The 121,896-nt window shown below is 38.7% G+C and overlaps 5 protein-coding genes across 6 annotated transcripts; 3 read left to right on the top strand and 2 right to left on the bottom strand.

Annotated features, from left to right (window-relative positions):
- The first annotated feature begins 6,512 nt into the window (after window positions 1-6,512).
- On the top strand, window positions 6,513-10,899 carry LOC121903794. The gene is made up of 4 exons (XM_042421179.1): window positions 6,513-6,676; window positions 9,415-9,541; window positions 9,697-9,810; window positions 10,696-10,899. The coding sequence occupies exons 1-4, from the start codon at window positions 6,513-6,515 to the stop codon at window positions 10,897-10,899; spliced, it is 609 nt and encodes a 202-aa protein (XP_042277113.1).
- Window positions 10,900-11,002: 103 nt separating this feature from the next.
- On the top strand, window positions 11,003-19,776 carry LOC121903541. The gene is made up of 8 exons (XM_042420682.1): window positions 11,003-11,169; window positions 13,588-13,771; window positions 13,984-14,096; window positions 14,252-14,650; window positions 14,842-15,018; window positions 15,397-15,584; window positions 16,929-17,152; window positions 18,508-19,776. The coding sequence occupies exons 1-8, from the start codon at window positions 11,043-11,045 to the stop codon at window positions 19,109-19,111; spliced, it is 2,016 nt and encodes a 671-aa protein (XP_042276616.1). The 5' UTR covers window positions 11,003-11,042; the 3' UTR covers window positions 19,112-19,776.
- Window positions 19,777-33,086: 13,310 nt separating this feature from the next.
- On the top strand, window positions 33,087-103,399 carry col27a1b (collagen, type XXVII, alpha 1b). Of its 2 annotated transcripts, none has more exons than XM_042420681.1 (61): window positions 33,087-33,585; window positions 35,557-35,621; window positions 40,265-41,577; window positions 45,692-45,745; window positions 50,789-50,842; window positions 54,225-54,278; window positions 56,319-56,372; window positions 63,285-63,329; window positions 65,716-65,769; window positions 67,040-67,084; window positions 67,995-68,048; window positions 69,473-69,517; window positions 71,537-71,590; window positions 72,579-72,623; window positions 73,110-73,163; window positions 73,457-73,501; window positions 73,713-73,766; window positions 74,083-74,136; window positions 75,253-75,306; window positions 75,463-75,516; window positions 75,605-75,658; window positions 75,759-75,803; window positions 76,883-76,936; window positions 77,165-77,209; window positions 77,392-77,445; window positions 78,082-78,135; window positions 78,369-78,422; window positions 78,818-78,871; window positions 81,856-81,909; window positions 82,328-82,372; window positions 83,254-83,298; window positions 83,517-83,570; window positions 84,227-84,280; window positions 84,368-84,421; window positions 85,390-85,443; window positions 85,710-85,763; window positions 88,078-88,185; window positions 88,277-88,330; window positions 88,606-88,713; window positions 88,873-88,926; window positions 90,198-90,251; window positions 91,244-91,300; window positions 91,395-91,448; window positions 91,565-91,618; window positions 91,734-91,787; window positions 91,930-91,983; window positions 92,101-92,208; window positions 92,296-92,403; window positions 93,793-93,900; window positions 94,007-94,060; window positions 95,952-96,014; window positions 96,182-96,235; window positions 96,337-96,372; window positions 96,917-96,934; window positions 97,091-97,126; window positions 98,313-98,339; window positions 98,465-98,530; window positions 98,708-98,876; window positions 98,990-99,099; window positions 100,448-100,666; window positions 101,634-103,399. In XM_042420681.1, the coding sequence occupies exons 1-61, from the start codon at window positions 33,533-33,535 to the stop codon at window positions 101,778-101,780; spliced, it is 5,106 nt and encodes a 1,701-aa protein (XP_042276615.1). In that variant the 5' UTR covers window positions 33,087-33,532; the 3' UTR covers window positions 101,781-103,399. The 2 variants fall into 2 exon arrangements, with proteins under 2 accessions (XP_042276615.1, XP_042276614.1); XM_042420680.1 differs by having other exon boundaries at window positions 98,705-98,876.
- Window positions 103,400-103,599: 200 nt separating this feature from the next.
- On the bottom strand, window positions 103,600-108,756 carry zgc:101858 (uncharacterized protein LOC449555 homolog). The gene is made up of 8 exons (XM_042420683.1): window positions 108,648-108,756; window positions 108,318-108,488; window positions 106,325-106,503; window positions 105,149-105,242; window positions 104,974-105,043; window positions 104,841-104,877; window positions 104,553-104,616; window positions 103,600-103,812 (listed from the first exon to the last, which is right to left on the bottom strand). The coding sequence occupies exons 1-8, from the start codon at window positions 108,669-108,671 to the stop codon at window positions 103,654-103,656; spliced, it is 798 nt and encodes a 265-aa protein (XP_042276617.1). The 5' UTR covers window positions 108,672-108,756; the 3' UTR covers window positions 103,600-103,653.
- A 1,154-nt stretch (window positions 108,757-109,910) lies between these two features.
- On the bottom strand, window positions 109,911-112,214 carry ppil3 (peptidylprolyl isomerase (cyclophilin)-like 3). The gene is made up of 6 exons (XM_042421871.1): window positions 112,123-112,214; window positions 111,788-111,862; window positions 110,846-110,939; window positions 110,684-110,751; window positions 110,460-110,578; window positions 109,911-110,299 (listed from the first exon to the last, which is right to left on the bottom strand). The coding sequence occupies exons 1-6, from the start codon at window positions 112,123-112,125 to the stop codon at window positions 110,173-110,175; spliced, it is 486 nt and encodes a 161-aa protein (XP_042277805.1). The 5' UTR covers window positions 112,126-112,214; the 3' UTR covers window positions 109,911-110,172.
- Between the last annotated feature and the right edge of the window lie 9,682 nt (window positions 112,215-121,896).

Here is a 121,896-nt window from a genome sequence, read left to right as displayed (position 1 = left end):
TTCCCAATATGTATAATCACATTTTGGAAAGCAGGTTGTTCTTCCAACACCACATGGCATGTGAAAATAAGAAACTGGAGAGCCATGAATGTAAATGTGTCACATTAAGATGAACGACTTGAAGCTGCTCCATAAACACACTGCATGGCTTACTAATTATAATTCATCATGGATACTGTTGGAGTTTCAGCAGAATATTGTTTTACTGCCTGGTGTTCTTTACTGGAAAATGATTGTTCATTACAGGAAGACCATAATGAATGAATGAATTCACAATTCCAGAGTACTGTATACATTTTCAAACAATACTACAAAAAAGTTTAAAAATAAAGGACACCGACTGGAACAACTTTCATATTCAGAGACCTTCATTGTCTTCATTGTGACAAAAACATTTACTATATAATACTGCAGAAATCACAATAATAGTACGACTTACCTTCTTTTTTAGGCTTTTGAGACAAAAGTTAATGTAAACACAAAAATTAAACAGCCGTTCAAATTTTTGATCATGTACGCCCCAGAATATTTCAAGGTTTTGTTGAGCTATTTCATGGTAAATTAACTCTTAAATCATCATAATTTGTACAGCACCAAAGAAAATGGGAGAATCTGTGCCACAGTCTTTGGCTTTTTGATGAGTTAGATGTAAATATGAATAAGGCCAGACTTCTATTTGATTAAATATATTATATGTGTTATATTAGTCTTGTAAACTTTTTTTTTTCTTAACCCTAATTTAATCAGGTTAGTTTCATTGAGAATGATGCTCACCTTTTCAGGAACACCCCGCTCACATTTATGCAGTGATACATTTCACACCTAGAAGTTAAAAAGAGGAAATTTCATGCAAAGATAACTCACACTACTGAAACCTCATATTAGCTTCAGCTGAACTTTGGAGTATGTTTTTGCACAGAATGAGGACTGTGAGTTTTTTCCTTACTTACTACTGCATTATAATGCATTATGAAACTATCTCTTACTGACCACTATGAATAGAAGGAATGATTACGACAAACAAAACCTACTCTAATGTTATTATGGGCACCTGACTTTTGTGATGGGACAGAGAAAACGTGAACCTAACCTTTAAAAACAAGATAAAGGGTTGGGGTGTGTGTTAAGGGGGAAAATTAACACACAAATTGGATTACAAATTGGTGTGAGGCTAGTATATTGGTTGTCACAGTGATCAATAAACTGGCAGCTAAGATAGCTCCACTCAATAATACAGCAACCTGAGTGAATTGTAACACCTCAAGGGTTGCAAATGAGAGTGTGAGAAAAGTAGTTCCAGCGGAAAAAATCTAAATGGATAGAAAAAGTTGAAACATCCAGCTTCTGTAGTAATAATATGAATTCAAACTCAACCAAACCCTTTGAAAAAAAGGGAGATACTAAATATTTAGATGAATTCCAGGATAACTGTGTCTTGTTTGGTTTCACACATGTAGGCATGGATCCACTCCAGCCACTGTGTTTTCTCACCTTTAATTGCTGTCAAACAAGTACATTAAAGCCATCGCAACTACTGAAGGAGTGTTTGAGCTCATCTGATACAGCTATCAGGGTGTGAGGGGCAAAAAAGGTTGGAAATGGCACTTTAGACCATCATTTTATATGTAGTGTAGAACAATAAAAAGCAGAATATAGTTTGTTCTTTTGGTTCTCACAGTAAGAGGCAGGATGAATGCTCAGTGACCTAAACTGTCCCCTGAGACCAAGATATTACATAAGCTGTCTATAAAAAGCCATTACATGGCTTTAACACAGCTTATAAAGTCCAACATCAATAATCAATTTGGCCACACTTCCAAATATTCACTGTGACAACCTCTATTTCCTCATTGATCACTGATGAGTTTTACAAATCTCAGCCTTCAAAAGATGCTGAGCAAAAGAAAATGATGAATCGCCTCTCCTGCTCCCTTGCCCATAATAAACTGACACATCGCTTCAGTGAACATGGCGGGAAGCAAATGCTGCACTGCCAAACCAAATACACTCAGACCCCGTATCAGTTTATGGATGTAATGGATCCAGCAGACAGACGGAGCCCGTTGGCCTCCAGAGGTCCTTTGGATGTGCCACGGCACATAAGAAACTGCATGGAGCCAGTGTACGCGGCGGGTAAGGCTTTTTGAGAGCTCTGAGGTGTGTACACAGTACAACCATTCAAACGGCTCACAGAGGAGAGATGAAGAGAGAATGAGAAGGTCTTTATGGGGTAACTACAGGAAGATGCCTGTTATATAACAATAACACCATATGATAGCAAGATCTGTACGGGTCTCTCGACTTGATCAAGAGACGTGCACGTTGCTGGCCTCTTTTTTTAGGAGATTTTTAATAGTTTTCATATCCACTGGTGGAAACATCAAGGATGGTGATCACATGTCATCTTAATACCTCAGATTAAAGGGATGATTCCCTCTGTATTTCCTCAATATGCTTGGCAACAAAACCATTCACAGTCAAAACTTTAATGCAATGAATGATTTAGTGCACAGATAAGACCAATATGTCACTGGTTCTGCTCCATCCCATTTAACATGACTGAGGTTCCATCCAGCAGCACCTTTTTTATTATGCATGAAAGTTCATTCTTGACCTTTAAAATAGTAGTTTGACAAAACAATCCCAACACAAGATCCACGTCTTAGTGTTCCTTCTGGAGCTTTCAGATGTTTTAATCTCGTCTGTGTTGGCTTACTAAAAGTTTAGCATGAGTTATGAGGGCTATATGGAGGAGATAATAACAAATCCATCTCCATGACAACACCTAACAAAACTGGTAACACAGAAATGGTGAAAAACAGTTTAACAGCCGAACTCCACAATTCAGTACTACATAGTTCACAGTCTTTTTACATGTTTTCAGCAATTATTTTTTTACATGTATAATATGTTTCATAAGAAATCTCTGATTTGCTTTACATGGATTATAAATGCAGCAATATATACCACACTTACTGCCCAAAAAGTTGAGTCTTGGTGTCTTCGGTGTCTGTTGGTATAAATGCTGTTTCTGAGGTTTTTCTGTAATACAAAACTAAAACTGAAACCCTTTCTGGCATTTATCAGCTTTGGCATGTGTTAGTATCAGCTACTGGCAGATCGGTAAGGACTTAATAATAACTGGAAAATGCAATTTCTTCTGAAAGTGCATTTTGCTGAAAGCAATCACACTGCGTTACTGAAAAATTGCTGGAATCTGAGTAGAATTACTATTCTACCATGATTAAAGTTGCCCATGGGTGGGATTGAACCTGTGACCTCCTGTCTGTTAGATGGAAGTGTTATCTATGAGCTATCATGACTCATTGAAGAACATCAGTATGATCAGGTTTTCATATTAAGAGTTTAAATTGCAAAGTAGACATTTCTGACATTTTTATAATATGAAAGCGAGCTGGAGTAGCTGGGAACTGGATTAGAGAAGGCGACAAGTGCGTGCCAGAATATTATGTTGTTTTTATATGTATTGTTTGTCTGTGTTTGTGAGACAAAGGCGATTTTGAATTGTGAATGAAACCTGAGGATTTGAGGTGATTAAAACAGAGACAGAGATGGGTCTTATCAGAAGGACAGTCTCACAGCCTTTTGCAATCAATAAATCAATAGATTGGAAGCACCTGCATGTGTCTGCGTTTTTTTCACCCTCAACTCTACTGATTGCTGCCCTTAACAGTGATCAAACTCACAACCTTGGGATCTAATAGGGGAACTGACAAGGTGTTTCTATTTTGTTGAGGAGAAATTGATTTGCCAAAAACTAAAGCTGCCTTCAGATGATAAGAAATTTGCTCTTCGCTCACCGTGACAGAGCATAGTGCAGACACTTGGTGCAAAGGCAAAGCGCAGCGCAGGTATACTGGCTATGTCACATACAGCTGTTATCTCATTGGTTGTGCTTTGTGTGTTGTGAAAGGTCAGGGCCATCAAGGTCAAGGTTGAAATAATTTGAAAACTTTCAGCACAGCGCTTGGTGGCAATTTTGCCAATAGATCTATCTGCAGAATCACAGTATCTCCACGACATGCCCACTTCGCTACATGACACACTAGGTTTAGGCATGAGCAGTGGGATGGTTAGGGTTAGGGTTAGGGTTAGAGGATGTGTGTCGTGTAACATGCTGTTACAGTGACAACATCAGTGGGGTGTGTTGTGTAGTGAAGTGGGTGTGTCATGTAGTAAAGTGGGTGTGTCATGTAGGTCTGCAAGACTGCAAATAGACCTTTCTCCAATTTTGAGTGGCGAGCCACGCCAAGGGTTGCGCTTCTGCCAAGTTGGGCACCACCGCTCTACACATAGGAAAACAATGGCACAGGCAGTGCAGAACATTTTTTTAACCACTGATCATGTGTCAGCACCTCAAAGCTTGTAGCCCAGAGATTTGTACATCATTGGTGGCAGAGGGATTAGCTGAGAGTGAAAATGTATAATATCTGTACACAGTGTTTGAAGGAAGAGAGAATTTGTAAGTTTATGAAGCACCTGCACACCTACAGTTTGTATTACAGTCAATGAGAGCCAGACAGCGCTCTCCCTATCAATTAAGGTTTAAATCTCAAAACCTATAACTTTTATGGGAAATATTTTTACATTTTGACAGAGTGGAGGCTTGTGGAAACACTTTGAGGTATGATATGTGCTTGGAGAGTTAAAACTGTGGGAGTGAGACGTGTTTAGAATTTTTTTTCCTGGTCATAAAAATCTCTGCTCTCCCCTCTGCCAGATCATGACACACTGGTGAGATGTGAAAACTACTGTAAAAGCCCTCACTTTGGACTTAAATTGCTCCGAAAGTACAAAAGATATCACAACGGAAAACGACTCTGAAAAGTTTGTGAATGTTTTAAAGTTTGAATGGAGCCTGTAGACCAATGTATGTCAGAGCAGTTGAGTTTCAAAGTTACAAAGGTTCCAAGAAAGTTGGATCATTCCTCCCACAGACTGCCATTATAAATTCTGATGTTTAAAAATTAATATAAAATTGCTGGAATATGGTTCAAAACAGAAAAAGTATGCAGCAGTTGAAAAGGTCCAGAAAACTTGCAGAATGTGAAATAAGAAGAAGTAGCAAAACTAGAAAATGCAATTTCTGCAGAAACTAGAAAGTGCATTTCCTGTGGAAAATGCGTGTGAATGCTGACAGATGAAAAAATCACAAAGCATTGCTGAAAATGCTACAGACTTGCTCGGCAACCCCATCTGTACAACTTTGCCGAATTTGGTTACCATAAAGTATTAAATTTAAGAGATATGGCAGTTAATAAGTAGTATGGTGGTGTTTCACTAATGGCCACAAGGTTGGGCTATTGGTGCGATGATTCAATATCCTGTGCACATTCTCATTGTTAGTGTGACTCCAACTATTTCTTGAAAATGCCCTCTTAAACTGTAGAATCCAAGCATGTAGTTGACGCATGCTTCAATAAAACTCCATAGTTCATGTTCTCCATTTCAACCGTTTACTGAACACTTTATTCTTCACGTACAAAATAAAAACATACTACACAAGCATGATAAGTATAGTAAATATGGCACGAACAACACTCATGGAGAGAACAGAATTGTAGAAATATCATCTTATACTGTTACTGTAGCCCCCCCTGTAGGTAGAATTGTAGAAATGTTACACACTTGTGCAATGTGGCTGTATGTACAACATTCCCTAATTTGGTTGTAATCGTATCTTGAATTGAAAAGTTATCCCCATCCCTAAGTGCATCAGGCTACACCTTCAAAATGTTGTTAACCAATTACAAACAAACAGTAAGTGATACTCAAAAACAAACTTTAAGTATTTATTTGGGATCATCTAAATATGGCACGTACCAAGTTTGATGAAAATTAGATGAAATATGTGCCAAAAGAAGCAAAAAAATTGTTTACAAAAAAAATCCAAAATGGCTGACATTTTTTCTTGGCAGAAATCGGCGTGGCCTATATCAGTCGAATTGGTTTCATCCAAGGAACACACAATGCAAATATTCTTTTGCTTCGCCTCAGGGTTCATGACTTATTAGCCAAAACGCAAAACACATAATAACTCACCACATGGTGGCGCTATTGGTACCATGTTTTAATATCTTCAGCATTTCTACATGGGCCACCTGTTCATGAAATATTAATATTTTAGCACTTTTAGTTGTTGAGATTTCAACTTTCAAACATTGCTCCCATAGACTTCCATTATAAATTCCAATATTTCAAAGAATTATCCAAAATCACCGCAATCTCCTGAAGCAGTCACGTTTTGACATTTAAAAGAAGTTTCTAGAAGCCAAACAGTGCAGCAATCACACTAATTAAAAATACTGGTGTCAGCATAAAGATTCAAAATAAAAAATAAAAAAATAGTAGGGAGATATTCTACACATTTTTATGAATCAATTGATAAATTAAATCACTGCATTTTAAAATGCTTCTTAATTGTTTGAGAAAAATGCCTCTTAAACAGCAGAACATGCTGGGCGGGGTGTGAAGGTAAGGGACGATTAAAGATGGATAAGGGACCAGTGTGTCCGGAGTCAAAGGTGTCAGCTGCTCAGGTGTCACTGGCTGGCTGTGTGAAGAGAGAGCAGAGAACAGGAGATCAACAGCTGTGGACATATCAGATCACCGGGTGGAAAGACACATTCAGCTCTGTACCTGAACAAGACAACAGGTAAGCTCTCTCTCCTATGTGGGTTTGATGGAAAATTAGTGGGAAAGTTTGTTGAAAGATCAAATCATGTCGTAAATATTAACACTTTTTAGTCAGAATAACTGTGAAATGTTCAAGTGATAATCAAGCAATGTGATAACATGTTTTGCTTTTGCACTACGCACAAAAAGCAGGGAGGGATAATCTAATTAACTCTTGCAAACTTTTCATGTTATATATCTGTTATGATAATATTAATTAGTATTAAGTAGTTGACTTTGCAGTGATCTGTGTAAAAAATTGTGTTTGTCAAGACATTGAAGTTAGGGAATAAATCTGAATGACAATATAATGATGCAATGTACAGTCTGTTTTGATTACAGGCAGTGAGGTGTAACACTGAGTTACTTCCACACAGATAATTGATTATCTGCTTGTTAAATAGCTCCCAAACTGAACATTGTTACTGCAGATGACTCCAAGCTCTTAATCAAAACACATGCGGCTATTACATATCATATCAGTCATTTTTTACCGCATCTTTTCTGCATTCCAGATTTGCTGTTGTTCTAGTTACCAAGGTTTGTTATGTTTCCAGCCACTAAAATGCACAGGGGAAGGTCTTGCAACAACAGTAATTGCTTACATTTTGGGGAATCACAATAACCCTCAGCAGAAGAAGCTGCCTTGGCAATAAAAACATATACTTTTTCCGGTCTAGTTTTTCTGCTATTTACCATCTGAAATTGAGGTGCGCTCATGCATACATAGGCTATCTCAGGACATGGCTGTCTGCCTGCTGCCTCCTCTCCCAGAGGCAATCAGCCCAGCAGATGACATGGCCGCAGAATACAGCGATTGGGTTACAAATGCTGTAATTCACTGACAAGCTGTGCAGGAAACAATGGAGGTTTGTTAGCGCGAGTGGAATACTAAAGATCATTGTCAAATTAATTTAGTTTCCCCTAGGTAGATTTATTTTGTTTTTAACACAAGGCCCCTGTGAGAATTGAACCCTCAACCAAGGCCGCTTTCTTGCCTGACTCTATTCATTGAGCTGCAGAACCACAGTGACTTTACAAGTTTAATGAGAAGAGGAAGTCAAAATCCATTTTCACCTGGGAACTCTCATCTCAGTACTTTATATCATCCTCAGCCTCTACTGAATTAAAAAAAAAAACCTGCTCTACTTCTCCCTCCTCCCTTAAACTTAATTTAATTTCCTCACACTTCTGTCATATGATCATTGGCTAGCACTTCACATTACAGCTCAATAATAAGGTAATAATGGGATAATTTTCTCCTGGTTCCAGAAACTCTGAATTGCTTCCTACATCTCCGAATTATCATCTTACACTAATGTCTTGTTAATTACAGATGTAAGGGCATCATATCGTCAATACCCATTCATTATCATGTTACTGTTAACATCTTCTGCTACATATTGAGAAGCTTTTCCACCATTGTTACCCTCACAGTTTTGCATCTTTATTACCTCAATGCAAAAACTGAACTCTAATATTACCAATATTTTAATTGCTATCGTTGAGATGGCTGCTCAAAGCCCAGGTACTCCCAAATGTGAACAATTCAAAGGTATGGTTCTACATTTTGAAAAATACATTTATTTGGTTTCTTGCTGAGAGTTAGATAAGAATATTAATCATACCATTCTCATGTCAGTAGGTGGTTAGCTTAGCTTAGCTTAGCTCACAGACAGAAAGCAGGGGGAAACAGCTAGCCTGGCCTAAATAAATACAGTATGTAATTCCCCCCTAAAGTTGTATTCACATTACAGCAGAAAAACAAGGGTCTTGCACTTCAAATTCCATGTTGGTCAGTGAAGTGATTTACCACTATGGAACTCCTGGTGGTGCTGTACTATAAGGCGTCTTCTTTATCTCCTCTGATATACCTGGTGGACTGGCTTATAAAAACCTGCCAACCGTTGGGTTTTCAAATTTTTGTCCATCTTTCAGTTCAAGCAGTGGTCAACAGTGGTTTGCTGCAGCCACAAAGGTTAGGGCAGCTTGGGTCAAAGTTCAATAGATTTGAACTTTCACTGCACCTCCACTCTGCTTGGTGCACCACGGACATCCGCACAGAGCCATCGCGCTGTAAAACTGTTTTTCTGCAATAATGTGAAAACGCCTTAAGGCCACTAATTGTTCTGTTTGAGCATGGATTAAATTGTTAATTTATGACTATTTTAATAAATAATTGATAATTAAGATAATAGTGAATAGATTACTTAGTGAACTACTGAACTTTAGAAGTTATGTTTAAACATTGGAGAGAGCCAGGCTAGCTGTTTCCGTCCACCTCCAGTCTATATGCTAAACTAAGCTAACTGTCTTCTGCTCTAGCTCCTACTTAAATTGATCTTCTCTTCTAACTTTATGGAGGAAAGTGTATTTTCCAACACGCCTAACTTTTTCTTTAATATTTATTCCTCCATTCCTCCAGCAGCAATTGTTTTTTCTATGGTATTACTGTGCAATGGCAATAAATTTAATCTGCAATTTTTGGTTGTTTCCTCTGTAATTACCACAAAATAATTATATTAGCCCATCATTACCATGTTATTACAAGCAGTAATTGTTCATGATAAGTAAGTGTTCATAATCATTGTAAGGTCACAGTAATATCGGCAGAGCACTGACACTTAACTCTTGGTTTCTGAAGTTTTGTGATCTATACATGTAAACATTTGAAGAACAATGTGATCGAACATATACTGTATGTTGTTGTCAGTTCAGCTGTGGGAGCATCGATGCAATGGAGTCGTATCAAAAGAAATCAATGAGAAGAAACAGGAGAAACAGCAAGACTCTCCTTCAGGATCTGTTTTACAGAGGAGTCCATGGAGGAGACAGAGATACTCCTGTAAGTGTTTAATAAGCTCCACATCTTTATTGTTGGTTGTTTAATTGCCTGAAATTGCCTTTTCCAAGCATATCAATATTGTGAATATAATTGGTAATGCATCTGGACGTCCTCTTTTGTGAATTCAAGCAGTAATTCATGATATCTTTCATCAGATCCCAGCTCAGTCTGGTAGAGATGCTAAAATGATCCACTCCATTGCCAGTCTGATCAGAGCCAAGAGCAAACTCCTTCTCCTCGAGAGTCCTGACACTGTGGAGATCTACAAGGTCAGCTGTCCTCTCTTTAACAGTACATTATTATTATTACAGTGATTGATACTCTAGATTTACTGCAAGTTGTGAGTTCCAGTTGAGTATGCTGTATTTAAGGGGGCGTGACTGAGCAGATTTGGTTTTTGGTCTGCGTTTTTTTTTTACTTGTGGCTCTTAAAGTGCACAAACCAAAACCCAATCTTAATTAGAATCAAAACACTGTCATTTTTTGTAATTTACAAGTACGAACGTCCTGAAATGCTCTCCAAAAGTAACATCCAATCACTAGTGTCAACAATGGAAATAAGTTAAGGGAGATTTTGACTCAAAAGTTCATATTTTTGTTGAACAAATAATTACCTTACAAGAGTTATATTTTTGTCTGTTAGCCCAACACCAGGCACTTTTCTGACACAAAAAATACACAGACATACAAACCACACATTCAAACACTACTGTACTAAAAAAGAAATGACAAAGTAAGGCGATTGTTCATGAAAACCAAGTAACTGCAATACATAGAGCAAAAAATAGAGATGAAAGTACTCAAATGTTTAAATGAGGAGTAAAAAAAAGAACAGAAAAGTGGCCGACACTTTGTAAAACTTACTCAAGGACTTTTGAGTCATGTTACTAAATTTTTAAACTTTTAAACATTGCAGTAGCTTTCGTCTTTTTGAACATCCAAAATGACCTTTTTGCTGAAATGTGCTGATTTTGTGTCCATAAAAAAGAACTCTTTCTCACAGTTAGTGGAGCAGCTCCAGCATTTTAATCTTGATTCCCTAAGTTATTGAACCTTGATTGTCATTTCATATTGTTTTAACCGTCCAAAAGACATGGATAACATGTTAAATGTGATATACTTAACATCCCTGTAATTGTTGCATGCACCTATAGCTGGAGGGTCCGACAGGCCGTTCTAGCAGAGCTGGTAAAGATGACGTTTATCTCCCTGCCATCACAACAAAGGCTTCAAGTCTTAGTTCAATGAGAGGGGCTCTGAGTCAGTCCTGCCCTTACTTATATGACAAACGAAGAGGATCTTTCTCTTCAGTGTGCTCGCAGAGAACTGGAGGTCATGCTAAAAAACAGGTAATCTGACATCTATTTAATTCCCAGTGAATATGATCTGGCACTTCTTTTCGAATTTAAACGTTTTTTGCTCTCTCTTCTCTCCTCCCTCGTCATATCAGAGTAACCTAAAGGCGCAAAGAGAGGCAAAGAAATCCAACGTCACTGTGACAATGACCTACCTAGGACAAGGCCACCGGGGGTCAGGGTCGGGGTCGACTCAAGATGAACTAAAAGTATTGCAGCAAGTTAATGGAGGGGAGAATATCTGTGTCTTCAAGGGCTTGGTGACTCCAGGAGGTATGAGCTGTGAAATTTATAGCTGTGTTGCTAGAATGTGCACAAGAGAGCGTTTAGCTTTTAAAGTACAATACATGAAAAAAAAAAATCTGTGTTAAATGTCTTTGTTATTAGGATAGTTTAAAAGATTGCCTACAGGAAAGATTAAAGTTTGACATGCAGTATTTCCAAAACTAAGGGTGAGGGTAATTAGAGATGATACAATTTCACCCCCTTTTTTCACGCATTTAATTACTCATCAGCCCTTAAAGCAACATAATGTAATGACATTGATGAGCAATTTCGTCTGAGGCAGTATTGGAGCTGAACAAGAATAGAAAGCTGATAGACAACCATCACATAAAAAAAAAAAAAAAAAAAGTCAGCAGACAAGACATTTCATCTATGCAGCTGGTGCATGTTGATACACACTGTACAGCCGTCACCCCGGGGACCAAATCACAATATCAGGCAGGTGTAGAAGAGAGAAGATGTGGATTGCTGCTTGAAACTGCGTGTGTGTGTGTGATCTGATTACAAATCCGCTGCAGCTGTAGAAGCTGAAGGAATAAAACAAAGGAGGAGCCAATGCACATAGAAGTACATTTAAAGTGGACTATATGTTTATAAAGTTTGTTTGGACTACTTAAATTATACTCATTAATGCCTCTTTTTACCTTTATTGTATTCTTGATGTTAAACCAAATGTATACTGTATATTGGCTACTGTATGGGATATGTAGTGTTTGTCTGCAGAGTGAAGGCTCACCATTAAGTAATGTATAATATACTAATATATAGGGCTATTTTTTATACCAGACTGGTACATCTAGTGCCACTAACTAATGCCCTTACACATCAGAAACCACTGACTGTCAATTTATAGGCCTAAATATGATGGTAGAAGAACATAACAACAGTTCTTGTCTTGTCTTGGACTTGTGACCTTCAGTCTATTGTTCTTGAATGGGACTTGATAAGCTGTATGATTGACTGAATCTTGATTTGGTTTCCTATCAAAATATGACATATTGTATGTATATGACATATTATCAAAAATGTGATATATTGTACAGTATGCAAGTGGTTTCCAATGTTGGGTTGTGAGATGATCAGTTAGGAAACAAAAAAGACAAAACATAATTCTGCTAAACATGTTTATCTTTCTGGCTTCTCTTAAACCTGTTTAGCATATGTACAAACAAATCTTGAAGGATATGGCTGGCAATTTTCTACATTTTTCTCATTGCTGTTTTTTTTTTTGTTTTGTTTTTGCTTTGACCTGCCAGACTACAGATGTGAATTAGCTTGCAGCTATAATCTGGTGCAGTGCATCAAGTGGTGACATTTATGTTTTAACTGTACACTGTCCCTTTTAAATAAAATAAATGAATAAAAATTGGTAACAAATCTCAAGTGCAAAGCCAAACTAACAATGTGTGTGTATCCAAAGCCTGATATATCGTAATCCTCTGTGCCGTAGACCTCAGTTGTTGTCCAAAAATAAATAACGTCAGTGAGCCACAAAACTGAGCTGGGTGACGTGTTCCTTGGCCTTGAAGAGTTTGGTCATATTAGTTTGTTTAAGAACGGCGCCAAAGACATAATAACAATAACAGTGATCACATTTTCAGTCTCCAAGAGTAGTGCTGTGTAAGTACGCCACTGCGAATGCATTGGCACGTGTTTCTATTTACAGAGCATCGCTAGCTTGTTGTGCAACATATCACAACCTCTTGACTTTATACTAAAGTGTATTAAAATAGCACAATGTAGTACAAAGTCAAGAGGTTGTTATATGTTGCATAACAAGCGAAGCACTGTAAATAGAACTGGGGATAAATATGATACATCAGGCTTTGGATATACACACAATATTGTAAATAGGATCAATGTATTCTTGGTTTGGCTCTGCATGATTTGTTGACAATAAGAAAAACACAGAAAATTGCCAGCTATGTCCTTTAAACACCAAATCCTCAAGCAAAACAGTCTGTAGTAAATCATGATTGTCACTGACTGAATGAGAAGCTTTTTGCTTTGGAGTTTCCCTCACTGGTGACTGAGAGCAGCATTGTCAGCTCAGCTGTGACACATAGTACATTGATGCCTTGTTACAAGCTTACTGAAAGACTGTGAAACTCACAGAAATAATCTTGATGCAAGACGTCAGAGAGCTGGTTTCTCAGCCATTATCCTAATAAATAGTGTATGTATAGGACTAGTTTTATACTGAACTGAGTGTAACAGTTTGAACCAGCAACAGACAGAAAGTACTAAACAGTCAGAAGCAGCACTATAAACAGCATTATGAACGGTGATGATGATCTTTGTGACAATATAATCCAAACAAGACAGATAACCATATGTTAAAAATATCAAACATTACTATCTTTGTCTTTCAAGTGTGTCATAATACTCTCTCATTGTACCTTTCAGAGCAGTTCCAGTTTGTCTCTCAGAGACACAGAGGTTATCCCTTCAGCGCTACCCTGTATGTTAATGGTATCATGTTGGCCAGAATCAGCTCCTGTTGTGAGTACCGCTATGCTCCTGGCTTCCAACAGGGCAAGAAGAGCTGCTTCAGACTTGTGTGGCTGGCTGGTGGGATACCCTGTTACAGGTCAGATTTCACCCTCTGGGAGAGGAACAGCATAACATTGGCAGAAAATGTGAAATTAGTACCAGTCAAAACAGATCAGGCAAAACCATCAGTCTGCAGATATAATGTATTGTGGGGGGATAAAGGATGCATAATGCATGACACGGTGGTGGTAGGCTGTACGGTGGAGGGAAAGCAAGTCACGATGAAAGCACATTTTTCATCTTTTTCAGATGTACAAGTCTTCGAAACAAATACAGCTCCTGCCAGCAACTGAACAACGGCACAAAGGAGAACTTAATTCTCCCTCTAGAGCAGAGCCCTGGCAACGGTACAAAGCCTGGAAGTAAGTGTCTCAATTTTCCATTACTTCATAAAGCTTATTCATCAACATTTTTTTGACATTAGGCCCAATCCTTGATTTCTATGGAGTAGTTTAAAGACAAAATGGCCCACAAAGCATTTTTTCCCTTCATTTTGTCTCTAATGTCTCCAATGCAGGCACCATCGAGTCATGTTCATCATCCCCTCTGTTTATGCCCGCCAAACCAGAGAAGAAATCAGTGAGGAGGACAAGAAAACACACCAAGGAAGGTGGCGGTGGATCCACAGACAGCGAAGACCCCGCTGTAGCTGGGATTAAAGAGATCTCAAAGAAGAAGCGACACAAGGGTCAAACTAATCAGAAAGCGAGCAAAGGCAAAACAGCCGGAAATAGCAGAGGGGAAGAGGGACATGACAGCAAGGGCTCCGAGGTCTCACGGAGGTCAACAGTGACAGAAAAATGTGAAAGTCTAGCATCGTCTGCCAGAGAGGAGCAGAAAAATGAGAAAACAACCAGCAATGTCTCAGCGCCGCCGACAGAGAAGCTGCGATCGAACAAGACAAGCAAAGTTCATGGTGAGCACTGTTTGACTCATTTTAGCTGCTGTGTTCATTCCTGTAAGAGAAGATGGAAAAATAAAGGAGAAAAAAATCTTCCACTCTTTCAAGTGGAGCTACAGACGACCTTCAGTCCATGCATGTGGTCTTTCCATTTAATATTCTTTGTGGGGGGAAAAAAATGGCAACAGGAGTATTTCTTTTTAAAGAGTCATTGCAGGATGAGGAAGCACTGACTAAGCAGAACAGAGAGAAACAGAAGGACCTGGGATCAAATGGGAAAAGCAGAGATGGGGAAAGACTGAAGGACTTCTATGAAGAATGTGTGGAAATGAGTGCTGCGTTGGAGCAGGTCCCAAACAAACACAACTGGTTCAAGGCAAACAGTGAGTAAAGAAACCACAGCACAGTAGGAATGGACTGGAATCCCCCGGAGTGTTGTAACTGATTTACATAATACACTTTAGCAGAAAAGGTTGAATTTACAACAAAGTGATGAATTGAACAAAGTCTGCTTGAAGAAAGATAGATTACGTGTGGGAGAGGTTATGCAGACATTGTTCACAGACACACACACACATGCCAGCATACATAAATCTCACTGCAGTAGATCTGCTTTCTCTATTGAACCAAGTGAATTTTAGATTTTTATTATTTACAATCTCACATCAACAGTAGGTATCAATATGTACACTTGGCATAAAGAGAGACAGTTTTATTGTGGCTGAGTTGTTTTTTTTTTTTCTCTCTCTCCGTATGCCAAGTTCTGGAGAGGTGCCGGCTCCAGAAGAGGTTGTCATCATGCCCCAAAGCTTCAGGCTCAGATGTGGAGCTCAGTGCAGAAAGTGACACTGTCCTGCAGCCTGATGGGGAGCCAGACAAAGAAGAGGACAAGGCCAGCCAGGGCTCTGGCGAAATAGAGCCTGTTAAAGAACAAGACCTGCAGGCACAGGTGTGTGTCCAACACAAATTATTGCGGTGAATCTTTGTTTTTGCCAGAAAAGCTCTTAGTGTTAAATTACTGGCAAAACTCCCTGGAAACAATCACATTCCTGTGTATGCAGCTGTGTTAATTTGTGTCAGTGCTGAAAGTTTAATTGACAAATAATATAACTGATTGTCAATATAAAAAATAATTTCCTTTTAATACATTTCTCATCAGTGTAAAGATAAACACATACAGTACCATGCACAGACCATGTTTTTCTTGTTTGCACACCGATTATTGAGTTTTACAGCTTATAGTATAGTATAGCAATATACTGCTGCAGAAAAAAGGTTTTTAATAAGCATAAAAATATCCCAATTCAAACAGCAATTTTTAATTTGAATAAGATAATGCAGTTTAAAAGGGATGGATGCATTTCAGTGTCAGTGTGTTTAATGATTTTACACCTCAGAATGTTTGATACATATTTCAGTAACTTAACCTGAAAAGGGCATTATGCCATATGTAACATTTATTTGATTGGTAAAAAGTTGATTATTGAACTATAAAATCATTTAAAGCTAATGGATTATGCCATTATTAGAAGGTTAATACACAAACGGTTCTAACAAATGGTCACTGAGCGTTATCTGGGTCAGGCAGGAATTTGGCTCAGTCGTATCCATCATGATGAAAAAGTTTCCAACAGTTCCTGAAAAATTCCTCAAGGTCTAGCAAAGTGGCACAGTGGATGTGGCCGGCAGCCAGACCATATGTCTCTCTCTACTCTCACCTCGACTCAGTGTTTAGAAAACCTCCAGCACCTGTCCCGCTCACATCTCATTCCCAGCCAGCACATTTTGGTGCTTTGCTGCTGTCACGCACAAACAGTAAACACTGTATGTTTGCAATACTCTAAAGTCTGAATAGAGGAAAAAAATAATCTGCCTGTGCAACAAAACTTTCTGTATTTTACAAATAAACAGCATGATAGAAACTTGTTGTCTGGTGGTTGAGGTGAACTACAAGTTAGATGAGATATTTCTATTTGTATCACTTCTTCATAGAGTTGCATCATCATGTAGGAGATCATATTGTACCAGTAGCAAAACATATTTTTAAAAAGTATTTTCTAACTTGAACAACATTTTTTCATAGTTCTACAACCCTTGGCCTCATGAAATCCTTGCGAGCCAAGTGGATAAACTCTCAAATGCATACCAATCATTTTTTTCCAGTCAAAAGACGACCTTTTGTAAATATGTCTGAACTTTTGGAAATGAAAGTCTCGCACCAAACCAAAACGAATCCAACAATAACAGCACTATTCAAATGCCCTTCTGACTTTATTTTGGTTTGTCACTGTAGCTGGAAGCGATGATGACAGTCCTGAGCACATCTGATGAAGTGGAGCAGCTGGTTCTGAGGAACACGGGCCTGACAGACGACCTTCTGCTGGGCCTGGCGGGGGCCCTGAAGAGCAGCTTGTCGGAGGTCACGCTGCTCAACCTCAACCTCAACCTCATCGGCCCATATGGTGCTCACATCCTGCTGGACGTTCTGAGAGTGAAGCCTCAGGTCAAAAGTTTACAGTAAGTCTCAGCTTTCTTACTCCAAACTGATCCAAGTTACATTAAAATCTGACTCGGAAACACGCTGAATAACATGACTTAGAAAAGAAAATAACAGGATTGAAGAGACAGTGAGAAGCAAATCCAAGGATGGCCTTTTCTTCAGAATATAAAATCTTAGCCTTCCACCGTTGAATTATATAATCCTTGACATTTATGTGAAGAAATGCCCCCACTGCTTTACATTTCTGAGTTATTTCATATGCACCACATACAGTAAATGTCAGAGTGTTAGGCTTAGAGACATATTGACAGAAACTTAGGGTGCAGCTGACATACATTAGATGCAGTGCAGTCCATGCACAGCTGGTATCACATACAGGACAAGAAAAGTGTGTTTAAAGGACATTTTAGGAAATAAGTTAATTTGTTTTCTGGCGTAGAGTTACAGTAGATGAGGAAACTGATGCCACTCTCACATGTGTCCGTTAAATATAAGACTAGAGCTAGCAGCTATTTGCTTGCGGTACCTTAGCACAAAGACTGGGAATGGGAAAGCAGTTAGCCTGGCTCTGTCCAACAGTAACAAAGTCTACCAGCACCAGTCATCTGATGATGACTGATTAACACATTGTATCTTGTTTGTTTAATCAAACAATATAAAATCCTGGAGTGTAAAAACAATTGGCTGTTTCACAAGGAAGGTTATGTGTCAGACTAATTCTTGGCACTGGGCATTTGCCAGACAGCCAGTGACAGCTCCCAGCCAGGAATTAGGCTGTTTCCAGTCTTAGCTTCTGCACCAAGCTAATCTTTGGCTGGCTGTAGATCATATTTAATCAGATATGATGTGACATGAGAGTGGTATCAATCCTCTCATCTAACTCTCTGCTGGGAAGTGAATAACATATTTACCAAAATGCTGAACGATTTCTTTGTTGTGCACTGCAGATCGAATATGTCACTCTAAGGGGCAAAATTGTTCATACAATGATGATGAAAATGCATGCATATATTTCCCCGCATACATCATCATCCATAACTGTGGTGCAATTAAGCAACTTTTCATTTGAATAAAGATTCCCTATATGTTAGACTCAATAACAGGGAACTGTGTACAAAATCACAGACATGAAGAATCTTTTGAATAGATGTTATTCTAGCCATGAAAATATCAAGTTTCAATGAAGCTGCAAGAACAACCAAATACAAAACCTGTAAGTGACTTTTTTAGACAGTTGGAAAAAATGTTTGTTGTAACTTTTAATGGAAAACTCAACATTATGGTACAACTGGCTTTCTTTTAGAGATGAGCAAGTCATGAAGGAATCCAAACAAATCGCCATGGTTACCACTATTTTTCCCCCTATCTACAGCTTGTTTGGAAACAAACTGCGTGACCATGGAGTGCTGACCCTGCTGAACGGAATAGCCGAGTTGCAGGAGCAAACAGTAAGAGCTGCTGCCGCCATCCAACAGGCAATGCTTTTCTCATCGGAGCAGAACATGCTAACTCACCTCCCTGCTGGGTGGAGCTCTGTCAGGGTTTTTGCAATTTTGGAACTGGATATCGGAGGAAACAGCTTGAGCAGCGACGGGGTGAAGGTGTTAGCATCATATTTAAGGCATCATTCGCATCTGCAGTACTTAGGGCTGGCTCAGACAAGTGGCGCTGACCTCGCAGCTTGGAAGGAACTTTTCGACAGCCTCAGAGGAAACAGCTCACTAACACAGATCATTCTAGATGAGAACAACTTGGGAGACCCCGGGGTCAGACTGCTGGCCGACATGTTGAGAGTGAACATGAGCGTGCGGCAGTTGGACCTGGACAGGAACGGCATCAGCGACGTGGGAGGAAACGACATCATGGGGGCGCTGCTTTGCAGGACGCAGTTTCCCCTGAGGCATCTGAGCCTTCAGGATAACAACATCAGCGCAGGGCTCATGAGTAGGATACAGGAGGAGGTAAAATATAAATGAAATCACGCAGGAGTGGAAAAATGCCCTCGCAAACTATGAGAACCCATGTAACATAATAAACAAAGGACTTGCTTAAGAATTCACAGGATCTTCAGTTTACATTTTGAGGTCAGAGAGGAAAACACTGACTCATTTGACTTGTTTGACCTTCAAACACACACACACACACACACACACAAAGATCTCTTCTTTCCTGTACCTGGGTGGCCCCACTAACAAATGCTGCATCTTAGTTTAGCCCAAACAGGTAGTGTAGGAGTCATGTTTGCTTTAGGGCTGCACTGTGGTCTGGATGCATTTTCAAAGAGCTCTCGATGAACTGAACCTTTTCTTCTTTGTGGTGAGGTTACATCCTCACCTTGAGTTTTTTTTTTTTTCTCCTTCTTCTTCTTCCCACCAGCGTTACCCCTCATGACTCCACACCTCCTTCTTTTCTAAAACTGACTCCAGCTCAAGCCTCACTGATCCCTCTGTCATTTTATTGAATAATTTGCTGCCCCCTGACAAAAAAGAAACCACGGTGATTCATTCCACCCACAGTATTTACAGGTCATGGATGACTAACACACCACTTTTTTTTTTTCTTTTTTTTTCCATAGTACATTTCAGCAGCCATCATCAGATCCCCTTCTGTACTTCTAAAAATCAAAAGAGAGTTATGGACAGCTAAGCCATGCCACGTCAACTACCCTCATTTTGTCGTTCTTGTCTCTTCATGTGCTAGACAGTGCCTCTATTCAGAATATAAACATGAACGAGGAAAAAAAAAAAAAAAAAAGAAAAACTAGGGCAAATTCATCTGAATTTTAGGCTCGTCATCTCATTGTTCTATCAACACCGACATTCTGAGAATAACTGTACCTGTGATCAAAGCTTGTCAAAGTGGTAATTATCTCCTCCTCTCAGGGCTGCTAGTAGTGATTCTGCTGAAACCAATCCCTCCATATTTCATCTGAGGTCTTCGCGAATTCCTTTCTGTGGAACCCTGATAAAGACGCTCTCCGAAGCCCTGAGAGGATGACAGATAAATGAGACTGCCGCACCTGAAGATTGCATCTGCAGAAGTTATCCCGCTCTAGTATCAGAGTGCATATGCTGATATTTGTGGTGCACATTTAAAACTCTATACAGCAAAGTAAAGATGTCTCATTTTGTGAGATCAATTCCGCTTTATAGTCTAGCAGATGATATACAGACTGAATGTTGTTACCGGCACCGAAAAGAGTACACAAAGTTGTTTCTTCTCTTTGTGATAGTTGATCTACTAAGATCTAAACAGCCACATTTGTACTAGGTTGAATACAGAACTAAGTGGTACACCATCATGCCTGGCTGAGCAAAGTCCCGCAAACAAGAGCTGCACTGTAACTCATCGACTCCTTCGATAAGGCCTTCATGCTTCTCTGTTACAAGTAAAACTCAGATCAGTAACCTCGTTGTTCGTCTGCTAATGTTATCTTTATCTGGCCTGAAACAAATCCCACAGTGTTACAAGCCTCTTTCAACTGCTTTTCCAAAAACAAGGTCTTCAGTCAGTGAAGCTCAATCTGTAAGGAATTTGCAAGTTTGCTCAAGAAACAGTTTCCCCTTTCAGGCCGTGTAGGATACTGTACTATATCGCTTGGTGTACTGTATCTCTTGGTCTGAAATAATCAGGTTAAACACACCAATCATCAGTGTTTTCCTGATAAGAACTAGTATTTATGATTTACAGGTGAACAGATAATTTACTTTAATCTTTGTAAACCAAAGAATTATTCCTTTATACAGCAAAGTAGCAGAGATACATCTGATACACGGTTATGCAGGGGTTAAGTTTTAGATAACTGATTCAGTGCTGTGGGGAAGAGGAAAAGTCTTGGGAATTGAGTTTCTTGACTTTGACTTACGGCAAAAACAAAACAAATGAAGTGAACAATGGTTACCTAGCCTCATGGGAAGTTCAAGGATTCAGGCTTCCTTTAAGTTTCCTGGGCAAGGTAATACAATTTATTTCCACTTACAACACATAAAGGGTCACTGTCTGTTTGCAGGGCCATTAACTTTTGATGTCTTTGTACCTCTGGATACACAAAGGTAGGTAAAACTTTTTTTTTTCAACTTTAAGTGCACTTTTAGCTGTGCTAGCGATGTGGCTCTAGGGATGGTTGGTTTGGTCCACCACTTTGGTCCAGACAAATATCTCAGTAACTATTAGATGGGCTGCCATGGAATGTCATACAGATATCCATTGATCGGTCAATGATCCCCTGACTTTCCTCTCGCTCCACCATTAAGTTTGCATTCTTTATTTTTAGTGAAATGTCTCAACAACTACTGGATGAATTTGCATTCACATGAGGTGCAGATATTCAGTCTTTCAGGTGACCTTTGTGATACCTTGACTTTTCATCTAGCGCCACCAACTGGTCAAAGTTAAACTAATAACATTCTGATCAGCCTCAGCTGTACTTTGTGTTGTTATGTGTTTGTACCTAAATACAGCCTCACAGAGCGGCTAGCGCGGCTCCAGACTCTGTCTTGTTAAATCTGCAGAGGTGGAAGAAGTATTCAGATCCTTCTTGAGTAAAAGTATCAATACAACAACATAAAATACTTCATTACAAGTAAAAGTATAGTATTAAGTACTGACTTGAAAATGTGTATATAGGTCGTAACAGTTAAAGTATTCACTCTTCGGCAGAATGGTTCCCGTCAGTCTCACATTCACATGCTGTATGTTATGTGATTGAAGTAATACTACCGATACATATAGATGGGCAATATGATATATACTGTAAATGACACACATTAAGCCAAACGTAGCAATACTAGATTCACTTTTTTTTGATGTGATGAAGTACTTTGATTATTCATGTATTTAATTCACCAGATGAGCCAGTGAAACAGACAAAGCGATCTGGTTATTTCATTTACTGTATATATGGTTTCTCAATTTAATCAATCAATTGAAAGATACATCATGATAGAGTATATATCAATATCATTATATAAATTGGAGTGAAACAACATGCCATCCATATCACAATCCCCTACTGATGCATAAATGTGTAAGTTTAATGTTGTAGCTGGTCAAGGTGAAGCTAATATGAGCTACTTTATAGACTGTTGGGTAGTTTATTCTATAAAAATGAATCATGTTTTGAATGTCAGATCTACAAAATCAAGTCAAGTCAGTTTTATTTATACAGCACCAAATCACAACAGAAGTTATGCCAGGGCACTTTTCATATAGAGCAGGTCTAGACCACAGTCTTTAATTTACAGAGACCAAACATTCTCCCATGAGCAAGCACTTGGCGACAGCGGCAAGGAAAAACCCCCTTTAATGGGAAGAAACCAGGGTGGGTGGGCAGCCATCTGCCTTGACCGGTTAGGTCTTCTGACTAGTAACTAAAGCTGTAAAATAAATGCAGTGGAGTATAAGGTACAGTATTTGTCTCTGAAATATAGTGGAGTAGATAGAAATGTAATGTTAAATGGAAATAAACTATAAACTATACACTAACATGTGCATCAAAATTGTACTTAAGTAAAAGAACTTGAGCAAATGTACTTTCCACCAAGCTAAATCTGTATATGTGCAAAACATGTATAATAAAAACCAACTTGAAAATTGTAACTGGGACAAAGCAGCCTTTATATAGACATTCAGAAAGGTTGTGATTTAATACATTCCCAAATAGAGTCACTGAGGCTACCCTACTGCGTCATTTCCACCACCGCCTAAATTAACAGCAAAGTGTGCCGGGAGAGACTGTGTTCACTTTGAGGACTTGTGCCATGAACACAGTCTGCGTCAGTGTATGACATGAAGGGGTGTATGTTTGTGTACACTGAGCCTGTTTTCAGCCAACATTTAGAAACCAAGGCGGTGTGTTTGTGTTTACGGAAGCCCAGGGGCGGTGGACCTCTGTCAGAAAACAGCAAACCCTCTGTTAGGTGTGCTCTGTACTGACCGTAGGCACATGCTAATTTGTTTTGTCTAGTCTGTCCAAATCTGATGTGCAGCATGACCAATGGAGGCTGTTTGTTGTTAATTCAAATATATTTTCTCATGTGGGGACACGCTGCAAGCCCTGAAACATTGCCTGGCTTTGTAGCTGGATAATTAGGATTGCTCTGTTTGCCAACTGGAGCAGTGAAGGATTAATTTATGAAAATAAAAAGCTTATCAGGTAAGTTACAGCACTCACAGGAAACCTATGATTAATTGCAGCATCAAGATCTTTGTCTTCATCTCCTCAACTGTTGCAGTAAACAATGAGAAGAGAGCAGGAAGTTCATGTTGGCTCATACTTTCCACACAAAAGCATAGCAGAGGATGGATGTCGAAAGGCCTGGCTGAGGATGAGAGTGAGGGTTTCTAGATCTGTGAGATGTAGCGCTGCTGTGAGATCTCATCGTGGGGCTTCTTCGCAACAGATCCCTTTTTATCATCCAGAATAGGAGAGTAATTTATAGACTGGTTACTGCTGTGATGATGACACATGCAAAGCTACAGTTACAGAAATTTTTACACTTCTATAAAATTTATTTTCTGTCACCAATGATTCAGTTTACCAGACAGAGCCAAAATCAAGAGTATCTGTGAAATGAATTTCATTGGATCTTGTAGACTAAGCAAATCTGTCTGCCGAGGTTTGCTGTGGATTTAAAATGATTTTTCTTTATTTTTTTTATTCAACCAGGTAAGTTGAATAAGTCTCTATTGTGGTTGGAAACTTCTTTTGCATAGAAGACCTTCTCAAGATGGCAGCATAAAAAGTTGCAGATGAAACACTACAAAATAAGCCAACAGATAAAGCAGTTATGATTATACTAAGAAGACTAAAATAAACTGAATTGAATACTAACAAAAACATTTTTGGATTTATGCCTTCAAATTTGAACATGATTATTCCAAAATGTTTGAAAAGTAGTAATTGTATTTTACTCACCTCAAACTGGGAAAGTTAACAGCATTTTGACCATCATGAAGTACTGAATAAAAGTGAAATAATTAGCTTCTTTAAGGACAGGGGAATTCAGGTGCTGGCTAGCTAATCAGCTAATTCGACGTTAGCTGGTTAGTTAGCCACCACTGTTAACGTTAACTTACACTATTTAGCTCTTGACTTTGTAAAAAATCTCCATATGTCCATCCCATTGTATGAGATGCATGTCAGTGCTGCAAATTTGTTTTGACAAAAACAATAAAGGCAATAGCAATAAAAGGCATAGTCACTGAGGGATGTCTATCATAAGGGCAGTGGATTATGTGACTAACAGTCTGTGAAATACTGCGTAATAAAGGGCCTACTCAACCATAGTTGTTTTATCAGTCTAACCCTACTGTCCTTAAACTCTCCAGATTATAAACAACTCCATGTTCAGTGCACCCTGCATTGCCACATTCACTTCAGGATGTGACACAGCATTATGATGATGGTGAATGAAAAGTTTTAGAGTCCGCTCCTGGAACAATGGCTCCTGCTGCTGTTTGACATTTGGCAGAAAGAGCAGCTTTTCAATATGGATTATTCATCAGCGGTTTGATCCTCCACTCAAATGTCACCACAACAATGCCTCTGACTTGGCAGCAGCGTCTGTCTTTCTGCAGCTCCACGGGGTAAGGAATTGGCAATAATTACCACATCTAATGTGGCCGTCAGAAAGATTCAGACTGTGCTCAAGCGCTTTTGCTTTTCACATTATTATGATTACCATTTAAATTTGTAAAGGAAGAAATGAGAATCTTGGCTTACCACATCACTGCAATGTTGTGCCTTAGCTGTATGCTCTGACTTGTGACGTCTTCAAAATAAGCTGTAAAGAGGCCGAATGCAGGAAATAACTGCTGCAGCATAACATGGGGTCTCAGATGACTGATGGATCTGGATTCAACAGACTTGAGGCCACAAAGAAAATATCCAATGCATTTACTTAACAAGCAGCTTGACCCCAAAACATGTCAGGGATCAACTATTACATCACTTGTTATTTGCTTGGAACAGGCTGTCATGTAACCTTGATTTGTGCTGTAAAACTAAAAAGTTTATCAAAATATTCTAATTTGTACTGGAGAAGCAGAACCCTCTTCCTGATTTGTGCCATAAAGCAATCTGTTTTTGTGCTTTAAAGGCAGAATCAGACCCGGTGGCATACAATGTAAATTTTTTTTTTAAAAAAAGGGTAATTTCTCTGATTTTCAAGTTGATTCCTTGTAATGATTGTTGTAATGTGGGAAATGCCTATATATGAATGACATTAAACTTTCCTCTTCCCAAGAGGAAGAGGAAACTTCCCTGTATTAATGATCTGCCTTTGGCTCCAACACTTACTTTCCAACACTTAAAAGACTTTTTACAATTTTGAACACAATTGCACAACATAGATGACCTAATCTTAAGAAATCATCCTATTTACAGTGGTGAAATTCCTCTGTAAGTATTCAAAGCTGTTTTAATTGATTTTTTGGCCACTTGAGGGCAGCGCAAGATGCTGTGGACACATCATTGATTAATTATCCCCTTTTAAAGTTGATATGCTGACCTTATTTAGACATCCAGCAAATACATACACTCTCCTTTTAGATCTGTTTCGTCTCCACCACCAGGACGATATTTGGTTATTCAGCTACTAAATGCTCCACTATGTTAACAAGCTAGCTGTTGTTTGATGCTGAGCAGGTAGCATACAGTAGGTTTACCAAAGCTGCCTTCTGTGCCTGGAAACAAAGTGACAGTGGAAGGAGTGAGCCAAAACTAAAATTGTGGCAGTAAAAAAGAAAAAAAAAACAAAGAATGAGCTGTCCCAGCTACAAATTTCACATTATATGTAGTAATTCACAACTTACGTAGTAATTTGATCAATTTTTAATATTCAAATATAAAGCAGCTTTAAAGAAGAAATGTGTTGCAAATTTCCTGTATCCACTAAGCTATTAAGGCTGGTATTGGCTGTAAGTCTTATCTGATCTTTTCTTTCTTTTCAATTGTTTTTCTTTACAAATAATCAATTAATTTTCAATATTTTGTTCATTGATTTATTCTTAGCAAAATGTGGCATGAAGTACCTTTAAATACTTTCTCATAGTTTAGTTATCAGGCTTTAAATAGTTTCATACCCTATGAAAAACATTAAAGAATCTGTGTCCATATTCACCCACCCATATTCATTCATGTGTTTATTTAATTATTCGAGCTGTTGGTTAATCAATTGAGGTTAGTAACTGTTATGTTACCATTAAGGTCAAAACACTCCTCTAATTAGAAGCTTCACATTTTCAACAACATATTATTAACAGAGAGAGACACTGTTATGTCACTCTAAATTTGGACTTACCTAACATGAATGAATAGGACGTTCTTCTAAATTTCCTGTTGTAATGTATGGAATGGGTAAACAGAGCACCAGGGCATGCTCTTATTGAATCCAGCTGTGCCTGGACAGAGATTGCCGCATTCAGCTGGCCCCAGTTCCCCAAGACATGAGAGTAAAACAAAAGACCCTGTGTTTATCAGACAAGAGTTTCCATCACGGAAGGATACTTGTGCTATTTTTTAAGCTCATATTTTGAGGCCTCATGTAAAAATAGATGAGGAATAATCTAAAATTATCACAATCCCCTCAGATCTTTTGTTTGTACTAATCTCAAAAATTACATCCACATCCAATGGAAAAAATAATCACTTGGACTCTGCACAACCAAATGTTGCTCATGAATAATATGACTGCTATATTAACTAAAGATGATTCATATGGATATGGTATAGGGATGCTAGTTACATTGACACTGCCTGTCTGCAGGAAAATCCTCTAATTTCCTGCAGACGCTGAACTTCTAATATCCATCGTAATGTCGGGGTATACAGGCCAGCTGACTTCTATTACCCACCACTGGTCTGGAGTAAAAACAGTCACAGCGCCTATCCACACCTGTCTATGGTTACAGACGGGGTCCAGGATGGCAGTCACATGTGATGAGTGGAAGAAAATCAACTCATAAAACACTAATAGAAAAACTTGCCTCCGGATCTCTTTTTAAAAAAAAAAAAAAAAAAAGAAGCTAGTCTGTATAATTTCTCTTTCCATCAGAGCTCATTCGTGGTTTCCATGAAACAGGATTTTGGCCTCAATACGAGATGGAAGGCCTTTGCTTGGATTGGAAGGAGACTCGTGTTGAACTGCTGTCAGGTAGGAAATCGGTGATAAAATTGCGCTGCTCTTTCCTCCAGGCGCAGTGTCCCATAGGCCAACATGAAAAGAATTCTCAAACTTTTTGAAGTCAAGGACCACCATGATGATAAACCGTACACTATATCAAACCACAAAACCCTATGTGTCCCAAGGAACCGTATCTTGGAAGACTTGACATAACAATTACGTAACTTTCTACAGCCTATGTTAAATAGTTAAGGAAGGACTAGTGGCGTTACTCCTTTCTTTTAATATTGTGCATTAAAGTCTGTTGTCAGCAAATTCCATGAAAATACCAAAATCAACAATGAATTGTTTCTGCTAAGAAGTATTGCCTGAAATAGCTTACTCCTCTGTGCCGTAGACCTAAACTGTTGTCCAAAAATAAATAAAACCACATCACTAAGCATATTTATTTATTACCATGAACATGAACATTGCAGTTTCTTTTAAGTCTATCCCACAGGGTTAAATTGGGATTTGTTATGTGGGGGGGCTCTGTGGTTTCAAAGTTGCCATGGGCGCACATGTGTGTTCCCATAGACTACAAAATGTGATTGATATCTATCCAAGCTCCTCTGCTCCTCTCTCATGTCCAATCTGCTCTGCTTGTCTCTCATCACCTGACCTGTCCTGCTCAACTTGGCATTTAAATAAGGAGAGCTGACAAAGGAAAAGAAAAAACTTAATATTAAGTGAAAGCACTGATGACAATCTGACACCCGATTGAAAATGAGCCAAAGGACAATAAACTTGGACTAGCTTGGCCATTCAGTTTGGTGCTTTTATATCAAGAAATTAAATCACCTAGTGAACATATTACAGAAGATACAAATGGCTTCGGGACATGTGCCTTAGCTAAGCTAGATCAGAAGTGATGTCTAACGTACCTTTTGAAGAAGTCTGTAAGCTTCCTCCTCTTTGCTTCACTCATTTCTACACATAACTTTAACTTCTGAAACTTTGAAATTTAAAGGAATTAAATTTATGCAACCTTATCTAAATGAAAATAGGAGTGAGAGAGCATAATAAACTAAATTTAAACGAAGCCTTGCTCCTATGAGAATCAAGACAAAGACCACGAGCTAGTTCCTTTTCATTAATTAATGTGAAAGCTAGGAAATGGTCAAATAAGGTCTGCATTATCTAGCCATATGTAATTTGAGTTGCTCTGATATTCTGCTCAAACCACAATTGTCTTGACAGTGCTGAGAGATTTCAATACATGCTAACTTGATTGACAGTTTAACTTGAACTACAGCTTGCCAGCTAGCTTAATGTAACAGCGAACTGCCAAAGACTGGAGGAAACCTGCTGCAATCAATCATATCATTTTGTAAAATCGAAACATTGTTTAAGCAGAATATCAAAGCAATTCACTTTCTGTTATTAAACCTGTCAGTTTCTGACCTACCAGCCCCGGCCCAATTTAACCCCTGGTCCTCATGGAGTAAATACTCACCAGATCCGCAGCTGAAAATAGTCCCCAACAAATACACTATTTACTCCTGTTTAATGTTTACTAAAATCATTACGAGCAGGAAGGGGTAGGGAAGTCAGGAAGTATTGAGAGATAAACTATGATATTAAGAAAAAATGAGGCTTTTGTCAGCGTCATCTTTTAAGTGACAGAATTTAGAAAAAGTAAAGGAGTAGTTCAACATTTCTGGGATATAGGCTTATTCGCTTTCTTGTGACCAAGGTTTAAAAGAGAAACTCAATACCGCTCTCATATCTGTGCAGTAAATTTGAAGCTAAAACCAGCTGCTGGTTAGCTTAACTTGGCGCAAAGACAGCTAATTAAATAACAGAATATCCTATAACTTGTAAAAACAGCGAGTTGTTTTACTAGAGGTTATGTGCCTGAATATTTCTTGAGTGGGTGCAGTGACTTCCTAACTCCAAGTAAAACCACAACGTGTAATTTTTACACTCTGGTTTTTGTATGGATTAAACAAACAAGATATAACATTTTAATTAGTGAGTTTTAGAGATGATGGTGGGCAGATTTGTTGCTTTTGGACAAAGTCAGGCTAGTTGTTTCCCTATGTTTCCAGTCTTTATGCTAAGCTAAGCTAAGCAGCTGCTGGTTGTAGATTCATATTCACTATACAGACATGAGAGTGGAATCAATCTTTTCATCTAACTCTTGGCAAGAAAGTGAATAAGCTTATTTCCCAAAATGTCAAACTATTCCTTTAAACCACTTCCATAGATTGCCGCAATAATCATTAAAAACCCCATGAAACTTTACACTCCAGAAAAGAGATCTTCCTCTGTGCTCCTCCGCAGGCCGCGAGGACATTGCCCTTCTTGTCTGTGAACTAAAACTTGTGGTAACAAAAGCTCACATCCGACGTAGCTTAGACAGGTACATGGGAAGTGCTCTTTCAAGGTGGTGAGCTCTCTTCCTTCCTGGCCCTGAGAGGACGAAATGTGAGGGGGCTCTGTGTGAGGAGGAGGGATCCAGTTGCAGGCAGCTGAATCGGTGCTCTGTTGGGTCTCCCCTGGACACTGTCATAGCGTGTTTGCTGAAGGCGGGTCAATGAGGACTTTCTTTGGCAGAGGAATTTCACAGCACACGACAGCACACACACACACACACACACACACACACACACACACACAAACACACGCTGGAACCAGTGTAGCCCTGCAACCCAGATCCCTGTTACTCTGGTGAGAACAGACGTGGATGTTGGTGGAGCAGGAGGTGAAGGATAGCTGCAACGAAAAGCTGGGTGTACTGGTTTAAATTTCATGTGATGAAGTGAATTTGTTAACCGTTGTCTCACAGTAACATGTCTGTCATATTATACTGTAGTTCAGTGAAACTTAACGCAGACAGAGCAGTTGTGAAGCAAACAGTAGGAGTGTTTACACTGCAATTTTTCAACTGTCAAACAGATTATTCTGCAAAAGTCATACCGCTTCACTTACGCTCTCTCATGAGAACTGAAATTCTTTGAGAAACAGTTTATAAGTGATTACATAAAGGTTTTTTATTGTAACCGGGCTTCAAACATACTGATTTTAAAAGGATAAAGATGCTTGAGTCCATAGAGAGGATACCAATACTGTTTTTTTATTCTGAGAATTTGTGTTTCTAATAAATCGACTGCCTGATATTAGCTTATCACAGACATATCAGTATTGGCACATGTGTCTGCCAATGACAGACAAAAAATTGTACAGAAATGTAATAGATACAGTAGATATGTAATTTAGTGTATTCACCAGAGAGCACTGACAAACTTATTTTTCAACTGTAAAATATAATAACCTATGATTCATTTAGACACTTTTAAAGAATCTTTATCAAAAATAACTGTTGGGGTTATGCATTTGTTAAAAAAAAATAACACTGGCCAATATATCGTTATCAGTCTCAGATGTTGATATTGGCTCAGAAACCCAGTATCAGATGGATTCAAGTTTTTATTCTACAATAAAATGTAACACAAGGAGCTTTTTGAAAGACTGGAAACCAATCATTTTTAGCATCTGAATGTTTGAATTTGATTATTTTTTAACACCAGTCATTATTTCTAACAATGAGAATGCACAAACAGCTAAAACTTGGTGGATAAATTGTCTATAAACAGAGTCCCTCTTCACAGCAGACTTTTTGTCTTGTCATAGTTGTTAAAGCACAGTTGTTACTAACAACATTAATGATGGTTCAGTAAGCCATGACAGTATTGCATTAAAAAAGCTTAATGGAAACACTGAAATTAGAAAAAACATAAAGTTTTTATGCTTGCTTTAGGTGGATTTTGGAAATGTCGAAAAAGAGTTTATGCGCAAAATTTGTAACAGAAATACATTTGCCGAATAAATAATGATGTAGCGAACGTTTAACTCATATGACTGATCAGCTATTTCCGCTTTTGGTGTCTTCCAGCATTTCAAGATAGCATGAAGATGGCCAGTATTAGCTGACATGAAAGAACAATTACAACTTGCCCAATTGAAACAAATTCCTGAAGACCTCTCTCCATTTTTCTCTCGTCAAGGCAATGTGACTATTTGTTTTGTTCCCAGTTGGCAACCTCTACTTCTTCTACTCTGTTTACTGGCGGATTATTTAAGCCTCTACTGCCATCTTCTGATGAAACTATGTGTTGTGTAGCCTAGTTTATTCGCTTCATACCAGTTGATGGAAACGCACGTAATTCGCATTTTCCTTTTTCTGACATTTCAAAAGTTTGCTTAAAATTCTCTTGCGAAATCTAATGTAAACACGGCTACTGTGACTTTCGCCAGCGTACACAATACAACAACCCTGAAACTGAAACAGCTAAATGGAATTCAGCCATTATTAATTTTATCATCTACACCTGTGCTTTTTGTACTGTGGCATGTCAATATGTCTTCCATGAAACAGGCCTACTCAGGTTTTTCCTGGTAGCGAGAGGAAGGCTCTGAAACAATAAACAATAGTTACTGTTGCCCCAGTTTGTGCTTCTCATGTATAAGCATAGATTCAGGTCAGAGATATAACCATCGTTTTTTCTAAAACATAATTAACTGCAATGTTTGAAAAACCCAGACGGTTGTTGAAAAACCAATTGTTATGGAAGTATTTCCAGAATCCTCAAAGCTCAAAGACTCTTTTAATCATCTGGATGAAAAAATATTTAGTCGTCTGAATGGTAATTTTTTTTTTGCCCATTTCCCAAGTTATGCATCTGTTTCCAAACAAAAAAAATGGCAGCCCACCAGCTTCCTGGAAAGGAAACAGAGTTGCAAATTGGGGATTGGATTTTTTTCTTATTGTGTGAAGTGGATGCTGAATAATAAAATTAAAGGAGACATATTATGCTTGGGTTCATCAGAAGGGGAGTAGAGCCCCAGAATATAAATATAGACCTGGAAATGTGCATGATACGCCCTCTTTAACGGTCCAGTTGTAGAATTTAGTGGCATCTAAATGCTGCTAATATGATATAATATGATATGTCTGTGATAATACCACTTGATGCCATTAAATCCTACAAACTGGCTCTTTAACAAATATTATAATTAAAGCTTTAATTTAAAGGACCGGTGTGTAGGATTTGGTGGCATCTAGTGGTGAGGTTGCAGATTACAGCTGGTTGAATACTCCTCCACCTCCACCATCCCTTCCAAACGTGCAGGAGAACCTACGGTGGCCGTGTTATCCATGAAAAACACAAAAGGCCCTCTCTAGAGACAGTGTTCGGTTCGGCTACTGTAGACACATGGTGGTGCAGCATGGTGGGCTCCTTGGAAGAGGACATGCTCCCCATGTAGATATAGAGGTCTCATTCTAAGGGAGTAAAAACACAACAATTCTTATTTTCAGGTGATTAAACACTAATTAAAACATACTTATGAATATTATATTAAATTTCTGCCAAGTTTGTTTTGCTAGATGCCATTAAATTCAACACACTGCACGTTTAATTGATAAAATGATCAAGAATGTCAGATGTTTTCCACATGGCTTTCTGCAGGGGGGTTTAGGGGGGCTGAGGGGGCTTTGAACTCATTTCTAAAATCCTTGTTGAGGCCCTGGAAAGACTCTAAAATGCAACAGCCAGCTGCTGGCAGATGTGCTCAGCCATGTATAACTACAGTATTTCTGTTATTTACTGAGCATCAACACAGGATATAAATGCTACACGTGCAATCTGAGAGAGTCCCGCTTTCTAAAAAGCTTCAGCTGAAGGAGCGCTGCAGCGTATTGCTCCAAATTTGTTTCCCTCGATGTCAGCTGAGGGCGACAGAGGGAGGTGTTCCCCCTTCCCGGTTCTCAAGATTTCCCTCAGTCCACAATAAACTTTCATTTTGGGAAGTCGACACACACATACACACACACACTCAACGGCGGTCGTCATCTTGTCCTGCAACGGTTCCCCGGGAAAGCTGGACTAGACATGACTTGACGTTCATAGTACTTTTCAAAACGCGCGTTAAGGAAGAAGGAAAAAACACATAGGAAGCGCACAGGTGGAGCTCTGCGGAGCGTCTTTTTTTTTTTTTTTTTTTTTTTTTTAAATCCTCTGGACGGAGACTACAGGGACAAGAAGACACAAGACAATGACAGAAAGCAACCTTTTCACTGGTTTATCTTACAGTCTTTGATTTGTTGTTTTTGTTTTTCTGGCACGTTCACTCCTCGCGCGACCCTCAAGGAACACCTGGAATGGAAAAACTTTATCTGCCTCGTCTGGACTGTAGTAAAAACTCCCAAGAAAGAATGAAGTAACCGCTATGGAGCCGGACAATGCCCCGTACTCCAAACTCAAAACCACTGGAGTCGGGGGGTGAGTCGCCAGTCTTTATACTTCAGAATGAACAGCATTTTCTTTACGTGGTTATGAGTTATCAGGCTGAAGAGGGAGTCAATCATGTGCTCGTGAACATCACCTGCGGTTAAATTTGTGTCATGTCCATTTGACAATGATGTTTAGTTTCCATTTGGTCTTTAGCATGGAAGTGAGTTTTAATATTTTGTCTGTAAAAAAAACGTGTAGCAGCATTTGTGGAGAGATGTCGTGAGAAATTACACAAATTTTTAAAGTTTAAGTTAAAAAAAAACAAAAAACGAGGCAACTACAATTGTGAACAGGTGGTATACTTTCATAGGTTGCAGCTATGCCTATAGCTTATGGAAACAATTTTCTATGCTCTTCACACAGTTGAGGGGAAGCCAGTGCAGTCTGCTGTATACTGCTCTTGAACTTGTGTCTTTGCAGCTTGTATTAGAATGAGCTGCCAAGTACTGAACGATCTGGGACTGATTTGAGAGGGATGTATGAGAGGAGGAGACAGTCCTCCCCCTTTCCCTCCTCCCTGCTATGCATCTCACTCAGCTGGTTGGCCGGTCATCCCAATGGGAGGGGAAATAAAAGTCAAAATGTTGCATCATATACCACTGCTGTACATATGAGAGTTGATCACAAACTGCGTATCCCTCCCCCCCTCCCCTGTTTTTGTTTCTGCTAATGTTACTGTAGTGTGAGAGCGGTGAATGAATGGGACATAAAGAGAGTGGAAGAAAACTTTAAGAGCTTCAGTGTGCCAGCGGTTGACCAGTGGTTTTCAGCTGCACTCTGGAAAAAAACCACAAATGTAAAAGATTTCCTGTATTATGGCACTTGACACTGAGCCTGTGCCACTTAAGAATCACTCGCTCAACAGGCATCCAGTTTCAGCTACTGTATACAACCACATCGTTAGCTCCAAGATTGTAAAAACCAACATTACTTCGGTTACACCCATCAAAGAAAATTTAACACCTTCAGAGCCATATCAGCTCCCCGTGTGAGCAATCGACACCGCCGTTATCACTAGTCTCGAGACATAAATGTCGCCAAAAAAATCAATAGTGAAAAATCTGCTGCGTGTACACTGATGTGGGACAATAAATGTCACTCTTACAATGTGAAGACGGAGTTGATCTAATTCCACTTGATGGATTACATGGTCTTTTATGGGTGGAGAAAATTGTGAACCTTTTCTTAGATCCCTGAAGCCCGTTCAAAACCCTGGTGTCAAAAAATGAAAAGCACAAGCTATGATCAAGGCGGTTTGTCTCAGTCACTGAAAAGTTCAGATGTCGGAGATAAAATGCAGTGTTGATGTATGAAACCTGTCACATTTTGTCTATATCTTTACTTGAAACTGTAGGTTTTAAGGTGATGCAGTGTTTTGTGGAGTTGTCAGTGGCCTAGTGGGGGCACTCACCTCACCCCCGCTGAGCAGTAGCTTATCCGGTCAGGCCCAAAGATAAAGTGATGCTTGTTGTCTTGAAACAGATGTTAAGACTTTTTTTAATAAAGCAGAGCTGCAGCTGATGCTCTCCTGCAGCAGGTCTGACCACTGTGGTAGGTGGAAGTACAAGATGTTCAGAACAACTCCTGATAATCTTTTCAGAAGTTGCAACTTTTATGTCAATACTGATCAATCAAATAATGAGTACCGTTTGCTAGTTACAGCTTCAAAAATGCTAAGATTATCTTTCTTTTTCTTAGTTTCATTCATTATGAAGATGTGAATGAATGAATGAATGAATGATTTTAGCTGCTGATCAGACTAAACAAGACAACTTAGGATAAAACTATTGAGTTTGGTAATGTTTTATGAGCATTTGTCATGGTTTGTGATATTTTAAAGACTAAACATACTTGATAGATTAATCAACTGCATAAAATAATCTCCTAGATTAACTGTATAATGACTGTTTGCCTTTTTTTCTTGTTCCTTTATGTTAAAACATTTTTCTTCCCCTTTAGGAAAGTTCTGATTCTTTGGACTATACTCTGCTGCACCTGCTCTCTAAGACTGGCACAAGCACAAGGTGAGTAACTTTAGAACAAGGAGGGGGCGAATGAGAAAGTATTGGTGCAAACATATTGTTGAACCGCAGCACAAACAGTGTGGGAAAAGAGGAAAAATTACTTTTTCAGGTGTCTCTAATGCACACTCAGATAACTAGCCAAAATGTTGATTTATGTGCAGTTCAATACCACTGGACCGCAGAATAGGGAAACAAAGTCAGAGTATGTAACCCCAACATGGGCCCCTTGTTGTAGGCGACACATGCCAGTCCAAGTTATCCCGGGATTATCTACAGAGGTGATCGGCATCTACATTTCCCTGAGCTTGGTCCTCTGTACATCTGTCAACACTGCTGTTTGATCTATCAAGGACAAAAACTCTGATTCAATATGTTTACTCTTCCCTGGAAAGTATATTACCTCTTTGGCGGTGATGGGAGGCTCTTTCCCCCCTTTGTTTTTCCTTGTGGTGAGTGTTGTGTACCGAACACTTGAACTGGATTAGTTGGAAACAGTAGACACCCCTCAAAATATGGCCTCCTGTTTATGACATTGTTTTCTAAACAGAATTGGTGATCATATCTTCTATTTGAGAGGTTAGACCAACACATTCTGCTTTCATAACACCTCATACTCTCAGTACAAACATTTTAAAACCCGATATCTTGGCAAGTAGGGTATTCAGGGTATACATAAACCAAAGCATGAAATAATATAGATGTATATTTCTGAAGTGTTTTGACTTTTTTTTTTTTTGGATGAAAAATCTAATCTAACTGGAAATGTTCTGATAAACCAGCAAACTTTTTACTATTCTGCCGCAGTTCAGCTCTTATGTCTCTTATCCTAAGCGAGCCTCATACACCGGTCTGTCTTAATAAAGGTTTCCAAGGTGTTAGACAACCTGTCACTGCTGATTCCCAATTTCTTCTCTGCTCCACTGAAGTGTGCTCTTTCTCATGTTCACTCACATTCAGCTGTGTCTTGATGTCTGGCACAGTCAGCCTTCTGTTATACGACTTACAGACACTAATAAACATGTCCTCAGATTTTTTTTGTCAATCAAAATCTGCCAGATCTTTTGCGATCAGAGCTCTTTTGATAATGTAAGCCACCGCGCTCAATGACAACTGCTTCTAGCTATTTCTGTGTACCTCTGCCTTCATCAGTTGATATTTAGTTGAATGTCTAGAGACCTAGATTCTTATATGGGGTGTTAATTTGCAAACTCTCAGATCGTAATGACACTATAAATTTGTGCCTTATTAAGGGAGGCTGAACTGGAAAAAAACAGCACTGCTGGTATAAACCTGCAGACTGTGCTCGCATCATTTGTAAGTTATAAATGATGTATGTTGTCTACTCTCATAAAAAGATGACTTGCAGTGGAAATATTACATATGGAAAGTGACATGGTGTTGGCTATATCCCAGTATATCAAAGCCTCAATCCATGACTGCTTTATTGCACCTTACCCTCTGCAGAGTTCTACCACATGGGCTGCTTCTGCTACATTTTGACCTCAAACACTAGAGGCAAATGTAATTGTCCATATGCAGACAGTTGAAATTATTATATTTTGAATAGTTGCCCTATATTCCTCAGAGGGGTCACAGTGCAGGGTCAACCACACTGTAGCATCTTTGGAGCAGATTTTGGGGCTCAGTGTGGCACTACAGATGTAATACCAGCCTCCTTCCAGGTGGTGGCTCATCTGTCAGTGCCAGAAATCAAACTCTGGTGTTACTGGTCGCCCCCCCACCCCCTAGCTCCAGCTCTTGAAGCTCTCCTTCACCATCCTGTAGACAGAAATCTAGCAGTTTATGTATAATATAAAGACATACATCCTTGGAACACACCAATCTAAGGAGTCAAGATGTTCCACCGCTCCCTCAGACCTTTTTAAGAGAACATTTCATCCATTTTAATGTGGCATGGGAGAAGTTTAAGTGAGACAACTTTTGACCGAGTTTCAGAGCTTTGGAAATATCCACTGGCCAGTAGATGCATTAATGTACTGAGCAAGAGGCCAACAACTCACGCCCTGTTTCTTGAATCTTTTCTTAGATCCAAAAAATTAAGAGTTGAAGTTTTTCTGTTTCTGTTCGACCTTGTCGTCACTGATTACTTTCATTGTGAAACAGCTGCAGAAAGTGTTTGCATTCAGATGATATATTCTAATATTTTAAATACACCAGTCTGTGCACTTGCCTGCTTTCTGGGAAAAGTTGTGTTGTCTGCTACACTTGTTCTTTAGCAATACTTTGTCTCCAGGATTTGTTATATTCAGTTCTATGTTGTTTTTTTTCCCAGCTCATCGGGAGGTCACAAAAAGCCCTAGGCAGCCTGCCTACCCGCTAAGATTTAGATATGCAGAAAGCTCTGAAAGTAGATCACAAATCACAAAATGAAAGAACAATTTTGCTTTCCTCATACCATATTATCAATTCAAATCAGTGTTTTATGGGAAATTCTGCTGAAAACAGTCTTTGTTCCTCTTTCAGTTTCTGTTTGATGTTTCTTTTCCATGTGTGTTTTTTTAAAAATTTGTTTTTAGTTGAGCTGACCTCCCACTGCCAGCACACACTGAGCAGGGTTTCCCTTCTCTGAACACAGCTAGTGTCTATACTTGTTTCTCCTCTGCTGAACTGTGATTCATCATTTAGTAGTTTTATTTCCTACATTTGTTTTGTATTAGGCTGGAAAAGCACAGATATTTGAGATCTATATGTAAGCTTTTAGTTGCGACATTGCACGACTGAGAGGATTAACGTACAGTATTCAAGATATGCTGATTGGCCTGAGATGATCAATTCCTCTTATTTTCCGACCTCACTAAACTAAACAAAAAGCTTTTGTTTGACAGTACTGATGACTTGCACCAGTGCCTAACAATAGACAATCGTATGATAATGGGAACATTTTCAGTTTGTTTTGGTGTTTGAATCAAAAGCAGATTTGATTTTCTAAGAGCGCTGAATGTTATGCTTTTGAAAGTAATATCTTAGATTTGAAAATAACCTTGGTGCTGTAGTTGCAGTTATGCTCGGTGTGGGGGCTGGGACCACCTGGTTATGTTTGGAGGTTGCAAAGTGCATTACTGTTTGGGGTCAAAAACAGGATTGTTCCCCAATTTTAGATTATTTTTTTCTGAAATACTCAACAGGTTTCAAGTTCCTCTGATATTTAATCCACAGACACAATCTGGAGAGGAAATATCATCTTTTTTATATCATCCTGTCTTTCTTTATACTGTAATGGATAGCTAACAGTAGACATTGAGATGCTTTACAGTGTCACAAGGCAGAAAACGACTCTACTAATGTAAATCTTAAGAATGGGCATTCATGGTAAAGGATACTCTTGACAAAAAGGCTGTTTTTCGCTACACTGATTTGTGGATTTAAAGGACTAGTGTGTAGGATTTAGTGGCATCTAGAGGTGAGGTTGCAGATTGCAACCAACTGAACATGTAGGAGAACCTACAGTGCCCACGAAACTTGCAAAAAACACGAAAGGCCCTCTCTAGAGTCAGTGTTTGGTTTGTCCGTTCTGGGCTACTGTAGAAACATGGCGGGCTATATGGAAGAGGACCCGCTCTCTATGTAGATATAAAGTGCTCATTCTAAGGTAACATAAACAAACAATTCTTATTTCCAGGTGATTATACACTAATTAAAACATACTTGTGAGTATTATATTCCATTTCTGCCTTGACCGTTTTAGATGCCACTAAATTCTACACACTGCACCTTTTAATTAAACTCTAATGCCAAAGTGTGGATCCAATTAGGATCAATATACAGTACATAGAACACTCTAATATGTGAAAAATACCTGCATTTTCCTCCCAAGAGATGCAAGTGACATTTAAAACCCCCAGGAAATATTCTGCAGTATGTTTTCATGATTTTGGGCCCATGTCAAAGCTGTCATCTTTAATCATCAGACATTGCCAGATAAAGTGAGATAGCTTTTCTGTTTCTTCACTAATACATCTCTTAAAACACCACTGCTGTCTTCTCCAGGGACCCATTCAGCTTCCATTTCCTGAGATTGTTCTAATTAAGACTGATGTAACAATTACATAATTTGCAGCAATTCCCAAAACTGGATTTTGATGTGTGGCTTTATCAGAAATCTTACGCAGCCTTTTAAAAATGCTTTTGCCACAAGATTTCCATTAATCCATTAAACTTGTGGTCTCCCAGCATAGGATCAAAAAATATGAAAATATTATTTATATTACTGCACTTCTCTTTTTCTCATTGTATGTTTCGGTGTAGATCAGTGCACTTAAGTGGAAGTGAACAAATTAATGCAGTATCTTCTTTTTAAAAGCTTATTAAGCGCACATACAAAATGACATGTAATTATTGTAGACTTTTCTGTTTCATATTTAATTTTGACTTTTATATATTGTAATACTTTTAATTTTATGCTCTCATATAAAGCTCCTTATACTCTGTGCCTTTACGAAAGTACTTGATTAAAGTCTTCAAAAATGAATTATCATTATCAAGGAAAGTACATGTTCTATTATTGTATAAATATAAGCTTAGAAATCATGTTTAGAAAAAAATGATTAGTTGTTCAATATTTCTAGATGCTTTATATCTACAAAGCTAATACTCACTGACTTCTCTCTTCTGTTTCTCTGAAGATGTGGATGTTCTGCAGCAGCTTGGGCTTTCTGGGCGAAGGGCAGGCGGGTTGTCACCTTCAGGCACTCGATCCATCCCTAATGGCATCATCCCCTTCAAGTCTGGAGTTATTCTCACCCCAAGGGCACGTGTACAGGTGCCTCTGCACACTGTTATCCCTGCTACTTACAGCTCCACCAATCTCTCCCTGATTCTCAGCCTGTCTGTTCATCGCATCAACAGCGCTTTTCTTTTCTCGGTTCTGTCCAAGAAAAGGAAAGTGCAGCTTGGAGTGCAGTTTGCACCGGGGAAGGTCCTGGTACACGTGGGGCACAGGAGCTCTGTAAGTTTTGACTATGATGTCCACGATGGCCAGTGGCATAGTTTGGCCTTGGATATCCGAGGCCATCAGGTGTTCTTACACACGTCTTGTGGAAAGAAAAGCGTACATGCAGATTTGCATTCTAAAAAAGAGGAGGCTCTGGATCCAGAGGGCTCTTTCCTGCTGGGCAAAATGAACCACAACTCGGTGCCGTTTGAAGGCGCCATCTGTCAGTTTGACTTTTATCCCTCTGCAGAGGCAGCTCATAACTATTGTGATTACATTAAGAAACATTGCAGAGAAGCCGACACATATCGGCCCGTGTTTGCACCCCTGCTACCTCTATTTTCCACAGATCCAAATATTACTGTCACTCGTATAACTCCACTGTCATTGACGGAGCTATCCAAAAAGGCTCAGAGACCTACTTTGGCCTTGATTGAGGAAAACACCAGGACTATGATTCTTGACCGCTCACTGATGCTGAACAAAACATCTGTGTATCAGACTGTGAGCACACCAAAACCTGGTGCTGTGCCTGTTTCTCCACCAGTTGATCCAGGGTTGGAAAGCCCGGTAAAGTTTCTGACTCAAACTGTCACTACATCTCTTAGGGTCAGTGTGACACGCCCTACCCAGAAACCGACTTCCAATGGCAGTGCTGGAAAGGACGCAAACCAAGGAGATGATTATCCTCAGAAACCTTCTGGGAAAAGTATGGATTTACCTGCTTCCACTAGACCATCAGAGATGAAGCCAAACCTCCGGTCCACAGCTGCTTCCACACAGGGGTCTCCTTCAAACACCTACCTTCCCCATAAAAAACAGTTGACCACAGTAGCTCCAAAGAAACCTGAGCCAAAAGTGACCAGCATTCAGGATGTCAAACCCACCTCGTTTATTCCAGTCACTCCAGCTGCGACAGATGGCTTCCAAACATTTGACCTGGAACCGACCCAGTTCTCACTGCTGGCTGGACCACCTGGACTAAAGGGACAACCAGGACCGCCGGTGAGTGTTTGAACCCTAAACAGACACAACAAACTGCCTCACTTGAAACTGTTGCAAGAGTACATGCATGATTTTCACAACCATGAGCCACAATAAGTGCATCATGTGCTTGAGGAATATTTGTTTATCCTATGACTTGTTTATAGTATAGTATTTTAGTGTTTATTTTATGAATGAATGTTTTATGAATTAGGGCACTTCAACTTGTAATACATGCATGTTAGAACTCTTGGCTGGCATATTTCTACAACCAAAGAAATCAAGCCAATTTCTTAATACATATTTGGATCACAACAATATACAAGTATGACAGCTTGTTGTTTAAATGTTGGTTTTCCTTTCTTTGATTTCTGCAACTGCTGCTGACATGGATGCTGACGTGTGTCTCGATAATGTGGTTTTTTAAATCTGGAAGTCACCAAGATTGCATCTCTGAAATGTTTGCTTATTTGGCAACACATATGTTGCATTTGTTAATGATTCAAATTTTGAATTGCTCCATTGCCTGTCCTCAGCTTTTTTTTTCTCTCTAGCTTAAAATACTTGCATGTGGTTTTAAAGGTTTTCTATCCCTGTTGAATTGGTGCTGAATAATGTGTGATTTCCTTTTTAGCAGCAGTGGTAGAAATAGCCAGGTTCATAGCTGGACTTTGCCAGTTTGTGTTTGTCTGAGTGAATGGGTTGGCAGTGAGGTGTTAGATTCCTCTGAGAGGGAGTGAGACTCTTCAGAGAATGGATACTTTTAAAGTGGGGTCAAAAGTTAAAAAGGATAAAGCACTTGTGCACAATTAATGATTTAGACTAAAAATTCACAATACGATATAAATGCAGTGCTTTATCCCCATTGGTGAGACCTGTAGTGTTTCTGGATGTCTGTGTTGGTCTGTCTGCTGTTCCGCCACTTTGGTTCAGACTGAAATATCTATTGGATGGACTGCCATGAAATTTTGTAGAGACATTCATGGTACACAGAGGATGAACCGTAATGACTTTGGTGATCTCCTGACTTTTCCTCGAGCGCCACCCTCAGGTTGACTTTTGTGGTTTAGAGTGATATACTTCAACAACTATTGGATCGATTGCCATGAAATTTGCTACAGATATTCATTCTAATGACTTTGGTGATCCTCCGACTTTCAGTGCCACCAGCGTGTCAAAGTTTTTACTTATTCAGTAAAATATGTCAAGATATACATGATTTATCAGATTTATTCAAGGATCTCAGATGATGTATTCTAATGACTTTGGTGATCCTCTAAACTTTCCTCTAGCACCACCATGAGGTTGACATTTTTGGTTTGTACTGAAACATTTTGACAAATATCGGGTAGACTGGTGGGGAATTTGGTACAGACATTCAAAGTCTCCAGAGGATGAATTGTTACAACTTTAATCCCCAGAATTCATCTCATGCCTTCATCAGCTCAAAATTTCTTTTCAACCAATACTTTTATATTTATGACCAAATTCCAGGCAAAACTAATGCCATTCCCATTCATTTTATTTCAAATACAGACAAATTCATGAAGAAAAAAAGATATATTAGAATGTATTATTTGTTCAGTTTGTGTCACATCCATTACTTGGACATGAAGTATTAAATATTAAAACACCAGTGCTCAGATGGTAGGTCTGAGGTTTTGCTTGTTTGACATTAAACATGAGACCTTACTAGACTGTTTCTTACCTCATACAGCAAGCTTCAGTGTTAAAAAGCTAGAATATAAAAAATAACTGTAATGGAGAGAAATGTAAATGCTCTTTTTTATTACTGACCTTTCTCAGTTCAGAGCATTGAAGCTTAAGGGATCACCACAGTCAAAGTAATTCATTTCGACATTTATCAGCCAGTGTTGACTGTAGACTGTATACATTTATATTGGCCATGTGGTCCTGTTAGGCGCTGTTCCTCTGTTGAACACAAAATGGTTACCCAGATTTTCCATTGTTAAGAGGACCTCTCAGTCTTGTATTCAGTCATGTTTGACCAGAAAGAATGTTTTAAGTAAAGCTTTCCTGCTTTGGCAGTGAGGGAAACCACAACTCTGCGTGCCCCTGAAGCCACTCAAACCATTTTTATGAGAGAGCAGCAACTGATACTGATCAATCTCTATTGTGTGGTAAAGGTTACCTTCCTGAGGATTTGCGACGCTGTATTGCTTGCTAATGTTTTATTCTGAAGTCAGAGAAGATTGCTGAGTCAGGCACAGAATCCAAAATCATTTTAATATTGTCTTTTGAGGCATTGTTGAATTTTTCATCCATTTCCCCTTCCCCATGGGATTAGGGTTGACACTGCTTGGCCATGACCCATTTTAGAAGTCATAAGTTTCAGCTGCTCACAAGACGAGGGATGTCTTTGAAAGTAAATATGACAGTCTGCTGCTACTTTTTTAAAGATAGTGTTTCAGTTGTAGATTACATAAGAGCTGACAGCTTCTTCCACAAGATTATACTCTGAAGGAGGCATGATCAAAATTAATGACTAGATAATCAAGTAAAACATCTTTAATTGAGCACTAGAGACTGTGCTTTAGGTACATGAAGACGCTTGATGTTTATCCAGAGGTATCTAATAAACATGTTGTTTTTCTCATTATAAAAACAATACTGATAAATGTCTTGACGAACCCTAAAATTCTCGGAAGTACTGATTATAGTTCATGATTATTTTTATTAGAGGTTCTTCAAAAAACTGTTTGTGGGGTGCCCCAGTAGCCTTAAGGTCTACAACATAACCGATCATATCTCTCTCCTCATGTTTCCTGACTGTCTTTACACTCAAAAAATACAGTAATAAACCTTTTGGGGTTAATTGTTTTTTGTAGGAATGCACCGAACAGATATGCCAGATCAGTATCAGCTCCTATACTGACTTGTGTGGATCAGGTATCAGCCACATGTGACCGATTACACAATTTCCGTGTCAATGTTATTATAAAATCCAGTGTTTTTTTTCAGTGCTTCATTCAGTCATGGCAGGCTGCTGCTGACTCAGGTTTTAGTGCCACGGCAGTTGTAGGCCTCATGTTTCCTTACTTAAAAACAGTGAGGCATACAGGTTTTCACAGCAGGAAGTACTACACTACCAGCACTACCTCAAAAAATTTGCACAACTCAAATGTTACACCTTGTTGCTGCTTTCAGAGTTCAAATTATTTTTATCTCATTTATTGCTGATCAAATGTGTGCATTTGCTGCTTTCTGACAAAATATTCTTAACTCAATTCATGAGTTTAACTTAGAGTTTCAATAGTTATTCTTTAGAAATCATCTAAATTATATGAAGAGGTACCTTTGTTGAACTCAGCTCTAGCACTACTTAGTTGGCGCCCAACACAGCTCAGACTGCTTATCATGTGTGGACAGCGTGATGGTTCCAGTCTTAAGAATCTAAAGGTTGCTAAAATCCCTTTGGCTTTTCAGAGCCTATGCTGGCTGAAAGACTATGATTATAGCTATTGGTCCGGTCTGACTCAGACAAAAGTGCTCCATACATCTGACATTATTACAGTAGCCCAATTTTAGCTGAACTACCTCGGGCTCTTTTTAGGCTCATTTTCCTCTTCCTCTTTCTTTGAAATTCTGGAGTCATGGGAAAATAAGTAACAATGCTAACATCTCAAGAAAACTCAGGTTCCTCAGATTGACCCCTCATTAAATTTGACCTTTCAGAGCTTTGCTAATCCATGTATGAAATTGTTTTAAAGCTAGCTGATGCCCATAATTAATGTGATTGGCTGTGGCTGGAACCAGCACCGACCTCCCTGCCAGTACAATGAGTCAGACTTGCAGTCCGGGCACTGTAGTGGTTTTGGGCTGAAATGATTTTGGCTGCAGAGGCACAGGGCAGTTCTAGCCTCTAACAAGACATTTAAATTCCTGCCAGCATCTCACAGACTGAGTGCCTTGCAACTTAAAGTTCACCTAATGTAAAGTCAGAAAAAAAAAGCCCCAGAATGGGATTTGCTGTTGCAATATATAAGTTGAAAGTTTACACTTGAAACCTGCTCTTTTATTATTCAAGACTGTTCAACAGCTTCTTTTTGTCTCTCTTTTGTATTCATAGGCTTTTTTCACTCTATCCCTGACATCTTTTATCTTTTCCTTTTAGGGCCTTCAAGGACTTCCAGGGTTGCCAGGAAAGCCAGGGAAGAGGGGCCCACGGGTGAGTGGTGTCCCACTCCGCTGCAACCAATGACAAGTTCCCTATGTACCTTCTCACAGTTCCTCTTTTTTTCCCATTTCCACTTTTGATTTCCTTCCAAAATCATCCACATGTATTACACTGTAATCTCTATGATGCCATAACTATGCCTGATCTGCATTATAGTGAGATAACACAATTAGCGGTGCGCTGATATGGCAGACCTTTGAGCGTAATGATAAAGCACTCGGTGACATCTTTGGATTATGGAACATTATTCAGCCAGACTTCAGTTTGCTTTGGCTCTGGGTTTGATCAGGCTGTGAGTTTCTGCGGCCAAGGTCCATTTGTAAAGCTGGAGAGCAAACAACCATGAGCAAAAAATCTGTGGGTTACCAATGTAAAATTAATTGAATGCATAAGGTAGGTATTAAATGGACATGGAAAATAGGTTAGTTGTTAAAATATAAAAGGCAGAAACTTGCATATGTATTTTTCCAGAATAAGTACTTTCTATCCCATACGTAAACAGTACCAGTACTTAAATTAGGCATAGGTCCTATGTTAACGTCAGTGAATGCTACTAGTGGATATGGCAGACATTTGAGAGTAGTGATAAAGCACACAGTGTCATCTTTGGATCACAGAGCATTATTCAGCCAGTCTTCAGTTTGCTTTGGCTCTGGGTTTGATCAAGCTGTGCTTCTCTGCGGCCAAGGTCCATTTGTAAAGCTGGAGAGCAAACGACCATAAGCTAAAAATCTGTGGGTTACCAATGTAAAATTAATTGAACGCATAAGGTAGATATTAAATGGACATGGAAAAATAGGTTACTTGTTAGAATATAAAAGACAGAACTTGCATATGTATTTTTCTAGAATAAGTCATTCCTATCCCATACATAAACAGTACCAGTACTTAAATTAGGCATAGGTCCTATGTTAATGTCAGTGAATGCTACCAGTATATTAGTTCCCTAGACTGAACCCTCTAGTGTCACGTCTTTCATTTTGGGGCTCAATGTCATCCTGCAACTGTGAGCTCTTGATGGAACCAAATAGAGTGAGAGCAGATGTTATTTTAAGCTCATGTTTTCAGAGGAAATATAAGAAGAGAGAAAACACTGGGAGATGATTTGTCTCATGGGATGGTTTGTGTTTTTGATTTCTTTCTAAGACTTAATACTGATGGTTGTGTAAGTATTGCTGCTCTTTTAACAGCCTCCTAACTGGCTTTTATATTAAAATGAATGAAGCAGAAGTTGAACTTGGCATTTAAGTGACTCCTAAGATAAAATCAATATGCTGCTGTAGAAGATGAACTGAAGGCGGTGAAAAAAATGGTGAGATACCCATGTGGGTACCCATGTGGTTTGCAGTACTCCTGCAGAGTACTTGTGCTATTGAGGAGTATGTATGAGCTACCTGCCACAGCCCGTGAGACTGTGCCCTGCGGTCGGGCCTCAGAGGGGTGGGCTGTGGGAACCCAATCTCTTTAAACAAGGAAGAAAGAGGGCTTTGTCCCCATCTTATTAAAGGCATTTAAGACCCTGTCTGGAGCTCAGCAGCTCTATCCAGTAGCACACCAACCTCTATAGAGTTCATTCATCATCAAGCTCTTGAGACCCAACTGCAGGCCACGGCGACTCAGGTTTTTACTGATTGTTTTCCTGAACCACCAGAATTTTCCTGGATAGTTCACGTGATTAGAAAGAAATACCTCACAGCGACACACATGATCAACAGAAAGCTCTCAAGTGGACTCTGGTCCTCGCAAAGCCTGTACAAACATTTTGAATAAAAGTGACATTCACAAAGGTATAAGATTTTATTTTTTACACATACTTTGATTTTGTAAAAAGTTAATGAACAGTAACTCCCCTATTTAAACTGTGCAAAGCACTTTTTATCTTTTCCCAATCAATTCTCTTGACATGTTTTCACATACATATCTCTGAAAAAAAAGTTATATTTTCAACATTATTGTACCATTTTGCTGCATTGTGTATCCATTTTTCTTGGAAATTGAAACTTTTCAGTTGAATCAAGTTTTTATTTGAAAAGAAATTTACTGAAAGACTGGTAAATGTAAAGACTGAGGATTCTTGGTACTGTTGATGGTTGTACACACACTTAAAAGTACCATTCAAAGATTGCTGTGTCTATGCTCAATACAGTACAACAAGATCTGATATCCTCTGTTTATAAGTTAAAAATTTCCTCCAGAAATCGAGTGTATGTGATGAATCTATTGTAACTTTGCAGGAACAGTTTGGTGTGTCTGTGGCAAGTGTAGGTGTTCTTACTCATCACAAAGGCTTGAATGACATAGCACCATTAGGGCTTTAAACTCTCTGACAGTAAGGTGTCATGTCTGACCGAGCAGACAGTCTCACCGCTGGTAACACCTAGCAGCGTCTCTTACACGTGAGAGTATCCACGTTCCTCGATCCAGCCATAAGCCCGGCAGAGCGCTGAAGTTCACCCGACCCAGCAGGAGAGGCTTGAGATCAAAGGAGGCTCAAAGAGGGCTTTGTGCAGGGAAACCTGCCAGTGTGCAGAGTCAATATGTGACACTGGGTTCCTGGGAAATTTAAAACATTTGCATGATTGCTAAAATTGTTGACACTACTATGACATGAAATAAGGCATCTAAGGATACTCATGCAATTGGTTGACTGGTGCAGAAAAGAGAACTGATTTATGTAGGTTGTAAAACTGAGATTCTTTTGAAATTAATGACATGTGTAGGCTCATATAGAACGCTTGATTAGGTTTTTCTCTCTCATCATTTATTACACAGATGTTTTCATTTATTGCTTGTATTTAAGCTAATAAGGAGCACATTTAGAGGGCTAAGTGGCAGCGGGTTCACAGAAGATGCCAGCAAAAGCCTGCCAGTTTATTCATCCACTGCATGTTGAATTGTTCCTGAGCATGGCAGTTAAACTGTGAGCATATGTAAATCTCTGGATTTGTTGACATGTGGTTGGTCTACCTCCCACACATTATCTCTGGTGCACAAGAGGTGGTGCATTATATATTTTCATTTGCAGCAACAGAGGTCTCTTTTAACTAAATGATTAAAATGAAAGCACCACCTTCAGAAACATGAATGTGACTCATCAACAGAAAACCCAAGCAAAAGGCTAATGCACTTTGTACTTAAAGGATTTGTTAATTAACCAGTCTACAGAAAATGTATCATTGTTTAAGTCATTTAGTATTTTTTTTTTTGATATTTTACAGACCTGGTGATTAATTGACTGATCAAAAATATAGGCAGATTAATGAATAAATAATTGCTAGTTGTAGCTCTTGCCACACTACTAGCCACACTGTTTCACTGACAGATCAGTTAGCAATTAGCACTTAGTTAGCGCTGTGGGACTTTCCTAAACAAAATAAATAAGTTATGTAATTGGTTAAGAGCCTTTGATGTCCATTATATTGAATAATCATCTGAGTAAGGACACTGTGTTTCCCTCAGTGCAGTCCACAGAAGGTGTTAGCAGGTCTGTTGTGGGTTAATAGCCTATAAAAACAGTAGCACTCCACGTAAACTCCTGTAAAAGTCATTGGCCTACATTGTAAACCCGGTCACAGCTCTGGCATACAGGTGCCCTTTATGTGCAGGCCTCAGGTGTGAGTGTGCCTGTGTGTGTTTGTGTATTTGCTGGGCTTACATTAGCGCTGATGTGTTTGTTTGTTATGAGCTGGTGGTCTTTAAATGGTCTCTTGTTAGGAGCTCTTTTCAATAATGATGTAGGATCTTCATTCCTCTCCTCACCCACGCAAAGACAGATGGACAATGTGACTCATTTTCCCCATTCTCCTCATCTCCATCAGGGTAACATCCTCACCTCATGTACTGTGAGAATGCAATTTGTAATATTCTGTCCCGACCTCCCTTCTTCTCCACGTCTCCTCCTCCCTTTGCTTCCTATCTGGAGATAATGACTTCCATACGTTTTAATATCGAGCTAGTGAAAGGGGGAATGCTCTGAATAGAGGAGGAGGAGGAAATCTGTAGATGAGCTTCTGTTAAGTGTCTCCATATGCCCAGCAGCGAGCGCCTGAGAGGGGAGAGGTCTGGCCAGTCTGAGGGGAGGGGAGCTGCCTGGGCTGTTTGACTTCTCTCCACAGCCTGATAATAGAGTACAGATAAATAACAGAGACGGGCTGGATCACCCAACCGTACACTTACACCTCTTGGCCTCTGCCGTCTGTTTGACTCAGAGTAATGCTATCCCTCACTTTCACCTCAGCTCAGGGGGAAAAGGTCTCTCTTCACAACCCATGGAAAGTCTGAACAACTCAAAGAATGGGCTGAAGTACAGTAGCTTCCTGTTCAGGCCTCTGAACATGTTTCAGTGCTTTCAATTTTGCTGCAGAAGATTTTCCATGCTCAGCATTTCGACCCCTCCACACAAGTGCAGAGTTGAACTGAACACTCTTCATTTAGATGCCTCAGGAAGTTGTGGCTTTATTTTTTCAAACAATCCCCCTTTGCAGCTCGCATGAATTTATGGTCCCTTCAACAAGAAAAAATATGTCTACCCACCTGACCTGACTTTCAGGGGATGGTCCATTTTGATAAAATATTTGACACAGATGGCTCAATGAATTACATATAAGCGAGTTATATATCACAGATACCTACGGTTTGTGGCACAAAGCGATTGGGGAATATGGTGTGATGGATGAGTGGCCTTCACTTTGTGGGACCCCAGAAACCAGTGGAAAAGTGTCAGGATGGGGAAAATCACATCCATATGTCATAACTTGGACAGGCAGGCAGACAGGCAAGGCAAGCAGGAGACACAGTATGTCTCACAGAGCACCTATACACAAACACAGAGGGACCTCGGGGCACCGCTGACCTGTCCCATAACACAGACAGGCAGTGGAAAGGGAACAATATGTACACACATGTGTGAATACCTCACATATAGTACTAACCCCCCCCCACCCCTCTTTGCTGCTGAAATAGAGGCCTGCTCAATGACCCTTATGATCACCTTTACTCGGTGTCTTCCTTAATCATGTGTGTGTCTGTTTTCAGGGTCCTCCTGGCCCACATGGAAACCCTGGTCGCCCTGGATATCCTGGACTGAAGGTACAGCATTGACAAATCAAGAATTTTATGTTGAATGCCACTTTTCTAGTTTTAGGAGGAAAAAAACTAAGGTTCCTGTTGTAATATGATTGAGAGGATCAGGCTATAATCATCTGTTCATTTTATAAACAAAAGAGAACCAAAATTAAAACAGTACTGGATTATACTAACCTGATGCGCCAGATGGTTTGTTACACAGAACCATCTGAGAAGTTGTCCATGGAAACTGTTTGGAAAAGGGCAGGCACTTTCAAAAAAATACTTGGCAAGTTATTGGATGAACCATCTGTCTATCACTGATTTACCTTGCGAGGCCGCTGGATTGACAAGATCACGCGAGAATCCTCATAGGACGCTGATTGGTCCGAACCACTGATTGTTCGGACAGAAGGATTCTCGCGTGATCTCCTGAATCCAGCTGCCTCACAAGGTAAGGAATATACTATCACTTTAAAACTGATTACGATCTTTAACAATAGACAACAACTACATTGAATTATTAAATGACACAGCTGGTAATCTTCTATATTTTTCTGTATGTCAACAAATTCTCTGAAAAGGACCAAAACTAACAAAGAATTGTTCTGGCTAACAGGTTTTGATTTATTCCTCTGTGCCATAAAGAACTCCGTTGTTGCCCAAAAACGATTAAAAACCACCCCTAAATGATTTTACTTGGTAAAATGTTCCTTTGTGACCATGAAAATGGGCAATGTAGTTTATTTTGAGTCTATCCCACATATATTGTCCTGCTGGCGTCAATGCTCACTAGAGCAACAAAGCCGCAGCTGGAAATAGTCCCTAACAAATGCACTGTTTACTGCTGTTTGAGTAATGTTTGCTAAAAACTACAGTGCCCAGCAGTGTTAGGAAATTACTGAGCCTTTTTTTATTTTAAAAAGGAAACCATATATTTGTGAGTTTTACATCTTAAATAAGAAGCAATGGGCTTGGGACTGAATGTCTCAGACAGGGGATGTAAGTCCGGCAATATTGAGAGATGGACTAAAACATTGTTTGTTTTGTTTTATTCATTGCATTTGTTGACAATATGAAAAACACCAGCCTTATCCCTCTGCATGCTCTGATGCTTTTAGTAGTTTGTTTACATCAGGAATGTGTGTAAACACAGCAGACAAGTTTCAGTTAGGATTAGCTGACGATTACAAAAATATTTTTCATATTTATGTTAAACTCTTCATAAAAATATGAATACACTTAGAAAAAATGACAGACTGAGCCTTTAAGGTAGATAAAGATAGATCCATTAAGATGTGATTTAATTTATATTCACTCTCATTCAGTCATATTAATTTTTCAAGACTGGATCATAGTATAATTAAATTTTGGATATACAGTATCTCCAAGGTGATATGTATGTGACTGTGGAAACACAAGTGACTAAACTCTTTCAGAAGTTTTAAACATACTGTCCACACTCACTGCTGGATCCTTAAAGTGAACCAAATAGATATGGGACAACACTAATCTGAATCTCTCTGAGATGCAAGTAGCTCTAACCAGTAAAGATGTGCACATGATAGATGAATAGAAGAACAGATAAATACACAGCTGAGCCTTATACAGTACATACACATGTATTACTTTAACGGTCCTTATCTCATTGATTTAACAAGGGCATTTAAACACAATACAAATTTAAAGAGCGAGTATTCCTTGTGGTTTGTCTTTGTAATCAGTGTTTTTTTGCTACCTAATTTAGTTTGCATGTCTGAGGTCAGATTCCCTTGGCTTCACAGTACAACTTTTCAAGCCTCTTAAAAAGCTATTTGTTTCCCTTCAGGAGAGAACAGCAGTTTTAAGTCTAACTGACTCACTAATTTGCAAATACTTGACATCAGTCTGTGTTCCAGCTGATTTGAATTGTCAACAGAGAGTGTGACTTAGCTCCATAATATGTCACTCTGATATCACAAAGGAGTCTGTATGTTAGACTTTGCTTGAATAAAATGGAAAATTGCTTGTATTTCAGGTCCATACCTAATCCATTCGAATGCATCAAATTTCAGCATTTTCCACCCCATCTTCAACATTACAAAAAACATAATTGATACCATGCTTTGGCTAGCTTTAACCAGGGAAAAACCATAACTCTTATAGTGTACATATGTGTTAGCTGGAGCCTAACCAAACCTGGCCTGGCTCAGCTTGACCCACTTGCACACAAACCTCAAACAGCAGACTTCCTGGTCTGGCACAGTTCTTTGCTTTAGGAAAAATGATGAGCCGGATGAAAACATACTGTGTGTTAGCTGAATTTTGTTTTAAATATGTCACTTTATCTGGATGTAATGATGATAAATTGAGACAAGATGATGTTCAATTACCTACTACTGTAAGTAGCCTACCATTAGACTTAAAAATGAAATGAATGAAGGCATAGAATCTGAACGGTACAAGTGCTTATTAAGGTCTTGAGTTTTCAAAAGAAATTACCTAATTTTGCTTCTCTTTGAGCTTAATATCTTTTGATGATGTAGTTGAGATGAAGACCTTTAAAAAGTAAAAAGACACAGTGTGCATGTATGTTTGTTGCTCTTGGCTGTAGCTGCACTCCTGGCTCTGTTAAGAAATCAGTCTGGAGAAAATTCCCACAAAGGCTTTTCAATGCCAAGTTGTAGCTGACACGAACCTGTAGGTTTAAATGAGTTGATAAAGGTGTGCATGGGAATTCTTGACTTTCTTTTAACATTAACCCAGTCAAATAAAACAGTGCTGTTGCCTTTTGCACTAAGAGGTTTGGGAAAAAATGCTCCTCATACTCCTTCAAAGGGCAGTGTTGCAGGGTTGCACCAAACTTCAGTATGTTAAATGAAATGTGTGAGTAATAGCACTGATAACAGTGCCTGTTGGGCTACAGTTCAACAACCACAGTGCTGTAACTGTTTTCTCCATAAGCATGTTTCTTTATGGAGAAAACAGAAACGAGGAAATTATCTATTTCTCCATGGACCTCTTACATTCTAATTACGTTGATTACTGGGCCGCTCTTTCCCTGGTGCAATTGGACATCAAATACTGACCCAGAAAGCACTGAGAGGACTCCCATTGCCCGAAAAGGGAGAAGAATGTACACGGTCACTCCCCATAACTTCTCGCTGGCTTGGTGTAAACCGAATCACCGGAGGGTATAAATGGACTGCATGCTCATGTAAATACAACCTCTCGTCTCACCAATGAGTAGGATGAGCTCCTTACTCTTATATAGTGTAAATCCAAAGAGCCAGCTCCTCTGCGCCTTGTGAAGTGGAATGCTTATACAGTGAAAGCTAGTGCAGACTAGGAAACATCTCATGCCTACTGGGGAAAAAGTGTCTCCTAAAGTATAAGATATAATATGTTTTCTGTTTTTATGTTCTAGGGGCAAAAAGGAGATCCTGGACTGTCCCCTGGTCAAGCCCCAAAAGGACAAAAAGTATGTCATCACTCACACTAATGATTTTGATAACCCTAAAAAATTTGGAACAGAATTAAGAGTATAATCAATAAATCCACCAAAAGCTCTACTACTCATGTTAGGGTTAATAATGAAGTTGTTAATGATCCTTCTATAATGGCTAATGCCTTCAGCCAGCATTTTTTCCTCTTTCTGCAGTTCACAGTTTTCATATTTTCCCTACTCTGATATTCCATTCAATAACTCTAAATGTGATAGCTCCTTCTCCTTTAGAAAAATCCATCCAATTGATATTCAGCAGGTTATTTGTGATTTAAGCTCAGATAGTGGTGCTGGTCCAGATGGTATGGAAGTTAAGTTAATCAAACTTGCCTCTCATATTCTGGCATATCATCTGTTTGACTTATTCAGTTTATCTTTATCTATATGTGAAATTCCATTAATTTTTAAATGTGCCAATTACCCCCATTGCATAAAGGTGGTGATCCTTTCGATCTCAATAACTGTAGACCTATTTCCATTATTAACAGTATAGCAAATGTGTTTGAATTTTTAATCAACTATCTCAATTTGTTAATGACTTTCACATCTTATGTCCATACCAATCTGGTTTCAGACCCAACTTCTCTACAACCACTGCTCTTTTAAAATTTACCACACACAACAATATGCTTACAGGTGCAATATGTATGGTCTTATTAAGGCCACAGATGTCAGTGTGTCTCTTATTAGGGCAGTCAGTCAGATTTTAAGATCATGGAAGGTGGTGTACCTCAAGGTTTATCTCTAGGGTTAATGATCTCCCACAAACCTGTTCTGATTGTCATATTCAATTATATGTAGATGATACTGTGATTTATTCTTCCAAGCATGACATGTTACAAATTCAGTGTACATTACAGGCTGATTTTGATGCTGCTCAAAAATGGGTTTCTTTTAACACACTTCTACTTAATAAGAAGTATTATAGTATGTTGTTTGGCCAAAATTCTGAAACAAATTCTTTGCATTTAATCAATAATTGGTCGATTAATATGTTAGATAGCACACCACTCGAGAAAGTGGTGGAATTTAAATATTTGGGTCTCTGGCTTCTCAACTTTCTTTTAAGCCCCATATTGACTCAGTGATAAAGAAAATGAATTGCAGTCTGAGAGTATTGTTCTATGAACTGTTTCACCCTACAGGTCAGTAAAATAATTATTTCACAGATGATATAACCACTACTAGATTATGCAGATATTGTCTATCAGAATACCTCAGAAACAAATCTTTGTCCTCTCACATTAGTTTATAATAGTCTCTGTAGATTTGTTTTGAGGGGTCCTTGTAGAACCCATCACTGTTCTATGTATAAGTCGCTAAATTGGTCAACACCTAAATCTACAAGACATTTTCACTGATTGCAATTCATTTTTAAATGCATTTTCTTTAACTACTCTTCTTACCTAAAACATTTTTAAATTCCATATAGGTCATTGTATAGTCTAAGGCATACTGAGTATTCTTTTTTCGTCGTTCCTAGAAAGAAATTGAGCGATGTGCCTTTAAATTTAAAGCTCCATCTGATTGGAACAACCTGCCCAGTCCACTTAGATCTATTACCTCATTTAATTTTTTTTAAGGCATCTCTATTTACATATCTTCAAACAACCTTCCCTTGCTTCTAATTATATTTGAAATATGGAAATAATTTATCTCTAATGTGTAGGTGTGTGTAAATGTGTGTGTATATATATATATATATATATATATATATAGCTTTGTATGGGTATGTCCACATTTGCTGTATGTATTTTTGCATTTTTGGGGGAATCAGTGGGTGTGGGAGTGACTAGGCCTCAGAACTTTTGTCTGTGTATGTGTGAGTGTATTTGTGTTTTGCTTTATGTACTGTATTTTCTGAGTATTTATGTTAAAAACACTCATGAATGAGATCTCAAAGGGTTTATCCTTTTAATAAAATGTGTTTACTCCTTCCTTAGAGCTACTTGATTATTAGCAGACACAGTCATGATATGTTGATGTACTGAATTTGGTCTAATTTGTCATTTTTAGGGAGAGCCTGGTGTCATGGGCCCCCCTGGACTGCCTGGCCAAGATGGACGAAAGGTAGCCCATCAAATGATGGTCTCACAAATTCAAACCGTGTGTTTGTTTGTGTGTAAAACTATGAGGATGTAACTGATATCTGTCCCTTTACCTTCACAAAATGTTTTCAGTCCTAAATCTGACACAGAATGAATGAGTGACTGAATGAGTGGAGCTCTGTATAATGAGGTTCAGTAAATCAAACGTACACACTCAACCCTGGACCACTGAACTGCCTTTGAGAGAGGAGTCTGTGAGGTTGGAGTGGTTGGAAGTCCCAGCCAAACATGGATGTCTGAGCTCTTGTTTGGAAAGCAGCCTAACTCAATGCAGGCGTCAAGGAGCACACCTGTGTTCTGGCTCCCCTGTGTGTTGAAATACTTAAGGTTTGAATATCGGTGCTGTTACATCATCAGTATCATTGGCCTCTGAAATGATGATGGCAGTTAAATAAAGCTCAAGTTTACAGGGTGAAGCTCATATCTTGAATGCTTCCTCCAAATTAATGTCATGTCATTCACTCTCTGGAGAGCAGTTCCTCTCTAAAACTAGGACAAATTTTGAATGTGGATTAATTCTGTAATATGGTCCTGCATGGGATTATTCATCTGCATTATTTGACTGCTTTACATACCGCTGTGCATGTTATCCTGACAGAGAGTGATGTTTAGCAGTAGAGCGTTTTCTTTGTGGCCTTGTATATTTTAGCCTTGGCCTTTTTCCCAAAGCCTGTTATCCTGCTTGCAGTAATTACACATCTTAAGTGGGCCATATCCTGCTGGATTTCCTACTATGCATAGTGTGCAAATAACAGTACTAAATAACTGAATGATAGTGTTTTTGCATAATGTTTTTTTTAAAGAAGATATGTTTGCATTTGTTACTTTTTGCACATACATGTTTAAATCTGGTGACTGCAATACTTTTAATCAATATGCAGTACCAGTCAAAAGTTTCGACACACCTTCCCATTCATGAGAAAGTGTGTATAAACTTTTGACTGGTACTTTATTACTAATTTATTCATCTGTATAATTGAGTACCATAAAACATAGAACCTGGTACCATTAAAGGATAAGGCTGGTGATAGTGTGGAGTCAACAAATCTCATGCAGAGCCAAACCGACAATGAACTCATCACTTACAAGTATTGTGTGTCTATCAAAAGCCTGAAATATTGTCTTCCTCTGTGCTGTAAACCTCCGATGTTCAAAAACTATTAAAAACATGTAAGTGAACACCAGGTTACATGTTCCTTTGCCACAAAGAGTGTGATTGCTGTAGTTTGTTTAGAAATGGCTCCAAAGACTAATAACAAAGATCACATTTTCATTTTCTGGAGAGTAGTTCCTTGTAAAGAAGATATCACTGCGGGGTTGTGTATACAGAGGTTCGCTAGCTTGTTTAGCTTCATATCACAACCTCTTGACTTTGTAATTAAGTTTTTTGGGAAATTTACAATGTAATACAAAGTCAGAGGTTGTGATATGTAGCACACCAAGCTAGCGAAGCACTGTAATATGTGATTGACTCAAAACAAACTACTGTGCCCACGCTCGTGGTCATGAAGGAACTTGTCATTCAGTGTAATAGTGTGACTCAATGTGTTTTCAAAAGTTTTTGGACAACAATGGAGCTCTAGGAATAAACTGTATTTGGCTTTGGCTAAACAGGAAATACTTGTTAGCAGGATGAATTCATTTTTTGTTTTGGTCTTTTTTTGGGATTTGTTCATGAAAAATATAGGATATTTCCAGCCTTATCCGTCAGCTGTGGTTGGAAATACTCTACTCTAAAACATGGAATGTGGATTTTCTTTTCTAGTTGATTCAGAATAGCAATAAATTCTGCTCAGAACCGAACAAGTTGACTGGAAGAGATGTGTTTCACTTCATGTTTGTAGTTTCACCCTTAAAATCAATAGCATATGTTTAGTAGAATCATGCTGAATCAAGCAGACTTTATCAGTTGCAGATTCCAATAAACAAGAGGCTTCCATTAAGCCTTCCACATAAACTCTACCATCTTTGCTACAGTTAGAATAGTATGTCCGTTAACTCTTACCACTGGAGTGGGTGACAATGTGCAGTTAATTTGTTTGCCAAAATTTTCCCAGATTCAGCAAATTCACCAGATTCATCTTGATGCCAAGGGTGAAAAACTTTGGAAACAGCACTTAAACTGTTGTGGGACTCAACAATTCGCCACTGAAGGCCAAATGTGTGAAATTAACTTAGGGTTATGGTTTTTTCAAGCAGGGGGGCCCACACTACTTACTTAGTAGCAGGGAGTCTCTTAAGATTTAAATGAGGAATTGTATTAATATGGTGTTCAGATACATTTAAATTGAATCACATTTTACAGATTGTTTTCATTATGGATAAAATGAAAAGTAAAGAGCAGAAAGTTTGCAAAGAGGATCCCTGCTCAGTTACAGTACCTGACAGTCTGAGTGTTGTTTCAGCATCTGTTTAGAAAAACAAACTCATAAAAAAGCTGTGGAGGACTCGACAGTTTATCATAACACTACTCCTTTTGTGGTTTGCTGTGAGAATTATACTGTTGTGAAGATGGAAAGACACAAAAACTGTGCATCAGTACAGTAAAATGTCACAGCAAGGTCAGTATTTGCATGCTTGAAGAATGCTCATTAGAAAACCACTGTCACACACTGAGAAAACCTTTTGTAAGCAACTTTCTCTCTCTCACACACACACGCCTGTCCTCATTTAAGGCACAATTGTATGAGTGCAATAACTCCTTGGCGGGAGCTGCAACACTGTTATGCAATCGGACAGCGCTGACTGTGAAAAACCATCTGGTGCACTCAAGGTTCCTCCATTCAGTGTAGTAGTGGGGAGGACTCCAGCTCGAAAAAAGGAAGACCTCTTTCTTGCCTTGTGAGTCATGGAACGTGGAGTCATGGGAAAAAGCTGATATTCTTCCTACTGATTTATGGTAATTGTAGATCTTTGCTGGGCGTGGACCGGCATCCTGGCAGAGGTTAAGTGGTTGTAACAGATCCCCTTTTCTTGTTCTGAATGATCAGTTCAGGTGGGGCTCTGGACCCCTTGATCAAGTGTGTGTGATAGACACTCACGTCCCCACAAGTAACTGCTGACAGCCATACAAAGTATTAAAATGCAGTTTGTATCCAGCTAATAAAAGCAAGGCAATCAGCTTGGCTCAGCTGAAGGCCACCAAACACCTCATTGCATGCAGCTGTGCTGAACTCACTCAGACAATTTTTTTTTTTTTTTTTTTTTTTTTTATATCATATTCCGGCACAGGAAGCCAAAGCTCCTTACATGGCACTTTTTTATTCAAATTACACTGAAATTCCATCATCTGTCAGAGAAAAAGTTTGAGGTTCATTCTCTTGTCTGCTGTTGTCAAACCAGCCAGTAAAACTTAGACCTGCCGCAGCTTTATGGACACTTTTTGCTGAGTTTTGTGCTCACTCCCTGGCTGGCTGCCAGAGAAAGCCTTTCTCACTGTGGGAAATGTGTAAAGATGTAATGGGAAGGTTGCCTGGGAGTCAGTCAGCGGTCTGCACTGTAAAGTAAGAAGGGACTTGTGTATGTGTGTTTGAAACTGACACACTCTGGAGAGTATTACCAACTCTGGACCAGTGTGCTTTTTACTCAGCCAGCTCTGATCATGGCACACTGGAATAGCGCTCAACTTTTTATTAGCTGTGCAGCCCTCAAGATTTTTCCTTCCTGCTCCTCAGGGTTGTATAATATCATTCTCATACCTTTATTTGCTGAGTCTGATTTGTCCAAGAAAGAAGTGTGAGCCTTGCCAGGTGGGAATAAGTATTTGCATTATAATGAAAAAAATAGAAATCTATGGAAAGAACAACGTATTTTATGTCTGCCAAGTGAAGTCTGTTACTTATTCTGTAAGGAAGGGAGACACTGTTGCTGCTGCTGTTGGCTGCAGGGTTGATCTGGTGTCAGTTACACTAATTAAAACTGTTTGTTCTTCATAGAGAGGGGGAACTAATGGAGAACATGATCTTTTGCCATCTTTGTGTCACACAATATATTTACAGAACAGAAAAGCTGTCCAACTGCTACGAGTGCACACACACAGATACACATGCGCACACTGAAGCGACAGACCTCCACACTTTTACTGTACTCAGCTGTATTGGCCTTACTGGAGGACCCAGGCACATTCTTTTGTCCTTTTGTGGCTGCAGTGCTTTGGCTCCTACAGGAGACTCATCTATTCCCTAAAATCCTGTAAGATATTTCCAATTCGAAGCACATTGCTGCCCGTCTGCCGATAAATAGACAAATAATCAGGAGTTTGACAGAACCAGAATATGCCAGTCTGATAGAATTACTTTGGCCAATGGACCAGCATCTGGCTTCACTCTGTGTCCAAAAGCTGCAGGAGATTTGACAGAAAATTTGAATCTTAAAAAAAGTGTGTGTTTATTACTTTCTTTCTTCGTGAGGACTTTTTATTGGACTCAGGATCAAGCGCTGATCATTTGCAAAAGATCAAGTCATGAGTGTTTTTCATCTTGACTACATACAGTATTTCTGTGGACTAAGCTTCCTTCTGGTGGTTTAAGGATTGATCTCACATCGTGATGACATCACACACTTGAGTCACAGTTGATCAGGTTGTAGCTGTGGGACAGTTGTGATATATTTTCGTTTACATTAGCTGAACTGTTTCTGGCATGTTAATAAGGTACTTTTCTGAGTTCAGATGATACACTGGACCTATATTGGCCCCTTGAACGACGTCAGTCTGCCAGTGTGATTTTACTTAACAGTTCAAGCATGTCAGTTTCACTCTGCCTCAGCCTCTCAACCCGGTCTGACCCAGCGATAAGTCGATCAGTATCAACTTATATTGTGTGACCAAATGTTTTTCAAACACATTAAACTCCATTTTAAATTCTAATCAAGACTCCAAACTTTCCAAAGATACCAAACATGTCAGGCTCCATTACAGCAAAATATGTGCTAAATTATTCATGAGACCCGTCTACGATAGTGTATTCCCATTTAAAAAGCAAAGTGTCTTTGGTTTTAATATTTTATTCATAGTAAGCGTCATATGGCCTCAATGATATGTAGAAATCAGACTAAATATGTTATGTGATTTTATAAGAGTTTGGAAAGATTTTTTTTCCTAACTTCAAAGCTACGGTTAAGGGGAAAATGTTTTTAAGAGGTTAAAAAAGTGGTTTGACATTTTGGAAAATATACTTTTTCTTGCTAAGAGTTAGATGAGAAGATTGATGCCACTCTCGTCTGTATGCCAAATATGAAGCTACAGCCAGCAGCCAGTTAGCCTAGCTGTGCCTAAAGACTGGAAACAGGAAATAGATCAGCACATAACCTCCTGTAAAACCACAACTTGTTTTTTGTTACACTTTGGTTTCTATCTGGATTAAACAAAAGGAGAAATAACATGTTAATTGGTGAGACTTCGAGGTGCCTTGTTACTTTGGGACAAAGCCAGGCTAGTTGATTCCTCCTGTTTCCAGCCGTAATGCAAAGCTAAGCTAGCCGTCTCCTGGCAATAGCTTCATATTTAACAGACATGAGAGTGGTATCAATCTCCTCTAACTCTCGGCAAGAAAGAAGAAAAACAAATTTCGTAAAGCGTGAAACTCTTTATTTAAGGGAAATTGAAAGTGAAATCTGGTGCATATTTAATAGTTTTATTAAAATTCTCTAGAGTCACACTGCTTTCTAATTATGTTTCAGAGATGTTAGCATCCTGTAAATACAAAAAGGTTGTTCCTGGTTATAAAAATGGTAAAATCTTAATATACTATTTTTCAGCACAAAAGAGGCTAATCCAAAAGTATTGAATTTATTATTTCTTGATAAAAATCCCTTAAATGTAGTAATTTCCCCATTTCTCATCACTGTCACGGAGGTCTACATAACCTCAGTGAGGTAGCCTTTAAAGTCGTGCCCTGCTTTACGTCAGTATTACCCAATGTCTCACAGGACACTTGCAGAAGGAGATTTTAATGATGTAGGCTTACATACACTCTGGCTTGAGGCTTAAGAGTGCTTGGTATGAGTCTCTTGATGGTGACTTTTGTTTGTGTTTACCGATAATTTTTTTTTTTTTTTTACATCAGCCTCTAGCAGCCTGTGGTTTACTTGTTCTGCTGCCGACAGGCCAGCACAGCTGGTGGCTAATGACTTCACACTTGAGGAGACAGAGAGATGTCTTCATGTGACTCTATTTACACTAGGTCTTACTGTGGGCCTTGATTGCGAAAAGATGAATACATTTGTAACCAGCTGGCACGCTCATTACTACTAAGCGTGAAGGTGACCATTAATTACTCTTTTGGGTTTCACTTGTCACTGTCTAATTGGTTTATTGGTTTAATTAACACCATATTGTTTTGTCAGAGTGTCATTGTGGCAATGATTAGACAAACTCTGTGCTGCAACAGCAAATAAAAACTGCATTGTTCTAGTCTCGAAATCCTAAAGAAGTGTCTATCCAGGGTTAACCAGCCAGTAATGCTGCTAAGTGCTCTATTAGTTTCACAGCTATTAGACTGTCTTTGCTGTGGACCCTTTGAAACAAAACCTTCCAGGTCTTTGTTAAACTGTTTTATTGAACTCTTTATAAGGAAACAAAGTGAGGTCCTCTCTAAGGCAACTGGAAAATCCTTGAACATAATTTTAGCCCCTGTGGTGTTGACTGAGATGCTCTTGAACACAAGGTGATAAACTCTCTAACAACAGAAATTTGATTAAATGTGACCGCTGACTTTAAAATTTTCCACCAAAGACCTACATTATCTTTCTCTGAAGCGCATCATTAACGTCCTACTTCCCTGTGGCTTTGTGATCAGAATGTTAATAGGAGTATTTTCACTTAGGTTTATTGTGGTTTATGCAAAATTCTAACTCATTGTTTGTCTATCAACAGGGACAAAAAGGTCATCCTGGTCCCTCTGGTCTTCCAGGTGAACCTGTGAGTACTTTATATCTCTTGTATTTTCTCTCATGGCTAACATGCAGTTTGTAGAATTTCTCTCTTGATATCCCTGACCAGTTGCTATGAAACTCAGTAAACAACACATGAGAAATTGCAGTGTCTGCAATGTGGCGCCCCCCCTTAGGTCAGTCAGAATGATTGTGAACGTGCTGGAATGCAATTCTAGCAAATTCTGCTCTTTTGAAAATGAAGTAAACTCTAAGGTGAGATGCATCATTTCTCCATGCCTTAAAATTTGATCAACAGTGTCTTGAGGTATGATTGTAGGAGACAGAAAAACAATCATGAGGTTTCCAACGAAGATTTTCTGAACAGAAGGAGTGGCATCTGTAAACAACTAAAATGTGACTTTTCCGACACAGTCCCTCCTCTGTCTCTTTGAAGTGTTGTCATGCTGACTAAATACACCGCTGGCTGCACTTGTGTGTTAGCTGTATGTCAACGTATGTTTACTTATCGAATAAAAGAGCCAAGACTCTGCAGAGACAGTTCCCACAAGACCTCAGCATGTCTTTCCATTTATAGTTACAAAACAGGAGAAAGGGAGGGAATGGTAGAGAGAAAATATTAACACAGAGCATCGGGACGTTAAAAAAGAAGGGTGGGGATGGTGCAGGGGGATTACAGTCAAAAGGAGAAGAGACATAAGACATTAGTTGTTCAGGAATCTTGGCGGGAAAACAGAGGGAGAGATTTTTGGCAGACATACAAGTGGGCTAAATAGTTTGGACACCCTAGGTCATTCCTCCTCTGCTCCCTCCTTCCTGAGTCCAAATCCTGTGCACTATCTCTGGGAAGAATGTGCTGTGTCACAATGACGGAAAAAAAAAAACTTTTCCTGTCTCCTCCAGCTCTCTCTAGAGACGATGCAGTCTTTTCTGTAGAAAAATGACTCAGATAGCGTATTGTTTAACATCCAGATCTGTGAACACACAGTTATGATTGTCTCATACATGTTGAGGCCTGTTAATTTTGTTAGTGCAGTTGCTTTGGTTGTTTTCTAATCTAGTGAAGATAACTGGTGACACCTTGTGCCGGAAAGACATTGCTACGTGGTTAGTGAAGACACTCCTGATTCACCATTGACTATTTGGAGGTCTTGTACATTACTTAAAGGTACCCTGAGGAGTTTTCTTGTAAACGAACATTATGTTTATATTCAGCTATGTCCTTAAGACCTACAGAAATTTCCTTCCTCTTAAAACCTTTCTAAAACCAAATTTGAATTATCCTGAAACCTTCAGTTTTTACATCCATGTTTACGCTGACTGGCAGTCTTCTTCTTCCTCGCCTTTTGCTGGTGTATGCTACGTTTGTGGATGTGTACTGTCACCAACTGTTGATCGGTAGAACAGCATGGCTTTCACACATGACACATCAGCATTATCGCCCTCTGCAGTAAGCAGGAATTAAAACAACACACCCACGTGCCTGTGTTCATATATGTGCGTCCCTTGTGCCAGTACACCTGAAATTACAAACAAAATGTGCACCAATTTGTACCTAAGAATTCTCTAGTTGTCCACAGGGTACCTTTTAAGAGTTTTAATTTTTGTGTGAAATAATTAAATGTGCTTGGTTAGCAGGTGCTTAATAAACTGGATAATGTGTGTTGATTTGCCAGGGACTTGCATTATCCTCTTTTGGCTTATTTAGCAATAATAACCTGCCTTGTCTACAATATCCATGTTGCAATAATATCTACTGCCTCTATTACTACTACAACTAACAGAGCTGCTACTATAACTACTGTTTTTCTTTGCCCATTTACAGTAACTCTCAGATTGTGTTTAATAATACATTTATATGTTGCTCTCTCATAACACATTAATTATCTGGTTTTCCCAGGAAACTGAGGGCACAGAAACATAACCATCACCAGTGTGTAATAAATTTGGTCAGCTTTCAGTTCACTGTACAAACAGCCTGTAATTTCTTGCATGCCTTCATTCATTCATCCTGTTTTACTTTTCCCATACATGCAGAATTAAGCATTTCTCTTGGAGGGATACATTTGGTTTGGTGGCAATGTCTGCAGTGGTGCGTCTTTACTCAGTGATTTTAATAAACAAATGGTCTTTTATTAGAAAGCCTAGAGATTTCAATTCTTCTATCGGACCAAATAACTGTTGTTTATTATTTTATAAATGTTGTGCTTGCTTTCAATTTTTGTTAGTCTTTCCTATTATTGCAATCAGCGTGGCTCCAACAGAAACCATATGTGCACAAAAGAACCGATTTCCTAAAGAATATTGCTTCCTTCCGTCCCTCCATCCTTCAGTGCTTTCTTCCTTCCTTTTCCCTCTTTTTAGTGTCTCGCCCTCCTCTAGTGCTGATTTCTGTCCTGCCTTTCTCTCCACAGGGTGAACGGGGAGATGATGGAAGCCCTGGGGCCAAAGGCTATCCTGGCAGGCAGGTGCAGTAAATCTAGTGTTGCGGTGCTGGTTGTGCAGGGCCACACACACGCACATACACACACACATACAGTACACATGCCGCATAGAAACACAGATATACGCACACAAAGATAAAACAGTAGAATATAATCTATATGGTGCATTCATCTTTTTGAAAATATTGGGGTTATTGTAACATTTTTAATAAATCAAATTTCAACTGGTAATTTTTGCTCACTGTCAGAATGATGAATAATATGTGAATCATGGGGGAAACACAGAATCCTTGTATGTTTTCTGTGGCGAGAAAATAATCAAATTTAAAGATATTGGATGCTGGTAACAACTCTCAGCCATTGACAGCATCAGCCTGAAAAAATATAAATTTGTAAATCCAAATAAAAAGTCAAATGGAAAAGAAAAAAAGGCCTCAGAAAATAGCGACAAACAGCTCTAAGCTGTAGTTGAGAAGCACCTGTGGTGGAATTTCAGCGACGGATGCCTCCGGTCTAGCGAGGAAATAAAATGTCAAAAGGTTTCCTTAGTAATCACTACCCTGAAGAAAGAAAAGGTAATAAAAGTGTGACTAATGCCACAGCTCTCAGGGTACAAATAAGCTTCCTCTGCCTCTCCAAACTGTGAGCGCCATTCCTCGCCCCACTTCTAGGAATGGTGTTTAACTTAAGAAGTCAAAGCTGGGGAGCATTAGGGTTCCTCTGCATTTAAAATCTGTTTCCTCTTAGCTTTAAGCAAATTTAAACTCCAAAAACAGCTGGACAACTGCTCACTCACTTGCGCTCCCTGAATGTTTATGATAACTTGGAGTTCAGGCACGGGTCTCAGTGTTTGCCTCCATGCTTTAGCACACTTACTATGTCAGAACTGTGATCCCTATAGACACTTAGTGGTGTGTGATGGATTAGGTTTTAGCACCCCCTACCAACTGCAGGCTGTGAATCACTCGGGCTGTAAGTTCAAGTCAAGACACTGCATTTTGCTGTGGGGAGTTCTCCTGAGCTGAGAGTTGATCTTTATGGTTGCAGGGGGATATTTTCTGCACTGATGGATTTGCTGGCAGTGTCTCTGTGAAATTAATGTGTATTCTTCTGAAGTATTAACACTGAAAATGTCAAGCCAAAAGGCCAATTTTACAAAGATAAAAAAAACCCAGATAAATTTGTGATCAATCAATGATTTTTTTGTTATTTGTCCAATTAAGTACTTTAATAGCAACATAAATAAAATTCTACTGCTGTTTGTAACCACGGGAATATTGTTTTGTTATCTTAGGGTTTACCTGGGCCTGTAGGGAAAATGGGACCAAAAGGAATCAGGGTGAGTAGATGCTGGAAAAAGTACAGCTTTGGCATGCATTTGAACTCTGGTAATAAAAAGGTGCTTGAAATGTAAATACTGTATGTCTCACCCTGTTTCAATCAACCTCCAAAGGACTTTCTCTGTTTACTTGTATTTCATGTTCTTGTCATGCAGCTTCCAATGAAGGGCTCAGGGGAGAGATGCATGTTTCTTTTCCGTACAGCAAAATTGTTGAACTTTCGCTTTTGTAAATGAACTGTGAAATGTATGCTAAATGAATTACTTTACCAATGTGGGAACATAAAAAGGCCAATGTCATAAACGCCACTCATCCGCTGTTGTTAACTCCATAATGATAATGACTGACGGTTTTGCTAGTATATTTAAAGTACTGTAACTCTAGTCTTCCTTAAATCTTTCCTGTGCATACTTTTCTTGTTAATGTTAGCCAAATATCATAAAAATATATTTCTCCGTGCCAAGCGCAACAGTAATGCACTCTTGACTGTAACTTCTAATGTCATTGTAATGTCTGTTTCTGCACTTTTTGCCTGTTTTTTCTGTCCTTTCACAGAGCAGGTGTGGAAGAGAGCTCTTCAGAGATCCCTGACGTGAGGGTATGTGCCCTTGGACTACATCGTGGAAGCCAGCACCATGCAGTCCATGGGCATATACACTTGCCTCAAGGCTTGGCTCTTCAAGACAAGTCCACCCTAGCAAAAATCATATGGCACTTTGACAGATCAAAGAATCACAGCTGAAGTCTTTGTACAGATTTTTAGATGTGTTAGAGTTGTTGGCATCTAACTGTTCATCATTATGTCCATCATTCATTCCTGCTCAGTCTCACTGTACCCCCTTGTCCACCTTCCTCTCTCATTCCATCTTTCTTTTCCTTATCTCTTCCATCTTTTATTAATTTCTTTAGGGTCACATTGGCATCCCTGGGCTTTTTGGCTTTCCTGGTCCTGATGGCGAGAGAGTGAGTATCAGTGGCTGTGACAGTAGATGCCCATTGGGTTGCATTATATGACTGTCCATGAACCAAAATGATGAAACAGAAATAAATTTGATTCATGAAATACTGCAAGCACACTTCATCAAAACACTCTTTATAGGCCCCAAGTAGCACAAAGTCCCTCACACTATATTGGATCAAGCCTGAGGGCAAAGCCAACTCACACTTCCAGTACTCTGTCTTGGATATGGCTAAAATGTAAGAAGTGGACTTAAATTGGCTTTAACCCAGCCAGGACTCAAGTTCTCATGAACCTTTGGGGCAGTGGAGTAGAATAATGATGCCAAATCTCATAGGAATTTCATTCCCAGTATTCTGACATCTGCGTGCCGTTTTTTTTAGTCACACTAGCAATGTGGCTCAATGCAACTGTGGGTCCATCAGTACTTTCATTGGTTCTTTGATTGGTCTGTCGTTCAACTGTTTTAACACTTTGAGTAAAATATCTCAAGAACAATTGGATGGATTGGCAGGAAATTTGGTAGAAATATTCATGGTCTTGAGATGATGAATGCCAAGGACTTTGGTGATACCCTGACATTTTTAGTGCCACCAACAGGTCAACATATCAGTTCATGACTGGATACTCCTAAAACTAATGACTGAGTCCTGTCAGCTGCAGCTGCGATTTGAGATTAATGTTGACGTAGCATGCTAACAAGTTAACATGCTAAAGGTAAATATTCAATGTTATCATGTTAACATGTACTGTTAACACGCTACGGTGAGCAAGTTGTAATGATATAAAATTCACACCAGAGTACAACTGAGTCCAACAAAATACAGTTTAATCTGATTAAAAATTAGCCAGGTGTAACACTGTAGAGCTGAGTCATAGTCACTGTACAGATTATGAAGCTTTTTGATTTAGGTAACAACACAACCTTTTCTCTGGTGCCACCCCCAAGCCAATCTTTACATTTTTGCTACATCATTCCTCACGTTCTCCCCATGGAGCAACTAAAATCTTAAGCCATACTAACAGCTCCATGGGGAGACCATGGAGCTGTTAGTATGGCTTAAGATTTTAGTCATTTTGTGTAATATGAATGTCTTGTCCCAGAAGAGGAAATTATTACTGCGGATAGGCAGAGTAAAAATGTAAGAGCACAATAAACAGTAAGTTTAGAAGACAATAGAAGGAGAACTTTTTATTCAAATGTAATTAATAACTCCACGGGTAATAAGTATGTTGATTTCATATGGAATAAATGGAAATTCAACACCTACTTTTCAAATTACAAACAATGTAATAATAAAGTTTATTTACATATCAAAATCAATCATTACAAAGTAACTTAGAGAGAGGATGGTCCTGATTCTAAGTGATTTGTCTCTTACAAATCCATTTTTCTCTCTCTCTCACTATTTTCTCTTGTCTGTTTCAGGGAATTCCTGGCGTTCATGGGAAGAAGGGCAAGATGGGTAGGCCGGTAAAGTTTTCTCTCAACATACTTCTCAGACAACATTTTCAGTGCAGCCTCATGAAAGTGTGGTTGCTTTGTCTTGGTCTATGAGGTCTTACTGTAGTGCAGAGCTACTTTAAACTGTATTAAATGACCATTACTCACACAAAGACTCTTGTTCAGTCTGAAACCCCTCCTGGCCTTAGTCATAAATCTCTGAATAAAGTCGTGGTAACTTTCATACTGGCACTGTTATGCTATTGATTATTGTAGGGATTGCAGTAAGGGGAGAGATATGCACAATAAATTGTGTAAAAAATGTTTTAGAAACACAAGTTCATGTGTCAGTAGATTACAGTCAAACTCTCAGTCAGTTATCTTTTTAATATCAGAAATTATTGCCCTCATAATAAAGTAAGTGAGTTAAAATAAGATTTATGGATGCCCCCATAAATCTTGTGTGATTGATTTTCTCTGGCCAAATTTGATTAAGAATCATTATATGTCATACACTGTGCTTGTTACTGTCCTTGTTTTGCATTAGGCTGATATGATAATGTAATGTGTCAGTTGCGGGTTTGGCTCTCTGGAGTCCCTGCCCGCAGACCAGAGAAGTCTATAGTCATTGGCGCCTGGAAGTCAATTTCCCATCCTTGCAGGCTTACATGGAAAATACTGATACTGCATAACCACTTGTGTAAATCTGGTATTTTCCCAGGCTCAGTCTGGTTGTACATGGTTTTTTTTAAAGATTATTATGCTGTAACGGTCATTGACATAGATAAAAGTCCAGAAGTATGTTCAGAGTAGCCAAGGCATGAGCAAGCCATTTCTCTTTTTCTGTGGTGAAAAGTGAGGTCAGTCACTTTGCGTAAGAAGTTTTTTTTTTTTTTTTTTTTTCCTGTCCTGAGTCAGCAGTTTAACAAAGTCTGGAAATAAAGAGTTAGCATGTGTGATCCAACCGAGATACATGTGATTCACGTGTCTTGAAGCCTAAAACAACTTGAACTGCAATTTCAGAGACTTTTTTTTTTGTTTTTACAGCTCCCCTCCTCCTGTGTTAACCTTACGTATGGAAAGCAGGAAATTGGCCTTTTATATATTTTATCTAGTCAGTGTTATAGTTTGCACATAGCTGGCAGAACCTCCTAGGATGGATCACATAATGAAAAAGGTCTTGCCAACCTCGCTGAAAGTTGTTGTCAATACGAGAACAAAGACTTGAGGTTGCATGTGTTTCTGATCAAACCAACTCAGTTATTGACAATTTTGGAAAGAAGCACATTTTTCCACATTTCCTGCGGGCTTCATGTTGCACCAATTACTGCTTATTACTTTATCCACATTTGCCTAATGTACTAAATCAGCATTTTGCCACACAAACAATCCTATCAAACCATCTCTTGAGGTCTTCATACTTTCATTTGATCTTTTTTCCTCTCTGTCTGCAGACAGAGGACGAGAGCCTTCTCTGCTATTCTGCCATTTATCATTTGTCTAACCATAGCGCTCGCCTTCTGTGGGCGAGTGCTGAGGCGTGATGTGCGGTTGGTTGCATGTTGACCTTGGCACATTGACAAGCACACGTTGAGCGTGTGGCCTCACGGCTGCATCACGCCTCTTGTTCTGCCTCTATAATGGAATTACGAGCACCAAGCAAAAAAAGGACGCAGTCAGCAGTTCCTGGGCCAAGCAGCTTTATTCAGCCATTTAGGCAAGTCCTGGGGGTTTGATTCGCAGGCTGCTGAGCGCTCCCTGCCAGCGTGTGCACACACAGACACTCGGTCGCTCGGAAACACTCAGCCGTGGAATTTCCTGCCGGTCTCCCAGGAATGAAGTGCTGGGAGCGCATTTGATGGGATTTGCTTGGCTTTACTCTGCAAACTTCTGTTTTGGGAAACACTGTTGATCCTCTGTGTATGGTGTGATAACTCCCCTTGCAAAGCATATGATATCTAAATTAATTAAAAACTAACAATGTGACCATGATAAAACCACTCAGTTCCCCTCTGGTTACATAACTACCCTGTTTGTTTGTGTGCTCAGGGGTTTCCTGGTGACTTTGGAGAGAGGGGACCTCCTGGCCCTGATGGGAACCCAGTAAGTGAAATGATATAGATTTGTGCACCCTTGATTCCCTTTAAGCACAGTGCAATTCATTCATGTTTGGCCCTAATGTCCACAACATTACACTTGACTGAGATTTATTCAGATTTCATTATAAAATGATCATAATACAACTACATTCCATTAGATACACTTTGAAGAGACATGGAAAAAAGTAGACACAGTAAAAACAAATGCTACTACTGTACATCACTTGACTTTCTTTAGTCTTGGTCCTGTCAGAGCAGTGCACTATTTCTCAAAAATGCAGAGTAATAGAGTTGGAGCTAACTTGCATATTGTTTTACAGCTAGAGTGTTTTATTCCTACACAAGACTGACGGTGAGGCAAATCCGTGTAGTCATTCACTAACTCCTCTCTCACCCATCATAATCCATACTGATATGAGGGCAGCATCAGCAGTTTCACTTGCCTCTCTCTTTTCTTTAAGTTTGACCCCCTCCGCTCGTGATTGACAGGGTCACCGTTAGATTGAGATTGGCTGACCTCCGAGAGCCTCCTCCAGGCCTCATTTCCTCTCCCTCCAGAGGGAAGAGGGGGATGTTCCATTTGGCTGAATTCATCTCCTTTCATTCATAGAGAAATGGAGGAGGCGACAGGAAGGCCACACTGGGCTGTGTGTCATCCAACTCGCCATTGGATGCGTAGCTTGGAGAGGATGTAGGCATGGCGTGTGGCTGCGGGGTAGATAATTCAGACAACAAGCCTCTCTGTGTGCGGAGTGCCAAGTGCTTAGTCACTATGCTAAACTGAGTGGAGAAACACATTACTCAGGCTGTCAGTGGAGGAACAAAATGAACAAATAAACATAGTAAAATATGGAGACATACAGTGTGCTTACATGTGCAAACCTCTGTGACAGTCCTTCCCCCTACACCTTTATCTGATGGTTTTTTTTTTATAGAACTTTCTTACTGCACCATTTTTCCATTATCTTTCTTTCTTCCTCTCTTTATCTTAGGGTGAACTGGGAGCTCCTGGTCCATGTGGAGTCCCTGGTCTTGTTGTGAGTGCTGCTATTTTACAACTTTTTTATAGATATTTATATATCCTCTACAGGGTATCGAAATCTCAGTACTTCTTTGGTACTAAGGGAAATGTTTCCATAGCACTGAGTATCAAAAATTGTCAAGTATCAAAAGCTGGCATTGAATGTCTTGTCATTTGTGATCTTTTTTTTTTTACTTATTCTTTGATCAGATAGTTCCTGATTTTAATTAAAACATAAATCAGTTTGAGAGTATTTTATTTAGGCAAAGTTCTTGTGTAGGAGCATTTAACATTCAAGAAATCTGTCTTTTGAAATTTTGTACAGAAGCTCAGCACTGGTATTGAATATTTTCCCCCCGGCCTGTGTTATGGGTAATAGTTGTTAGTGAGAACATAACAGGAAACATGGTAACAACAAACTGAAATTTGTATATTATTTAGGGTTTTATCTGCCCTTCCAGTTTATTTAGTTTATGTTTTGTTTGTGTGTTGTTGGTGACAGGGAGACATGGGCCCTGTTGGCATTATGGGTTTTCCAGGACCGCCGGGACTCAAGGTAAACAATGTGGACATGTTGTAAATGTCTCTGGTTTCCATATTGGTGTGACATGAAAAGAGCGCATTTAGGCTAATTAGTTGTTATTCTTAATCTGAATGTATTTAAGTACCAGTTGAATGAGTTGCTCATAGACACTTTGATCAGACTTTTTGCTTGTTTTGGGATCAAATGTGACTGCGTGAACCTTGTGACACTTCCACTCCATGGCCACGTGTTCTTCAATGTAAACCCTAGTTTACAGGAAAAAACTAGGGCTAATTATGTTGGTGTTTTTCCTTTTTGCTCTCAAGGGAGTACCAGGAAACCCAGGTGAACCAGGACTGAAAGGTGATAAGGTGATCTGCATATGTATTTCTCAGACTAATAATCCCCTAAACACAAGAATGCTAGAGATGACCATATCACAGAAATGTGTCTCTGACTCTGATGAAAGCTAACAGATTACACAGAGACAAAAGCCCTAATGCATGACCAACACTCCTGTGGTGAATGTTGATTGATAATTTTTGCTGATTATTTGTGTCATTTTTCTTTGTGTTTTCACAGGGGGACATGGGTTTACCAGGAGAGCCGGGGGAGTGTGGTTTCCAAGGGGACAAGGTATGTTTATGTTTGTATGTGCACAGGTGGTACAGCTGGTAGTCTATTAATCATAGGATTGGTTGTTCAATCACCAATTTCTCATATCTGCATGTCAAAGTGTTCTTGAGCATGACACTGATCTCTAGATGGGTAAATGAGAGATATTGTAAAGTACTTTGCTCTCCTTTCAGGTTAAAATGCTGTAAAAGCACAGTCCATTTACAATATTTTTTAAACTCAGTGTTTCTGTATGTGATCAGTGTGCCAATGTATGTGATGAGTATTATTATTTTACACATGACCTGTATACACTGAGGTTGTTTTTATTTCACAGGGTATCCGTGGCTCACCTGGGTTACCAGGTCCTCGTGGAAAACCTGGACCACAGGTGAGTCCCGTAGTCTGGTATTTTCCATCACATATTTGGGCACCAGTACCAGAAGTCGAAAAACTATATCCAACGTTGGCGACAGCTGTTGGGTTTCTGGCATGCAAATCAAATTCAAGCACATTGATACAACAGAGTTGAAACTTGATAAGATTGACTATGTTTGAACAGTGTATCGCTGTACTTCACAATATCATTTTGTATAGATATTATATTTCTTTCTCTCAGTCTGATTTTTCTTTTAATGTTTAATTACTTTGGTTACTTGTATGTGTTCATGTATGTGAAGCACTATACTGAGGGTAATGTTGTGGGGGCAATTTCAACTTTTGAGAGAATTTTGGACTAAAAGCATAATGATGTACTCAAAGGGTACGGTAAGTCTTAGGATGCATTCAAGAAGAGAAAGAAACAAACAAATGAAAAATGCTGGTGCCACTGAAGAAAAAAGGATGAAAATCTTCAGATGCATAGAAAAGCCACTCTCAGTTCTAGGAGTCTTTTGGTTTTATTTGGTCTAAGAAATATATGCTAATGAACCCCTCAAAGAGCAGTGCACAGGCAAATTCCCAGTGCAATTACAGCCACAGCTTTAAGACTAATCCACCAAAGTTGGCACTCGTGTTCTTAAGTGTCTTTAATATTTTGAGGACTCTCTGATCTGCTTTGAGATTTCAGCATGGAAAACCCACTCTCGTGCTTGCTTGACCTGCTATATAATGTCTGCATCTTGTGGTAGTAATAACAGCCATTCTGATGGTCAAACTCTTTCCTTAATCTGTGGTTAAAACACCACCCTACAGGGTCCTTCCTGGTGCTGTAAACAGCTTAAAAAATAAAATAACAAGACAGCAAATGCATGACCTTGAATGTATATAGACGATGTATTTTTATCTGATGCTATTGAGTCCTGGCAGGGTTAAAGCCAATTGAAGGCATATTTCCTGTGATTTTGCAGGGTTAGATTAAATAATTATGGTGCTGTACCGCATGATGTTCTCTGCACAGACCATTTAGTGAATCAAGGAAACGGTATTTTCAGTTTGAGTAAAGATATGCTGAGTTTACTGGTCAACTGTATGTCATTTAAGTGCCTTTTTTTTTAAACACTTTTAGGGTAAACCTGGTGAAAAGGGCCCTGATGGTATACCTGGCCCTCCTGGCCCAGAGGTAGGACCTATTATGTTTACTAAGTACTGAACAGAACAACATAAATGCATTAGATTTACTGTATGTAATGCTATAATTTCTTTTAATAGGTAAATGCAATTGTAGAATAGTGCAGAAAGTATTTACTGTGTGGTGATGAAGCTTTCGTTTTCATAGGGCTTTCCAGGTGACATTGGCCCACCAGGTCAAAATGGCCCAGAGGGACCTAAGGTTAGTAGAGTGACATTAACTCTTTGAATATGAATCATCAATGAGTAGAAATGAAGTGAAAACTAATTTTCAGTATTGCTATTCATAGGGGAAGCAAGGGACAAGAGGCTTACCTGGTCCACGAGGAACACCTGGACTTCAGGTGGGGTTGACTTTGGTATATTGGCAGATTTTGAAAATGAGAAACAGATAATAGATGTTTTTTTTCTTCCCCTGACCTTTTGCAACAATTTTCTTGTCAGGGTGATGAGGGACCAGTTGGGCCAGCTGGACCGGCTGGACTCGAGGTGAGTGCTGATTGGATGAGGCCAGTTAGAAAACACAATAACAGTTATCTTGTGGGATGTACTGATTACGCCACTCTCCTGTACATAACTACACACAAGAGCACCATGTGTCTCTACCTATATTTAGCTTTGCCTAAATTTGCTATTTATGGTCTGTTATAGACAATACATTCTTTGGATAACACATCTCTCTATTGTTCCAAAGCTGTTTTGAGAGACTTCCTGTTGGACATTGTGTACACATATTGCCAGATTGGTCAGCAAATTGCTATGCTCTTTTCTATCATTAAAAAAACAAACAAACACACAAAAACAACTATTTTTCAATTTCAGACCCGTATAGTGTTTGTCAAATATAATTTTATCTGATAATTGATTCATTTTAAGACGGAAGAACAGGAAGGGACATTTTGTCCTAATACCAACAATAGTGTATTGTATTAGTATCTATTATGGAAGTCAAATGTGCAATAGAAGTTGTTGAGTCAAGGAAACAACTCAGAGTCCCCTTTGTTTTTCAAATATCTCCACCATACACAGATTTGGACTCAGTTATCAACATCTGAAGATAGAACATAGTGAATAGAGAGGCAGTGCAAGGCAAAGTGCTGATTTTATGAGACAAATAGGATGCCTTTGAACTGCTCTGCAGTATAAATAAAATCCACAGCCACCATCAAGATCCAAAAAAAATTGTGTTTTGGAGTTATCCCAGGCTAAACAATAGAGAAGACATGCCCAATGAAACTCTCTGTTTTTGCAATGGTTCACTCCAGTCTGCCTTCTCTCAAAAGTGTAACCCACAAGTGATTCGTGAAAACAAATACAAATGACCCAATGACTTTTGTGAGTAATCAGAGACCTTTAACGCTGCAAACGGCTCTTTGTTTTACGGATCATTAAATTTCTTAGAGGGATGTTTGTGTTTTGGCATCAATTGCTGCTTTGTTTTGTTCCTTGACCTCTCCAGGGACAGCAGACTCACATGCTGCGCCTTTTTACAGGAGATACATGGAGTTTATTGTCTGTTCAGTGGAGCTGCAGTACACTTCTCTGTGTCATTTTTGCTTTCTGTTCAGGGCAGGCCTGGGAGGCAGGGATTCCCTGGACTGACAGGCCCAGATGGACTCAAGGTCAGACCTAATAGGCACACATCCACCGCCGAACTACTGTCATCCTTAACTGAACATTGTCTCCCTGGCTCTCTTTTATGATAATGTATCATCTGAATAAGTGTAAATTAGATGTTAATTCTCCGTTACCACAGGGGAACGGGCCTCCAAGCACATTTCCACTGATTAGAACTAAAAATGAAAGGCATGAATAAGTTTGTGATATGCTAATTGGCTGCTTTGCTGTAGGGCGAGACCGGGATAACTGGAGAGGTCGGAAAGCTTGGCGAGAGGGTAAAGGCTTTTCTCCATCTATCTGCTGATCATTGTTTGATGCTCACAGTGTGTCTGTGTGTGTTTCTGTTTTGTTGGTGCATCAAAGCTGTGTGGCCTATTTATGAGAAATAATACTTCAATGCAACTATGAGAAATAAGACGCAGTAAAGACAGCATGTTTCCTCGACTTGTTCCTTCAGGGGCTGCCTGGTTTTATCGGGCCTGTTGGAGAAATGGGGATCGCTGGAGAAAAGGTTAGTGTTTTCTGTTAATATGGCTTGTGATTAGTGCTGAAAAGAAAAGTTGATTAATTGGTAGGTCAATGGACAAAAAACTAATCAAACAATTTTGATAAACTATAAATTGTTTATGCCATTTATCAAGCAAAAATGCCAAACATTTGCTGTCCAAGCTGCAAAAATGGGGCTAAATAGCTGCTTTTCTGTTTAATTTTATTATGAATTGAATATTTTGGTTTTGGACAATTTATTGGACAAAACAAGCAATCTGAAAAACATCTCATCACCACTAGTAGCGCTATGAATCAATGTTTTACAGGTCCTTGATTTGTTTTTTATATCATGCATGCACACAAGGACGCATATGCATGCATGCATGCAATACACTTTCCTGCTGCAAGTTTCACAGTATTCCACTGATCTAAAGTGGGTGACATTAAGGCATTGAGTACCGTAGTAATGTGCCAACGAAAGACAGGGAAGAACATGCAGGTTTCAAAATACTTAACAAATCGGAATGTTTGTTAGGCCAGAAGGAAACACGAAGCATTTTGTTGAGAAAAAAGTGATCAACAGTTTATTCAATAATGCAAATAATGAGTCAGAGCCCTACTTGTGATGTTATTGTGATCCTGATGTGTGCTTCCACAGGGGGATCGAGGAAAAACAGGCGATCCCGGGCCGCCAGGGGAACCGGGGCCGATGGTAAGGAGTAAGTCTGGACCCTGTCTCTCGTACCAGGGGGGCATTCAATTCTACATACGTAAGGGATGGGGGGTGTGATGTGTTTGGAGAGACTGATCTGAGTAATCAACAATAATCAAACCAATATGCAGAGTGAAAATATCCATCTAATTTTGTCAGAAATCTGAAAGTTGATTTTATGGTTTCTTTGCTAAATCATATAGATATAATTTGAGTAATGTTGTATCCTTCAGGGTCACACTGGAATACCTGGAGAGAGGGGGTCACCTGGGCTGCAAGGGATCCCAGTAAGTTTGTATCCTCATCACTTTATGTGCACCCAAACTCCTGGGCCCTCTTTTATAAGCTTGAAGTATGAGGAGAAACGTAAACCAGAGATGATCAGCATGAAGACCTTACTGTCCATCCCAATCACACATATTTGTGAAACAGGTTTCTCCTTTATGTCAGCCAAAAAAGAGATTTTGGAATAGAGTGGATGCTGGTAAAGCTCTCCCATAGCGGTTTCTTCCACGCAATGACAAATCAGTTATGTAGAAACAAGCCCAAAGCCCTTTCTTTGTACAGTACCTGCATTTGACTTGCCACAGTTAATAAAGAATATGATAGAGGAATAAAACTGTCCCTGTTACTTCCCTTAGTTTGTTATGTCAAACTATGTCAATATTTCTCACACATTTAGGGGCCTCCTGGTTGCCGCGGATCCATCGGCATTAGAGGACCCAAAGGCAGGAGGGTAAGTAAATTAAATCTGTCTTATATAATTATTTATAGCCATTAGATGACACTCTATTACTATCTGTCACCGATGGATATGGTACAATCCACCGTAATTCAACTGATACCTAATTAATGGAGCTTTTTATATTGCTGGCAGGTCCTCCTAAAGAAAAAATATTTTTTTTCTGCATAAAGCACTTAACATGAACAGTGGCAGAAAAACCATGGAGAAAAAAAAAAGAGTATAGAAAATCAAACTTAATCGACAGAAAATCCAACCATCCACAGTTAATTAAATCTCTTGGAAGTACAGTGCAAAAACAGTAGACCAAAGATTGCTTAGCAACCTACTGAAAAAATACTTAAGGAAACATAAAGTACTGGATATTTCTACACAGACGCAACAAGTTGAATCTGAACATGTGTTGGTACAAAACATAAATTCCAGCATACTAAGCAGCTTGTTCCAACATCTTGCGCCATAAAACACTGAAGTTTCATAAGAACATGTGTGCATTACTGTGTCTTCCATGAGCAGAGGATAATTCCAGTGTTCGCTGGCTTTTCCATAATTGAGTTTTCTACTTTGGGAAAATAGCCCTTGGTTACACAGCAGGATCATTTGACTGAATGAATAATTGATCCAACATGAATAAGTGGTACTGTATAATTAAGGCATTTCATTTTGTAGATTGGTTTTACACGACTCCCATGATATCACAAGCAGTCACAAATGTAATATTTAATAACTATAATAGCTGAAAATTACGTCAAGGTTTCAGAAAATAGAATTGAGAGCAGGACGATTAAATACCTGTCTAATCAACAAGAATAGGAAAACCCAGTAAACACTATTTTTTGTGTAAGTTTTTATTTAAAATTTTCATATTAGTTCCAAAAAATGAAAATTTATCTTTACTCTTGAGGACACTCATCTTAAAAATATTGTCAATGTTTATTGCTAAAAGGAGGAGCAGCAATATATAACAAAGCCAATAAACTTATGATAGCATTTCAAGGAAAACGGTGACAGCTATTTGTACGCATATATCCAATCTTATTTATTTTGTGTTTTTTTTGTCTTATGTCATAGGCCCTCTTAAGCGCATGTCATTCAATTTTGTTTAAAGATCACTCTTCTAACCGTCATCCAAACTGACTTTCTGAATTCAAGCTTACTTCTTAACTGCAAGTAATGCTTTTCTCAAACATATGAGCAAATCATTACCATCATTTTATCTGTGTTTCCATCTTAATCTTCAATAAAAATCCCTCAAATTGATGCATTTTCAAAAGAAATGTGTGAGTGTCCACCAGAGTCCAGAGTAAAAGGGTGAGCGTCAAGCTAATGTGCCTGTTCAAGCTGAATGGATCTGAGTAACTGATAACGGAGGGAGGAATGGATGGTAAATGCCTGCACTATAAAACATGTTGATCATAATAACTAATTTAGTCAATCAATCCCTCTAAAATGAAAAAGCAAATGGGTTTAGAAACTTTCAGGGTTTCCCATGAATTTTTATCTGTTTTCAAGAATTTTGAGAAATATTATCAGCATCATGGGTCTAAGGATGGAAATGTGGGTCTGTTGTTTGGTCCACAACTTTAGTCCTAACTGATACAGTACTCTCTACAACTATCGGATGGATTGCCATGAAATTTTGTACAGCCATCCTACTGTAGCTTCCCAGAGGATGAAACCAGTTGACTTTGGTAATCCCCTGACTTTTCATAGCGAGATCTGTGGTTTTGAGTGAAATGTGTTAACAACCATTGATTGGATTACCATAACCTTTGGTACAGACATTCATGTTCCCCTCTGGATAATTTTAAATGACTTTGGCTATCTCTAATTTTTCATCTGGTGACATAATCAGATCAAAATTTTAATCTGTCCAATACTTTGGTTTATGACCAAATACCTGTAAAATTAATAACATTTCTATCAGCCTTAACTGTGCTTTGTATTTAGTACTAATTAGCAAATGTTGCATGCAACACTAAAAAAAGATCAGTATGTTAGCATTATCATTGTGAGCATGTTAGCATGTGGATGTTAGCATTTAGCTCAAAGCACTGCTGTGTCTGTACAGGCTCACAAACCTGCTAGCATGGCTGTAGAAACTTTTAGTCTTGTTGAAATGACAGAGATCATCTCCTCAATGCCTTGCAGGTGGGACTAGGAAGAAAAAAGTAATTTAGACTGGAAAAAAGTAAAATTATATCACCTCATGTCACTTAATATCAGAAGAATCAGTCTCAGTTTATTTTTGGTGTGTCCACATAACAACACAAACAACTGAAAAGCAGATGAAAAGGTTTGTAATATCTGTGTAATTATTCCAAATGCTTTTTTGGAATCATCATGAAATCTAGATACAATAAAATAAACAATACATATCACTTTTTCTTTCCCAGTCTTTCACAGATTTGTCCGTTAATACCAAGGTGCAGCAGAAACTCCAAGGCCTCTTATGAGGTGGAGCTGTATTCTGCACTGGCTTTATTTAGATCAACTTTATATAGGATGCCTACATGAACAAACCAACAAAGTCACACGTACTTCTTTCCGTTTCCTGAGTGAACAATTTGGCATGATTTTAAAGGCGAGAATGAATCAGCTACAGGATTTGTGTCCTTTCCCAAGGCTTCTTTACAATAAACTCTGTGTGCATGAGTCAAATATCACAGTCCCACTGTGTGTGATCGTGGAAAGATGGGGACAAAAGTCTACAGTGTGGATTGGGCATGCTGCAGAGCTACTTAGCAAATGCCAAGTATTTGCAAAATAGACACAATCTTTGATCGTGCCTCTCTAGTGTGGGCTAAACCATAGTACACAATAAAACCAAGAAACTACCTCCCAGGCTTAAATAAATGGAGATGACTAAAGTGAAGATTAAGTGCCTTAATTCACCGACTTAACATGTGTCTGGGGTTTGTGAAAGACCAAGTTTTCCAAAGCTATTCATTAACTACAAGTTTATTTTTTTTCTGTAGGGTCCGAGGGGTCCTGACGGCCCACTGGGGGAGAAAGGGTCTACTGGAGTAACGGTGAGCACAAGGTCAAAAAGTCAAAGTTACCAGCGGTTAATAAAACATCTTCAGACCCTCATGTTGACTTTGAGTGTGTGTCTCTTTGTTGATTACTTTACTTCACAAGCCAAACTGCATTTTGAGCTTGTCTGGCCTTTAGCTTCCTAATTGCACACATCAAATCTGTCCCATGGAAAGCAAGGATAAACAAAATGTTGGTAGGGGGTAAAAAAAAATCATGAGAACTTTTACAAGCAGCTTTGTTCTTCTGTCTGTTATTATTAACTTTTTTAACATCCAAAGAATATTTAGTTAAATGAAAATCCAACAACAGAACCTTAAATCAAAGAGTTGGGAGTGCTTGGCAGTAGGGAGCATTTTAACTCTGGGGGATTTTAGAAAGCTTGGTTAACTGAGTTGAATGTTTTCTTTGCAGGGCCCTGATGGTCCACCAGGAAAATTGGGCCTCCCTGGGGATATGGTATGAAAAATTAGGCTTCTTTACTTTCCCTTCATAACAGTAATGACATTAGTGGTATTAGTAATGATCCTGGTTTGGTCATGTGGCCTTTCAAACCCTCAAAATATCTAGAATACATGGTGTTGATTCTTTTTGTCTCAGTGAAAACTGATTTCCTGTGTTGCCTTAGAAAAGCATGCACAGATAAGCATTTTCACAGTTTGATTTAAGCTGTGTTTGATGTTACATATTATCTTTTTTTGTCAGTTATCTTTTTTTTATAATTGATTAATAATGTAAGTGATTGAACAAGCATAAATGCCAAAGATTCTCTGGTTCCAGCTTCTCAAATGTGATAATTTACTGTTTTTCTTTGTTTTATCATATTAAACTGAACATGGAGTTTTGGAGTGTTAATTGGACAAAACAAGCATTTTTCACTTTTTTTGTAATTCTAAGACTAATCTTTGTGTTCTTTCCCTTTAGAATCATAGCATGGTTGTCATTAGAGCTGAAACAATTAAGTGATCAATAAATTAGGCAATCAACTATTTTCATAATGAATCTATACAATTAATATCATTGCAAACAGACTATCTTTGGGTTGTGGGCTGTTGTTAGGACAAAACAAGACATTTCAATATGTCAACTTCAATCTTGGACATTGTTATAGATATTCCGTCATTTTATGAAACAATGGATCAAGAAATAAATTGTCAGATTAATAAATAATGAAAATCATTAGTTGCAGCCCCAGCGGAGTGAACTGAGTCTTAGTCCTGTATTGGATATGCCCGTTTAGCCCTATTTTTCATGGTGTAATAACAAACAACACCAGTAAAAATTAACTCGTTCATCTGTTAGAGTAGAGCTTATGTTTCTGTTTTGTCATTTTGCTGCAGGGGAAGCTTGGCGAGCCAGGTGAAGCTGGGCCTAAGGGATTTCCAGTAAGTGATTGGGGCTAACAGAGGTCTCATTTAGGTCAGTCTTGATTTTTGGGGTGGACACATTTTGGGGAACAGTAGTGGATAAGAGAGGCTTGTGTGGCACACTGTTACTCTAATGGGTGTTTTAGCAGTTCAGCATCGGTATGAATACCAGTAGTGTGTGTGTGTGTGTGCGCGCACGTGTGTGTTTGTGTTATAAACGCTTGTGTTATTTTCAGGGTGTTCAAGGACCCTCAGGACCTCCAGGAGCTAAAGGAATTGCAGGAGAGCCAGTGAGTTATGTTATTTGTTTAAGTGGGTATCACTTTGGGTGGTATTTTTATACCAAAGAATTACTGTATAGTAATGTTTTCATGTATTTATATTTTTTTCTATGCCATGTTTCTGCTATATTTTTGCTCTCTAGTCTTGCTGCTACAGTTTCAATTACCTAAGATGTAGGAGCTTGTATCTCATTACCTACTCTTAAATGACCTGTGGCTCTCTAGCACATACTGTACATCCTTTTTCTTCCCCTTACATATAAACTCTGGATTTCCACGTTGACACCTTTTTATTCAGTGCTTCCTAGAAACCCATTTCCTGGCTGAAAAGCCCTGAACAACCTAATCCTCTTTCTCTCATTCTGCCCAAGTTTCACAGACACAAGCAGAAAAGTAGTGAGTCAGAGACAATTTGATTTACACCATCCCCTTTCTGGAGAGGCAGCTTTATTGTAGCCGGAATGTGTCTCAATAACAACAGGCCCACTTCCATCACATACAGAAGCTCCGGCTCAGTGTTTTGAAGGCTCTTAGCCCTGCAGATTAACTTATCTCCACAAATCCACACATTCTGCCTGGTTCTTATTTCTTTTCACATTTTTCCTCCCTTACTGTCACTGTTAACTCTTAACCTTTTTGTCGATGCCTTTACTTTGTGGCTATAGGGACCAGCAGGGCCACCGGGAACGATTGGACCACTTGGGGAGATGGGACTGATGGTGAGTTTGATCACATAGCTGGTTTAACAACTTCCACTGACTTTTACATTAGCACTGAATACTGAAGGCTGTCACTGTTTCTGACAGGGGCTGCCAGGGAGGGATGGAGAGAGAGGACTGCCTGGTGAACCTGGAGAGAAGGTAAAGATATTGATATGCTGTTGAAACCTTCACTAATTATTGAAATATTGGACTGTTGGATTTGTTTTGTGTGTTTGTGTTTTACACCTTGAACATTGGTGTGGGGTGATAACATCACAACAGCCTTTGCTACAGTAAATTTTTTTTCAAGCGGATAAATTATATTTTGTTTAGAAATTAAAAGCCATTTGATTTGGGCAAACAAAAATCTATCCTGTGCTCAGTACATTTATTTGCGTGTTTGCTAATATCCACATAAGCACACACTAATCACTTCTCTCACTAAGTTTGACTCATTTACCCCCTTTACATTTCTACCTTGTGCACACTTAAGTTTTTCTGCACAAGTAGGGAAGTACAGGGAGAATGGGAAGTAACTACTGTTACCTAAGTTGGTTGGCTTCTGCTAGATAAACTTAACTTAACACTCCGGCATATGTTAGCAAGCTACCTACCAAGATAGCCAGGTAGAGACTAATTTACAAGATTTCTAAAACTAGGTGTGTGACCCAAACTGTACAAACTACTTTTGTGTAGCTTTGGTGTGCCTACTTACCATTATCCCAGTACTTCCCTACTTCTCCAGTAATTGATTATCCTTGAAAACAAATAAGAAATCACCCTCTCAAATTTTCCAATTGGCTGAAATTTTGGCATAGTAAAACTAAGTGAGAGGGATTATTATTGTGCACTTTATATAGACAATCACAAATACTGAGCACAGAATATATATTTATTTAATGAAATTAAATTATTCTTTGCCTGATCATAATTTCTGTGCAAATTATAAATTATGTGCTTGCAAACAATATATTTATTGAGGATTTAGGCACAAATATAATGGCATACTACTCTCCATCATTGAGTGTGCAGCATTGGAAAAGCAAACACAGCAGAGGCAAAAGTTTTACATCAGGAGATACAAAGCATTACCAATGACTTAACCATTATGTTTCCTTCAATGACAGGGCACCGATGGTCCACCTGGCAACATCGGAGAACAGGGTTTGATTGGCCAGAGAGTGAGTATCCCATATTTTCTTTCTGTAAAGTCTTATTGAGTAAAAGTGTACTAAATTTATCTTGGCAAACCATTAAACTGTAACAGGAGACATGCAACTAGCAGCACAGAGTTAACCAAGTGGAAAATCTGCTTTTAGAATGTAATCAAACACTATTTTGCCAGTGTTTGGATTGTTACACATATCTGTTTCTACTTCCTGTGATTACTGTCCTTGGAATACTGGAACATATTGCAACCATTACATTTTTATGATTTGCCTATCAGGGTGAGCTAGGAATTGATGGGGAGGCTGGACCAAGCGGACCTGATGGAGCCAAGGTAAGTATGAAAATAAAAGACACATGTACTTAACTTACTTATCATACTTAAACTTGAGATGTTCATCACTTTAAAACAGTGTCTCTAACTTAAGGGGACCACAATAAATGGAAAAATGTTATTTCAAGACTTTGGCCAGTGATCAAATTGTTAATAATTTCAGCACTGATTAATTCTGTCCCAAGGCTGTGTGTGTGTGAACCCAGTGAACTCTCCTGTTTACTGTAGCAGCTTATTGTAATTAGAGCGAGTCGAGTATTGTTTGTGAGATCTTGGCCTTAGTTTGAGCTGCATTGTGTTGATGCTTAGTGAAAACAGATAGCGGGGCTATTTTAAGAGTTCTACTGTCTGGCAAGTATTGTGACAGGAAAAAAAAGCAAAAAACCTGCCTATTCAGCAGGTCCAAACTGCTAGAAGTATGGCTGACAGACCCACAAACAGCTTTTGGCATATAGAAGGTGGTAAAATGTGAGCATGGAGAACACTGAGGATTAGAATAGAGTCAACCTGAGAGCCTGTACAGCTCCGTGCTATACACAACATTTTCTGTAAGTCAGGAGAGTAAACTACTTTGAGGGATTCTTGGCCACTGTGTGGCTCCTGGATAAAAAACAGCAGCTCAAGAGGGATTTGCAGCTTGTGCTGTTCACTGTTAGGGGAATGAGAACCAGTTCATTGTCATGGTTCATTGTTGTATTACTTGGTGAAACTGAAATAGAAATTCAGCAAATAATCAGAGGATTCAGACATTATTTCAACTGCCTCCTTCCAGCAGTTTGTAGCACACTGAATACCTAATTCTTGTTACAAGGCATTATAAGACTATCAAGTGAGCGTTGCCAAATAGCAAAAGTCTTTTGTATACTGTATCTATAATATCAGTTATAATAGGTCAAGCAGATAAATTTGACACTGGGAGAAGGAGAAGAAAAAAATTAGAGTCTAAGAAAGAAGGTAGACTCTTCAAAGGGAGGAATATAGAAAAATAGAATAGGAACTGCACAGAATTTTGGGTGACTGCAACACCAATATTGTATCTTGACAGAAAATCGAACCACAAGTTTGTATTTAGAGGGCCTTCGTAAAGAGATACGTGTTGTGGAGGAGAAAGAGCTATAAAAGAAGGTTCCCAAATGACACAATTTGGTAAATAGCTATTACTTATACTATATATTGAAACAAATAATTGGGAGAAGAATGTTCATTTTTAGAGGCACCTACCATCATTGAAAATGACCTAGTGTGCAAGGTGTTAAATTGTAAAAAGAAAACACACTTTCTACATGATAGAAGTCAGATTATTTTTCCATTATCAGCATGCCTAAGGGTCCCAAATGGTTTTGAAGTGAGTTATTGCTGCCAAGTTCTCAATTTTGTTTCTGTAGCGAATTATCTGTCATCTTCTTCTCTACTTGTTTGTGGTGTGCCTCAGGGCTCAATTCTTGGTCCAGTCTTGTTCTTCATTTACATGTTTCTGCTTGGACCGGTCATTCTATGTTTTGGTTTTATTTATTTCCATTATTAGGCAGACAGGCCTTGCTATACATTGCCTTAAAACTACTTGAAGTCAGTAGGACATGTTGGCTGTCTTTTAAGATGGCTTGTCTGCTTTAAAGAGTTGGATGGCTAGCAATTTTTTTTTTCAAAATTGCAATGAAACTCATGTTTGATAATGTAGCAATAAAAGTGCAGCAGAGCCTTTGCCACTTTCAAGCAATTAGAGATGCTTTGGGAGCATAATAACTTTAATAATATATCAAGTCACTGTGACACTCTTTTTTTCCATTTCAGTTATGGACTGTAGTGTCTCACTATTTTTTAGATTAAATATTAATGCTTTATCCCAACTTAACTTCTGTAAATCTCTGTTTATTTGCCACAGCTGCAGAAAACCTTTTACATAGAACCGTCTGTAGAGCTCAGAACTCCCCTGTCCTGGCATCATGTTGTTGGCGACTTGTGAATACTGGATTCATTTCAGGATTTTACTGATAACCTGCAGTCAATCACAATCAATCAAGGACATCTGACCAGACTTCACTGGCTGTCAAAATTAAAAAGGCAACCAAGCGTTTATTGTTATGGTCCCCAGGCTTTACAATAACCTCTCTATAGCAATTTTTTTCAGTTACTTAGATGTAGTATTCATCACATGGATATGAATATTTTTCAGTTTTGAGTTTTTTTGCTTATGAACTGTATTTTATTTGAAACAGGCCAAAATCCTGGCTATTGCTGCATTTGATATTAACACAGTCCTGTATTATAGGTGAAATTGTATGATCGCTATTTTTCATTGGGCTTCTCTGTTTAGGGTGAAAAAGGGGATGCTGGTCCAGAGGGAGCCAAAGGAGAGAGGGGTGAAATTGGCCTGAAAGGAAAGGAAGGACCTCTCGGGCCTCCTGGACTGGCAGGTGTAAGGGTGAGTGTCTTAGCAGCCAATTCCTTTCAATTCCCACAAAAAGACAGCTCGTTTTGTCCACTTACAATCCTGTTCGATTTTCTTTTACTAGGGTCAGGAGGGTAAACCTGGCAAAATTGGTGAGAGAGGAAAACCAGGAGAAAAGGTTTGTCAGTCCACTTGCTTGAGGCTAAAATACACCATCCATTTTTGTCTGTCAATTTGTTCTCTCTTGCAAAAGAGGTGGAATAGTTCTGTGCTGTAGTTGTAGTAAACAAACAGTGAGATCAATAACCTCAGTATGTATGACATTGGAGGTGTCCATCAAACAGACTTTCAATATGAGATGTTTGAATTGTCAAACTACCCTCACAACTGTTGAGTTGCTGAGGGAGGTTTATACATTCACTGCATACCTGCTTATTGATGGTCTCTCTCCAGGGGAGCAAGGGTCACCAAGGTCACCTGGGTGAGACCGGGCCAGTCGGTGAGCAGGGAGAGTCAGGGTTTGTTGGACAGAAAGGTGCCAGAGGAACCATTGGGCCGGTGGTAAGGCTTCCACTAATGGACTGAAGGATTGAAGGACTTAATTGTAAAGCCCCTTGAGGCAAATTAGTGATTTGTGATATTGGGCTATATAAATAAAATTGACTTGACTTAATTGGTTGTTGGTGGTTTGGGCTAAATATTATGTGTATATTTCCCTAGGGTGCTCCAGGAAGAATGGGCCAACAAGGAGATCCAGGTATACAAGGTTACGAGGTAAGGACTTCTTCATTAACAGAGGTGTAATAAAACATTTCACAGCAGGATGATTTGAAAGCGAGGAGCCTGCCAAAACCATAGAGAAGTCTTTAATCAGCTGTCAGTTCATAAATGTTAAAAATAGTGACAATCACTTTTTTTTTTTAAGCTTCTAAAATAAATGCTTTTGAACACATTTACGAAGCCAAGCATCTTTTATTCTCAAATTCTATTAAACATCTTGCATAGAAAGAAAGCTTTGTATTTTTACTATGCTATTCACTTTTTGTTTCACTCTGACATGTGTTTAAAAAGCCTGGATTGGTTTTTGGTGTTTCATCTAGGTTTATATGTCACACAAAATATTCTTAAATGACACCATCAACTTTTGAGTAGATACTATGCTTGTATTGTTCAAGTACTGATGAATCACAGTCTGAATCTCATTTGCTGGTGTTTTGTGCTCGATATTCACTCCACAGTCAGGGGAATCTCCTACAGTATCTAGTAACAACCTCTTGTGTTGTTTGGTAAATGTTTTATTTTTTTATGGAGTGCAGGTGAAATCATTGTTCTGTCCCACTCACCTGTCCTGCCTCTCACAAGAGTCTTCAGCCAATGTCTTGACTTTGATTACTCATGATTATTTGCTATTTAAAGGTAAAAAAAATAGCCTGAAATATAAAATTGTATCTCTCTGACCACTCTCTAACCAAAACAAATTTGTACTGCGCTATGCAGGTCAAACAAGAACAAACGCTGCAAAGGGAAAAAAAAAGTTAATAGCAAAAAGAGAATACTGTGTCTTTCCAAGCCATGTATGCTAGCAGCTAGCTAATTGTACCTCTCTTCCATACCATACCGATGAAGAAGACAGGAGTAGCTTTGGTTTGGGGTGGACAAACTTTTCATCTTATTTCTTGTTTAATAGAAATTAAAACTGCAACATACTATATCTGGTCCACGCCTGTATATGCTCATAAAAGTATCAAGATAAAACAGGTAGTGAGAAATAAATCATTGGAGATTTAACACCACAGTATAATCAAATTGTGGACTCATAAACACCACTCAACTGATGAATCACAAAATTGTGTTCTTCATGGAAACAGAAGATGAAGTGATATATGACACTGATGCATTCCCAATGTACTGAAGTTTTATCTTTCTCTGTCTTTACTTCAATTCCACATCTTTCTCTACATTATGAACACAGTAAAGTGGAGTGAAGGCTGTGAGGTTACAGTCCTGAAATGAAACTGAACTACAAACTCTTCCTCTTGTCTTAGGGTCACATGGGACCGCATGGCCCAATGGGACCTCCCGGGCCAAAAGGTGAAAAGGTACATTCTGACATTTATTTGTTATCCCTAATAGCCGTCTGCACTTTGATCATGTCTAATGAGCTCTGGGGTCTGTAATGGTTGCATTACTTAAAAAAACTGTCGTGCAGCACATTGCCATTGAGTGTATGGTTGTTTTTTATGCATTAGGACTTTATTTGTGTCCCTAATTAGTGCTTCTTCTGTCTGTTCTTGTCCTTTCAATATTCCTAAAGTCACCCTTGTTTGATCAATGATTTGAACTGGGACACATCCAATAAACTTTGTGCTGTCAAATGTATATAATTAGCCAAGCACCTGGACTCTTCTGCTCATGGTTTTGGGGATATTAGCACCATAATTTGTGTTTATTTGACAGGAGAAACACACAAAACACACTTCATCAGAGTATAGTGAGACACTAATTTGCATTTTTTTTGGTCCCTGAGCAGGAGCCATCTGGAAGTGGATATTTGTTATTTTCTCTTTGCCAATATTCACATAATAATGGCTGCGCTTGCTCTCTAATGAAATCAATATCATACATGGGTCAGTGCAAAATGTATTATTGCACTAAAACATGCTGCTGATAAGTACAGATCTCTATCACAGTCATGTTAAAAGCACTAATTCTATAATATACTGCTTCTCATTCATGTAAGTGTCAGTTTTTCTCGGCCCCTGACATCACTAATTATTCTTCTATGTACAATCCTATTGTGCTCTTCAGTTATTTATTTCATTTGACACATGCACAACACATGACTATTAAAATCATACACGAATCCATGGTTATTGTTTAATGAATCCCATAAAGACCCTGGAACAAACATTGGCTCCATTTATGTAAAATGAGATCACTGTGGGTAATCGCCCATGTAATGATTTGCCATTCATATAATGGGAGTGGGCAATGTGTTTCCATTGTTATACCCTTTCAAACTAAATGTGCATTGATTTTGCACAGAGCACTGCATTTGAGCGAAATTCTACTTTCTATATTGTTTTTTTAGGGTGAACAGGGGGAGGACAGCAAGGTGGAAGGTCCCCCAGGTCCCCAAGGTGACAGAGTAAGTTTCTTACATGTTCCTGGTTCTTCCTGTGTTGTTTGTTAGCGGTGGCCTAGATTGTTTGTTTAATTGATTTGTTGCCATGTGAATCCAGGGTCCTCCTGGAGACAGAGGAGATAGAGGAGAGCCGGGTGACTTTGGACACATTGTAAGTGAAATATAAAACCGACATATTGTTTGATTTTTCTCATCAGCCACATGGTGCCAGTTAGCTTTAAGTGATGTTCATGTACACACTGTAATTGAGAAAATGACATTTTCTAGGGTCATATAGGTGTTGATGGAGGGAGAGGTGAAGCTGGTGCCCCAGGGCTTCCTGTAAGTATCTAATTTTTATCTTTTTAAAATCTGAAGCTCATCAATATAAACACAGAGTCAAATTGTCCAGACACAAATCAGTGTAATTCAAATCAAACAGTAATGATCATTTCAGGGACATCCTGGGCCAAAGGGACAACCAGGGCTGAAAGGATCCAAAGGTGATCAAGTAAGGACATAAATAACAGAGGCGCTGTTTTGTTTGTTTGTTTTGTTTGATAAATTGAATTATTTCATGCAATATTTTTGGACTGTATTTTCTGTCATGCAACCATGTCAGTGCTGTGGAACATGAACTCTTTGTGCTCCAGGGTCAGAAAGGAAAATCAGGGGCCACAGGCGCACCTGGAATCAAAGGGCCACCAGTGGGTTGAATGCATGTTTTCGCTTTTTATATAATCAGACATAACTCACACTTGTGCAACATGTAACCATTCAGAAAAAAAGAAATGCATGATACATTTCTGGTTGTATTTCCTAAGGGTCCAGAGGGCCCTATTGGCCCAAGGGGCGTTGTGGGCAGGGAGGGCCTTGAGGGGCCACCTGGAATGGATGGACTGCCTGGTAAAGATGGAAGCAAAGGAGTCAAGGTGAGCAACTTGTCAGTAGTGCAGTTTTTGTTCAAAAAAATGAACAGAAGCCTTGATTATTTTCCATCAATCGCATTTTGTGTTTAGGGGGAGCAAGGAGAAGATGGTGAAGTGGGCTTAATTGGCAAACCTGGACAGCAGGGTAAAACTGGCATGATGGGGCTTCCTGGCAGTCAAGGCTTCTTTGGACCCAAGGTGAGACTGACAGGAGGACAAGTTGCATTTTCCTCATTTCAGTTGCTTGAGCTTAGGGTGCAACATATTTATTTTATTCACAAAGAACTTAATGTAAGATTCCAAATGAAATTAAATAGCTCTTTCTATCTGTGATGTAAATCTGTGTTCTGTCTTGAGGGAAAAAAAACAAGTTTACAATATGGCGGTCCCTATTTTTGCATAATTCAAAAGAATACTGTAGATGGAGGAACATTTCAATACAGCCAATCAAATCTTGGCATAAAGCAGTAACATTAGCGTGGTATCATAGGCAGAGCAGTCAGTCACACTAAGCCATACGGCAGCCTGCTACAGAAGAGCCACAGACAACAACAACAACCACACATTAAAAAACATGAGCACGTCTTCTCCTGCACTTAAACTCGTTGAAGGAGCCATCAAACAAACATTCACTGGGAAAAGAGCGGTTAGCAGGCTAGATAGCCAATTAGCTGCTCAGCTGCAGCACATTTAACGGCATGTTAACATACCTAAAAATGTCACTTTGGTTCTGTTAGATGCTGGTGTGTTCCTTGCTCTTCAAAACCACTTCCAACAACACACTGTCTGCCCATGTCTTTAGGTTACAGTACAAGTTTGTTTACTTTGTCTCTTGTTGCCCTGCCGGTGCCACTGAAACTCAGTCTGCCAACTGTTGTCAATCAAACACAAACACTAACATGTCCCTCCAGCCAGATAAGACCAAAAGTAGCATTTCTGAGATTTCCCCAAAGACCTTCTTTCTTCTTTTTAATAATAAAAAACTATTAAAAATACATTTTTTAAAAAGCATTGACATTATTTATAACTGTAAAAAGGGATGACTAAATGTGATTTCAGTTGGACTCTTAAGTTATGGCGCAAGCATTTTTATAGATCACAATGCAGGCAGTTTTATTGCCAATATCAAGTGGAAAATGCCAACTCAGCTTTATGACTAATATGCCGGGACTGCCTCCCTTGGCACCATAATGCTGGCTTAATATTTCGACCATTTTCTGATCTCAAAGGCCAAACTCTGCATTAAAACCGCAGCAGCATACAGCAGCTCTCAGAAGACCTCATATTCACGGCAATAATTTCAGGAAGTTAGCGTTGCAAAATGTTAATGAGCTGGCACATTCTTGATTTGCATGGCCCCGCCAATATAACATAAAATTTTATACATGTGTGATCATGATTAACACAGGGAACCTTTATTTGTTGGCCATGGGGCCCACTGAATGCACTTGGCAGTGTCTAATGGTGAGGAGCAAGTGAGAGATCATGAGCTTGTCACTGCACTAGCTGCATTTCTACTGGTTTGCTGGGTGTGAGATGTGAGGACGATGTGCTAGTGTTTACGTGTTTTTTGTGTGTGTTCTCCAGGGTGAAAGGGGTTTCCCAGGCCAAACTGGTCCTACAGGAAAGAGAGGTTACATTGGTGGGATGGGATTTCCAGGAAAACAAGGAGACCTGGGCTCTAAAGGGCAACCAGTGAGCAATGATATGTTAACTTACCGCCGAAATTCCTTTATATGTCAACTTCCTCACTGGTGCAGTGATGAAAATTATTATATTTCTGCTTCTCTGTATCCATCAGGGGGATTCTGGTGAACAAGGATTTCCAGGGGTGCTGGGTCTCTTTGGACCAAAGGTACACTCCTGTCAAGCTCCATTCACAACCAATATCATGACCTCAGGTCAATCAGACATACTAAGTTTAAGCTTTCCAGTCTGTATAATGTTATTAAGTCTCTGGCCAGACTTGAAAAAAGCTCTGGCAAAATAACTCGAAAAGCAATTTCTGTGTTTAACTCACCTTCTGTTTGAGGTACTATACTTCGGTTAAGTTTAAGAAAAATTGTCTGGAGGTACATTATATTATAGCGTCTTTGGGAAGATTTGGTATGAAAGCTGTTAGGTATTACTGCATGCCCCAGGATGACATCTGCTCCACCATAAGCCTGATAAACTTACAGCTTTGCTGCGTTATAGATTATTGCCAGCTGAGGAAACAGCGCACGCTTTACTAGACTTTCGTTCTTTAATTTAGAACCTCGAGACTTATGTTGGATATTTTCCTATTGTGGGACTTGAGCAGGATTGTGAAGCAGATGAGTTTTGGGTTAGTGTTCAGTAGAGTTTATAATAGTTGTTTGACAGTAAAGAATAAGGATAGTTAAAGCAAATTCCTCAGATAAAATGGCAGTATTAAAGAATTCGAAACACACTGTTTTAACGTATCAGGTGCTGGAGTGTTGTTGAATGGCTTCATTTATATCAACTGCAACTATATTGACCTTATTTGAAATAAGAGTAGAGATAAAGCTGTTTACGCTTGTTGCTTATAGAACTGTTTCCTTTCCACAGTATTATTACATTAATCAAACCTTCTGTTTTTTTTGTATTTATACTATACCATACTATACTATATTCTTGTTAATTTAGCAAAAACACTGCTGAGATATGCAGAGACTGCTGTCAGTAAAGCAAACAACCCAAACAGCTCTTTAAGCCTCAGTATATTTCAATGAGAATGTAATTTGTTAAAATTGCCACAAAGACAAACATTAAGCCAAGTGAAATTAGTTATTAAGGTCTTTCATAGTGCTGAAATGATTCGTCAGTGAAGCCAATCAACAGGAAATGAGTCTAAAACTATTTTTAGAATCAATGTTTTAGCAATTTATTAAGCAAAAACACTTACTGGTTACAGCCTCTAATATGTGAGGATTTTCTGCTTTTCTCTAATTGTAAATGTAATACCTCTGGCTACAACCCAAAGGTATTACATTTACAATTAGAGAGAAGAGAAAACTCTGGGAAGCTGTGGTGTGAATTTTTCATTTTCTTTCATACACTAGATAGTTAATTAATTTAATTTCCAAAAAATCATTTAAAAAAAGATAGATTATCTGATGCTTTTTGCAACCTTACTCCTGTGGAAAAAAATCTAGTCGTCTCAAGAGAAAAGCTGAAGCCTTGATGCTAAGACACTTTACATACAGTTTTAAAGCTATTCCATACTACATACTAATTTTGAGCAGGTTCAGTGTATGAAGTGTTTTCACACTAGTCAAGTGACATAATTTAATACACTCAAATAATAATAAATAACAAATAATAAATCCTTCTAAAGCCATTTAAATTTTTGAGTGTGCTGTTGGATGGACATTATTGTCCTGCAGTGCCATTCACAAAGGAAATGAAGGACATACTCACATCTGCAATGAAAATAAATTGTGAATGGTGGTAAAATAACTACAGAAATAGCTCATAAAGTCAAACGAACAATGTTTTTAATTCTTTTTGAATTTTATCATGCAGTGGTATTCCAAGGTTTTCTGACATTTCTGCACTGGTTATCATTTATATCATGGTGGTTGCCACTTTGCTAACAGCAGAGAACTTTGTAATTGGAACAAATCCTACGTTTTGCCAATAGAGGTCAACAACGGTCATTGATTACTTAATACTGGTTTAACCTTTAAACTTACCATACCTCATCCAACATTATAAAAAACAAATGTTTGTGTCTTTTCTAGGGACCTCCAGGAGACATTGGCCCAGCAGGGATACAGGGACCAAGAGGACCACGTGGTTTGATGGTAAGATGAAGATTAATCGTAGAGCGGTGACTCAGTGCAGTGTTTTAGCCAGTGCCAGTCCACTGAACTCTCACAAACTGTACACTTCCCATGAAAAATAAGCAGTGCTTCTTCAGATGCTCCATCATATATATGTCCTCAGTAACTAACATGCCTTTGCTTTCCAGGGTATGGAGGGAGCTTTGGGCCCCGTTGGCATCATTGGCCCCAGCGGTCATCCTGTATGTACTTCATATCTCATCCTATCTGCCAAGCTTTATGTTACTTCTCCCTGCTTTCTGGCAGTGATGGAGTGATCCTCTGTCTCCTTTCTCTCCATCAGGGACCCCAGGGTGACAAAGGAAGTCGGGGAGAGACGGTGCGTGGCGCTGTTTTGATGAATCCTTTTCTGTCTGTACTGTGAGCACAGAATAGGATACTTAGTATGGAGACAGCACACCACTCAGCCTCCTTTGCCCTCAGCACTTTTCATTTCCTATTGTGCTCCACTGTTTGTTGTTACACTCACAGTGACACTTAGCTGCTGTGGAATTCCTGTCAGGGTGATAAATGTTGGCTGCATGCTCATCTCAAGGTTTTTAAGAGGTTTGTTGAGCGCTCATGCACAGGCATAATTCACAAGCTCACTCCTAAAACGCCAACATTCACGTATGGGTTCTCTGTGTGAAAATAGCATTTTCTGTGTGGAAATAAGATTTCTGAGAGCAGGCTTGCAAAGAAGCAAGAGCGCAATTCAACAGCAATTCAGCATACAGTAGATAAAGATTGTCGGTTGAAAGTGTAGCACAAAAATGGCATTATGCTGTACATGATAGAATATCTGGTCTGCTTTCAGAGTCATTCTATTATTGTGGGATTGTCCACTTATGAATATTGATTTCTTTTTCTTTCATCCCCAACAGGGGTTGCAAGGACCGAGGGTGAGTAATTATTCACCTCTGTAGCTTAATCATTGTTCTCTGCTCGGGCCTGTGGTCCGCTCAGTACCAGAAGAAATGAATGAACTACTTAATCATCTTCTGTAAAGGCCAAGTTATAAATAATCTGAAGTCTAATGTGGTGATGCAATTTTACAGGGATCTCCTGGTCCACGTGGACCACCAGGACCACCAGTAAGTTTGTCATTTTGCATATTTTACACATGAATTCAGTCTAGATTCGCGTGTTTTAACTAATACAAGTGAAAAAAATTAAGATGAGAATTTAACTTGAAAAGGGGTTCTTAGTGCATCTTCCAGCAATTTGCAGCTGAAGTAGGTGCTTCTCGGATCAAAGAGAGCTAATTTCAAGAGGGAAAAGACTGGAGCAGTACACAGATTAACGTTTCGACTCTTCATCAGAGTCAAAAATGCCAAAAATAATACTTACAAAAGAGTTCATGCAAATCAACACATGATGGCCCAGTGCACAGCTATAAGCTAATCCATCTTCCTGTGTGCTAAGCTGAAACAACAGAACAATTTAAACAGAAACACTTTCAGCACATGTCTTAATTTATTTGTTTGATTAAATCTGTGAGAGAACAAATTTGTAATATGTACGACTGAACTGGTTAAGACAACCTAGTCATTCCTAATGTGCGCTGGACTTACAAAATAGTGTTTAAATGTTTGTCTATTTGCATTATTAAAGACTGCAAATCCAGCAGTATGCACCAGTCTTTCCCTCTGAAGACTTTTTCTTGTTTCCAATGGAGATCCTTATGTTTCAAGTTTAATGAAACAAGTTACATTGTTTAGACATATGTAAGTCAGATCACTCCACTGGTATCAAGATATTGTCAGTTGATCAAGAAACTTGTTTCAAAGAAAAACCACTTTGAACAATCCATCTGCATTGAACACAAGTGAGGGTCTTGTCAGTTTTGATTAATCTGATGTCACATGTGGTCACATCATGCGTTTTCATAACCGAGATCCAACAGTTCCATTTATAATGAAACACATAGACTCAGCTGTGGGTGCAGAATCTAGTCAGCTTGAAAACCATTTGAAGGAGACAAATTCATCTGTTGAGCTACACTCCGGGTTAAACTGAGCACATTCACAATCACAGTGATCTGTTTGGAATAGCATTTAGCCAACGGCTCCTCTTTTCTGCATTTGACATGCTTTATTGCCTGTGTTTTCATGCTTCATTTCATGTACATTTGTGTTTCTGTGCATATCTGTATATTGGGTGAAAATACCAGAGCCCACCAGCAAAAGTGTAGATTAGGATTTACAGAAATGCTACCAAGAAAAAATCATGTCAGGACACACGTTGCCTATAATGTGGATTTCTCCCTTTGGTTTCTAGGGTTTTCCCAGTTCTGCCCTTTCACTTGTAAGTATATTTCTTTTTATTGTCAATTTGGGGTTTTGGGAATGATAGCATATTAAAGTACAAACTGTAAAATAGAAATGACCGTGGCTGAGGTTATCTTATTACCTTCCTGCATTCTTTGGTAGAAAAATGAGGCTTTTGGTGCTGCCTTTCAAGTCATCATCGATTCCCATGCTGCATTGAGGCCAGAGGTCAGTTTTTAGGGGTACTATGCTGGTTCAATGTAATCACTGTTGGTTGTTGGTTCTTTAATGGTTATTATTAATGTGAATGACTCTGTATTTACTTGAACAAGGTAGTGATTCAATTCATAAATTTACTAACAAGTAAAATTTAAAAAATCACGCCAATATTTGTATTTAAAGCAGAATTATCAGAGCATGGACCTGCCCATGTTAGACCAAAGCACAGAAATCTTCAAGACCTTGCAGCATCTCAGCACTCTCATCCAGAGTCTAAAGAACCCGTTGGGAACCCGCGACAATCCTGCTCGAATCTGCCGAGACCTCTACAACTGTGAACAGAGGATGTACGATGGTGAGGAGACAATGTCAAGACAGACATTTAAACTGCTCCATAATTTTTGCAAACACATTCATTGTGTTCCTGTTAGTAACGAGCCGTTTCCTTCTCTGTTGCCACTCTGACAGGCACTTATTGGATTGACCCAAATCTCGGCTGTGCTGCTGACACTATTGAGGTGACATGCAACTTCACTGGCGGAGGACAGACTTGCCTGAAACCTGTCACAGTTTCCAAGGTTAGGTTCACCTCTATATTTAGATATTTGCCTCAGCTAGACAAAACACCCACATATCAGTTGGATGCAGACAAGATCACTTAAGGAGCATGTTATGAAGACAGTGGATGAATATCAAATCCATGATTGCTCATGTCTTGTGATGTCTTCGAAAGAATTTTTCAAGAAGTTGAGAAGTTTAGAGAGAAGCTTAGAGTTTAAGATGGGCTGTGTGTGTGTGTGTGTGTGTGCATAAGGTCATTCATGTGATAAATTAAGGAGCACAGCTGTTCATTTTCTGGCTCTATACTATAAAACTGTAGCTCTTTTTGGATGGATCATTCTCGCAATGAATCTTAAAGCTTCACATTTTGTCTTGCTGGCCAAGTCACCATCAAAGGCACGCGCAGTTGGCAAGTAAACCTCCAGAATCTTAAACTGTCCTTTATCCTTTCACTCTCTTATTGTTGGAGTGATATTTCAGCCATATCATACAGCAAGAAAACACAATGGAGCACACAAGAACACAAATATAGACAGCCTATATGAAATGTAAATGAAATCATAGGGATACAAAGTGATACTTAAAAGCTCAATCTGTGATCCAATTAATTACAATTTATAGCAGAATTGGAACCCGTTATCAACTCCCAAACTTATTGTGCTCAAGTTCTACTTCAGAGAGTAACATCTGTCCAACAGCCAAGTCCAGGTCTTAATGTTGTCTGATGCTGTTTACATCGGGAATGTTTGTGACTATACTGTATCAGTAAAATGGGCCTGTCTTTTTTAGATTACGATTCTTAACACAACTTTCTCAATCTACTCATTTTTATTATATCAGAGGATATACATCAAATGTAAAGGTCCAAAAATTACATATTGGACCTAAAGAGGTAACCTCAGATCAAAATGTGGATGAAGCATAATCAACCTCAATATGTGACTTTTAAAGTTGTTGTTCTGACTAATCAGTGAAATGGTAACCATGCAGACTGAATTCTAAATTACATAGGAATTCATGCAATTCTGCACGGTCAATGCTACGTGGTAAACATTTATATAGCCCTTTTAAAGAGATTTACAACTTGCCTCTCATTCACACACACACGCACACACTCACACTGGTTCCAGTGAGCCATTATGTAAGGCCTAACTGCCAAGAGTAACTTGGGGTTCAGTGTCTTGCTCAAGGACACTTCAACATGAGGAGCTGGGGATTAAACCTGTTCTATCTCCTGAGCCACAGCCATTAAGACACACATCTTCCAGATGTTGACCTTATATTATAAACCTCACAATCATGCTACAAACATGTAAAAATTATAGTAAATTAAAGTAACTTGACAAAAATCCACTTACTTTGTAGTTGGAGATCGGAGTGGGTCGTATCCAGATGAACTTCATCCACCTTTTGAGCACTGAGGCCGTGCAGCACATCACCATTCACTGCCTCAACACACCTGTGTGGGCAGCAGGACCCTCCTTAACGCCCTCTACCCAGGCTGTGAGCTTCAAGGCCTGGACCGGGGAGAAGATTCAGGCCGGAGACCTCTTGGAGCCACTCATACCCAAGGATGAATGCTGGGTACGCACCGTTATCCTTACAGCATGGGTTCAAATCAAAATTTGTTCTATGTAAAAGTCTATGCAATACTCCAAATGTTCCAAATGTTAACATCCTTTAAAGCAGTAGTTCAACATTTTATGAAATACACTTAATGCAGAGAGTTAAATCAGAAGATCATTATCAGTTTAATCTGTCAAGTACAAAGACAGGAAGTAAGGGGAAACACCTTGCTTCACTAATTAACACAATCTATCTTCTATACAAACAAAATACATTTGAGACAAATATAAAAACAAGAAGTTCTGGTTTCACAGGGAGTTGTTTGCTGTAACTTTTTCTTGGCGGGGTGAGATACGTGCGGGGCACGTAACACACTAAAAAAACACAATTAAATGTTTTTAAATTTCTGTTTGTGTCCTGATAAAACAAAAGAAACACGTTCATTTGTGAGCATTAAGGTGAATTTCTAAACTTTGAAGTAAAACCAGGCTAGCTGTTTTCTGTGCTTCCAGTCATTATGCTAAGCTAAACTAATTGCCTCATTGAAGTAGGTCAATACTGAACTAAGCCCACAACAAAACCTATTTTCTCACATTCCTCTTGTGGTATTTAGCCCTACAGGAAGGTTTTGTTTTAGTTGTCCAAGTTTTGAGACATCCATATTTAAGATGTTTGCTTCAACCTCGATACAGTGGAGGTGAGTTTAATTGTGTTTGAGGTGCACACAGCAACAGCAAATTCAATAGTATTTGCCCTCTTACCAGAAACAGTCTCCCTGTTAATTTTGGATAATCTAGACCACACTGTCAATGTTTTTTGGTCGAAAACAGTGAAATCAGTGAAATCTCAGAGACGTACCTCCCAAAACTATAGGCATGACTAGATACCACTAGAAGTAAGTTAGAAAACAGACCCATTGGTATATATATATATATATTTTTGCACATCATCTCAATATGTGACATGTTGCAACCTTGACTTTCAGATCAAAGATGGCCGCTGGCATCAGACCCACTTCATCTTTCAGACCCAGGATCCAAACTTACTCCCCATAGTGGATGTGTACAACCTACCGACCACAGAACCTGGTTCACGTTATCACCTTGAGGTTGGACCGGTGTGCTTCTTATAGGGCCCCTATGTGTATGTGTACATGTGTGTGTGTGTGTATGTGTGTGTGTATGTGCGTGTATGTATGTGTGTGGCGGGGGCTTTGAATACTCCTCAAAGGAGTGACTGCATGGAGGATGGCAGACAGGGGAGACTGGTGCTTTGGTGGTTTCCAGAACAGCAGACCCCCATTTTTCTCTCCACAAAATATGCTTGGACTGCAGAAACAGGAGGGGGCGCTGGAGAGGGAAGGCCCATTGGAAATGCAGAGATAAGACTTCTGGCACTAATCAGCCTATGGAAAAAAAAATAATAATAAGCTTCTTTTTCAGAGACTTGTTTGTTTGATACAAGATCTGGATGCCCTGAATCGAAGGAAGTAATATGAACGTCTCATTTCTGTCATCTCTCGGACCATGTTGTATCATATTCCCTTCACGGTCTGACCTGATTTTTGCAAAATCCTAGAACATTTTACAGAAGTGATGTGTACAGAAATATGGAACAGTTACATCTGCAATTGCAATAAGTCCAGCTTTCATGTTTTAAGTATTATTTATACATGTATATGTACTGTATATTGTAATATAAAGTGCAATAGTTATTGTTCCACAGCCTTTACAGTATAAACATCATATCACTCATTCAGGTATATAGTGTGCCTCAGACACACAGGCGTACTGCCTCCAGGTAAGTCTTTTTGAGCCTCTAATAACTGTCCAGTGCTGAGACCCCACGTTTATACAGATACCTTCACACAAACAACTGCTGTGTGGTACTTTCCATGTTAAAAGTGGATCCAAGGTTTTCCACAGTGTGAACAGAGAAAAGTGTGTCAAGATGCTACCTCGTACTGCACCTCTCATCTCACAGCAAACAAGACGTTACCTGATATAATCTGGGATGACAATGAGGTGACACCTGGTGCTGCAACAGTTGACACTCGTATGATAAATTCTTGTCAGCTCTCAGCAAAGCTATGTCTGTGCTTTACTTAAAAGGGAAGATTGTATAATATACACACAGGCCAAACTCCTAAATTATATTTTCAAGGTAGCATATGTTAACATTTTCAATATTCTTTGTATGAGTCTGACACTATAAGTTAAGTTCTTTTTTATTTGTCAAAATGTAAATGTATATAATTATGCAACCTTTATTATCTACAATGGATTCTATTTAAATTTTATTTAAATTCTGATTAATTTTTCCGGTTCAAAACCATCAAGTTCATGTTTTCAGCACACTTTTGGTCATATGGAGGTTTAAAAATTCTACGGTCTGTATGTGTTTTTATACTTAAACTGTTCTCAACAATCAGCTGTATTTTAGGACATCTTTTATTACTTACTGTTGATGCATTTGTCACTAAAATATGCAGCAATGATGGTTAGTCCCACCAATCTATAAACTCAGAGGATTTCTTACAATACACATTAAACTACGGTACATGTGTTTAGTGTTTGGTCTGTAAAGACATTTTATGCTGAGTGAATGAAGTCTAATGACTCAACAGGTTATTCAATAAATGTCTGAAACCTTTGTTGATAAGCAGCTTTCAATTTTTCTTCAACGAAAACTTCTTAGCAAGGTGAGAGAATAAAATGCATTTAAACTGCCTACTTGTGGCAGTGTGTTCTAGCTTCGCTTCGATTCATTTCACACCTGAAACTATCAAATCTTGACAGCTACCACCATTGTGAACACTGAGAAAAATTGTCTACTTGAAGTAATGCCTTGTTTTTTTTTCCCCAAACGTCTCTCTTTCAGTTCAGTTTTAGTAGCAATGGGGGGGGATTCTTTCAACTGCAGCCTCATTTGATACAAAAACACAAGCAGACTTGGAGGTTGGAAGCACTATATTAGCAGACTGCTGTATGTGTGCGTACATGGTCTTATCGTGGGCACATGGCATGGCGGCCTCCGTCAATGGGTAGGTTGACTCCAGTAATGAAACTGGCGGCATCTGACGCCAAGAAGGCGATGCTGTGGGCCACCTCCTCCACCTCACCTGGTCGACCGAGGGCGTGGGTGTGCTTGCACTTTGCAAGAAACTGGTGGAGAAAAAGATCAACAGGATGAGAATGTGGGATACATATTAATATTAAAAATACATATTCTCCCCCATTGAAAAATCCAGAATCTATGAATATGCAGGTGTTGTTAATTTCAAGATTTTAACTATATACACAAGATGAGTCCTACTTTACTGAGAAGTCCATTATCGGTATATATGCACTGGAGGCTTCAAGTTTGTTGCTTACTGGACCACAAGTAGCTCCAAACTTGTTGTGAGGTCACAAATCAGGCTTGTAGGCACACGCCTTAAACTAAGATTTAAGGTGAGTACAGAGACACTTTCCCACTTTGGCAGATGAATCTGAAAACAGCCTTCTAGTGTCATACTCCACATAAATAATTCTGCACAGTGCTCAAATATACAAGTGGAGTAACCATAAAAAAAACACATTTTTGAGTGAAGGGGGACTTAAGTTTGGGTATGCTTAAATTAACTTTATAGCACGCAGATTAGGGGGAGGTTTGGAACGCCTTCCAACAATGCATGCCAGACCACAACTGAACCCAGAGGATCAGTTTCATGTCATATACACTGCACATAATGGAATACATGTTCCACAGTGTTAGTTTCATATATTGCCTGTTGGCATTTACACTTATTTCTTCTGCGCTATCAGATCCCAGGACATGAAAAACATGGAACACTTGAGTAAAGAACCGCAAATGGATTTAATCCATCTCAATGGCAACATAAAGTAGTGACATGTTGTGTTACCTGAGCATATTGCTCCTCATCCAGTCCTGCTCTCTTGTGGACATCTGTGATGATCACACCAGGGCTGAAGAGAGAGAGAGAGTAGGAATGTAGAATAAAGTGCATTAGAAACAGTCCTTTTCTAGGAAAAGGTGATTAGATTGTTTTTTAAATCACAAATTCAGAGGATCTGTGTAATTGAATTGTATGTATCCCAAAATGTTAATGGTGGTCAAGAAAATGCTAATGAGGTCAATTACTGAGCACACACACACACACACACACACACAAAGTAATAATTATACATACCAAACAGAGTTTACTCTGACTTGCTTTGATGCCAGTTCTGAAATAAAGAGCAGTTATGTGATTTCTTGTGCTCTGATGCATCTTTATGAACGTTTTAAATGTCGAGCATACATGGAGACTCTTGCTAACTCACCAAGTGCTATACAACGTGTGAACTGGTCAATCGCTGACTTAGACATACAATAGGCCAGGACACCAGGGAACTAGAAAGAAAAAAAAAAGAAGTCTGTCACAGTTCCCAAATATGCTTCGTAACAAATATTATTAGATATTTTATATGGAGGGTTGGCCGGCTGCATGATACCCACCGATCTCTGTCCGTTGACACTGGATACGTTGACGATAGAGCCTTTAGTCTTGATGAGGTGAGGCACACAAAGTTGAGTCAGGTGGTATACTGATCTATAATAAAGGAAAAAAAGGAGAAGATCTACTAACTAAAACATTAAATATCAAGTAAGGGATCATCAGTCTTTTGCCTACTCAAGGCTGAAAAAGACAATTACGTCTTAACATCTGTAACTGGATTCTCCAGATAACTCCAGTACTGCACCTACACCAACACATTCATCCTGTTACATTTAAATTGGGTGGCTGGTGAATAAAGCTGCCAATCTGATGTTCCTGCAGATTTATAACAGTGTGCACCTGATGTCCTCAGAACAGATATCTGAGGGGGTTACAAAATTATTCTTTTCACATCTGAATCAGTATTCTGTGAGGATATCTACCTGTGTTTGTGGTGCAAATGAAGGTAACAAATCCAATCTTATGCAGTGGTAAATGCAGGTGCAGGTCCTATATGAGATGATGTGAACTACAAAACTACCAATTCCACCTGACAAAGACACCTTGTACTTGAAATCCAGTCTATATGTATTAGGGGGTAACTTGCAGCCATGACCCTGCACATTCATGCACACAGTAAATGTATAGTGTATCCATACGGCAAAAAATAGTAAAATCTAGGTTTAGTCAAGCATGTATACTCATACTGTTTGAATCTACATATAGTTAGATTCATACAAACATCATTTCATCTTTTTTTTTTTTACAAAATACTCTTCTTTTCCCAAACAACCAACTCAAATTACATCTTGCTGCTGAAACATTTTGTTTTCACTATGATTCAAATAACATTTAAATAATTTCACATAATTTTCAGTTTCGTTCAGATACAGAAACTCATACATTGAAAATAATACCTTAAAATACCATAATCTCACAAAAACTGTGCAAGTTTGGTTTTCCTCATATTTCTACAGCTTTTTACTTTGAGGACTTTTTCCTTTTAGCGTATGAATATCAACTTTAGTCTTACTCATGACAACACTGCCACAAATCAACTCTTAAAACGTGTCACATACTTTAGCCAATTACCTCCCCTCCAGACTTAACGCTACATTCCAGAGCCGTGTCATCTGACTCTTCTCGTCAAACGAACGCTCGGCACCAGCGTGTCTCTAGGATGTTATGACACCTACCTGACATTGATGTTCATGACCCTGTCATACTGAGCCAAGTCTGTTGTCTCGATGCTGCCCATTGCCAGGATACCAGCGCTGTTGACCAGGACATCCAGCCGACCGAAGCGAGCGATAGTCTGCTCTACCGTCTTCTTCACCGTCTCCTCATCAGTCAGGTCTCCGGGTACAAGCAAGGGCTGCACGGTAAAGCACATGTAGTGTTTCTTAAAGGCCTGACTTTTATTTATTTATTTTTTTTCCATTGTGCTTTTAACATTTGAAACTTGTAAAACACAACTCTCCGCATGAGAGGCCATACAAAATATAACATGTAAAATGATACTATTATAATGAACAATATGTTGGCGCTCTCCTTATTTTTTTTTTTTACAAATTTGTGTACTGTCTTAAATCTGTGCCTATATATGATTGTGACTGTTATTGTATTATTGTATATATTTGTATATATTTATATATGCTGCTTAGTGGATCGCTGCTAAGTCGAGTTCTGGTGTGTTAACATGCAATGACAATGAAGCATCTATCTATCATCTATGTATACAGTACAAATATACAATACACAGAGATTTAAAGTCATACCAACAGAGAAAAATCAATAATCGCTTTATAAAAGGCAGCAATGTTTTCATTTTAAGCAGCAAGTTCTTAATTTATTATACATTTTATGATGTGTTGACATATTCTGTGTCAAAAGGGACAACTGTATATCTTACGTCCAGTGTACATTTGTATGGGCCTTTAAAGAGAATTTTATCCCAAGGTAGGTCTTAATGCTTCTCAAAAAACAGGTTTAAAAATAAGCTTTAGGCTCATCCCACCATACAGTAGAGCTTATTACATTAATACAGGATTAGCTCATTACATTTGGGAATACTTATATCTCATATTTATTAACCTGAAATGTCACAGGCTCTGAGGATTAGGCCAATACCCAGTGGTGGAAAGTAACTAAGTAGATTTACTCAAGTACTATAATTAAGTACAATTTTGAGGTAGTTGTACTATACTTTCTTTTTAACCCCCCCCCCCCCTCTTCTAATTTTATGCTACTTTATACTTCCCCTCTACTACATTCCAGAGGGAAATATTTACTTTCTACTCCACTACATTTATTTGACAGCTTTTATTACTTTTCAGATGATGATTTGACACAATGGATAATATTACAAGCTTTTAAAATACAACACATTGTTAAAGATGAAACCAGTGGTTTCCAACCTTTTTGGCTTTTGAAGTCTTACAAAAAGCAGTGTGTAGTCGGGATCACATTTCAGATGTCTATGAGTTGTTAACAGCTCCACCAAATAGTGATTTTTCCCTCTAAACTTCTCACATGCTTTCATTTCAATAAATGTTCAAATGATCCAATATTTCACCAAAGATCAAAGATTAGAGAAAAAGTCCAAAAACTAAAAACAGGTTTGTTTATCAGAGCTTTGTTTCTTCTTCTTTCCTCTCCCATTAATCATCTCACATCCCCTCAGGTTTATCTGATGACCCTTTGGAGGAGAACGACCCCTAGGTTGGGAACCACTGGACTAAACTATCGAACTGTATATAAAGTAGTTGAAACTATCTCCACCTCCAGCAGCTACAACAGTAACATGCTGCTCTAACACTGATGCTTCAGCATTAATAATATAATGATGTCTTATATAATAATGTATATGAACGTTTTGCTGTAAATACTTGTGTACTTTTACTGAAGTAGGATTTTTCATTTTTCATGCAGAACTTGTACTTGTAATAGAGTATTTTTACATTGCTGTATTGGTATTTTTACTTAAATAAAGGATCTGAATACCTCCACCACCGCTAATAACTATTATATCTATCTAGCCTGCAGTTTTTTTATGTGGAGGGTTTTTTTTATCACAATCATAACTCCATTCAAAATAATCTGTTTTAAAAGTGCAGATTAACAACGTCCTCTTCATATTCAACATTATTCTAACATTAGTAGCTGAAACCTCAGTACTGTGTGAGTTACCTCTGCGGCCCCGAGGTCGGTGCACTCTTTGGCTATTTTGTTCAGGTTCTCCACGTCTCGGCCGTTCAGGGCGAGCAGGGCTCCGAGTTTGGCGAACAGGACGGCACAACCTGCTCCGATACCCGAGCTGGCCCCTGTTATCAGGGTCACTTTCCCTTTCAGGGAAGACACCTATAAATGCACATTAAACACGTCAATGCAGGTGTGCACACACAACCTTAATACGAATAAATGATTGAACTATAATAAAGGTCACGCTCGGTATGAAAGCTGTTATGAAAATACATACTGACTCGACTGATAAACCATATACAAAAACAATAAACTTACTTTAAATGCGTCCTCTGAGGCCATTTATGTATGTAGTTGTTGCATGTAGTTTGGTATGAACTTGCAACAGCCAGTGTGACGTTTCGTCCACTAGTGATGACGTGTTTTACTACTACGACTACAACACTGATTCAATTCGTTTACCTCTAAACCAAAGTGTAAAAACTATGAATCCGTTTTTTTTGTTGTTTTTTTCAATCTTTCTATGAATTATAACTCCCCCTCAATCAGTTTTTTGTTATTTCTTACTTTTCCTCTATTTTGATATTTTGTGCATGATCATTTTGTGGAAGAAATTGTATTTTTTTACATGTCAATAAAGACCAAAAAAAAAAAAAAAACCTTCAGCACCACGTCATTCCCAGTGGAGACATTTGCAAATATATTTCAATGTAGCAAACATTTTGAAATCATGCTAAAAACAGAACACATTCATTATAAAAGTTTTATTTAGTACAAAACATTGACAATTTATTTACAAAGTCTTATCAAGAAAAAAAAAAGATCAGAATCTGTAGAGCAATGTTGCACAAAGTCAGACACGTTACTTTTAGGACTGAATTATCAATGCATTAAAATGAATCATTGAAGAGCAACCTATATTCTTCATTACAAATGCTTTTGAGGGGGATGTGAACAATTTCTTAAAATTCTTAATCATATTTTGCTAGAAATTGGAGAAAGCAAACCCCTGAATTTTGCATCTGGATGATATCTGGGATTAATCCATGGACAGTGATTAAAACATATAATGTCTTTAAACCATATAATATCTTACACCTACATGAGTTAAAGGACAGGCCTGAATGAGGTTTTCCTTGATGACTCATTGAATCATTCCTCCTGTTCATACTGGCTGTTAAAAGATCCCCTTCAAATGTGCTTTCAATGTAAGGCATGGGGGCCGAAATGCAGTGTGTCCACACAGTCATTTTGTGCAAAAATGCATTTAAAAGTTTATATGAGGATTCAGCAGTCTGAGTTAGTCATATCAAGTGGATATCTGCCACATTTACAGTCTTTTTGGCATCAAATTCCCTTTTTCCCCCTAACAAAAAGAATAACTTTGGCATTAAAAAGACTAACATTAAAAGATATCTACTTGATTTGACTCATTTGGACAGCTGAGGCTTCATATTAGCTTCAGATTAAGTTTTAAATACATTTTTGCACAGAAAGACCATCACTTACATTGTAAATGCATTATGGTGGGATCTTCTAATGGCCAGTATGAACAGAAAGAATGATTACCGCAAGAAAAACATATTTCAATGTTCATTTTGGCCCCTGACTATTGTTTTAAAACAGACTTGAAAAATTGTGAACCTGTCCTTTAAATTCTGGGTCACACCTGTCAGCAAATACTGGTATGCAAATTATCCAGGGGTCTTCTCTCCAATTTCTAGCTTTTGACAAGTTATCCATCCATGACAAGGTACTATACACTGTATCAATTGGCTTATTGGGAATATCTGAGTCCATGTCTGCGTTAAAGGCCAATCTACAAATTTGAAGAGCGTGTCGTCTATCCAGCAAAAGGGTTGGCGTGAATGGTCACATCCTTTATCCGGGTGTCAGTCAGTGGTCGGAACGTCTTTTCGTTTACAGGCAGTTTCTCCAGTTCATCCAGTGTTTCCAAGCCATCGATAATCCTGCATGTTGAAGACAGAGATGTCAGTTGACAATCAAAAATGAACTGAGGTCAACTTGTATCTTGTCTACAGAAAACAAATTTTGTGTTGCATATTTAACATATTTTATCTATCTATTACATGACCATACACCCATGATTGCCATATATGATTTGCGTACTTTCCAAACACTGTATACTTCATGTCCAGATGAGGCTGTTTGGCATACGTGAAGAAAAACTGGGAGCCGTTCATGTTGGGGCCATTGTTTGCCATTGAGACCACTCCTCTTACATTGTGCTGAAACAAAATGAAAGCAGAACAAACAGTGACAATTTTAAACAACAAACCCCAATAAGATATTTAAATAAAATTTAGACAAACTAAACTAGAGGTCACACTCACCTTTAAGTGTTCACTGAACTCATCTTCAAATTTGCGGCCCCATATACTTGTTCCTCCTTTTCCTGTGCCTGGGTGATTTAAACAAAATAGTGGAAACTACACATGAGGGTGTGAATTCTGACATTTCAACCGTTGATCATATGCAACAACACTCCTCTCTACCTGTAGGGTCTCCAGTTTGAACCATGAAGCCTTTAATATTTCGGTGGAAGATGCAGCCATTGTAGAACCCACTGGCACACAAGGCAAGAAAGTTCTAGAAAACAAAATAAAAATTTTACAATTAACATGTTAGGATATAAAATTACTTGATTAATGAAAATACATCAGAATCTCTGTTTAGACCTTACAATTACTGTACCACGTTTCTAACACAGTTTGTAACCTTATGGCAACTGTAAAGTTGTTACCATGGCCACTGAAAATTCTGGATTCTGATTGGTTGAAGGGTGTGGATTACCTTTTAATATCTAGACAGTTTAACTGGACACCTATGACGAAGGTGCTCTGTTTTTGACCATGTGCTGATGTTAAAGCTACAATTTTGAGGTTTGAGAGTAGGGCTGCAACTCACAATTATTTTCATTATTGATTAGTCTGTTGATAATTTTCTTGAATAACTGATTAATTGTTTGGTCCATAAAATGTAAAAAGTGTGAAAAATGTGAATTACTGTTTCCAAAAGCCTCAAATGACTTGTTTTGTCCTGGCCGACAGTTCACAACTCAAATATATTCAGTTTACTGTCATACAAGACTGAAGAAACCTGAAAATATTCACATTTGAGAAGCTGAAATAAGAGAATTAGGACTTTTTTTTCTTGAACCGATTATAAAACTAGTTAACAACGAATTGATTAATTGACTAATTGTTGCAGCTCTATGTGAGAGTCTATCAAACAGCACTAAATTGTACTATTGCAAATCCAAACTCAGAAGAATGTGGAAGTTGACGAACGGTAGCTTTCTTCAGCCAAGTCTTACACTTCTAGGAGAACACACCGTGTCAGGCCTAATATTAAGATATGTTTAAATGTGCAAAAACGTTTCGCATCGGAAAGAAGTCGACAGTATTGCAGTAAAAGATGAGTATGTAAAAACTTACCTCACATGACCTCGGTGCGCGCTCACAAAACAATTCAATTTTAATCTCTCCCAGATCTGTGTGAAGGGTAACAGCCTGCAGAATTTCAAGAGAAAAGAATAAAAACATTAAACCTGAACTTAAATGAGGCACAGGAACGGTCATTCATTACTGTTTGCTACCTAGCTTAGCCTGTTACATCGACAGCAAAAATAAGCAACTTATCATGTAACAAAAGGGAAGTTAAGATAAACAGCATAGCCACGTAAAACTATGATTTTAGTTTATAACTTTTTGAGCTGTTTTGTGTTCGATATTGACAGCTACCTATTGGAAATTTCTATAATGAAGTTTACCATTTCAAACGTTGCGTCTGTGCACAAGTGTGTCAGAGAAACATGTCCGTCTGGGTACAGTCACTGAGAACTGAATGGTTCCGGGCCACACACACAACGGCACAGAAGTGGAGCTACAATGTTTAGTTGATACACCTCTACAATGTTTTAGAAGTGGAGCTACAATGTTTAGTTGATTGGAAGAAAATTAATTAGCAATTATATTTTGATTGATATAATTGTTTCACTATTTGTTTAAAGAAAAAATCCTAAAAATGTGTTGGTTTCAGCTTCTCAAATATGTGGATTTGCTGCTTTTCACTGTTGTATCACTGTGAATTGAATATCTTGGGGTTTGGGACTGTTGATCAGACAAAACAAGACATTTGAAGAAGTTCCCTTGGGCTTCGTCAAATGACACTAAAATTTGTATTTTTTCCCTACTTTTTGACATTTTATGGACTGAACAATTAATTGAAGAAAATAATCGTTAGTCAAGCCCTAGTTTGAAGTTGTGAGCAATTTCATTTATTTGGTCTTCAAAATGGATTAGATGTGAAACTGAAAATGTTTGCCTACAACGACTGAAGAACTGAAATCCCTCCCTATGAAAAACTTTCAGGTTAAAGGCCAGTATCCACTTCAGATGAGGCAATCAGTCACTGTAGTGGTAGCGCTGGGGGGAACCATCAGGTACATGGCTAATAAAATTAAACATTCAAGCACCAACACTATTTCAGCATACATCATACCAAGATTTCTTTGAAGCTCAAGCAACCTCAACACTCATGTTCCAGTTGAGCCGAAGAGGAAAGATAAATGATAACAGATGTAAGTATACTTAAAATATATGAAGGACTTACCATACAAACATACAGTATGTTCAATAGTAGTACAGTTCAATATTTACTGGTTCAGTCAAGCTATTTATATCCAAAACCAAACTATTAATTTTTCCCGGTTAAAAATCTGACTTTTTTTTGACTATTATAGTATCAAATGTATCAAATCTTGAGATCAAAGACAGAGAGTAGTTCTAGGATTGTTTTATTTGAATAGCTTTTAGAAGCTGTGAAAACGTGGGTAAGACAACCATTCTGTCCCCATTACACTTTGTATTTCTTGCCATACTTGTCATTTGTTTTGTTTTGCCAGTCACATTGCTGTCACATACTATCCTGGGTTTTGCTTGTGTTTCGCATTGTTTTGTTACATTTACATCTGCATTTACGGTTTAATCGAGACAGAAAAGTATTTAAGGTCATTATTTATTGTTTATTGATTTAAAGTACTGAGTTTCTTGAATTATAGATTAGTTTCGTCTTCCTTTTCTTCTTCTTTGCATTTATTGGCGGATTGCAATGCCAATTTATAGGTGCATACTGCCACCTACCGTACCGGAGTATGTAGAACGGGATCCTGTTTACAATAGCTTACTCAAATAAATAAATAAATAAAATTAAAAATAAAAATTAAATAAATGAAATCCTATCACCTACTATATTCTGTTAAACAATCCACTGTTTCTTAAGAGTATTGAGTAGTAAGTAGTGTCTGCTTATCTGCCCCCTAGTTATACCCAGATATAGTTCTCATTAGATTAATTACTTTTTTACATTTTGTTTCTAGTTTTTCACAACATGTGTCTTCCGTGTACATCTTTCATCCTGCCAAATTCCTGAATACTTGAATTCCTTTACCTTTACTACTGGTTTCCCATATAAATGAAGCCTCTCTTCATCTAAATTCCTCCTCCTAGTCAAGTATATGTAGCACATCTAACTGGTAGATAGTCTGAAACCCCAATTATATGACCATGTTCTACCTTTAAAGTAGCATCCTTCATCTTTCTTAGCATGCTTGTCTGGTCTCTCCCCCTAATCCATATAGCTCCATCATCTGCATAAAGTGAAGAACATATCCTTCTATCTAAATTCATAAAAATATCGTTGATCATGATAGTAAATAACACTGGGCTAAAAGCACTTTCTTGAGGGATTCCCTCCACATAGAGTCATAACGATAACCTTACAATAGCATCCATGTTAGATCTTCCTTTCTTGAATCCGTTCTGATAAGAAGCTAGTAATCCTCTGTTCTAAGAAATAATTAAGCCTTCGGACTAATATCTTTTCCATCCATTTACATAGATGCGATGTTAAAGCAACTGGTCTGTGATTTCCAAGAACATTTGGATCTTTACTGGGTTAATAGAAGGCTAAATGAGTGCACTCTTCCAGCTTTTTGCCAGCAATCCCTCTCTCCAAATCTTATTAAAAAGTTCCAGAGACTTAGAACTTTATCAGGAAGTTTACAAAACATAACATAACTTAATTGGTTCTGTCCTGCAGCTGTGTAATGCTATTTTTAATTCACTAATTGTTATCTCAGCATCAAGGGTTGAGTTGTCATCATCCTTTTTCTTAGTTATATCATGATTAACATTTAGCACTTCCTCTTTTCTCTTTTTATGACTATCATCTAAGTGATTTCCGCTGTGAATATTGGCAAAGCTTTTACCAAACATATTAGCCTTTTCTTTATCTGTAACAGCAATTACTTCTCCGTCCTCTAACACTGGAATGTTGGTGTACTTCCTTTTGCCATTACAATTACAACATTAACCAAACATCCTGTAGTTTCACTTCTTTATCTATAGCAGAACAGAATTCCCTCCATGCATTCTTTTTACTAGATTTGATACCTCTACGAATCAGAGCTTTTTTCTGTGGTAGTCTATTAATAGGAGTGTGCCCTAATACAAATACATTCTTTTGCAAAGCACAAATAGTGTTTTGTTTTTTGTTGTTTTTTTCTCTGAATATTTGTTTCATACAAATTAAAAAATACTTGTTCTCAGGAAGAAAATAAAAACATTTCAGTGCGCAGGTCGGTTACATCGCTATCTCAGTCTCTCTCCTCTGCTCCGCTGTAACGTCTATCAGCAGGTCTCAACGAAGGGAGTCACATCCACCTGCTACATGACGCACATTTCCTTATTTCGACATCACTCCCAGAGTTGAGGGTGTTCCCCAGAGATAAAGCTGAGCTACTGACACAAGTGAAGTGCTCTCAAGGCACTCTCCATAACCTTTTGTTCCCCTTCCCCTTTCCACAGAGTAGGCAATAAATGAAAAGTGCAAAGCAATAATCACCTTTGAAGTTCTTCTCTCCATGTTACATGCTGTGCTGTCTCTGTGTTATGGGTGTATACATAGGTAGAGGTCTGTCTGCAATGAGGCAATAATAAAGTTTTAGCTCAGTAGTCAGTGCAGTCGCCTATGATCTGAAAGACTCCAGTTGGAGACTTGGTGTGGGACCTCCTTCGTAAGGTAGTTTATTCATGAATACTTATTGTTACACTTAAATTTTCTAAAATTAAGAGTATAATAAAAACAAAAACAGGATTTATAAGCCTATTTCCACTTTTATTCGAATACAAATACAAATACAAATAATTTTGCTGTCTCAACAAATACAGATATGAATACAAATACTGGGCTCCCTCCCTATCTACTAAATGTTTTTGATTCAAGTTGCTCCTTAATACTTGTAATGCTTTATTACGTTATTACAGCTTTGGTGCATTCCTCATTCCACCATGGCACAACTTTCCATTTTCCGGTAATTCTACTCATAGGCATGCTCTTTGATGCAGTGTTCAAAATTAACTTAGTCACTACAGTTACACATTCTCCTATATTACCATCCATTGAAATGGAATTAGCTTCTTCCAAACAATATTCTCGAAATTTTCCCCAGTCAGCTTTTCCAAAGCACCATTTCTCTAACATGCATCTTTCTTGATCATGTACCTTCAGATTTAACGAACAAAAAATTGGAAAATGATGACTTCCTATGTTGGACTTATCATTTACCTTCCATTCACAAGAACATGCCAGATTTCTAGAAACCAGTGTTAAATCTATACATGAAAGAGCATTTCTCTCTCTCTCTCTCTCTCTCTCTCTCTCTCTCTCTCTCTCTATATATATATATATATATATATATTCTTGTTCCTTTGTTATCATTCAGACAGACTAGTGATCTTTCTTCCATCAATTCTTCAACTACATTACCATGATTATCTGTATGTTTACTACCCCAAAGGCTATTATGTGCGTTAAAATCACTGCACCAGATTTCTCCTCTGTTATCACGTGCAACTGCATTAAACATTTCAACACACAACTTCTTGCAAAGACTATAAAAGTTTATTATCTTAAGGTTTCCTTCTTCATTACACACTTCGATAATCACACATTCCAGTTCTGCTGGTGATGGCAATCTTAAGTAGGGTATTTTATCTTTGATAAATGTTATACAACCACCTCCTTGATTGTTTATCCTGTCATATCAGGATTAGGTATATCCTGGTATAGCAAAATCAAGATGTGGACGTAGCCAAGTCTCTTGTATACAGAGAATATCTGGGCGTGGTTCTGATCCAAAAACATATCTTTTGAATTCTTGGCCATTAGCAATAAGGCTTCTCGTGTTCCATTGCAATATATGGATCACCATAAAAACAATATTAATCATTACTCTGAGATCCTCCATCAGTGTTTACTTTCAGCATTGCATAAATATCTTCTGCCCTCAATCCTATAATATCCAAAAATTCTTCTGCCACATTCACCACTGTCTTAATCCTGTCACTTTTTTTCTCCTGCCTGGTAGCCACAATTAATAATTTTACAGATGAAGGGTATGAACTTTGTTTGATGAACCACCAGCGAATCCTCTTCTACCTCGCATTTATGTGATCATTGAATCTGTTGCATTATTGGGGCTGTAGTCGTTCTGCCTTCTTGCTGCATCCCTCGCCTACTTGTTCTCTGGGGTAGAAGGCCGCCATCTGGTCTGCTTCCTTCGCCGTTTGCTTCTTTATAAGTTTCTGAGCTCTGCATTTCATCATTTACTCTCTTTTTAGTGCTTCTGCATATGATATATTAATGATTACTGTGTTTTTCTGTACCTCTTTTGCTTTTATCTGGACTGCACAACCCCCAAATGCAGCACTATGCTCTCCACCACACTTACAACATTTCATTTTGACTTCCTTTGCATACTTTCTGTAATCATGTTCACCTCCACATTTCACAAATCTTTGTTTACCACGACATTGTTGAGCCACATGCCCAATTCTTTGACAATTGTAACATCTTATAGGGTTTGGAATAAATTCCCTTACCCTATAATTGATCCATCCCATTTTAATTTCCTTTGGAAGTGTGCTTTCAAATTGTACTAGCATAGACAAGCTGTCCTTCTTAACACCATTTTTGTTTGTCTCTAGAAGTTTCTAGTGGCACATTTGAAATGACTCCTCTCACTTTAGCTACACTACCAGGTATGTGTGTTGTGATCCTTACACCGCAAGTGTCAAGTGTTTCTATCTTGAGAATTTTGTCTTGCTGTTGCTTACTTGCAGCAGAGATAAGGACTCCTTGATTATTGAGGAATTTGGCAAACTTGATTTTTCCGATTTTTTCTTCAATTGCTTTTGTCATATGCATTGGGTGAAAATGTACCGTTTCCCTCCCAAACGTAATAATAACTTTCCACTCCTCCTTTCCTTGTGGTGCTGAATCTTCCTGATTAACTCTTACTTTCTTTGTGGTGCCCTCATCTCCTTGGCTACTTAAGTCTGACAAGTCTGCTCTTCTGTCTCTCCTTTCTTGTCTTTTCCTTCTTTTATTTGAAGCCATACTCCATCTCATCCTCCTCATCATATCCCTCTGAACTTTCACCCATTCTACAATCACGGTACAGTTGCTGCATGATGCAATCCTATTTTCAAGGGGGAGGTACTGAACCACATCCTGATTTTAAGATCTTGCTGACATCACCAGTGATGTCATGGGTTAGACCAAGTACTGGGGGGATTTATTTTATTTAGTTAAATGTTTGGTTTTGTATTTATGTTATTTGTACTTATTTTGGTTTATCGTACTGTGGTTGATGTGTATGTAAACATTGTTAACTGATACAAGTGACATTGTCTTACACCAGTTGTTGGTATAAGGGAAAGGACCCCCCTAATACAAAAATGGTTCTGCCTACATAGATTGGAGGGCCTATTTAAGGGGAGATTTGTTGGTTTGAGTAAGCGCAGAAATGAAAGAGGATGTCAGTGTAGCTATGTTAAGGTGAGTTTGAGTATGCTTGATTTCATTTGGTAGTCTCTGAGTCTGTCTCTTATCACCTTTCTTGACATTCTGGCAAAGCTTCCTCACAGGTAAAACTTTATTTTACAGTAAAACAGCAAATACTTGTAAAAAGCCAGAAGGGGTTCCAGAAATGCTTCATTTTTCTTATTTCCTATCTCATCAATTGTCTTTTCGTCCCAAATTAGGTTTTAATTTAATTTAATTTAAATTTTTTAATTGTATTACATGCAAATGAAGAGATTTGCTTTTTGTCCATTATCTATTCATATAACAAAAATGAACAGAACATCAGTTGGTCACCAAATGAGGGAGGGGAGGGAAAGGGAGAAGAGGGGTGAGAGACAGAAAGTGATAATCAGTAGATACAGAGTACAAGAGAACGGGCAGCTTTACATTACAGTACTGTATTGTCTCTTAACTTTTGAGATTGTACTAAAAACAATCCTTTCATCCCCATGGCTAAACTGTGTGAGTGTCAGCATGTGTGTATGTAATACTGTAGGTCAAGGCTGATGATTAGTGTGATTACTGCAAGCAATCACACCATTGTAGCAGCAGCTGGCAGCAGCTCTCTACAACAGAGTTGGCACATGTGTGCCTGGACGGTGGAGGATGATTTTTCACCCGTCTTCATCCAGCAAATCAATAGGTGAGTTCCTTTTTGCTTTACTTGGTAGCATAATACATTACATTTCCAATCAACTTGAATTGTGCTATATGCCATTACTTTTGTCACAATAATGATTTGGTACCATGCCATCTGATGAATGAATGAATGAATGAATGAAAAAGAATGAATTTTTTCATTAAGCCTGCAATCTATTCTTCGAGATTCTCTCTGACTTATTGACCAATCTTGAGTTTTTGCTGAAATTGTTTTCCCAAAGTGATTTTTATTCTGATTAAATGTGAAAGGCATCAGGCTTGAATTAAGTTTTGAAATCAGTCTTGCTAACTAGTTACATCTGTATTGTTGCTAAAATAATGACTTGTTTTGGTGGCATGTCAACATTTCTGAGAGTGAAGCTGGATTTATGATTCTGATGCTCCAAATTACACAGTAAGTTTCATTTTGCAATATCCCAGTCCTTCAGTGTTGCATCCCTGGATGGATGCAACAAAGGGGGAAATGGGGAAGGCAGCAATTTACTGCGGCTGGTCCCGTTTTTTCTTATGGGGAAGTACCCAAGGGAGTGTGGGAGTGGTGGCCAGGGTACTGGCACCACCACAGGTACCTGACCAATGCTCCCAATTGCACCCAGGAGCACAGGGGGTCCTGGAGGGCAACAGGTCACTCCACTTAGTCCAGGATTCCCCACTACTCAGGGGAAAGGGGGAAGGCAGCAGCTAGCTGTGACTGGTCCCAGGTACTACAACAACAACAACAGGTCCCGGCGTGCGGTTCTCAAAATATACTCATTCACACTATTGTTCCTCAAAGATTTATTTATGATACAGGGCAGGTGTGAGAAAACACAGAGCAGGGCAGGGCCAATGATACCCAAAACACAAAAAGTCCAGAAATCCCAAAAACAAAGAGTCCAGAAACTCCAATACACAAAAAGTCCAAAAACACAGAGTTCGTGACAGAAAGTCTATGGGAGGAATGTTTGCAAGGTAGTATCTCAAAAACTAAAAGTGCTAAAATATTAATACTACATGGACAGGTGTCCCATGTGGAAATACTTAACATATGAAAACATGGGAACAATAGCGTCAGTTATTACATGTTTTACATAACCCATGAACTATGAGGCGTCTCAAAACAATATTTGAACAGTGTGTTCCTTGGACAATGCTGACTCAACTGATATAGGCCATGCCCATTTGCGCCTTGAAATATTTTCCGCCATTTAGGACTTTTTGCTTCTGTTGGCACATATTTCATCTAATCTTCACCAAACTTGGTAAACACCATATTTAGATGACCCCAGACAAAACTTATGAGTTCATTTCTGGGTATCACTTACCATTTGTCTGTAACTGGCTGCCAAACTTTTGAAGGTGTGGATGATGCAGAACTCTTCAATGCTAAGTTGGATTGCGACTAAATTTAGGAATGTTGTACATAAACCTACACTACACAAGTGTGTAACATTTGATTTAATTCTACCCTCAGTAAAGTAACATTATAACATATTTCTGCAATTCTGTTGTCTTTAATAAAATGAAACTTGGTACACAAATTCTCCATGAGAATCTGCACGACATACTCAATCATGGCACCAATAGCCCCACCCTGTGGTCATGAGTAAAACACCACCATACTACTTATTAACTGCCATATCTCTTAAACGTAATATACCATGGTAATCAAATTCTGCAAAGTTGTACAGATGGGGATGCTGCACAAGTGTGTTGTATTTACAGCAATACTTTGCAAGTTATTTCAGCTGTCAACATTCACATGCATTTTCCGCAGCAAATGCATTTCTAGTTACAAATATAATAGATCTGTGAGAGGTGATGCAAGCAGCTGTTGGAAACAGGAAACAATCTTTGAAATGAGCATATACTTGTTAAAACATGGTCATATTAAATGTGGACTAAATACTGTACATAGAACGGGTTAACAATTTTTCAAGTCTGTCTTAAAACAATAGTCAGGAGCCCAAATGAACACTGAAATAGGTTTTTCATGCTACAGTCATTCCTACTGTTCATACTAACCATTTGAAGATCCCTTCATAATGTACTTTTAATGTAAGTGATGAGGGACAAAACCCACAGTCCTCCTTCTTTGTAAAAATGTATTTAAAAGTTAATCTGAGCTTCAGCTGCCTGAATTAGTCAAATCAAGTAGATATCTTTCAACGTTAGTCTTTTTAGTGCCCTCTTTTTGTTACTATACTTCCACCACAGCTCAACAGGGAAACACTGTCCGAGGAAACAAGAAGAGGGAATTTGATGCTAAAAAGACTGTAAATGTGACAGACTATTGAAGCCTCATATAAGCGTCAGATCAACTTTTAAAAGCATTTTTGCACAAAATGACTGTGGACACACTGCAGATTTTGCCCCCCCCCCCTCCCCCCCCATCACTTATATTGAAAGTGCATTTGAAGGGGATCTTTTCATAGCCAGTATGAACGGGAGGAATGATTGCAGCAAGGAAAACCTCTTTTGGTGTTCATATGGCCACCTGACTGTTGTTTAAGAGAGACTTGAAAAATTGTGAACCTGTCCTTTAACCTGCTGTGGAGCAGCATGGCAAAAAAACAAAAAAAAGCTTCTTTGTTCTTATGAACACCCAACATCCTCACTCTGTGAGAAATGTGTAGTTTTATGCTTTCTCTGCTATATTACCAGATTTGGGGTGGAGTAAACAACATGTCAGTTTAGAAATAGCCAACATATAAGCACAAAACTGAAAAAATAAAGGTCTTAAAAATAGATTTTGATGCTTCAAGACAGGGCCTTAACATTTGGTGGTACAGCAGGATGCAGGCCCTTGTCAGGTTAGTTGTTATATGCGCTAGTGGTGCATGTTCCCAATCAAATTTTCAACTAAATTAAACAAACACAGTTAACACACAGTAAGCTTGGAGCTCTCTGGGCTCCAGGGCAGCTGCCTATTTTGTCCAGTTGGCAATCCAGCTTTGTGTTACAATAGACTGTGAAA

The sequence above is a fragment of the Thunnus maccoyii genome, chromosome 9 (genome assembly GCF_910596095.1).
Source record: "Thunnus maccoyii chromosome 9, fThuMac1.1, whole genome shotgun sequence".
Lineage (NCBI taxonomy): Eukaryota > Metazoa > Chordata > Actinopteri > Scombriformes > Scombridae > Thunnus > Thunnus maccoyii.
The sequence above is the reverse complement of the archived record's forward strand: the minus strand, read 5'-3'. Positions and strand labels throughout refer to the sequence as shown.

Coding starts and splice junctions, on each gene's coding strand:
- LOC121903794 (XM_042421179.1), top strand. CDS start 6,513: ATGGATAAGGGACCAGTGTGTCCGGAGTCAAAGGTGTCAGCTGCTCAG. Junction 6,677..9,414: donor GTACCTGAACAAGACAACAG/GTAAGCTCTCTC, acceptor TTGTCAGTTCAG/CTGTGGGAGCATCGATGCAA. Junction 9,811..10,695: donor ACACTGTGGAGATCTACAAG/GTCAGCTGTCCT, acceptor ATGCACCTATAG/CTGGAGGGTCCGACAGGCCG.
- LOC121903541 (XM_042420682.1), top strand. CDS start 11,043: ATGACCTACCTAGGACAAGGCCACCGGGGGTCAGGGTCGGGGTCGACT. Junction 14,097..14,251: donor CAACGGTACAAAGCCTGGAA/GTAAGTGTCTCA, acceptor TCTCCAATGCAG/GCACCATCGAGTCATGTTCA. Junction 14,651..14,841: donor CAAGACAAGCAAAGTTCATG/GTGAGCACTGTT, acceptor TTCTTTTTAAAG/AGTCATTGCAGGATGAGGAA.
- col27a1b (XM_042420680.1), top strand. CDS start 33,533: ATGGAGCCGGACAATGCCCCGTACTCCAAACTCAAAACCACTGGAGTC. Junction 67,085..67,994: donor TGGGACCAAAAGGAATCAGG/GTGAGTAGATGC, acceptor TAATTTCTTTAG/GGTCACATTGGCATCCCTGG. Junction 96,015..96,181: donor GAGGACCACGTGGTTTGATG/GTAAGATGAAGA, acceptor TTTGCTTTCCAG/GGTATGGAGGGAGCTTTGGG.
- zgc:101858 (XM_042420683.1), bottom strand. CDS start 108,671: ATGGCCTCAGAGGACGCATTTAAA. Junction 108,489..108,647: donor CCTCAGAGGACGCATTTAAA/GTAAGTTTATTG, acceptor GTGCATTTATAG/GTGTCTTCCCTGAAAGGGAA. Junction 105,044..105,148: donor GTGTCAACGGACAGAGATCG/GTGGGTATCATG, acceptor TTTTCTTTCTAG/TTCCCTGGTGTCCTGGCCTA.
- ppil3 (XM_042421871.1), bottom strand. Junction 110,940..111,787: donor GCGCACCGAGGTCATGTGAG/GTAAGTTTTTAC, acceptor TTTGTTTTCTAG/AACTTTCTTGCCTTGTGTGC. Junction 110,579..110,683: donor AGTTCAGTGAACACTTAAAG/GTGAGTGTGACC, acceptor ATTTTGTTTCAG/CACAATGTAAGAGGAGTGGT.